The 144,179-nt window shown below is 35.5% G+C and overlaps 1 pseudogene; it reads left to right on the top strand.

The window, feature by feature from the left end:
- Positions 1-24,563: 24,563 nt before the first annotated feature.
- Positions 24,564-112,944, top strand: LOC149542546 (uncharacterized; annotated as a pseudogene).
- The last annotated feature ends 31,235 nt before the right edge of the window (positions 112,945-144,179 follow it).

Below are 144,179 nucleotides of genomic sequence, written 5' to 3'. Positions count from 1 at the left end.
AAGATTATATTTCTTCTTTAAAGGGGAGGTAGTCTTCAATTCCATATCCACTTTGGATCACACCACATCATATGTTCCAAAATGTGGTGCATCCTTGTCAATTTCTTCTACAAGCAATGCTGTGATTGCTATCGATGCTTCATCAATGTTTAGCTCATATCCTAATGGTCTTAGCCATTTGGTCCTTGGAATTTTCACTTGGATATAAGTATAATCAATATCAACTAAGAAAAAAATATCATTGATGTGTTGTACCACTAGGGAAACTAGTATCCTTAGTCTTTACTTCATGGATTTCTTGAAATCCTCAAAGTAACTTGTCATTAGAGATTCAAAGTTGTCTCCCATTTGCTCAATGTACTCATTGATTTGAGTAATAGCTAACTTATCTATTGTCCAATTTACTTTGCCAAAAGAGAGAAATTCTTCCAGAACATAGAAAAATATATATATTAGAACTAATCCAAACTTATACTACACACCTTTTGATCTTCTTATTGCTCCTAGATTCTCCAAGATCTATTGTAATAACAATTCTGCTACATCATATGTATGATCATTCTTCACAATTTTGTATGCCACATCCAAAAAAATGCATGGAACACTATTCAATCTACTTGATTGATAGAACTTGTGAGATATGATTCTTATTGCAAAGTCTAGGAGGGGATCTATTATTGTATCAATAGTCATGCCCCTTTTGTTCCATTTTGTCCTAGTGTTCTTTTCAATAGCTTCCTTAGAATCACTTTGTAAGGTCTTCTACCAATCCAGGGTTGGAAAACTTGTAACCCTATGCATGATTCTCTTTGTTAACTTGATAGGTCCTCCTTCTAACTATAAAAAACCATTATGTATCCTACTTAGGACAATTCTTATCCATTCAGTTTTGAAAACTATGGGCAAAACTAGGGAATGAGTTAAGCCCTTTCTTTCAACTATTTGAAATTCTTCCTTTAGCAGTCCATCTTCACACAATTTATCATATGCTTGATGAGTCTCCATGTCTCATATTGCTCCTACCTTGCAATTGTAACATTTCCTTATATCTTGCACCATTATGACTTTGGGTGGAATCATGTATAGTGCATCGGTAGGGTCATTTTTATATACAACTTCTAGAATCAGCCTAAAATCTAGTTCTTTAACCTCATTTCTAACTAATTGAACTTCAAAACCTTCCTTTTCCTTGGGGTTTTTAGAACTAGAAGCCATATTATAAATCTAGGGTTTGAAAAGATATTAAACTTTATAACTGCACAACTTGGCACTTGAGGAATACCTTAGATCAATGAAAATGGTACTTGATCTTTGTTAAAATTTGTGAAAAAGATTTAATTTCTATTTTTCAATCACTTTTGTGCTCTTCTTGTTCTTGTATTGAATTTGAATGATGAGAAATGATTGTAGAATTGACCTTATACTTTTCAAAACATGGCATTAAATGCTTAGTGCATATACAGCTGTACACTAAACTCGTTAAGGATTTCAGCATAACTCAGCTTCCATTGGCTTTCCATCACTTAACTCCAACTAGATTTCCTCTTTGCTCAACTTCCATTAACAACTTGACTATGACCAATCACTCAGCTCTTACAAATAACTTGGCATATACTGACATTTTCTCAGCATCTAAGGATGACTTGGCAATACTAGTGACAACTTTAAATTTCAACTTTGCATCTCTAATCATGCTGATCTCTTCTTTTCAATACTATATTTTCTAGGACTAATGCATGATAAAATTTTGTAAATTAGTCCCTCATTCCTTCTATCTACTTAGTTTGATGAATTGTGATCACTTGACCTATTACGTGAAGTGATTCCTTCTTTTGATGAGCTACACTCATCTTTCTTCTTCCATGTCTTATTCATTTCTCCTTTGATGTGTTCAACATCTACCTTCTCTTTCCTTTGTTGACTTATGACTTGGATGCCTTTAAGTTTGTTGGGTAGTTCCTGTTGAAATGACTAGTCTTCAAGCAACTAAAACATGTGGTTTGATTTAACCATCTATTGCAGTTTCCTCTAAAATGTGTCCTTATCAAATTTTTAGGAATGTGTCCATATTTCTGACAGTAATCATAGGTATACCTAGTGTTATAGTCCCACTTCTGGTGATGACCATGGCTACCTTCTCTTGTTGATTAATTTGATGTCCACATAGGCTTTGATTTTCACTCAAAAGCATGATGTCCATACTTCTTGCAATTGTAGCAGTGACCTTCAAATTTTGGTGTAGTGATAGTCCTAGTCCTACATTCATGTGCTTGATGTCCTTTTTTTTGCACTTATGACAATAGCTTGCATTCTTAGGCTTGTTATGCTAATGGCTATTCTTACTCTTGGATACATTAGAAGTATGTCCCTTTTTACCACAAAAATGAAAAGTAGGTTTAGTGTTCTTTCCTTTGTCACTCCTTTCTTCTATAGTCTTGGAGAACTTTCCTTGTTTAGTGCTGGTGTAACCAAGTCCTGAAGTATCATTAATGGCCCTTGGTGATTTCAGTAGTTGCTCAATGTATGTGATAGCCTCATTGGGTTTGTTGAAACTCTCTACAATCTCCTTTACCTCATGATGTGCATCCATCATCTGGCTTAAAGTATCTAGCTACATGTTAGAAATCCTTTCAAACTCAATTGTCTTTTCCTCTAGTCTATTGGTAAGATTTCTCATCTTCTTCTATCATGGTTTTTTCTTCAATGGCTCTTTTCTTCTATTCAATTACCTCACAAACCATTATGGCTTGTGATTCTTGTTCAAGCTTGAGAATTCTAATATCTTTTTCTCGAGCTCTACTCTTCTCCGTTAGATCTACTAATGCTACATCAAACTCTTTGGAATGTTCATTTGAAAATAGAATTGAGGTGTCAATCTCCTTGTACTGTGTGTCATTCTCAGCTATGGCAATCTCTTTTCTACTTTTTAAGGATTTCCTCAGTTCTCCTCTAGCTTTTTCCAAAGCATGTAAAGCAAGTTGTATGTCAATTGCCTAATTCTCTATGATCTTCCCAAGTTTGTAGACTTCCAGTTCTAGATCTTTTCTCCAAGTTGTAAGGGTCCTTCTTGTGAGAACTAGGCTTTGATACCAATTGTTGGAGTTAACAAGTGGGAGGATTTACTTCTTGGGGGGGGGGGGCGGGGGGGCGTGAATCCGAAGTAACTAACTTTTACCTTCTCAAATTCTTTTAACTAATACCATTCACATGCATTCAATCTATCTAATGAACTTGAAAGTAAAGACATGTATGAAAATAGACAACACACAAATTTGGTAACCCAAAAACCCTCCAAAATGAGAAGGTAAAATTGGGGTGGGGATGACACCCACAAAATATCACTACAACAATGTGTAATTGTTCAAGGTTACAATGTTTGACCACTTCCAATGGTCTTCCCTGTGAAAGGCCTATCTTGTTAAAGACTTTTACACTCTATCAAAAGTGACCTAGTTAAAGGATTTCACTACCCTGCTAAAAGTAGGCCTAGTTAAAGGACTTTTGTACATTCACTTGGAATGCCACCCTATTAAAGGATTTACAAATGGCTACTAGGCCAACCTAAGTCCAAAGGATTTCCATATCTAATCCAATTGCTAGAGAGTATTAGAAAATTTTTGACTTGATAACTTTACAATCTCCAATTGTTGATTCTAGATCCTTGTTTAGCTCTAACTAACCTAATCCTTTCTTATCTGATATGTCACTCTTTGATTTTTTGATACTCTATTCTTGATCAACTAAATATTGCAATGTCACTCTATTTTTCTAAGTCTTTTCTCACTTCCCTCTAAATTTCACTATAGTTTACCCATATACTTCATTCATCCATGCATACAATGGGGTTTCATTCTCCTTTTAAATATTTTGAAGACTTAGGGTTAGGTATGAATCTATGATCCATATTCATTCTTCATTTCCCACTCAATTCATGCACTTTTCTTATTGGTTGCATGCCTTCTCCATTTTTCTTATTAGCTGCATGTTGATTGCATAGGTAATGTAAAAGATTCATTCTTATCTTTAATATCCTTCGAGATTCTTCTATGTCAGCTCAAAAATGGTTTACATAGGTGTTTGTGCAATTAAAAAAAACTATGTCCAATCTATGTTACTCAATACTTGTTACCTCGGATACTTGACACTTGATCATTTTGTTACTCAATACTTGTTGTAGTTCTGACTAGGTCGGCAGTTGAACTTTACTCAACACCTGAAGTTCACTTGGCACCTGTTGAATTCTTTGGCTCAACATACATTGTAGCTAGAAATCAATTGTTTACTTGGCATCAACTATTTACTCGAAATCTATACATATTTTAATCAGCATGTGTTACTAGCTTGACATGAACTTAGTAAACATCTTAAGTGTGTTGACACGAAATACTCAAAACGAGTCTTAGATTCAACATAGTGTTAACTGGGCATGGAAAGAAATAAATGTTAAGAATAGATTTAATATGAGGATAACATTTGATGAATATAAAGATTATTTGAGAAGTTTCAAGGATAAGTTAAATTTCGGTTATGAGATCATTGACTAGAATAGTTCAAAAGAGATATGATGAGGAGATTTGATCATTTGAATTGAAACACAAGTTTTAAGGTGAAAGTGTATTATCTAAGTGTCTAGATTCAATGAATTTGAGCTAAATAGAGATTTGATGATTTTAATAAAGTGGAAAAATGAAGGGATTAGAAAGATCAACAAAGAAAAAAAATTTCTATTTAAGGGATGAGTGCGATGATCATTGTTGCTGAGCAAGTTGGAGAATAAGTTGATAGCCAAGAATAATTGCATTGTGAAGATTAAGCAAGAGAAGTGGTAAGTGGATAAGTCATTGAGTGGATTTGTCAAAAGGAGTAAAGAAAAGGTAATAGGATAAGAAAAGGAAGGAAATAGAGAAAAATAAATGTTTGAACAAGAAAAGCTAGTGCTAAGCCTACTTGATCATTGAACAATATTACTTTCTAACAACCATAGCATAAAATATCTTAACCGAATTGACCAAACAAGTCTTATTTGCAAAATCCATTGTATGGTGACATTTAGTTGAATATTTTGTAATTCCTTTAGAGTAGGCCACTCTAAAGATGTTCATGGAGTGATAAGGTCTAGATGATCTTTGGTGAAAATCCTCTAACAAGTTCACATTAGCAATGTGTATGGAATATTTAGCAAGGTAGAATCTTAACAGAGCTCACTTAAGAAGAGTGAAATTTTTGGGTTGTCAGTTTTGAGTTGGTCTTTTTCTTAACATGAATTCCATTTTAAATACTTGTGTCAAAATTTTGTGGGCTTTTACTATGTTGCATGTTTATTTCATATTTATTGTTTACCACTGCAACTTAGAATAAACTAAAAGCTTACTCTAATATTTGGTAGATGAAGTATATATAAAGTTGATAAATTGATGCAACATTTATATTATGATTTTAGATCTGATTACCTAGCTAATGGTCTAAAAGTATAAAGTTTTGAAGTTTGTGAAAAGTGTTTTAAAGGCCTCTAGGATAACTAGATATAACTTATTACACCAACCCCACCCCCACCTTTAGTTATCTAATGCCACCCCCTTCTTTGGTATCAAGGATAAGAAAGTATTATTAAAGGCCTTGACAATAAAACCAAGTTGTCTAGATTCTTCCACCATCTCACAAAAATCTTTTCCAATTATATCTCATGCCCTTTTTGGAAAAATAATGTTGAAAACCCATCAAGCCCTAGGGCCTTATCACTCCCAAAACTAAATAGGGAATTTTTAACTTCTCTTTCTAGATTGTCTTCATTAAAAATTTATTTTGATCCCTTGAGATAACCTTTGGAGTAAACACCAAGAAATAATTGTCTACATTACCATTCTCAATTTTCTTTGCAAAAATAGAAAAGAAGTATATAACAACTTCTTTGTTAATCTTCCCAAGCCCAAACAAAAAGTTGCCTTGTTGATCCTTTAATGAGAAAATCTTATTTAGAGAGAATGTACCTTTAATTGAATTATGGTTTTTTTTTTTTTTTTGTCCCCCTCATGTAACCATTATTCCCTAGATTTTTTCCTCCAAAAAAGTCTCTTCATGATTTAACACCTCATTATAGGCACTTTTTAACTCCTCTTGTTTCAACACACAATCATCAATGCCCCCAATTTATAACTTCTTCATTTAGATTTTCCAATTCAGTCTCCAATTTAAACTTTTAATCAAAAATATTTTCAAACACCTCCTTATTCCTTACTTTTAATTTATCATTTAGGTATTCAAGCTTCTTAAAGAAAATAAAGGAAATATTTCCCAAGAACTTTGGGCATATCTCCCATCATACCTTTATAAGATACTTTAAATTATTTTCTCACAACCACATCTTTTTAAACTGAAAGGATGCACATTTTGGCACAAATTCATCAAGAATTATTGGGCACCTAGGAAAGTGATCTAACACAATTATGGATAGGATCTTTGATTGACATATACAATTTGTATCCATATACTCAACCCCCAAAATGAATATGTACAATTTCTCCACTATATTGGAAAACACTAGAATTCTATTTGTCCATGTGATCTCCCCATTTTCCAGACTCACATCTTGAAGATGATTTGAAGAAACAAATTCAGCAAAGTCCTTTTTACTTTGACTTAACCACCCTTTTCCACCTAATTTTTTAGTTAGGGAGAGGATCGCATTGAAATCACCCCCTAACACAAGCACACTATCTTTACAATTATTTAATTTTTAGAGATATAGAAATCCATAACTGATTTTTCATACCTTGGTTGCAAGGCCCATAGACATTAATGGCATAGAATTGCATCCTTAGATAAAGGAAGTAACTTCCACCAGCTACTAATGACAATATGACTCAACTAGATCAACTTTTATCACAACATCCTTACATAAAATACCAATTCCCCTAGAATCCTCATCTTCATCTGAGAAAAGACACCCCCGCATACCAAACTTTCATACAAACTACACCTTACAATCACCACTCAACTTTGTTTCCTGGAGTAATCTCAAGTATGGTTGTGTTTGATCATGACATTTCTTGACCTAATGCCTTTTGTCAAGGGTATTGCAGCCCTTAACATTCCACAAAAAGAGCTTCATTTATTCTAAGAAGAAGTAAGCCTCTTCCCACTCTCTATAGTTTTGTGTGGTTTATTACACTACCAACAACAAGTTTTACCTTGACTGATTTAGGGCTACACTTATTATTTTCCTTAACATTGGGTTTTTGAATGTATGAATAATTGTAACTAATCATTTTTCTCTCAACAACATCAAGCTGATCCTATAAACTAAAATTCTCCTGCCCTTCCACTTCCTCTTGTGATTCATAATCTAATTTTGTAATCATGTTATTGCCACCACTATCCCTTAGACCATCCATAGAATTCTCAAAATTTCTTAGAGGTGAAATCTATATTTCCTTGCAAAATCCATGGTTCCCATTATCATACTCCCAAGGGGCTTCATTCAGGACATAGAAAACCTCATCTATAAGATCTAGCTTTCTTCCTTTGTCTATAGAAGCCATCATATTTGGTTATAGGGTGATGATACTTTTATCCAATGAATCCACCATAATAAGAAATCACTCCAGATTTATACCTCACTCATTAGCCACCATCCCTCCTAGATTTGAGGTCTCCCTAAGATGAGGAAAAGGCATCTCTTTCACAATCTATGTTGATTTATGGCTTTTATTAGTCCCTCACTAATAGGCAACAACAACATCCTCTACTTTTACTTGATTGTAATGGTCGTACACATTCATATCCCCACAAAGAGATTATGTCCTCCCTATTAAATATTGATTATAGATAATTTCTTCCTCATGTTTAATGGACTAAATAGGAGTGGAATTGTGAAGCTCTTCTTTCTCTTAATCCAGTCCAATGTTTTTTTTTCTTATAGACCTTTTCTTTAATCACCAACATTAGTTTTTATTTTCACATCCTCAACATAATCAACTTTTATCTTCAATCTCCATTCACCATTGGATGAGTCTGATACAACATAATCTGGTATCTGGTAATAGTCTTGTATTTAAATAGAAACTTAGATTACAAATAAATAAATTTAGTGACAACTACCTCCTCAGACTATAAGTAAGAGCCCAGATTGTTACTAATAGCCTTTAAAGCTTCCCCATCCTTGTACTCCCATGGAAAATTATTTAACTACAACCATACAACTATTTGCTTAACTTTTTCAACATCAAGATTAAAGTTTGGCCTCTAATCACACACATAATACCTATATTGTCCAACATATATGGGCCACTATTAAGGATCCAACCCTTATACATTTTTGACAAACATATGACCATAAAAAAATTATTGGTCAATCCTTTGAGCTCTAAATGTTTGCTCCAATGTTCATGTATCCATCTCTATAACTTATCAATCAAAGGCCAATGCCCTAACCATTTCATAAATAATTCCCTCTTGCAAATGATTAACATACTCCAACTAATGAGGGTTATCAATCAATAGAGATTAGCCCTAAAATTCTCAACATTACATACCTCTTGTTGGATTCTGGAAAAAAACCTTCAATTTTATTGGTGTTAAGAGTTGTGCCTCCCTCCTTTGGATGTGAAAACTTATTTTCAATTTGTTTGAGGGTGAATATCTTTGGAAACTAAAAGAACTTGTGTTTGTTGCAAGAGAAGGGTACAAATTTCTCCCTGCTCCCACCATTCCTCCTAGCATATGGAAACCTTGAATGAATTCTCTAGGAAGGGTTCTAGAGAGGGTTCCTTTGAAGCCTTGTAATGGTATCAAACCATGTTAGTTGGATTTTTTTGAAAGGCCACAACTAAAAAAAAAGGTTTAGAAACCCTTATGCCTTTGTCTCTTCCTCCATCTTCATTATGGGTAAATCTTCAATTTTTGGATGTATTCGACTAGTGGGTCCTATTATCTTGATTACTCTATGGTGAATAACTACTAGAATCCTTTGAAAAATGTTGTTGTAGATGTTAGCCCCATGGTTTTTATCACTCTCCATAGCCATTGCCAACTGTTCCTTCAAGGCCATTTTCTTTTTGGTATTACAAAGATGTTAAGAATACTATTCAAAATAATGTACATTAATTCTTTAATATGACAGTAGGTTTCTTTAATTTTTAATAAAAATTATTCATTTAATGAATTTATTTATTGATTGTATGATCTATTATAAAATGAGTTCTTATAAATGTGAATTGTTCAATTTGTATTCAAATAAAAAGTACCAATGGGATTCACCTAGAATATCTAAATCAAATTATAATGCACTCACCCTCCCAATGCTTAATCTCTCTTTGTGGTTAGCCATGAGTTGGCATGAAATGTGCATGCAAAACTTAAGCAAGGCATGATATTATTTGAAAGTTGTATCAGATTGATGCCATCTCATCAAATTTCTAGTGTCCAAATTAGCATGCAAAGTTGTAAATTGTACCCTAAACATGCCAAAAGCTCTTAAAAGTTAGTTTGTTAGGTAGAGTGGATATTCAATTATTTAAAGGAAAGAAAAATAAATTAATATTTGACACCATTATTATGTCATGTGCAATTGCATCTCCATTCACTATTATTTTAAACTTTTTTCTAAAGTAGAAAACCATACTATTAGTTTAAGAAAAATAATTTTATTTCCTAGGCAATAAATAGTGTTGCAACAAAAAGGTGCTTGTAAATTACTACAATTAGAGCCTACAACAAATAGGTTGTGAAACATAAATAATTAGAGAAAATCTAAGTTCCTTCATATGATAGTTAGTTTGTGTTTGGTGTATTATGTTGGGAAAGGTTAGATAATTAGAAATCTTAGATCTTCACAAAATTGAAAAACTCCAAAATCTCACTGCTATGTGTCTACTGCCAACAGAGATCCAATGCTCAATTATTGTCATGTCTCAACATTGTTTCCATTTTTTATAGTGTAAAACTATTGAATTGTTTGAACAATCTATTTTAAGTCTCTCTCTCTCTAGGAGATAAGATAAGATAAGATAATGATATTGATATTTGACAAAAGACCAACAAAGGGTCCAAGGGATGGGAAGATGCAATAGGAAAAAAAGAAACCTAACGGTATGTGCAGGATCATGGTGTACCAAACTATGGCCTTAAGTGGCAATGAAAAACTAGCAAATCAGGGTTATGTCAACTTGATACATAATTTTAAAGTGGTTTTGGACTTTATATCAAAAGATTGTAAGAAAATAATCTATAGGAAATTGAATCTAGTTTCTAAACTATAAGGCCTTATCTAGAGAAAAAATTATTTGATTGGTCAAAAGTTTGGATTTTAATGCAGTACTACAAAAATTTTAGGGCGAAAATAAAAAGTAGATGTATGTCTGACCACCTTAATCATAATCAAATGATAATATTTTTAAATATAATTTTAGATATAAAAATTAGACTTATTCCTGGATGTGACGCATATTTTTAGCAATTTTTATTCCAAATAAATAATTAATTATGAATTTTCTACTATACTGTTTTTCGAATTAAAAAACTCCCGTGTCTAACCACCTTAACTAGTTCAAAAAAATCAAAATTAAGTTTTTCTTATTTTTTTCTTATACTAGTCGAAGGATAGAATGTGATGCATCTTTTGGATTTGACAAATCTTATACGGTTTGAAAGTTATAGCTATTTTTCAACCAGTATATCAATCAGCACTTTGTAGCTAATTCCATTAAAAAATCAGTAATTTTTACTTACTAAACTTGTAATTTGACAAAACTTACATTTATGAAAAACTAAGAACATTCTTAAGAAACCCTTTTCATTACATCAAATTTTGGTTTTAAAAAAGTCATCAGCTACATGCTTGAAGTAAAAAACACATAAGAACATGCCAAAAACACATTTTTGGGATGTTTTAAAGATGACCATATAAGGTTGGTATCGAAAGATATAGTAGGAATTATAAAGGTATTAATTATTTTCATTTAGTATCAGGATGGGTGGGAAAAAAGTTGGAATAGATTTTGAAATTCTTTGAGGCATTTCATAACTACATATTTTTTAGATCGCCACTTTTTGGCACACCATGATCCTACACATACCCCTAATAGGAGCATCAAATAGTGTCTGAAAAAGAATGAGCAACAAAAAAAAGAGAGCAAATGAGAATGAACAGACAAGAGAAGGACTAGATATCATTTCTCAGTACAAAGAAATCCATCACTGAAGGATAAGACCCAGGGATACCAAGGGCCCAAGCTTGAATTTGAGTAGCACTGGGAGTAGAATGTCATTGCTTGATGAATTTATAATGTGGTCTAATAGATATGATGTGTACCAATGTGGGTGTATCCAGTGGTCACTTCCTACCCCTAGAGGATGACAAGTGGGGGGAAGAAGGTAGTGATGGTCTAATTTGAGGCACCGTTGGTTGGGTGGAGAGTAATTCTATCACTTTAATTAAATTGAATGATGAAAATGATAAAGCATTGATCATTTTTTTAGAATTTTCAAGAAAATATTAATAAGGAGATGAGGATAAGCTCAAATATTTGAAGAGGTTGCAAAATTAAATTAAATAATTTTGGAAACTTTCCCTTTTAAATCCAGGAAAGAATAATAATAAATTATTTAATAAATTTATTAGATAGTTATGAACATGAAATTTCCTTTCAAAGATAGAATCAATTGATTATAAAGGGGTATTTAAAATAAGATAGGTTTAACTACTAATGAAATAAGTAAATTCTAAACTAGAGTCATTAGTAAATGAGGATTGACTTAATTTGATAGAGATGAAAATTTAATTAGTTTTGATTTAATGAATAATAAAAATACTTAATGATGTAAATAAATAAAAAATGGATATTTTAGGTTATTGTCTAGAAAATTGAGATGAATAAATGAAAAACAATATGATTAATAAATGGAAAATAGCTAATGATATTATATATAATGTTTAATAAATGAGTAACTAATAATACAAGATAAAATAATGACTACATAATGATTAGATGAAATAATCTTACTCTTTAATATAATTATAATCTTTGATTTCTTAGAGTTGAGTATGTAGGTTTGTACAACTCTTTCTATCTAATTGCCTTTGTAATGACTAGGAAGGTATTGCCTCCATGAATATCAAAGATATAGAAATCATTGAATATTATGTTGTCTTGTAATTTGAAATAATTTTTAATATAGATATTTTGATGACATTTCAAGAAGAAGACACATGGTGTATAGATTTACATAATTTTCCTTGTTGATTTGACATTATGAATATAGTTGTGACATTGCTATCAGAATTTAACTTTGTAATTTTTTTAGTCATCAAGGGCTTATTTGAAGAGGTACAAGAACTAGTATATGGATATGACCATTTTTATGGAGAAAATTAGTTTGTTTCATGTATTGGTTCTATGTTTTCATTTATCTAAATGTTTTGAACAAGGAGAAAAATAAAACCTTGTTAAGATTCTTGAGAGCCTAAGTTGCCTCTTCCTCTAATTGAAAGAAACCTTTCTTATATCTCAAGTATCTTGATTGGTGGCTTTCTTCTTTTAATTAACTTTAGTCCTTTGAAATATTTGAGTTTTTTAATGGTGAAGGAGATGTTTATTACCTAGCTTGGTTCATTTTAGAGTTGAAAAGAATATGTGGTTGGACATGTACGTTATCTCTTTTTTCCTATTCTTCATTTAGTATTTTAACATTGACAAGAATTTGGATTCAAGTTTTGTTGAGAGAAATGGTGATCATCAATTTGTGATTGTGTTGTGTACTCTTCTATAATGAAAACATATGAGGTTCCTTGATATCTTTCTACTATTGAGTGTGAAGTAATTGGGGAAGCTAATAGAATAAGTTGTAAGAGGTAAAACACACACACACACACACACACACACACACATAAGGAGGTCTTCCATGAAATCATTTTAGTTATTCGATACAAGAGCATAATTTTTACGACCGAACATCTTTGAACACGAGCCAAAGACTAAGAGGTATCCATTTTCCCAAATTCATCAGGGCACAATCCTAACCTATCCCCTTTTGATGTTGGAACCTTACACTCAACAAGACATAATATTTTGTACATTTTAATATATTTGTTTGTCATATTTTAGCTAATAGGCTATTTGTGGGAACTTTGTTCCCCGAAATTGAATTTTTGATGAAAAAATTGTCAATGGTTTATAAAAGTTGTCAATTTGGCTGAAAAATTGTAAATCCTTCCCATTAATTATTTACCAACCAATTTTGATCTGACTCCACTTTTAACTCTTTTTTTGATATTTATTAGTTATTACATCAATTTTTAACTATTATTTTTCTTTTTCTATTTATTTTTTTAAAAATGTTTCTTTCTTCGCATTAGTTTAGCTCATGTTGTGATATCCATTTATTTAACTTTTGATTTTTAAAATTGATTGGGATTTTAGTTTTTATTTTTTTAATTTTTTTATAGTACTTTATTTTTTCTTTATATATTGCCTGTTAGTTTCTATAGTTTATTTAGTCAATAGAATATTTATTAGAGATTTCCATATTTATTTTTTGTATTTCTCTTATTAATCTTTTATAATAGATTTTTTCGATAGAGATTTTTTAAATGATTTTTTTTTCATATTCATAAATTGAATTTAAATAAATAATATTTATTAATCTATTTAAAATATTTTAGTAAATATTATGTTATTTAAATTGAAAATGATTAATAATTTAATTTGTTTACATGAGATTATATTTTATATCTTCATTTTTAACTATTGTTTTACTTTTTATGTTTATTCCATAGCTCATGTTGTGATCTCTATTTATTTAACTTTTTATTTTTAAAATTGATTTAAGTTTTAGTTTTTAAATTATTTAAGTTTACTTTTTTTAATATTAGTTTAGTTTTTCTTTAAATATTGTTTTTTACTTACTATAATTTATTTAGTCAATAGAATATTTATTAGAGAAGTTATTTTTTCATATTTTTCATATTATTTTTTTATAACATAATTTTTGATAGATTTTTTTAAATGATTACCTTTTTCATATTTGATAAATTTAATTTAAATAAATAATATTAATTAAACTATTTAAAATATTTTAATAAATATTATGCTATTTAAATTGAAAATTATTAATAATCTAATTTTTGCTTATGAGATTAGCACCCACAAACTTTATTTTAAAAAATCTTCATATATATTTGGCTTGGGTTTGTTTTTCCATATAGCTTGACTTTGACGTGAAGGAAATAAGCAAGCATTACTTAATTTTGCACATAGTCATGGCATCCAACCATATCAAATATGATATGGCTAGGTAGCCATTGCTAGGTAGGCACTGGCTATGGTGCAACATATTTGCACCTAGCCACTGCCTATCTACCTTCCTTGGCCTACCCGACTGTATTGTCCTTTGTTGACAACACTGTCATTATTTATATATGTAATAAGTCAGTTACAACTATAATTATACATATCATATATAATTGATTGAAGACATTTCTAAATTTGAAAAAAAAATCACTAAAAAATGTAATTTATTGTAATGTCAATCATCTAATTATTTCAATATATATACAAACATAATAAAATTTAAATACTACTATATAAAATTTAGAATTATCCATTATAATGCATTATTCAAATATTAGTTGTAAATTATCCATTTCAATTAATTAAATGATTATGAAATAATAATTATTTTATATCAAAAGAAAATTAATTGTTTTTAAATATATAATCATAATTTTAAATTACTTAATTTTAAAAAAAAATTAATAATCTAAAATAACAAAATATTTTTTATTTGTCATGCTAAATATTTTTTTTAAAATATTATTTATAATAATATGAAAAGATTGATTAAGAAAAAGGGCTCTCTCTAAGCTTTAGTCCCTCCCTTAAATTGGGAAAGAAAAGTAAATTGATCAAAAGAGGATATTGTAAAAACTTACAAATAATATGATCTTTCAAGCTATCTCAAAGGAAAATATATATTATTTTGAAAAAATGAAAATAAAGAATCTTGACAATAGAATCTTAATAAGGAGGCCTTAGCCTTCGGTTTGCTATCTTGTGCAAACAAGCTCTTGTTGCCAAGCTCTATTGGCATTGGTGTACTAGTCAGTCTTAGCTTTGGGCCCGTAACCTATCACACAAGTATTTACTTGGTGTTGAACCTTCAGAAGTTTCCAGGTTTTCTCTTGAGGGAAGAGGCTCTATGGTGTGGCATACCCTCAAGATTGGTGCTCACTTGGTGCAGAGAAGTTTATTTTGGATCTGCAACAGAGGCACTGAGGCTCTATTTTGGAGTGATTCTTGGAATGGGCATCCTCCTCTCCTTTCGTCTCATCCTCACTTGCAGGCTCTTTGTGATTCTTTCCTTTTTGCTGGATGGACTAAGGTGGCTCATTATAAGGAGGCTTTTAACCTGGGCCTTGATGTGGGTTATAGATGGAAGAATTCTTCTGATTGGCCTCTGGGCGGCTCACTTGGAGATTGGCTGGAATTATCTCAGATATTGGCTTCTAGGGAGTGCAGCTCGTTGCAGGAACCAAATATTTTGGCTTGGGGAGGTGCTTCTTCTGGAAAATATTCTATTTCTTCTAGGTACCTTGCACTGACAAAGAAAATTTTTGGTGAGGTGGAGGTCTCTTGGTGGAAGAAAGTTTGGAATAGTTTTTCATGGCCTAAGTGTATCTTTTTCCTCTAGATTTTGGTTTACAATCGTTGTCTCACTTGGGATAATCTCTGCAAGAGAGGCTTCTAGGGGCCTTCCCTCTGTGTTCTCTACCGCAATAGTGAAGAGACTGTATCTCACCTTTTCTTCCAATGCCCCTTTGCCAAATAGATTTGGCACCTCTGGTGGAGTGTGTGGGGATGCACATGCTGGCATGTGCCCTCTTTGTCTGAATTCTGGGACCATTTGGGCCATTCCCCTTCCAAGGCTTCTTTTCTTCAAGTTTCTTGGACTATCTTCCCTTCCCTTATTTTATGGCATGTTTGGCTTGAGAGGAATAGAAGGATCTTTCATGATTTGCAGTTTGAGATCAAGCACCTGTGGGGGAGAATTGTTAATTCTCTTCAGGAAACACTCCTTGCTAAATGTGACATTAGCGAGGGTTTGGATCCTATTGATGCTGGTATTTACTCTCGCCTCTCCTTTCCTCTTCAGGGTTGTTCTCCCTCGATACCCCACACCCACTCTAGGAATCGAGCTAAGCAACACCGTCAGTGAGTTAATCGTCAAGGTCATTGGTCTCCTCTTGAGGTGGGCACTCTTAAAATCAACACTGATGGTTCTTCTCAGGGAAATCCTAGTCCGGCTGGTATTGGGGGAGTTGGGCGTGATAGTTCTGGTAATATCCAGTTTCTATTTTCTACTTACAAGGGTTACTATACTAATAACCTCGTGGAAGCCCTGGCTATCTTGGTTGCAGTGGAACAGTGTTGTCTATGTGGCTGGAAAAGAATCCTCTGTGAGACTGACTCGCACGTGGTTGTGAACTTATTGCATAATAGAAACCTTGTGCATGTGGATTGGCATTTGGCTCTGGTTATTCAGCAGATCACTCAGTTATGCAATTCTCTAGATTTTGTGTCCTTTATGCATATCCCTCATGAGTGGAACAGTGTGGCTGATTGTCTAGCTAAATGGGCATCTGAGCAGGGGCCAACTTGGAACATTCTTGATCCTAGGATGCTTCCCCTTGATTTATCTCAGATGCTAGATCAACTTGTGGACCAGGATAAAGCTATGTAGTTCTCTTTGTTTCTTGTGTTGTTCAGCTCTCTTTGATCTTCAATAAAAATTTTACCCCTCTTTTAGTAAAAAAAAAAAAGAATGTCTACAAAAAGTTTGATTTAAGCAATAAACTATAAACTTTGACTTCAAATAATTTATATAAAATAACTAACCATACCTACAAAAATTACCATTTAGAATGTATTATTTTAACTTACCCATATACCAATGAAAATCAAATGCATACAAGATAAAAGTGATATATTGAGGTCACTTCCATTAAGTGTTGTAGGTTTATCTATTTAATATTTTTTTGAACATTGTTTGGCACACCCAATTATGAAATAGTATGGCCGATTTCCTCTCAAATTGTAGCCTTCTTCAATCACAAACTTTTATATGTTTAATACAATTCAATAATTAATAAAATATGATTTCATTTACATTTAAATTTAAAAATAAATTCACTTGATTATATTTCAAATCTACTACACTGTCTCATTCTTATTTATTTTATGTACATTAATAACTTCTTATTTCAAACAAAATTAAAGTTACAATATAGACCAATTAATTTAAATATCGCTAAAAGAATATTTCATCAACACCTTGAGCTATGAGGTATGTTTCTATATATTCTTAATATAATTGACATAATAAACCAAATTTTATAGCCAAATGTTATAATTGACATAATAAACCAATTATATAACCAAATGTTATCATTGACATAATAAACCTATTATCTCAATTATAAATTATATATATGATATGCATAATTAAACTTATTTCGTATATAAATTTAATTTTTAAAAAAATATTATTTTAATATTATATAATAATAAATATAAGATCTAAAACTTATTATTAAATAAATTATTTAAAACTAAATAAAATATATTGGACACTGGAAATTCTCTGTATGCGAGTGATTGCAAATTATTCAAAGTGATATGAGCGAAGTTTGAACCTTTGGCAGTGATTGCAATTGCGTATGAAAAACTAGGGTTTTTTTTGTGCGAAGCTTTCTAATCGAATCTGCTCCTTTTGATCTGCTTGTGATTTATAATCGGCCTAGGACTTTTTCAAGCTGGCGACCTCCAACAATGCCCATACTCATTGTGGGGGATAGCATAGCTCTTCCATGCAGCTCCTTGATTCGGATGTATCCCCCTTTGCATCAAACATTAAAGACTTTAAAATGTCTGAGGTGAGTAGTAATGGCAAGACTGCCGAGCAAGTACCAAGTAAATTTTTTTTGATGGCGGTTAAATCTGCTCTAGGTAATGGCATTAGTAACCCAGTTTCCCATAGCAGCGATCGACCTAGATCTTTTTCTAAGGTTGTGGGTTGATCATCGGTCATCAATGAGAGGGCAAGGTTTCAGTTTGCAAGTGCGGTTAACAATGATGCCTCTAAATCTAGTAAGACCCCTTTGGCTTCTCTATCTCATTTTGCTATTGTTCCTAATCCTAAAATCTTGGAAAAAATTGTTAAGGTAAAAGATAGATTAAGAGATACTATGATTTTTTTTCAGTTTTTGAAATTGATAAATGTCCACCAAGGAAATTTATGGATGATTAGTTCCATCATTACTAGAATAACAAACTTGGGTTGCATATTTCATTTTGTAGGCAAATACAAAAGGGTTTAAATGTGATTTTCTTTGTGAATCATGATGCTCAAAGAAAGGTTCTTAAAAAATAATATTGCAATGTGGGTTCAACATCTTTTAGGGCTATTTCTTGGTTGTTAGAGGTTGTCCATGAGGAGGTTCTCCAACTTTTGGCTTCAAGATGGATACTGGTCAAGAACATTCCCCCTTTTTTGTGGTTTTTTTTACCACATTTTCTTGAGCCTATTGGTAAAATTATCCAAATGGATGAAACTGTGAGACTCATCCCACATATGGACACTAGGATTCTTATCTCTCTCTTGCCTAGTAAGGACCTTCATACCTATCTTTCCATTAACATCCTTAATGATACTTATATCTTTCCTATAGAGATTTTGGGGGGTTTAACACCTGTTTCCTCTACCACAAAGAAGGCCACCTCCGTAAGGATTGTCCAGTCATTAGGAAAAAACCTAATCCCTCCAATGATTCAACTAAAAATATGGTTAATCCTCCCATCACTAGTAACCCTCCCCTTGAGAATGCTCTCTTTCATACAACCCCTACTTCCTCTTCATTATCATCACCTCCCGCCAAAACCCCTAACCCCACTAATGTTTTGACTAATGTTGTTCTTAACATTGTTTGGCCTGAGAATGTTTCAACTAAAATTGTACATAACCCTCTCTCTTCTATTACTATTCTGCCTAAGAACATTTTGTATGATATCACTCCTACATTTGGAGGTCTTTAGATGCTCCCCAATCTTGATTTGGCTATTGATCTTAATACAGATGATGGTTTTACTATTGTTCAAGATAAGAAAAAAAGAAGAAGGGGAAATAGTATCTTTGTGCCTAAAACTTTTCACCCCAACACTAGTAATAATAAACATGTTAAATTATTAATTGGTCTTGCTTTGACTAATGTGAATACTATCAGTCAGAATGCTAATATGAATTGTAAGCCCCAAACTAGTGAGTCCTCCCAAAAATTCCCCTAGAAAATATTCCAAGAGATTGTGGAGGATTATGAATTTGAAATTATTTTGGCTGCTCCCATTCCCCCGAAGTCTAGTAATGGGTAGTGCATGGATGTGGATTCTCTAGTAGAAATTGAAGACGATGTTGCCACCAACTCTCCTGCTACTAGGTGAATAGGAAGACCACTTGGTTCAAAAAATAAGCCATCTGTGCCTAAACCAAGAGAGTCCTCAAATAAATTTTTGGCCCTAGTTGATCAAGAGGGTAATCTATGCTCCACCTCTAACATTTTGTCTCAATGAATTGCCTATCTTGGAATGTGAGGGATTTAGAGTCCCTTAATAGGAAATTTGTTATCAAGCAATTATTAAATTCTTTGCATTATATAGACTTCTTTATGATGCAAGAAGTTAAGTCCATGGGATTCATTTTAGATTCCAATCTCAATTTTATTTGGAAAGATGCTATTAAGTTTTGCACTAACCATGAGAGAGGTAGAGGAGGAATTGCCCTGATCATTAGTAATAAATGGAAAAAACGTATTACTAATAATGGATGTTCTTCTTGTAAGAGAGTAGTGTGGTTTACTTTGCAGTATGATGACAAGACCTTTGAGGTCTATGCTATTTATGCTTCAAATGATCCTAAGGAAAGAATTGAGCTCTGGAAATGGCTTATAGGCCTCCTTGATATGCCTTGCCTTTTTGGTGGAGATTTCAACATGATTGAATCTTAGGATGACAAGTCGGGGGGCATTCCCCTTCATTGGAAGGATAATGAAAAATTCTATTGGAATAGATTTTTAAATTCTAACTATCTTTTTTATCCTATTGCTGGTAACATGAAAACCAACCCTAGATTATGGCACACCTAGTGCAATTTTCAGTAGGGCAATGCTAGGATTTATTCCAAGCTTGACAGGTTTTATGCCAATAAGTATTTTTTCTCTTTTCCTCTTGATATCTCTAGAAATATTGTTCGGGTTATTGCCACCATTTTGTCTGATCATCACCCTATTTTGACTAAGGTTAATTTTAGTAGTAGTCCCCTTCAGCACAAGTCTAGAAGTAGTAAATTCATCTTAAACACTAGTCTCCTCATGGATGAGGATGTTCTTGTTGCTATGCAGATTATTAGGGGTATCAATAAAATTAACCATCAACACCTGTCCCATCTTGATAGATGGAAATCTAAAATTTGTTCATGGAAGCTTTTTCTTCAAACCATTGGTCAAAAAAAGGCTAAGGATTACAGGTTTCTTGAAAATTAATTATCTTCTAAATTGCAAATAGCAGAAAAAAACATCCAAAGAGATTCCTCCAATATGGATCTTCTCTCCCTAGTTATGGCTGACAAAGATACTCTTAGGAAGCATCAACATGTTAGGATTCATGGAGCCAGGATCAAATCTAGAGCCCACTGGCTCCAACATGGGGACAGGGGCTTGAAATTTTTCTTCAATCTTCTTAAACATAAACATAACAAAGAGTCCATTAATAAACTCTCGATTGATAATCAAGACATTTCAAACCTTGGGGTTATTATTTAGGCTTTTGCTGATTATTACAAGACTTTTTTTACTTTAGAGGACTCCTTTGAGGCTGAGTCTTTAAGAAATAAATGCAAAATGTTTATTCCTAAAAATTTGGACATAGATGATATTGATGTGGTTGCTAAAGATATCTCTATTGAGGAGATTGAGGGAGCTATCAAGGCTCTCAATAATGATAAAGCCCCGGGCCCTAATGGTTTTCCTGTTGAGTTCTATAAATCCAATATCAATTGGATATGTAAGGATCTCCATGACTTATACTCTAAAGCTTTGTCTATTGGCTCCTTGGGACAAGATGTTAATAGAGGGATCATTAAGCTCCTTCCCAAGGACAGAGATAAGACTCACATTAGGACTTGGAGGTTGATTACCCTTCTTAATGTGTCATATAAGATTTTGGTTAAAATTATGGCTCTTAGGTTAGTTAATTTTCTTCCTAAATTTGTTAACTCTACCCAACCTGATTTCATCAAGGGTAGATATATTCTTGAGAATCTCATAACTAGTTGGGAAGCCATAGAGTGGTCTAAATGTTCACACCAAAACTCAGCCATGCTTCTTTTGGATTTTGAGAAGGCTTATGATAGGGTTGAATGGGGGTTTATTCTTATGATGCTAGAGGCCTTTGGTTTCTCTCCCTCCTTTTGCAATACTATGTAGGTGCTTCTTTGCAAAGCCTTTGCTCATGTTAAAGTTAACGGTGTTGTCTCTGCTCCTTTTTCTCTAGGGAGATCCATTAGACAAGGGTGCCCTCTGGCACCATCTCTTTTCGTGATTACTTCAAAGGGTCTTTTTAATATTCTTAAAGATAATTCTTTATCTCCTGATGTTAGAGGTATCTATTTTCCTAATGATGAAGAGCTCATCAATTGCCAGTTTGTGGATGATACCGTGCTATTCTTTGAGCTTTCAAAAAGCACTTTTAAGGCTTTGCAATATAAACTCATTTTTTTTTTGTTCTTTATCTGGGGCTAAAATATCTCAAGCCAAATCAATTTGTTTGGGGTGAGATGTGTGGCCCTCATATTAGTTTGGTCAATACAATTTTCAATGGGGAGGCCCCAATAAGATCGCTAGATATCTTGGTATCCCTTTCTCGATGGAACCTACCCTCAAAGACATGTGGTCATGGGTTAAAGAGAAGATTGATAAGAAGCTTAAAAAATGGCATAATAGGGCATTATCTCTGGGAAGCAAAATTTAGATTTTCCAGAAGATGTTGTCCTCTTACACCATTTACTATTCCTCTACCTAGTTTTTTAATAATTATCTAATTGATGAAATTCAGAAGTCCATTAGAAAATTTCTTTGGTATAATGGCAAGGGTAATAATAAAATTCATTCTACTGAGTGAGCTTGGTGCCACACTGACAAGTCCCTTGGGGGACTTGGGCTGAAGGACCTAAGAATTCAGGGTATTGCCATGTTTGCCAAATGTATTTTTCAATTCATGGAGGGTGACTATCCTTGGAAAGTGTTGGTTAGAAACAACATTGAGAGGGGTGCTAAGAAAGCCAAATCTTGGACTAATCTCCCCTTTTGGAACCTCATTATTGGTAATTTTCCTATCATGGTCTAAGGTTCTATTGTTTTCATATCTATTTGGAAGGCTTGGGACCATGTTAGGAAATTCATCACTAATAAGGATTTTCATTGTAATAATCAACTCCATGGTGAAAGATCTAATTGGTGGAATCTTCAACTAAATGGAAAACCTTTGGCCCTTACCCAAGGGTGTTCTACCAGAATGTGGGCTAAGAAAGGTATTAAACAATTCATAGATCTCTTTGAGTAGAATCAAATCACTCTTTGGGATGAGCTTAAAAATAAATATGATATCCATGATTCCCATAAAAGAACTTATAACATGATTATGCAAGTTGTTAATGGTCTTCCCACTATATGCCATGTTGACTCTCAAAGGCACCTTAAATGTAACTGGCTTGGTGGAGTTGTCACGAATCTACTTAAGCCCAAGAACATATAAAAAATCCTTGATTGCAATACAGATATTATTAATCATGTCAATGTTGTTTGGTACTCTTCTTATGATGCTAATGTTTGTAAAAAATACTTTGATATTTTGTGGAAGAATTTTGTTGAGCCTAAAATTAGATGCTTTAGATGGTTAGTCATGTTGGACAAGCTACCTATTAAGAGAGATTTATCTAATTCTGATATTTGTAATCTATGCAAAGTTCTTGAAACTAGTAGACATATTCTTTTAGATTGTACTTTTGCTAAAGAAATATGGAGGATGTTTGGCATTGTTTATGCTATTGATGTTAATATTCTTGATATTATCACTAGTCATATTAATGGTCTTCCTAAAGATACCAATTTATTTTGGAATATATTATTGTCTAACATTCTCTTGCAGATTTTGAAGTGCAAGAATGAGGAAAGGTACCAAGGTAAGCTGAGGGATCTTACTGAGTTTTTTTGAAAACACAATTATTTGAATTTTTTTTTGCAGGTGCAGGCCACTATGCTGATCAAGCAGGACAAGATGAGAAGGTTCCTTCATGATGGGCATGCTACTTTTTTCTACTATGAGTTGATGCATGGATACCAATGGCATAGAACCTTGGATGATCTGCAAGCTTTTGAGCAAGCATGCATTAAGTTGAATAGAGAAATCAATAGGAAAGTGAATGCTAGAAAAGAAGATTTATTCAAGCTGATGCAGATTCAAGAACGTAAAAGCATCATTTGGATGGAGGGTCCCTTAGGTTGGACTACTTGTTTGGTCAATTACTATGATGTTCTTAGTTAGATAGTCCTTCTCCACTTTTTGTTATGTTGTACAACTGATACTATTCTTCCTTAGTGAGGCTTGGCCTCCTTGTTACTTTTTGTGGAATTACTTTGGTTGCTTTGTATTTTTTGAAATTCTTATATCTAATGAAAAAATAAAATAAAATATATTCTATCTATAATTAAATATTCAAATAAAAATTAAATCTATAATTTTTTGTTAAAATATTTTTTAAAACATATAAAAATCTTATTTAAATTCATCATTCCATATATTCAAATAAAAATTGTTAATTTTTAATTTAATTCCACATCTACTAAGCTATATAATATATTTTAAAAATTTAATTTACAAAAATATTAAATAAAAAATTAAAATATCATCTAAAAATTAAAATAGCATGGTTTGATTTATTTTATTTAAAATATTCACCCGTCAATTTTAATTGAGTCTCAAAATCATTTTGTAGTTCCCTGACAGTGCTGTCAGCGAAGGACAGTACAGTAGTAGGGTAGGCCAGGGCATGTAGATGGGCAATAGCAATAGATGGTGCCTTGCTAGGCATGGGTGCCTTCCAGGCAGCAGGATGCCTCATGCTCATGTCTTACCATGCCATCTCAGTGTTTTGTCACAAGTACTTTCTGCAGAAGTCAAATCAGAGGCTGAACTATTACATTTCAAAGCATGTGAGGCATCCAGCCAGAACAAAATTCATTGTTGGATAGCAGTTGCCATGAGAGAGAGAGAGACTTAAATTATCAAATTGACCCAAGTCTTGTTGAAGTCCTTAGACTGCTCGAGTGAATATGGCGTGAGTAGAAGGAATGGAAAGTGAAATATATGGAGGCGGCCACAGTGAGTCTTCAAGCAATTGCATTTCAGTTAAAAAAGATGGATTGCAACAGGAAAAAGACATAGCATGCAGTAATTTGGATGTTCATGTGGGTAGGCTTGGTGCTGGCTTTCATAGTAACCAGCTCATTGCCCATTTACAACACTTCACTTTCTTCTCATGCCTCTACCTTACATGCCCATGATGCCCGAAGTATAATGTTTTCTGTTGTGAAAGGCTATATGCTACTCGACAATGATAATGAAGATGTTTTTGAGGAGAGAGATGTGGAATCCCTACTCTCTTTCAAAGATGGCATTACTATAGACCCAATGCACTACCTTTCCAACTAGACTTCCACCAATTCAGGAAATGTGTGTTCATAGAATGGTGTTTGGTGCAAAAAGAATACCAAGCGAGTTGTGGCCATCATTTTTCCTCAATTGGGATTGGAAGGTACTATTTCAGCCTTCATAGGGAACCTATCCTTACTAGGAGTTCTCAATCTTTCTGATAATTCATTGAGGGAAAGCATTCCACCTCAGATTGGCCAATTGAAGGCATTGAGACTACTGTACCTGAAATCAAATTGGCTAGTGGGTTCCATCCCCACATCTCTTGCCAATTGCATGCACATCTAGTAGATCAGACTTTCAATAAACAATTTGACAGGGAGCATACCAAAAGAATTCAGTGGCCTTGGCAACTTACAGCATCTCCACTTGTCCTTCAATGATCTAAGTGGGAGCATTCCAAATGCTCTAGGGAAGTGCACGTCTCTACTTGATTTGGTCCTCAGTTATAATAGTCTCACAGGTACCATCCCTCCTCTTAGTAATTGTCCTACTTTATCCAGCATTTTTTGGAAAACTTATTGCAGCGTTGACATTTGCCCCTTGAGCCAAATGCTCACCTACCACACTGACACCCAAAATAGACAAAAAAGTTAATATGGGTATGTGAGATTTTTTGAATTTGGAAATGAGAGGCAAAAATGTTTTAGGTCAAAAGATAGAAAGGAATATTTTTTTTTTTACATTCATTCATTCCATTCAGAGTTTGCAGATCAAGCAGATCAGAGAGAAGTTGCAGAGTTGAGTAGAGAAGGAAGAAGGAACAAAGTTTGTGCCTGCAGTTGCCCGTGGTTCCTTGTTCACTCTATAAGTTTTTTGTTTGGATTCGTCCTGTTGAAGCTGTAGACACCTAAATTTGATTACACTATTTTAGTAATCCTATTTAGTTATCTAAAAAGGCATTATTAATTAAATTTCTATTTAATTAATCCTTTGTCATCCCCTAGTTGATTAATTTAATTAATCATCTATAGTCCTAATTGATAAATCAAATAATCTATTATTTATCAATTAAATCCTATTCTTCTATCTCATTCCAAAAATCCCCATTTATTAAATAAATCTATTTGATAAATGAAATCCTCAAATTCAAAAACCCCTAACCTATTTCTAATCCTCCATTTAGCTTAATCCACCCCATCCACCCATACTAACCAAGCTTAGCCACTAACTCACCCACCCTCATTAATGCCATCCACTTGCACATCTCTAACATCCCTAATCTAATCCTAAACCCAAGCCTAATCCACCCCCTAATGTTGTCACATTCCTTAAACAAGTTTAAGACTTTCCTAATCCAAACCAAAGTCTCCCCTCAAAAAAACCCAACCACTAAGTCATGAGTGCTCTTACAAAACATAAAGACTCTTACAAGCCCACTCATGACTCTTACATCCATCTTACACACTCTTCCCTCTTCCACACTCATTCCTCTTACATCCCTCTTACATACTCAACCCCACTCATCATGACTTTAACCAACCCTTAACCCTACCCTCTCACACTCCTCCTCCTTGTGACAAGTGTCACCTTCCCATTGGTGCTAAACAAGCACAATCCATGTGCTCCCCTTTGAGTGCATCTTAGCCCTCCTTAAGCCTTCATCCATCCTTGCATCTAAGCCCTCCATCCCTCTACCCCTTAGCCTATAAATTGAATCCCATCCCAAGCCATTTCATCAACAATCTTTGAGCTAAAGTTACCATGCTATTTTGAGAACCAAAGCCATCAACCATACCCTTATAATGCCAAATTGAGAGCTCACAAAGCTACCAATTTGCCATTACCCATCTCCATTGAAGCAGCTTTTGAGCATCTTGAGCATACATCCACAGCAAAAGGACACATCTACAGAATCAAGAAAGCATGGAGTGTTTTCTCTTGTGAGGTTTGCACTTCTTATTTTCTTTCTTAGTCTAAGCATATATGTGAATTTAGTTTTTGGTTTGTGAATGTTTAATTCATTTTTTAATGTTCTTTGCATACTGATTCTGGTTCTACAGAAGCAGTGATTGCTCCAGGCACCATTGTATGCAGCCATTAGAGTTGCAGGTTTAAAGGTTTATTAAAGTTTGAAGTATTATCAGTTTAGGGTTATTTTAGGGTTTTTAGGTTGAAGCTGAATGCTCCCAAATTTGTAATAGTTTAAATCTCAGATTGAATAGAAAGAAAGCCAACATACTTAATCTATTGTTCTTCATCTTCTATTCTTTGGATTTAACAAGTTTTGTTGAAAGCTTAAAGCATTTAGCTTTCTAGTTTTCATTGTGAAAGCATTCACGTTGTTATATTTCCTAAGTTTGAAACAGAACACTCACCATCTTCTTTCTCAGTTGGAGCCAATCTCACTCGGCATCCATTGGTGTCGAGCATTTCCTATGCAAGTGCTGAGTTGCTGTTTGTGCTAAGTTCACTCAGCACCTGTTGCCTGTCACTCGGCATCTTCAAGTGCCGAGTAAAACTGGCACTCGGCACCTTCATGTGCCGAGCAACTTTTAAGTGCCGGTATAAATTTTTAGTTTTAGGGTTAGGGTTGTGAGTATTGAGTTTAAATTTTTTTTTTTAAAAAATTATATTTCCCACATGGTATCAGAGCTTTGAGGCCCCACATCCACAGTGAGTTAGGGCATTTGTTTTTTCTTGGGATATTTGACATGGCAGGAGATGTAGGAAAGATATGGCAGCAGCTACCATCATTTAATGGACAAAATTATGATACATTTGCAAAGAAGATGAAGACCATTATGGTTGTAAATGATTTGTGGGATTTTGTAATTAATGGATTCAATGATGTGACTGATCCAACTCAGTATGCTGCTCTCACAAATGCACAGAAGACTCATTTGAAAGAGTCAAGGAGGAAGGATGCTAAGGCATTAAGTTTGATTGAAGCAGAAATGACAGAGATAATTTTTCCAAAGATTGCAGTAGAAAATTATGCAAAGGAAGCATGGGTTATCCTTGAGATGAACTTCAAGGGGACTGATCAAGTTCGTACAGTAAAGCTACAGAACATTAGGAGGGAGTTTGAGAACCTTCAGATGAAGAAGAATGAATTAGTTGCATACTTCAGTTCAAGGACCTCCAATGTGATTAACCAATTGAAGTCAAATGGAGAAGACTATCAAGAGTAGAGGGTAGTGGAAAAGATATTGAGAATTCTACCTCATAAGTATGACAACTTGGTCATGACCATAGAAGAGGCAAAAGACCTCAGTGTTTTGACTATGGATGAGTTGATTGGTACACTTCAAACCCATGAGCATAGGATCAATAGATCCACATCTTCTTCTTCCCAAGACAAGCATTCAAGGCTCATTCAAATCCAAGAGGAAGGGGGAGGGGAAGAAATGGCTTAGGCAGAAACTCCAGAGGCAGAGGCCGAGGTAATGGAGGACAAAGGAATGCTGCAGCAGAAAGCTCAAGAAGAGCAGATGGAGCAAGTAGCTCACAAAATACTTCAAAAGGAGGTAAGAAAAACTACAACTCAAATAAGAGTAATGTAGAATGCTACTACTATCATAAATATGGGCATTATGCAAATGAATGTTGGAAGAAGCAGAAAGATCGGTTTGGACAAGAAAATGTGGCTGATGTGAATATGGGAAGTGAAAACACTGCCTTCATCATGTGTAATGTTAGTGAAGAAGGAAGCCTTGAGGTTTGGTACCTTGACAGTTGATGTAGCAACCACATGAGTGGTAATGAAACCTTTTTTTCATTCATTGACAAGAGTTCCAAATAAAAATTAAGATGGGTAACAATGGAACCCTACCAGTTGTGGGAAAAGGATCTATTATGGTTCGCACCAAGAAAGGTGAGAAAAGGGAAATCCAAAATGTGTATTTCGCCCATGTTATGAAGCACAATTTGATGAGCATTGGTTAGCTCATTCAAAATGGATACAAAGTGCTAATGGAGAATGACATGTGTGTAATTCAAGAAAAGGATGGGAGCAAGAACCTACTTGCAGCAGTTCAAATGACCAAGAATAGAATGTTTCCCTTGAGGATTGAGACATGTTTCTCATCTCAAGTTCGTGCTGCACCTCCCACATAATCAGCTCTAAGGAGTGTGATTGAAGACCCCTCACAGCTATGGCACCTCAGGTATGGTCATCTTGGCTATGCTGGTTTAAATTTATTGTCAAATAAAAGAATGGTAGAAGGTTTGCCACATGTAGGAAATTCTTGTGACAAGTGTGAGGCTTGTATTTTGGGTAAGCAACATAGGCTTCCCTTTAATTCTAGAAATTTTAGGAGGGCTAGATATCCACTAGAATTAGTGCATATTGACCTAGTTGGTCCTATGCAAGTTACTTCCATTGGGGGGAGTACTTATTTAATGACATTCATTGATGATTTCAGTCGTAGGACATGGGTGTATTTCTTAAAGAATAAATCTGAAGCATTTGATAAATTTGTAGAATTTAAGGCCCAGGCTGAAAGAGAATGTGGACATTATATCAAGGTCCTAAGATCAGATAGAGGAGGGGAGTATACCTCCAATTCTTTTGTAAATTTTTGCAGGAAACATGGCATTAAGAAAGAGCTCACAGCTAGCTATAGACCACAATAGAATGGAGTGGCTGAAAGAAAGAACAGGACCATTGTTGAAATGGCAAGGAGCATGATGAAAGAGAAAGGTCTCCCAACTGAATTTTGGGGAGAGGTTGTGGCAACAATAGTTTACCTAATTAATAGGTGTCCTACAAAGGCAGTCCATGAAAAAATTCCAATGGAAGCTTAGTCACGAATAAGATGGACAGTTGAACACTTAAGAGTGTTTGGATGTGTAGCATATGCACATGTGCCTAAAGAGCAAAGGCAAAAATTTGATGACAAAGGTGTGAAATGCATTTTCACAGGGTACAACCCAGAATCAAAGGCATATAGATTGTATGACCCACTGAACAACAAGATGATGCTTTCAAGAGATGTGGAATTTCTTGAAAATCAATCTTGGTATGGACAAATTGATGAGTCACCAAGCACTTCAAGTAATGTGCCAATTATGAGTGAAGAAGATGCTGATGAACAAAAAGAAGAAGGAGCAGATAGAAGAAAAGGCAAGCAGATTCAGATAGTGTCGAGCTCCTCTAGGCATGACCAAGTGTCAGTGCCGAGTACCAGTGAAGACCGACCAAGTCGACAATGCAGCAGCAATGAAGATTCTAATCCCACACTCTCCTCCCTATTACCAAGAAAGAACAAGAGTCTTAGGGTGATATACCAAGATGATAGGTATGAAGATTATGATGAGAGTGTTAATTTTGCATTATTTTCTCATAGCGATCCAATATATTTTGAAAAAGCTATTAAGGAGAAGAAATGGTGTAATGCCATGGATGAGGAAATAGATGCTATAGAAAGCAATGAGACATGGGAGTTAACTGAATTGCCTCCCAAGAAGCAAGTGATTGGAGTAAAATGGGTCTACAAGACCAAATGCAATGCTAAAGGAAAGATTGATAGGCATAAGGCAAGGCTGGTAGTCAAGGGCTACAAACAACAGTATGGCAGAGATTATGATGAGACCTATGCCCCAGTTGCAAGAATGGAAACCGTGTGTGTTGTCATAGCAATTGCAGCTCAGCACAAATGGAAGGTATTTCAAATGGATGTGAAGTCTGCCTTCCTAAATGGTGTATTGAAAGAAGAAGTGTATGTGGAGCAGCCACCTGGTTATGAAGTTGCAGGTGAAGAGAACAAAGTATATAGATTGAAGAGAGCTCTTTATGGGCTCAAGCAAGCTCCACAAGCCTGGTACAATAGGATTGACTCATATTTGATGAGCAATGGCTTTAGCAAAAGTAATGGTGAGCCTACTCTCGACATCAAGGCAGAAAATGGTAATGTGTTGATTGTTGTCTTGTATGTAGATGATTTGATTTTTGCCAGAAATGACAAGGCTCTAATTGGTGAGTTCAAAGAGGCCATGATAAGTGAATTTGAAACGATAGACCTAGGTCTCTTGAAATACTTTCTAGGCATAGAAGTAAAACAAATTCATGATAGCATCTTCATCTCTCAAGAAAAGTATGCAAGGCAGATCTTGGAGAGATTCAAAATGAAGAATAGTAAGGCAGCCCCCACACCAACAGCAGTAGGTCTAAAGTTGAGCAAGGAAGACTCTAGCAAGAGCGTGGATCCAACACTATACAAGAGTATGGTTGGAAGTCTAATGTATTTGACTGCAACTCGGCCAGACCTAATGCATGCAATAAGTTTGATTTCTAGATTTAAGGAAACACCAAAGGATTCCCATTGGCAAGCAGGAAAGAGGATCCTAAGGTATGTGAAAGGTACCAAGGGATTTGGAATTTTGCATATTGCAAATAATTATTTCAAGTTGGTTGGTTACACAGATAGTGATTGGGCTGGAAGTTTAGATGATAGGAAGAGCACTTCCGGATACATGTTTCATATGGGATCGGATGCAATTTCATGGGCATCCAAGAAGCAACCTATTGTTGCTCAATCTACAGTAGAGGCTGAATACATAGTAGCAAATGCAGCAACATGTTAGGCTATTTGGCTAAGGAGGATCTTGACAGATTTGAATGAAAGGCAAGAGAATGGAACCACAATTTATTTTGACAAGATTTCATCAATTGCATTGTCCAAGAATCCAGTCTTCCATGGGAGAAGCAAGCATATTGAAATTAGATATCACTTCATCAGAGAGTTGGTGGAGAATGGGGATATCAAAATTGAATTCTGCAAGTCTGAGCAACAGCTAGCAGACATTTTCACAAAGCCATTAGGCATTGGATCTTTTGTACACCTAAAAGAGTGTCTTGGTGTAGTTGATTTGGATCAGCTGTGATCCTTTTTTTTTGTTTGGCTCAGGACCAAGGGGGAGTGTTGGAAAACTTATTGCAGCGTTGACATTTGACCCTTGAGCCAAACACTCACCTACCACTCTGACAACTAGAACAAACAGAAAAGTTAATACGGGTAGGTGAGATTTTTTGAATTTGGAAATGAGAAGGAAAATTGTTTTAGGTTAGAAGACAAAAGGAATGTTTTTTTTTACATTCATTCATTCCATTCGGTGTTTGCAAATCAAGCAGATCAGAGAGAAGTTGCAGAGCTGAGCTGAGAAGGAAGAAGGAAGGAAGTTTGTGCCTGCAGTTGCACATGGTTCCTTGTTCACTCTGTAAGTTTGTTGTTTGGACTTGTCCTATTGAAGCAGTGACTGCTCAAGGCACCATTGTATGCAGCCATTAGAGTTGCAGGTTTAAAGGTTTATTAAAGTTTGAAGTATTATCAGTTTAGGGTTATTTTAGGGTTTTCTGGTTGAAGCCGAATGCTCCCAGATTTGTAATAGTTTAAATCTCAGATTGAATAGAAAGTAAGCCAGCATACTTACTCTATTATTCTTCATCTTCTACTCTTTGTATTTAACAAGTTTGGTTGAAAGCTTAAAGCATTTGGCTTTCTGGTTTTAATTGTGAAAGCATTCACATTGTTATATTTCCTAAGTTTGAAACAGAACACTCGGCATCTTCTTTCTCAGTTGGAGCCGAGCTCACTCAGCATCTATTGGTGCTGAGCATTTCCTGTGCAAGTGTCGAGCTGCTCTTTGTGCTGAGTTCACTCGACACCTGTTGCCTATCACTTGGCACCTTCAAGTGCCAAGCAAGTGTCAAGTAAAAGTGGCACTCGACACCTTCATGTGCCGAGCAACTTTTAAGTGTCGGGTATAAATTTTTAGTTTTTAGGGTTAGGGTTGTGAGTATTGAGTTTAAATTTTTTTTTAACTTATATTTCCCACAACATTGATATTTCAAACAATTTCCTGACTGGTGGCATCCCTCCTCTTAGTAATTGCTCTTCTTTATCCAGCATTGATATTTCACACAATTTCCTGACTGGTGGCATCCCGTCTAAGCTGGGGATGTTCAAGAAATTGCAATTGCTTGGCCTGCAATCAAACAAGTTGGGGTCTCGAATCCCAACAGCTCTAGGTAATTTTTCATCACTTAAGGTGTTGTTTCTAGGGGATAACTCACTGATAGGTGATATTCCAGCCGAACTAGGGAAATTGAAACAGCTTGTAAAATTTTCATTGTATGGCCCAAGTAACCTTTTAGGTTCCATCCCTCCAGAGACTGGAAACTATAGCAATCATGTGTGGCTTGATGTTGGAACAAACCACAGAATGAGTGGACCCCTACCTCAGAGTATCTCCCTGCTACCCCTCTCCACTCTTTCCTTAATCACTAACAATTTTTTAGGGACAATCCCACAACTCATTTTCAATCTCACCCACCTAACTTACTTAGATTTAGGTTTAAAAAAATATGTGGGAGCCATTTCTGATGGCATTACAAATCTGAGAGAGTTAACTTTTCTATATCTGGGCACAAATAGTTTAACAGGCACCATACCCCAAGTATTAACTCGACTGACCAAGCTTGAACACCTTCACTTGGACACCAATCAACTGATAGGGCCAGTTCCAGAGGGTATAGAAAGCCTCGAAGAATTAAATTTTTTTACTTTGCATTCCAACAATCTGACAGGCATGATACCCAAGTCCATTGGAGATCTCAAATCTTTAACAAACCTATTTCTTCATTTCAACAACTTCACTAGTTCTGTGCCTCATAGTATTGGCAAGCTCAAGAAGCTTACTAGGCTACTACTCCAGAGCAATAACATTTCAAAGAGTATTCCTAAATCTGTCAGTACTTTGGTACCATTGGAGGAGTTAGATATGTTGGATAACAGCTTGTATGGGAAAATTCCAGAGGGTATAACTAGCTGCACTGCTCTCAAGCGCTTAAATTTGCCCCAGAATAAGCTGAGTGGAGAGATTGCACACTCCATTGGTAGCTGCAACTTAATGATAGAATTGATACTATCCAACAACAATTTGTCGAGAAGAATTCCTCCCACAATTAGCAACTGCACATCTTTAAGGAGGCTAAAGTTGTCACAGAATTCATTTCATGAAAATCTATATCTGAACTTTTCTTCTTCTTTACAAGTTTTGTCTACACACTCCAATAGTTTCTCTAAGACTCTGCCTGCATCATTGGCCAACTCCATGGATCTTCAGCTGTTGGATTTCAGAAGCAATCATTTCAGAGGTGACCTTCCTTTGTATCTGACGATTTTCCAAAAATTGAGAGTCTTGATCCTCAGGTATAACGAGCTTCATGCTCCTTTTCCTCCGTCCATGGCAAACCTCACAAATTTGTAGGTGCTAGATTTATCGAACAACAAATTTGATGGAGGAATACCCCACTAATCTTGGCAGTCTCTAGGGATTCGAAAAGCGGGGAGACCCAAAATTGAGTGGAAACACACTGTATGAGGACTTACCTATTGTAATGAAAGGAATAGAGTACAAGATGGAATATGTGCTGACATCAAATATCATACTTGATTTGTCATGTAACAATCTCAGTGGCAAGATTCCAGAAAGCATGGGGAATATGAGTAGCCTGAGATTGCTAAATCTATCTAGAATCCATTTGGAAGGTGAGATACCAGGTTACCTTGGGCGGATATCAACTCTAGAGTAGCTAGATTTGTCTAAAAATAAGCTAGAGGGGAGAATTTTGAAGGATATGTCTCCATCGATGAAGCTGGCCTCATTGGATCTATCTTCCAATAGGCTTTGTGGACAAATACCAAGAGGAACACAGCTATAGTCATTCAACGCAACTTCATTCAAGAAGAACCTTTCGTGCTTGTGCGAGGAACCTCTAGAGAGTTGCAACCCAAAGAGAAAAACTCCTCCACTCCCATCAACATCGATAGTGTGTGCAGGCAAATCAATATGGGATATAATAGATGAAAGAGTCTCCATGATTGCTATGGGGATGGGCTTCGGGATCGAGTTTGGTGGAACAATATCAAGGATTATATGGTGGAACAAATTTAGACTTTGGTATAGCATGAGGTCCCTCAAAATCAAAGCTTTCTACAGAGTTTTGGAATCTAAAACATGTAGCTAGAGTTTGAAGTACCGCCCTCATTTTACATTTCACTCATCCACGCCCACATTTTCCGTCACTGCCTAGATGTTGTTCCATCTATTCTTCAGTTTCCATATAGCCTACTTGTTGAATGGTTTATCAGTTTCCCTATTTCTTGTTAGGTGATATACTAAATAACTAGCAATATGGAAACACCTAAGGCATATTTAGAGTCAAATAAGGAAGGAACTAACAAGATCAGTAGACAAACTATTTAGTTAATAAATTTGAATAGAGAGAGTTGCAAGGATGGAATGGAAAGGGGAATCTCATGACTTTTGCATTGGGATGAATGGGGACCTCTTATCTCCTTTGTGAATATATAGGTTGTATATGTTGTATAAATGTGCAAAGGGGATAATATTTGTGGAGCATGAATGGCTATAATTCTATTTTATAAATTAATATAATAGGAGCTATCCTTTTGGCAGTACTTATCCAAAGAAAAATGGCAAATAAAAATGCTTTTAAAAAGCATGATAAAATTCATAAAATTCATAAGGAAAAAAAAATAGTCAACCTTGGGAATCATGCAGGTAATTGGAGGAAAATATTAGCAATACAAATTTATCAAAGGAAATTTATTATATCATTGTCTACATCTATCATATTCTATCATGCTATCTGAGTATGATAGTATAGTTTCTCAAATAGTCTAAACTTAAAATAGTCACTCAAATTTTTTTAGTTCCTTCTATTTGTTAAGCAATGGTTCATTTGTAGATGTCACTTGTAAGGCTTATTTTCTTTCATTTTGTACACTATTGCCAATGCACAAAAAGTGGGATTCAAAAATGAAATATATATGAAAAGTATGTAAGATACTTTATATTTGTAGCATGATTCAATCAAGGTGGTACAAATTTCACTAATTGCACTTCTAGAACACTTCCTACTGATGATTTAGAGAGATGATAGAGAATTAGAAAGATGTTATAAAATATACAAGGTTAGAAATGACATCTTGGGAGCCCTATCCAAAGATGTATCACTCAACTTCTTGTTCATTTTCTCATGTAGTAAGCATCTTGTCTTGTGCCACCAACAAATAGCAGTCAGCAATAATATGGACAATGGCTGCAACATAAGAATAGCACAAAAAAGTCACATATCTAACATTTGTATGCAAAGTGATTGCTGGGACACGATTGACTAAAATTACTCTTATGTATTCTTATGAACTAATACAAAAACATAAAATTATCACTTGGAGAACTACATCCAATAACATACCTATAGTGAGATCTATATTAAAAAGAAAATCCAGTCCAGAGGATGCTCATCACAACCTGCTTTAAATATGGAGTTGAAGAATGAACATATTTTATTTTTAATAGCAAAAGCAATAGGAAATGATCTTTGAATCATAACTACAAAACAAAAGAAAGATAACCATTCCCTATAAAATATGTCAAATCGTATAGTTTTTTCCATAGAGAAGTTGGCATAAAGAAAGATAACCATGCAATTAATTTCCACCTCTAACATGTAAAATATGTCAAATCCTATAGTTTTTTTCTTAGAGAAGTTGTCCTAAAGAAGGATAACCATGCAGTTAATTTCCACTTCTAACATGTAAAATATGTCAAATCCTATAGTTTTATTCTCACATAAGTTGGCCTAAATAAAGATAACCATGTAGTTAATTTCCACTTCTACCATGTAAAAAATGACAAATCGTATAGCTTTTTTCTTTAAAAGTTGGCCTAAGTTTCATTATTTAAATGTACCAAAATACTCCTTACTTTTATTGCCAATTATTAAAACAACAAAGCATGTACACTAAATTTATATGTATCACCAAATTCTACAACCAAAGCACACTAGGTGCCCTATCATTTGAATATATTGGAATAGTTTATATATTTTTAACTTACGATATTTTATAATTATTTGGAGGCTAGAGGAAGGGTTTACCAGAACAATTGCATGCAGGCATATAGATGACCATAAATGAACCCAATCTAATGTACTCATTGATTACATAATCACCCACCTCTCTAGGAGAAAAATCCCCATCTTTTATCATCTTCTAAGTGGCACCAACTTAATGCTAAAATGAATATTCTTGTTTAAAACCACTCCAAAGATTGATATTAGTTAGTCAAACTGAATTTAGCTATATAATTATGCACTTGGTGGAGGCCTAGGATTTTCTCAAAGGAGAGTCAAACTTGAATTCAAAGGATAAGATGAGAAAGGGAATTTCAAACAAAAATTAGGAAAGAGACAAGCATTAGAAAGGTGATTTCATATAGTATGGAACAAATCACTTGGAAAGTTTTTCAAAAACAAATGCCAAAGTTCTACATGTTCCTCATTACCAACAAGTCATCTTCTCATTAGAGCCCTTCTCACACTACTACCTCTTAATTTAAGAAGGGAACTACCATACAAAGAGTAAATACATGACACCACTTTTGTGAAACAAATACCATTTTTACCTATCAGATGGGCATATCTGATTATGGTCAAAATAAACTTTACAAATGATTCAAAGCTTTTATTAAAAAATAGTGAACCCATAACACCAATTTGATCTAGGAAACTATATATATATTAAAAAAAAAAAAATTGATCAAGGAAATTAAATATATAAACAAAAATTAATAATAATTTAGATTCTTAATTGAAATCCAGATCAATTCACACCCACCATAGTGAAATAAAAATAAGTTATTAATCCAGACTAAGAGACCACCCATTAGAAATAAACAGAGTTCACCACCATCCAAGCAAAAAAATGATGGAGTAAGAGGGAAAAATGAGACAATGTAAGCCAAAATAAATAAATAAATAAAATCTCACCCAAATTAACAAAAATCTTCAAGAAGAGGATGGAAAATGGTTGAAGAATAGAATTGAAATTTCAAACATTCTTTTTAGGATTTAGAAGTGCTTGGATTGGCATATGAAATGGTGATAAATCCTATGCACAAAAAAGGACCTTTAGAGTTTGGATTCTGTCTAGTTGTAATAGTAGAGAAAACAACAAAACTAATGAATAGAACAATGACATATCTAAAGAAACAATAAATGGTAGGTTTTTTCTTAGTAATAGCATATGACACTTTTCATATGTTCCTCTATAGACAATGTTCTCAAAAGTTAAGTTGTGAGCTTTAGCAATGAGAATACTATTGCAAGTATGACAAATATCCACTAACACTACATATTGTCAATAATAAATAGGAGCATGTCCACCACATATTCTCTTTTAGGTTTTCAAAAAGGCAATCCATTGATCATAGGTAAACCTATACTGAGAAGTGAAAAAAATTCAAACATAATGAACCTAAATCTCATAAAAATGGGAAAAGGATATCAACGCACTATAGTTTCAAATTTTGGCAACTCATAGAAAAAACATGTCATACATAGAGAACTCCTAAATGAATTTGTCAACTAAATTTGTGGAAACCTAAAATCCAAAATTTGGTGAAGATGTTGTAGTAAATCTAACATTTTCGAAGCAAGTGATCACAATCTATAGAGCCAAAGTGGAGAATGGGTGGGACTGTGGGAGATTTTTAAGAAAATGAAACTTCATTATATAACATGATGCAAACGCCACTTTTACGCGGCAACCAACTTAGTGGTAGCAAGGTTTTTCACTTAACATGACAATAATAAAACTCTTCTCCACATGGCAATCTGATTAACATCCCTAAAGCTTATGGCCAAAAGACCTGGTAGGAAAAAAAAATTGTCATCTGTGTGAGAGAAGGGATGCCTTCCATTTAATAATTGCCATTTCTCTCATTTCACATTATGTCATCAGATGGATGGACAAAATTATTTGAATCATCTTGCATTGGTTGTACTAAGTTTTTTACTATACATTTTTTGGTCTCAGATTGGTTTTGACAATTGAGTGTGAACACACTTAACCAATTGTCAAGATGATGCCGAGTAAAATATAGATGTCAAGCTATAGTATGTGTCAAGCTAGAGATTAAATTGGTGTCAAGTGAACTTTAGGTGTCGAGTGAAGTTCAAGTGCTGAGTGATAAGTGATGCTGAGTCAATATAGGTGATGAGCAAAGTATAGATGCTGAGTGAAATAGAATTACCATAGGAGCCAAGTGAGATAGAATTCCTATGTGTGCTAAGTATTAGCAATTAGTAAGTGTTGAGTAACACAGAATCAACATATAAGTTTGTGCCTTCACAAACTCAGATGTAAACTAGTTTTTGAGCCAACTCAGGATGAATCTCGAAGGATCTCAAAGGTAAGATTGAATCTTTTGCATTACCTATGTAATCAGCATGCAACCAATGAGAAAAATGAAGAAAGCCTAAAACCAATAGAAAAAGTGAAACAATTGAGCGGGAAATGAAGGATGAATATTGATCATAGATCAATAGGAAAACTGAAAGAACTGAGTGGGAAATGAAGGATGAATATTGATTAAGTATTAGCAATTAGTAAGTGTTGAGTAACACAGAATCAACATATAAGTTTGTGCCTTCACAAACTCAGATGTAAACCAGTTTTTGAGCCAACTTAGATGAATCTCGAAGATAAGATTCAATCTTTTGCATTACCTATGTAATCAACATGCAGCCAATGAGAAAAATGAAGAAAGCCTACAACCAATAGGAAAAGTGAAAGAACTGAGTGGGAAATGAAGGATGAATATTGATCATAGATTCATATCTAACCCTAAGTCTTCAAAGCCTTTAAAAGGAGGACAAAACCCTATTATATGTATGCATGAGTAAGATTTTATAGGAGAATGCTAGTGAAGTGTGAAGGGGTGTAAAGACTTAGAAAGAGCAAAACAGCATTACAGAATTCAGTTGATTGAGAACAAAGTATCAGAGTTTCGAAGAGAGACATATCAAATCAAGCAAGGATAAGAAAATACAAAGCAGAATGGGGATCTAGAATCAGCAATTGAAGATTGCAAGTCATCAGGTCAAGACTTTCTAATACTCTCTAGTCATTGTATTAGGAATTAAAATCCTATGATGATAGGTTGGTTTAATAGCCATGTTTTAAGCCTTTAAACAAGGTGCTAAATCATTTAACAAGGTAAGATTACAAGTGAATGTTTGTAAATCCTTTAACCAGGTCACTTTCAATAGGGTGTAAAGTCTTTAATAGGATAGGCCTTTCATAGGGTAGACTATTCAAAGTGGTCAAACTTTGTAACTTTAAATAGTTACATATTATTGCAGTGATACTTTGTGGGTGTCATCCCATTACTATTTGAGATTCTCAATCCACCCTCTACCAATTTGACCATAGTGCCTATCTTCCTAGAGCTAGGAAATGAGAGCTTGCACTTTAGCTGCACTAGGAATTTGAGTCACAGACATACTAGAAATAATTGCTATTGTAGTGACTAGCTACCTAATAAACTTATTCAACTCTTCTATTTCTCCTTTCATCTTGATCTTGGACAATTTGAGACTCTCTAATTTTCCTTCTATCATCTCATTGCTTTATCTCCAAAAGCCAACTTTTGTGTCATGCCTTGCTTCCCCAAGGTCAATTGAATGAAAAGTAAAATCATTAGGAGTCATATCCTCAATTCTCCCTCCTTTGTTCGATTTTTCTATATCCATTTTCAAGTGCCCTATTTCTGGATCTTGCCCAAGTATGGAAAGAGTCTTCTACTTCTTGACCTTTGTCAGTGCAGTCCTAGAAAGAACTGCGAGGGATACATCATCTTTTGTAGAAACACCCTCATCTTTTCTCTTTCCTTTCCTTCCCAAAGTATCTTCTAGCCAAGAATCAGTTCCTATCACCTTGGAAGCTATTACAAGTGATTTAATACTGAACAACTTATTTTTCATTAGATTCATGGCTATAGTGGTTGAACAGAAAGGATTCTTTGAGTCCTTGGAGATGAGTCTCGAAGAAGCCTAGCCTTTCTCCATCTCCAAAGTCTTCCTCATCTCTTCATTTGATTTAGTTGACTCACTGGTGCTACCTTTCCCATCCCCTAGGTCCACTATCTGTATGGGGGAACCACCTGGTCTCAAAAGGGAAGCACTTGCTAATGGCATGGGGCTATGATGAGGGGATAGGATTGGAGTAGTACGAGGAGAAGGAATAGGGGTATTGTGTGGAGATGGGACGAGAGTAATATGTGGGGAAGATACGAGAGTAGGAACACTATCTTTTGGCTCTTCTACTTTCTTCTCTTCAATGCTAGTCTACGTTCTTATAATTGGCAAGGATCCATCATGACATGTTGGGGCTATAGGAACATTCTTGTCTGGGGGTTGATTACCTCCACCTATAGATTGAGCTGGTCCTTGGGTGGAAGCTATGGTCACACCCACTGTGACACTCTAAGATGAGGTAGGCATTGCAGTTGCTTGAGATCCTTGAGTGGCTACATCCTTACTCTGGCTCTTTTTGGCTATCCAGTCAACCCACTTCCTAGTTCTTTTGATTATCCTTGCCATCATAATATCGAGACTCTCCTCCACATCCACATATGGCTCAAAACTGATAGGAATTCCTCTTCATTTAGTAAGATATGTATTGCTATACACATTTTGACCATTGTCCTCTAATCCTTCTATGTTGAGATCAATGCCATGTGTCTTTATTTATTCCATCATGAGTCTGGAAAATGCAAGATCACAACTCTCCAACTCATCCGTACAATCTACCCAATACTTCTCCAAAGTGGTGACATGTGTGATCAAACTCCCAATTTGAAGCACCTCCCTTGCATATCCATTTGAGTTGAACATGGGCCTCATAACTTCATATTCCTCCAATTTGTACTTACTCTTGAATGCCTTGAGCATGTTTTTAGCATCAGACCAGGAATCACAACTGCAAGCCTCAACCTTTATGGGGAACTCATATCCATTCTTCCTTCTTAGTACATTCACTTGGATAGGTTGTCTTCTCATCTCTATGAGCATGATCATGTCGCTTGGGTATCCAGGTAGCTTCAAAGGAAATCAATCGAAAGCTACAAGACGCAAATATGAAAAGGATGAGAATTGAATGAAATACTGACCAAATAGGATGATGGCTACCATCGCTTCTAGGCTAAACCTCCTCTAGAGGTATCCCTGTAGCTCCCTAAAAATCCTCATTGTAAAAGAGTCATTAACCTTGACGTCCTCTACATAACTATTTTGTAACTACAAGCATGGATAAAATTCATAAATTTTTACATCATCTAGAAAATACTCTATTCTGGGAAGGCCTTGCCACAATTGTAAAGAAGCCAAGATATAAATTAAGAAAGAGGACATGTAGAAGGTATTGTAGAACTTTGCACCACTCAAAGCTCTAGACAGATGTTCACTCACCTCATACGCCCAATCAACATAATGTGTGTCTGAACAAATGATTTGCACTAAAAAGAAATATTTTCCTATGAAATTAAGTGCTTCTACCTCACCTTTCAACTGATGTAAAAGAACCAAGATGTCCATGATTTCAAGCTTAAGATCAGTGCTAAAAAGAGTCTTAGGAACCTTACCCTTAGGTCCTTGTGGTTTTTGGAACCAAGACCTCATAATTTCGTTTGGCCACACCATCTTCTTCAAGGAGAACTCAGACATGGCTCCTCCCATGGTTAATTCAAAAAATTCTTCTCGTTTTAGAATTTGGAGGCAATTTATTACAGTTTGTTAGCCAATTGAGATTAAAATTGTATGATCTAGGAATAGAATTTGTTTAGTATCTATATTGTAATGGTTAATGCATTCAACAATCAGCTTGGGGGCTTGAATTACTACTAGGAACCTAGCTGCATCCACTAGCCTACTTGCTCGATGTTTCTCTGTTATTGGGTGGATTGGCCTCATCTTCAACCTTCTTTGGAAATCTTGCATGTCAAAGAAGAGGAGTGAGGTATCTATAACATTTTTTATTGTCGACTTAATCCCACTCAGTCCATTGAAACCAACGAATCTTGTTGCCATCATAATTGAGATAGAGATGAACTATAAATCTTAAAATTGAAAATAGTATAGAGAGTAGGGCCATGTAACTATGATAATTCTGAAATCACTTTCTGATTCGACAACATAATAGTTCAAATAAGAAAGTAGTAGTTTAAAAATCGGTTATGTTCATCTCTATACAAAAATCTCAATCCACTCGTTAATCTTCAAGATCCACGCCGCATGAGTGAATTATAGGATAAATCCATTAGATCAATAAATACAGGTGTTTCTAATATATTTTTACATGTCATTTCATTGTTCCCATTGATCCAATAGTTCCTTTCCTTTATTATAGACTTACTTTCCCATTTTTCACCAAGTTGCATAGAATTAAGAACGAAGTACTCTGTGGGGAAAAATCCACCCGACCAGTTTTTACTCAAGATTCCTTCCCAAATGTGATCAACTAGCTTCCATTATCCTTTTTAAGCATCTTGCAATTGATCTATGAGCCCAACATGCTTGCAGAAGTGATTTTTCAATGGATGCAAAAAATCATTTCAAGGGGTTGAGAACCCCCTTTGGAGAAGGCAACTCTTATTTTTCTACCCTTATCTTATTTTCTCTTAGCCTTTTAAGTTAATATCTCTCTAGACTTTGAAAAGTCTCAAAAGAGCTGCAAAAATGAAAAAAAGGAGACCACTTACTTTCTTTTCTCTCTTACAAATGCCTTTGTCAAAAAATTGACTTCCTAGGTTGAAATTCGCAGTAGAGAAGCTAGTTTAGAATTTTTCACCAGATGTTATTTTGATCATTATAATGATTTCTAAGTAACTACCAAGGTAGAATACTATAACATAAGAACAATCCATCCATAAAAAAAGTCATTTCCTCCCTGTTCTAGTTTGTATTCCTCTTTTTTTGACCTCTGTGAAAAATCACGCTTGCAGTTCAAAATTTTGCCAAGGAGAAGCTGATGCTAGGTTTTCTTTAGACTTCATTTTCTTTATGTGAAAACTATAATAAGTTGTGAGAAGGTTCATTCTTGGAAATTATTTTATGAAGACCATGATACAAACTAAGAATCTCCATGAAAAAGGATCTTAGATTACCCACAAAACTCATGATAACAAGGGGAAACCCACCTGGTTATGTAATGTGGGAGAAGGAGGAAGATGAAAATCTAATGGAGAGACTTTTCACTTGGGGAAAATAAACAAACTCAAACATACCTAAACCTAATTAAGACAGAAGACCATTTTCCACTTTGCATAATGGGTACAAGGTGAAAAGTGGGGCAACAACTAGCTCTAACTGGGCGCTTGGGTTGAATAAACCCAAGCAAGGAACTCAAAATCTCTAGTTTTGCAAATAAGGTAAAAGAAAGGTGGCAGCACAACAAAACAAAATGAAACAAAGAATAGGAAAAGAAAAGAAAAGGGAAAGGACTATTTAGGAAGCACAAGGAGATACTAAGCATAACTATAATACAAATACAAGGGTTACCTATTTTTAGTTAGCAATTTGATATAGCTTTAGATCCTAACCATTATAGGTTAGTGGTAGTACTTCACCATCTTCCTATGCCAATTTGAAAGAATTTTTTCAAATACCTAATCAATCTTGAATGGGCTTTTTCATAAACTATCAAACTTCTTATGCATTCCTTTCAAAGCACTTCATTAATCCCAAAGCAACACACTATCTCCCACCATGAATTTCATTGGTCTTGTTCTCTTATCAAAGAGATCCTTCACTTGCATCTGGTGTTGTGTGATGTGGTCTACAATTTCCTCCCTTTCTTCTTCAAGTTTACTCAAGCATAGGATCCTCTTTTCTAAACCATCCTTGAAAACATCATCTTCGATCAACATTCTTAGTTTATTTGTGACTAATTCTAGAGTTAAGGGAAGATTAGCTCTAGTTCCATAAACCAATTCAAAGGGAGATATGTTGATTTCCCTTTAGGTGTCACTAAATCTACCCACAATGCCTCATGAATCTTTTTGTGCCAATTCTTTTGATTATCTTAAACCAATTTCTTAACAATATTCATTAGATTCTTATTACTTGACTTAGCTTGGCCATTTCCTTGGCAAAAATAGTCAGATGAATGACCCACGGTGATCCTATACTCAAAGAAAAAATCAATAATTTCAATCGAAGAAAAATAAGATGCATTATCCATCACTAGTTTAATAGGAACACTGAATCTAACCAATATTCTCTCCTTTATGAATTCACACACCACTGCGGAAGTAGTTTTCTTAGTAGCTTTAGCTTCCACCCACCTGGTGAAGTAGTCAGTCGCAGTTATCACATATTGGTGACCAGCACTAGATGTAGGACTAATCAAACCAATAAAGTCTAGACCCATTGCTGAAAAGGTCCTTATATGATAACAAGTCTCAATGGAAAAGTGACTAATTGAGGACATCCAGAGAACATCTTGCACTTCTCACATTTCGCTACCTAGGCATATGCATCTTTAAACATCCCAAGCTAGTAATAACACTGCCTTAGTATCTTACAAGCTATGACTAAAGATGAGAAATGACCTCCACAAGCCTCATCATGAAATGTTTTCAACAATTTTTCTTGCTGTTGTTTTTCTATAGACCTAAGGAAAGTTCCATCAATGGATTTTTTGAATAGCTTCCCATCCCAAATCACATACTTGGCTACTTTCAATTTGAGATCTTGTCTTTTTTTTGCATTTAAACCTTCTGGGCATTCACCATATGTCAATAGATAAGAAATATTCTCAAACCATGAATCATAGAGGCCTACAGCAAACACTATTAGAATAATCTTTAATGCTCACTATTGTAGTTTACTGTAAATATTAGAATGTTTCTAATATTTAGTTGTAGTGTAGAATAGAATGTTTCTATTCTATTCTATTGTCCTTTCGTATATATTGATCATTTCGATCTCTGATTAATCAAGCAAGTATTCTGCCATTTACATTTGTAACATGGTATCAGAGCGAGGTTAAATTTTCTTTGAAAGTAATAATTTCTTATTGAAATTATCTGAACCTGGTTTTCAAAATTATTTCTTCCTAAATAATTTTGCTTCGTTATACCTAGTTGAAGCTAGGGTTTGCATGACTGTAAATCACGTTTTTATGGTAAAATCGTGGCTCTGGAAAATTTGAAAATTGCTGGTTTTTTAAAAATCACCTTTCTTGTTCCTTGGTGATCTGCGTCTCAGTTACAAACGGCAAATCTTTGGTCTATTCTTGCGACTGACATCAATCAAGACAAATATCTTCTAGTTGCAAAGATGTCAATCCGCCATTTATTTTTGCAAGTTCGCAATTTATTGGAGGTCCGACATTCACAGGTTTATGGTCGTGTTTTTTGCCCATTCGTGTGACCTCCAGCCATCGGTGTTCTAATTTTTGGTGTTCGTATGATGTCTTCCATCCTGCCGTGACCTCCTTCCAGCACTGGTCGACTGTAAAACCACCATTTTTTTTGCTAAATCGACCTTCAAAGCCAACGACTAGGGTTTTTCCCGAAACCTTACTTTGTGGGTCTAGACAAATTTTTTTGTTTGCAGATTCTTTGTGGGTTTTTCAAGATCTTTAATGGGTCTTCATCAAATTTATGTGGGTGTCTCGATTTTTGTGCCTCAATTTTTGAGCCAGCGGATCCGAATTTTGACAGCGTATTATTTCTGGGTTTTTCAAGCTCTCATCCATATACTTCTCTATTTTTTTGGGTAATTCATTTTCTCACCTCAAAATTTGTGCCATTTGAGACATTTGCATATTATGACCATCTGTATCAACAACATCAGAAGTCAAACTCAATTCAATAGCAAGCCAATGCTGCCCAGCACTCAGAGTAGAAAGAATCTCTCTATCATGCCTTTATGGCTAGCATACCTACAAATCATGCAAAATATTTTGCCTGGTACATCAATTCTGGTGCCTCTCGACATTTCACTCATAGGCATGATTGGTTTGTTGAATTCACTCCCTATTCTGATTCAGTCATCTTTGGAGGTGGCAAAGAATACAATATTGTCAGAAAAGGCAATGTTCAGATTCAGTCTGGAGGAAGAAAACTCATGTTTCTCAATGTATGTTATGTTCCTGGCATGAAACATAATCTTCTATCTGTTAGTCAGATTATGAAGCACTCTCCTCAATTGGATGTCATCTTCAGTGGAAATAAGTGTTCAATTATTGATCGTGCTTCTTGCACTATCCTTGCTATCGGTCTTGAGGATCATGGTATTTATAGACTTATAGATTCAGGAGATTCTCTTGAGCATGCCTTCATCGCCGAATCATCCGCTCTCAGCAGCCTCTGGCATCAGCGATATGGTCATCTGAACATGCAATATCTAGCACAACTTGCTCGGGATAATTTAGTCCATGGCTTACCTAACATCCAGACCCAGAACCATCGCGTTTGCGGAGCTTGCCAAGCAGGGAAGCAACATAGGACACCATTTACGAATGGTGAATCATGGCGGGCATCTAGAGTGCTACAGTTGGTCCATGCTGATGTATGTGGTCCTATGAATACTCCTTCTATTTTTGGGAACAGGTACTTCTTAATCTTTGTGGATGATTTTAGTCGCAAAATGTGGGTATATTTTCTTAAGAAAAAATCAGATGTTTTTCCTGTATTTCAGCAATTTAAAGCTCTAGTAGAAAAAGAGTTTGGTTCCTCCGTCCGTACTCTTAGGACCGATAATGGGGGGGAATTTTGTTCATCTGCTTTCTCTATCTTCTGTACTACTCATAGCATTAGACATCAGCTCACCACACCTCACACTCCTCAACAAAATGGTGTTGTAGAGTGTTGTAACCATACCATCACAGAAATGGCTAGGGCTATGTTAGAACATAGAAATGTTCCTAGAAAATATTGGGTAGAAGCAATATCCACAGCGGTCTATCTTCTTAACCGATCACCCACTCTTGCCGCTAATCATAAAACCCTTGAGGAAGCCTGGTTTGGTCACAAACCTAAGATCAACCATTTGAAATTTTTTGGCTCTCTGGCATATGTATGGATTCTTGATGTCAAATGCACTAAGTTGGATTCCAAAAGCCAAAAACTTATGTTTACAGGATATAGTTACACACATAAGGCCTATCGGTTGATTGATGTAAATACTGATCGTTTAATCTTCAGTCGTGATGTTGTGTTTGATGAGGAACTTGGACCATTTTCGCTCTCTGACTCTCCACTGCATTCTGAGATTCAGTCTTCAGCAATCTCTGACTTGGGTTCTTCTATTTTACATGAGTCATCTGGTGCTACTGATACACCACCTCAGCCACCTCCTGATAATACAACTATCCCGATAGCATTTGATATTGGCTCCTTGACTCTTCGGCCAAAATGGTGGGCTAAAATGATTAGTGATCTTCGTCTTGATGAACTAATTGAGGGTAGAACCTCCAAAAATAAGAGCATTCAGCACAACATAGTTAATATAGCTCTTATGGCAAACATCCATAGTATCCCTGAGCCCCAGACATATGTAGAGGCCAAAGGAATTCCAGAATGGGAACATGCAATGGATGCTAAGCTTCAAAGTCTTCAGAAGAACCACACCTGGGTTCTTTCAAATCTTCCTCTTGAGAAGAAACCCATTAGCTGTAAATGGGTCTATAAGGTCAAGTACCATGCAAATGGTACCTTGGACAAATACAAAGCCAGACTTGTTGCTCGAGGATTCACCCAACGTGAAGGCATTGACTATGAGGAGACATTTGCTCCAACAGCTAAAATGAGTACTATTTGTATTCTTCTTGCCATTGCAGCTCAGTATGGTTGGAAAGTTCATCAGATGGATGTGAAGAGTGCTTTTCTCAATGGTGAATTACAGGAAGAAGTCTACATGACACAGCCCCCAGGTTTTAAGGTTGCCGGTTCAGAACCAAAAGTATGTAGATTCAAGAAGGCCATCTATGGTCTTAAATAGGCTCCTAGGGCTTGGTACATAAAGATTGATCAGTACTTGGTTACTCAGGGAGTTCAGCACAGCCCGTCAGATAGTAATTTGTATATTAAACACCCTAGTAATGAAATTCTTTTTCTTGTTGTCTACATGGATAATCTGATCATTACTGGGAGTTCAGAACATTTGATTTCAGATATCAAACAGGATCTATGCAGAACTTTTGACATGATCGATCTTGGATTGCTTTATTATTGTTTAGGTATTGAGGTTTGGCAGACTGACAACAGTATTTTTTTGTCTCAGTCCAAGTATGCCAAAAGTTTGCTTGACAGGTTTCGAATGCAGGATTGCAAACCTGCCTCCATTCCTATGCAGACTGGTCTGAAATTGTCCACACAATCTGATTCTCCTCCTGTAGATGAAACACTCTTCAGGCAACTAGTAGGTAGTCTCATCTATCTTACTACTACTAGACCTGATCTCAGTTTTGCAATCAGCTACATCTCCGGGTTCATGACAAACCCTAAGACTGATCATTGGATTGCAACAAAACATGTATTATGCTATGTACAAGGTACTTCAGATTATGGTCTTTGTTATACAAGGAGTACTACTCCTCAGCTCCATGGATTCATCGATTCTGATTGGGTCGGCTCAGTTGATGACAGGAAATCTACTTCTGGTTATGTGTTCAGTATCGGATCTGTAGCAGTTACCTGGACCAGTAAGAAGCAACAGGCATATGCCCTCTCCTCTACAGAAGCAAAATATAGAGGAGCTGTCAAGGCAACTTGTGAAGCAGTTTGGCTCCATCAGATGCTTGCATATATGCATATTTCTCAAGTGGGTCCAACTTCTTTGTTTTTAGACAATCAGGCAGTACTCAAACTCACCAAAAACCCAGTGTTTCATGAACGAACCAAGCACATAGAGCTTCATTGCCATTATATTCAACAATTAGTAGAAGATGGCACTATTCAGTTACTCTATGTCCCTACCTCAGAGCAACCAGCAGATATTTTCACAAAACCCCTTGGTCCTGACAAGTTTGTTAAATTCAGGGGATCTATTGGTGTAGTACATAGATTGAGCATTATGGGGGGGTATTAGAATAATCTTTAATGCTCACTATTGTAGTTTACTGTAAATATTAGAATGTTTCTAATATTTAGTTGTAGTGTAGAATAGAATGTTTCTATTCTATTCTATCGTCCTTTTGTATATATTGATCATTTCGATCTTTGATTAATCAAGCAAGTATTCTTCCATTTACGTTTGTAACAAACACCAACTACTTCCCCCCTAATTATTTTGATTCTTTAGTTATCTTGTTTTTTGCAATCGCTTTGCACAAAGCATTTCTTCTTATTAGCATGGTAGGTTTTATTTCTATATCATACTCCTATATCTTTGCCACCCGTTCTCCTCTGACATTAGAACCCACATCCTATTGTGTCAATACACTCTTCACTACTACATCGAGGACAAAGACCACAGAATGTGAATGCAAGATATAAAATCAAAATTTTTTAAGGGCTTTAACTACTATAAAGGCATGCTTTTCAATCTATGAATATTTCAAGTCATGATTGGTATGCTCATGAAAGCTATTGGGGTTTTTACACCCTCCTCATTTTCTTGCATAAGTATGGTTGATAGGGTGTGTTTGGAAGCCTAATAATAGATGATGAAATCTCATTTATAATTTAAATGACATAACATTGAGGCATTAGCAATACTAGTCTTTATGTCTTGAAAGGCTCACTTTCCTGCCTCATTCCATTTGAAATTTGAATTTCCTTTCATCATATTTGCTATGTGTTTAGTTGTTTTCGTGAGATCAGGTGCAAACCTTCTGAGGAAATTCACCTACCCAAAGAAAGATTTAACTCCTATCTTATTCAAAGGCAAGCTCAATCATTGAATAGCCTCTAGCCATTCAGGGTCGATCCTAATGCCTTCCTAGGACACTTTATGACCTTGGAATTTTGCCTCTGTTACATAGAAAACCAACCTCTTGGGATTGATAGATATTCCATGCTCTCTGTATCTTTGGAAAACTTTCCTCAAATCTTCCATATGATCTTTCCTTTTTCTCTAGAACATGGTGAGGTCATCTAGGTAAATGACTATGATTCAGTCTTTCAAATCAACGAATGCCTTACTCATGCACCTTTGAAATGGAGCACCAATGTTGATATGCCCATAGGGAATTTTATGATACACAAATGTACCCCAAGGAGTAGTGAACACTGTCTTATGCTGGTCTTTCTCCTCTACTTTGACCTGATTATAACTTGAGAAGCCATCAAGCATAGACATCATTTCAGATTCCATCATTGTTTGCAATAAATAATCCATATTAGGAAGAGAAAATTTATCTTTTAGGGACACTTGATTTAGATTGTAGAAATCAACACAAATTCTTATTTCTCCATTCTTTTTTCGGACAGGTACTATATTGGCTATCCAATAAAAATGACGAATAGGATAAATGAGTCTCACTTTTAACATCTTATCTACTTCTTGAAAGATGGCATCAATAATATTACCTTTCAACTGAATTTCTCTGTTTTGATTTCATTCCCCACTCACATTAGAGCTTTCATTATTACTTCCACTAGATTCATGTTCAGAACTAGACTTGTCATTTTCAAGGAACATTTGCAAACTTTTATCATCATTGAAAACTTGCCATGATTTTGTGCTATCTACAATGGTAGATTGATACACAATTTTGATTTGATACTTTTTTCTTTTGAAATCTAGGTGAGGCAGTAACAGGGATGTCGAGACTGCTAAGGAATCAACTTCTCTCAGAACTGCTTCGATAGAGAAGGCATCTAGGCCATCAATTTCATCCTAGACTCTATTTCTATAATTCTTCAACTTATTATTTTTAATAGAATACAATCCTTTTACCTGCTTTACAATAAACTCTACATCACCTTGAGCTTTTAAAATCATTATCCCTCTTTCTTTCTCTATTATTATCCCCAGTAATAAAGCCTCATATTCCCCAATATTATTCATGTTCCCAAATTCTAATTTGAAAGCCATAGGTTCAGGTTCTCCTTCTAAGGATATCAGTAGTACACCTGCTCTAGATCCAAAGGTGGCACAACTTCCATCAAGTTTAAGTGTCCATATACTCGATGTATCTTTATTTTCTTTTAAAACTTCCTTGCTTTGACTCTCATCTATTTGTTCATCCGAGCCTTCCTTAGTAAACAACATATAGTTTCCAAATTCTAGCTCTTGGTAGAGAATCTGAGATTTAGGGTCATCTAATTTCAAGACTATGAGCTTTGCCTTTTCCTCAAGTTCTAATTTGATCTTCTTATTCCTGATAGGTATCACTGTTGATGACTAGTCCAACTTTATTTCTCCTCCTTAGTCCCAAAAAAAACTTCTACTTAAAAGGAGTCCATAACTAGCTGGAATATCAGCTACCAAAATAGTCAATAGGAGCTTCTTTTCTAGGTGAGAAGCTAAGGCTAACTGAGCATCTTTAATCTACCCAAGTAAGGGAACTTGTTTAGCATCCATCGAGTAGCACCTTCCATGTACTTTTGTGAGATTGAGACCAAAGGCTTTGGCTATTGAATAAGGCATAACATTATCTGATGCACTTGAATCTATTATACAATTACTGAGTTTACATCCATTAATATACAATGAAATATAAAAAGGCTCAGGTTTTTACCCTAGGGATGTCACTAAAACTATAGAGTCTTCTTTGTTAAACAAACCAGATGTCAAGGTTTCATCCTCTTTCTCAACCATTACATTACAATTTGCTTCTGATGTACTTCCCCTACATGGGTCTACTAGTTTTTTTAACTCGAAAGGATGTGACTTTAAATAATCAATAGTAGAAATTTGAATCTTTGACTCTTCAAAAAGTTGAATGAAATAAAAGGATGTCTTATCCTTACCCATTTGTGAAGTAGTTGTTCCTTGATCAACATGTGTATTACTTATCAGAGGACTGGAATCATTTTTGTGAGTATGACTTGAGGATTGATTCTTCAACCTTTGTCCATGGGTAAGCACTATGTATGAAGTTCCTTTGATTGTTGCATAGCACTCACCTTTTGATTTAGAATCTGATTCACATTCCAAAAATAAATTTCCAAAGTTACCATTTGGATAAGAATCAGGCTCTGAACAAGGAGTCATGGTGTTTAATTCATTAGTAGATAAAAACTACATCATGCAGGTAGTCTTAGGACAACTCTCGCTATCATGATCTATGGTCAAATGAAACATGCACATATTTCATTTTTTTGGCATTGCCTCAATTTGCAACCTGAGTTATGAACTTGTAAGTTGTGGAAATCTAGTTTCATTGCTTCTTCTTGGTGAATTTTGATAATTTTGTTGATAGTCCCTATTAAATCTGGGTAACTATTTCTTCATTGCTACCAGCTCATTAAACAACTTCTAAATCATCTCCTTCGATGATGTGGTATTACTAGAACTTCCTTTTGTTTGAAGCTCTCATGTCCATTTTCTCGTAGAAATCAAATCATCCTCACATTCAATTGCCTTCTTTTGTGCATTAGCTAGATCCATGGGATGTGCCCTCCTTAAACCATAATTGACATTTGGAGGCATTGCACTAATAAAGAAAGTTTTCAAATTACCAAGTGTGGGTCTGTTAGCAACTAGAATTTTGCTGATAATCTTATTGAATTTGGCAATGAAATCCCTCATGCTCATAGTTGGTTGCTTCTTAATTGAATTCAACTATGTTAGTAAGGCATGCTCATCCTTCATGGTTTTAAATCTTGTCTCAAAGGTAGTCCTCAATGTATCCCAATCAATTATTGAGCTGTTAGCTAGATGGTAAAACCAATCCACTACATTATCTGTGAGGGTCTCTATATACAACCTTACAGCCACATCTTTATGTCCCACCCCTAAGATATGAGTGAATAAAAAGAAAGTTTTAATATGTTTGTTTGTAGTGACTTTCCCATCACTTGAGAATTTAAGGAAATTCTTCCTCAAATCGGCTAGAAGTTGATGATAAGCATTTAACACTAAGGGTCTTGTTGCCATAGCCCATGGAGTAGCCATTATTGTCCTAGTAGTCTATGGTGAGAAATTAACAATGAGAGGGGCAGTGACTCCATGTAGTGCTAACACCTTACAAGTGGAATGAAAACTGCTGGCATCTTGATTTCTAATAGGAGAAGGGGGTCTATTCTATCTTTTACCTTAACTTTTCCACTTTGGGATGTCTAAAATTGGAAAGCTAAGCTTTATAAGTTTAGCAAAGATAGGGTCTTTCCCACCCTATTCCTTGATACTTCTAAGGAACCTAAATTGTTCTAGGATGCTGGGTCAAGTTTATCTCTGAGCTTCTTATCTCAATTGTCTTTCTACTCTTCAGATATCTCTGCTTTGAATAGCTCTCTCCAAGGCTTCAACTCTTCTTTCTTCTTCTTCTAATACCTGACTAGCATTCTTGTAATGTTTAGTGTTCCTTATATGTCTCCAAATGAATGTGTTAATGGATGAAATTATATCCTCTTGGCCATCTTGAAAACCAAGGTTAGGTTGGAGCACTAGGATTATATTTTCATGAGGTAGTACAATTTTTCCACATGACATAGGCTTTTTTGGTCAAGTGATTGTTCATCTCTCTAGTAGAGTCACCAAAAATCTGTTGGTAAATAGATTTGTTCTTTCAAATTATTACTATTTAATGCCTAATTCAGAACAATATCTGGTCAAAAATAGTTGGAAAGCTCTTTGCATATGTATTAGCTTTCCTTTGGATTTGTAGGTACAACTCCCTAAAATAAATTTGGAATGAATTTTTTTTTCTTCCTAAACTACTTTGGGGTATGTTCTTAACCTAAGAATAGTAGAGGGATAACTGAGCTAGACCTGAACAAAATCCAACTTAGGCAGATAAAAACTTCTCAACTTTGGAACAGATTCATGTACCCACACATCTTATGAATCCATAAATTTCATCCACATAATTAACTGATGCTGAACTAAGAAAATTCAAACTTAAACTATAACTAATAAATTGGAATACTAATAGAATCTCTTCATTTAATGAACTATTACAATACTTATCACATTCATATGTTGTTCAAAACAGGGGAGGTAAAACTTTGTTCTTCCCTCATTCCAATTCAAGATGAAAGACAAAACATAAAATAAATATAATAGTAACTGGAATAGAAAAAGATTGAGATAAAATACCGTTCAATTGTCTCTACGACAAATAGTACTTCACACCAAAAAAATTTCCAAGCTTTCATTAATCTTTTCAATTCATACATTTAGAGTTTTGAGATGACCATTACAAAGGAAGTTTAATCGGTTCATCTTTTGAGGGTGACAAATGGCAAGGTGCCAGTTTATCATATTACAAAATTACAAAAGAAAACAAAAAGAGGGTATAATATGAATCATTTAGATTTCTTCCCCTTTTGTATTTTTTCCCTATGTGACTTAGTAGCAACCATTATTGGGATCAACTCTTCATGATTTGGCATGTGTATATTGGTAAATCTCAAAAGCCATTTTGCATGTTCCCTTGACAACTCTTTAACAATATTCAACTAATCTGGCAATTCTTCTGTGCCCACATGTATCCACCCACTTAGCGCTTTGAGTTTTGCAGTTCTATTTTGGCTACTGGAAGCTACTATATACAAATTATCTAAAAAGGTAGAGAAATTACTTTTCATCACTTCTATTCTAATGAAGTCCTTTCCTTGGCCACTAGTTTGAGAATCCGTGTGTAACCCTCTCATCAGCTCAAATCCTCTATCTTGAGTCCTCTTTATTTTTCCCTGTCTCCTTGATCCCTTTCTCAACTTCTTGGATCATCTCTAGTTTGAACTACATACTTTGGAACCATTTAGACAAAGGTCCATTCCATTTCTTTAGAATCTTGGATTTGACTACTTCTTTGGCTTTCATCTACATGATCATCTTTAAGAGGGAGAGGCATTCATCATACCTGAATCTTTCTCTAGCTAGAGTGTTACTGTTAGATAATATGTTATCCTTTTCTGTTTCCAAGCTGAGGATAACATTTCCACTTTGATCTATGAGAGAAACTCCTTCTTATTTGAATCTCTCAATCCACCCTCTATCGATCTGGCCATAGTGCCTATCTTCCTAGAGCTGGGAAATGAGAGCTTACACTTTGCCTGCACTAGGAGTTTGAGTCACAAACATATCGGAAATGGTTGCTAGTGGAGTGACTAGTTACCTAATAAACTTATTCAACTATTCTATTTCTGCCTTCATCTTGATCTTGGAAAATTTGAGACTCTCTAATTTTCCTTCTATCACTTCATTGATCGATCTCCACAAGCCAACCTTTGTGTCATGCCTGGCTTCCCCAAGGTCAATTTAATGCAAAATAAAATCATTAGGAGTCATATCCTCAATTCTCCCTCCTTTGTTCAATTTTTCTATCTCCATTGTCAAGTGCCCTCTTTCTGGATCTTGTCCAAGTATGGATAGGGTCTTCTACTTCTTGAGCTTTGTCAATGTAGTCTTGGAATGAACTGCGAGGGATATAGTGTCTTTTGCAGAAACACCCTCATCTTTTCTCTCTCTTTTCATTTCCAAAGTATCTTTTAGCCAAGAATGAGTTCCTATCACCTTGGAATTTGTTTCAAGTAATTTGATGCTAAACATCTTCTTTTTCAATTGAGTCATGGCTATAGTGGTTGAGGAGAAAGTATTCTTTAGGTCCTTGGAGATGAGTTTGGAAGAAGCCTGGCCTTTCTCCATCTTTGAAGTCTTCCTCATCTCTTCATCTAATTTAGTTGACTCACTGGTGCTACATTTTCTATCTGCGAAGTCCACTATCTGTATGGGGGAACCACCTGATCTCAAAAGGGAAGCACTTGTTGATGGAATAGAGCTATGATGAGGGGACAGGATTGGAGTGGTATGAGGAGAAGGAATAGGGGTAGTGTGTGGAGATGGAAAATGAGTAGTATGTGGGGAAGATATGGGAGTAGGAACACTGCCTTTTAGCTCATTTGCTTTCTTCTCTTTAGTGTGCCAATCTGGGTTCCTATAACTAGCAAGGATCCATCATGACATGTTGGGGCTATAGGAACATTCTTGTCTAGGGGTTGATTAACTTTTCCTATAGGTTGAGCTAGTCCTTGGGTGGAAGCTATGATCACACCCACTGTGACACTCTGGGATGAGGTAGGGATTGCAGTTGTTGGAGAGGCTTGAGTGGTTGCACCCTTACTATGGCTCTTTCTGGCTGTCCACTCAACCCACTTCCTAGTTCTTTTGATTATCCTTGCCATCATAATATTGAGACTCTCCTCCACATCCACATAAGGCTCAGAACTTATAGGAGTTCCTCTTAATTTAGTAAGATATGTATTGCTATATATATTTTTACCATCATCCCCTAATCCCTCTACATTGAGATCAATGCCATATGTCTTTATTTGTTCCACTCTGAGTCTAGAAAATGCATGATCATGGCTCTCCAACTCATCCCTGCAATTTTCCAAATAATCCTCCAAAGTGGTGGCATTTTTTATCACACTCCCAATCTGAAGCACGTCCCTTGCATATCCATTTGGGTTGAACATGGGCCTCATAAATTCATATTCCTTCAATTTGTACATACTCTTGAATACCTTGAGCATGTTTTTAGCATCAAACTGAGAATCACAACTATAAGCCACAACCTTTATGGGGAATTCATATCCCTTCTTCCTTACACTGGTGCTCAACACATTCACTTGGATAGATTGTCTTATGATCTCTATGAGCATGATCATGTCACTTAGGTATCTAGGCAACTTCAGAGTAAATTTGTTGAAGGTTGCAAGATGCAAATATGAAAAGGATGAGAATTGAATCAAATAGCTACCAAACTGGCTTATGGCTGCCATCGCTTTTGGGCTAAACCTGCTCTCTAAGCATCCCTATAGCTCCCTACAAATCCTCATTGTGAAAGAGTCATTAACCTTGAATTACTCTGCATAACTATTTTGTAACTACAAGCATGGATAAAATTCGTAACCTTTTACATCATCAGGAAAATCCTCTATTCTAGGAAGGCATGACCACAATTGTTGAGAAGCCAACCTATAAATTAGGAATGAGGACATGTAGAAGGTATTGTAGAACTTTATAGGACTCAAAAATTTGGACAGATGTTCACTCACCTCATATGCCCAATCAACATAATGTGCGTCTAAATAGATGATTTGGAATAAGAAGAAATATTGTCATATGAAATTAAGTGCTTCTACCTCACCTTTCAATTGATGTAAAAGAACCAGGATGTCCACAATTTCAAGCTTAAGATCAATGCCAAAAAGAGTCTTAGGAACCTTACTCTTAGGTCCTCATGGCTTTTGTAACCAAGACCTCATGATTTCCTTCTGCCACACCATCTTCTTCAAGGAGAACTCAGACATGGCTCCTCACATGGTCAATTTGGAAAATTCTTCCCATTTTGGAATCCAAAGGCAATTGACTAGAGTTTTCCTATTAATTAAGATTAAAGCTATATGATCTGGCAACAGAATTTGTGTAGTATCTACATTGTAATGGCTAATGCATTCAACAATCAGCTCAGGGGCTTGAATTTCTACTAGGAACCCAACTACTTCCACTAGCCTGCTTGCTCAGAGTTTCTTTGTTATTGGGTGGACTGGCTCCATCTTCAACCTTCTTTGGAAATCTTGCATGTCAAAGAAGTGGAGTGAGGTATCTGTAACATTTGGCACTATCGACTTAATCCCACTCAGTCCATCAAAACTAGCAAATCTTGTTGCCATCGTAATTGAGATAGAGATGAACTATAAATCTTAAAATTGAAAATAGTATAGAGAGTAGGACCTTGTAATTTTGATAATTCTAAAATCACTTTCCAATTCAACAACATAATAGTTCAAATAAGAAATCAGTAGTTTAAAAATTAGTTATGTTCATTTCTATATAGAAATCTCAATCCACCCATTAATCTTTAAGATCTGCACCACATGAGTGAATTAAATGATAAATCTATTAGATTAGTAAATTTGGGTGTTTCTAATGGATTTTTACATGTCATTTCACTATTCCTATTGACCCAATAGTTACTTTCCTTTATTACAGTCTTACTTTCAAGTTTTTCACCAAGTTGCAGAGAATTAAGAATGGAGTACTTCGTGGAGAAAAATCTTCCCAGCTAGTTTTTACTCAAGATTCCTTCCCTAATGTGATCAAATAGCTTCCATTATCCTTTTTAAGCATCCTATGATTGATCTATGAGCTCAACATGCTTGCAGAAGTGAGTTTTCAATGGATGCAAAAAATCATTTCAAGGGGTTAAAAACCCGCCGCAGAGAAGGAAACTTCTATTTTTCAACCCTTGTTCTTATTTTCACTTAGCCTTTTAAGTTAATATGTATCTAGACTTTGGAAATTATCAAAAGAGCTATGCAAATGAAAAAAGGAGAATACTTACTTTCTTTTCTCTCTTACAAATGCCTTTGTCAAAAAATTGACTTCCCAGGTCGAAAACTCATAGTGGAGAAGCTACTTTAGAATTTTTAGCTAGATGCTATTTGGATCATTATAATGATTTCCAAGTAACTCTCAATGTAGAATACTAATACATAAGAATAATCCATCCATAAAACAACTCATTTCCTCCTTGTTCTAGCTTGTATTCCTCTTTTGTTGACCTCTATGGAAAATCACCCTCGCAATTCAAAATTCTACCAAGGAGAACCCAATGCTAGGTTTTCTACAGACTTCATTTTCTTTACGCAAAAACTATAATAAGTTGCAAGAAGCTTCATTCTTGGAAATCGTTTTGTGAAGACTGTGATACAAACTAAGAATCTCCATCAAAAAGGATCTTAGATTACCCAAAAAAGTCATGACAACAAGGGGAAACCCACCCTATTATGTAATGCAGGAGAAGGAGGAAGATAAAAATCCAATGGAGACACTTTTCACTTGGGGAAAAGAAATAAACTCAGACATACCTAAACCTAATTGAGACACAAGACCATTTTCCACTTTGCATAATGGGTACTAGGTGAAAAGTGGGGCAACACTATTTTCATGTATGTTTGTACTTTTATTTTTATTAGATGAATTAGATGCATGTGAATGATTTTAGCTAAAAGGGTTTTGAAAGGGTTAAAGTTAGTTGCTTTTGACTCACCTCCCCCCTTAGAAGTAAATCTTCCCAATTGTAAATTCCCACAATTGCTATCAAAGTGAAGTTCTCACAAGGAGGAGCTTTACAACTTGGACAAAAGATCTAGAAATGGAAGTCTACAAACTTGGGAAGATTATAGAGAATCAAGAAATTGATATACAACTTGCTCTACACACTTTGCAAGAAGCTAGGGAGGAATTGGAAAAATCCTTAAAGAGAAGAAGAGAGATTGCCATAGCTGAGAATAAGACACAATACAAGGAAATTGAAACTTCAAAACTCTTTACAAATGGAGATTCCAAAGAGTTTGATGTAGCAATAACAGACCTAATTGAGAAGAATAGAGCCCGAGTAGAAGAATTAGAACACTCAAGATTGAACAAGAATCACAAGCCATGCTGCTTTGTGAGGTGACTGAATAGAAGAAAAGAGCCATTGAAGATAAGGCTATGCTAGAAGAAGAAAAGAGAACTCTTTCCAATAGACTAGAAGAAAAGTCAATTGAACTTGCAAGAATTTCAAACATGTAGCTAGACATGCTAAGCCAGATGATGAATGCACATCATGAATTGAATGTCAAGGATATTGAGATCTCTACACTGAAGATACAAAATGAACAACTGCAAAATGATCTAAAAAGAGAGAAGTAGATTGTAGAGAGCTTCAACAAACCCAATGAGGCCATCAAGTACTTTGAGCAACTACTAAAATCACCAAGGGCTAGCAATGGTACTTTAGGGCTATGATACACTAGCACTAAACAAGGAGAACCATCCAAGACAGTAGAAGAAAGGAGTAACAAAGGTAATAACACTAAACCTATTTGTTATTTCTATGGTAAAAAGGGACATACCTCTACTGTACATAGGAGCAGAAATGCCCATCAACATGACAAACCTAAGAATGTGAGTCATTGTTATAAGTGCAACAAGCAAGGACATTAAGTACATGACTGCATGACTAGGACTATTAGAACACCAAGATTTGAAGGTCAATGATACAATTGCAAGAAGTATGGACATAGAGCTTTTGAGTGTAGATCAAAGCCTATGTAGACATCTAATCAGCCAACAAGGGGAAATAACCATGGACGTCACTATAATTGGGACTATAACACTAGCTATAGCTATCATTACTATCAAGAATATGGACACATTCCTAAAAATTGCATAAGAACACATTTTAGTGGAAACTACAATAGATGGCTCAGCCAAACCACATATTTTAGTTGTTTGAAGACTAGTCATATCAGCAGGAATTGCCCAACAAGGTCAGAGGCACCCAACTCAGAGATCAATAAAGGAAAAGGAAAGGTAGATGTTGAACACATTAGAGGAGAAATGAATACGACATGGAAGAAGAAACATGGGAGTGGCACATCAAATAAAGGGATCACTTCAACTAAAAGGTCAAGTGGTCACACTTTATCAAACTAAGCAAATAGAAGACATGAGGGACTGATGTAGTACCATAGTTTCTAAATAAGAAAGTACTAAAAAGAAGAGATCAACATGATTAGAGATGCAAAGTTAAAACTTCAAGTTTTCATAAGTGTTGTCAAGTTTCCCTTAGATACCAAGCAAAATTCCAAGACAATCCGAGTTGACTATCAAAATTAGTAGAAGCTAGATGAATAGTTGCAGCTGAGTTGGTAGTAGAAGCTGAGTAAAGATAAATTTTAGTTGAAGTTGAGTGAAGAATACTTCTATGGATGTTGAGTGGTGAAAAGACAATGGAAGCCGAGGAATGTAGAAATTCTTAAGAAGTTGAGTGGATAGCTGTAAATGCACTAAGTATTAAATGCTATGAAAATAGGGTATATTATCACATTTTAAATCATTTTTTTCATTGCAAATGAAGAGAAAAGACAAAGAACAGTGAAAAATGACTTTAGAGTAGAGAATCCAGCATTTGAGCTGATTTCAATAGTGATTTAACACAATTTCATCAAATTCAAGGTATTTATATTTGTGCGGAATGATGCAGTTTCATATTTTCTTGGAGTTCAAACCCTAGATTGCACAAATGGCTTCTAGCTCTAGGAAAACATAGGAGAAATAGTTGTTTGAGGTACAACTAGTGTCAAACAAAGTGAAACAACCAGATTTTTGGCCAATCCCTGAAGTGGCATATAAAAATGACCCAGTTGAAGCCCTATCTGTCATACCCCTTAAGGTAGTCATGGTCTAAGATGTTAGAAGATGTTACAACTATAAAATTGGAGCCTAGGAGACATGGAGATGAGGGAAGCCTATGAGAGATTATGTGAAAAGAGAGTTTTGAAAGAAGAATATCAAATTATTGAGAAGAAGGGTTTGACGTGTGCCCTAGAATTCCCCACAATTTTCAAAATTGAATGGATTAGGATAGTGCTTAGCAAGATACATGATGGAAGTTTATGGTTGGAGGATGGTCCTATAAAAATTTTAAAAAGAGTTTTACATAGAGTGACATGGTACCCAACCCTAGATCAGAAATTGAAAAGAACATTGGTGCCAAGTGGAACAAGAGAGGAATGAAAATAGACACCATCCAAGACCTTCTTGTTGACTTTGTTGTTAGGGTTATTGCACACAAATCCTACCAATTCAGTAGACTTAACAGTCTACCATGCATTGCAGTGGATGTGGGCTAAAAATTAGTGAAAAAGGATCATACTTATGATCTTGCAAAACTCCAATTACAACAAATCAATGAGAATTTAGCAGCAATAAGAAGAATCGAGGGAGAACAATGTAAGTTTGGTGCTATTTTGACTTGCATATTCTTCTATGTATAGAATGAATTTCCTTCTTTTGGTAATGTATTCTAGAAAGAAAATAAGTCTATCATAGCTCAAGTTAATGAATATAGAAAAAATGGGAGCTAATTTTGAGACTCTTATGACTAATTATTTTTAACACTTCAAGAAGACCATGAAGTAGAGACTAAGAATACTAGTTTCATTGGTAGAAAAGCATGTAAATGATGTATGTTTTCTTGTAGATATCGATTATACTTATATACAAGCTACCATACCAAGAGTTAGATGGTTAAGACCTCTTGGCTATGAAATAAATATAGATGATGCATCAATAGCCATAACTACATTATTAGTTGAGGAAGTAGACAAAAGCGCACCACATTTTGGAACTTTTGATTCGTATGGTCAAAAGTGGATATGGAGTTAAAGACTACCTCCACACTAAAGAAGAAGGACAAATTGTTTAAGAAATTTGGTGAGGGCATGATAGAGGAAGAAGAAGAAGGTGAAGAAGTTGAGGATGATGAAGAAGAACAAGGATAGGAGACACTTGCATTGATGCAAGGCATAGGTGAAGATGTAGAAGGAGAAGAAGGTGTCAAGAAAGAAGCAACAAACCTAGAGCCAAAGAAGAGAAAGCACAAAAAGAGCCAGTTGTGTAACCTAAGGGGAAGAAGAAAGTAACAAAGCCAAGCCCAACCAAGCCAACTACAAGGGTAGACACAAGGGGAACAACACAAGTGGTAAAGGAATAGGGGAAGCAAAAATCCATAGAGCAAGGAGGACCTATAGAACAAAAGAAAAGAAGAAAATATGTTGTACCCCAAAGTTAGATGAAGAAAGGACAAAGTCTGACAATGATCAATTCAGATTGGTAAGACATTCTACCAAATAAAATTTGGAAAATATTTGTGATAACATTAGGGACAATGCAGATTTGACTAGTTTAAAGACCATTTATTTTATTAAATTTTGAAGAGAAGAATAGAACATAGTGGAAGAGTCCATCTACAATATGATGGAAAAGTTCAAAACTACCCCACTTGAACTTGACAATTCTATGCCTAAGGAGCTAGGCTCCATTGTAGAAAATAAATGGCATTATTGCCTTAATATGGAGAAGGAAATAAGGGAGTCTACATTGGCTTCTATAATGCTAGACCTTACAAAAGGTCACATATATAAGGCTAGTAAGAAACATGGGAGAAAATTTGCACCCAAATATAGAGCCTTCAGTATTTTATAGAATAAAATAAAGGATGTTGTAAAGAAATAGACACAAATGTGGAAATTAATTTATGGATTGACTACTATCAAGGAAGGGTGGGAAGATCCCTTTAAGGGAAAAAAATGATGAGGAAGAAGAGGAGAATTAAAAGGATGATGAAGGAGAGAAAGAGAAAGAAGAGGTAATAGTGGAGAAGAAACAACAAGGTGAAGAGACAATAGTTGAGGAGCAACAACTAGAACAGAGTGTCCAAGACACCCAATTACCACCACCAAGTCCTCCACATACAACACCTACAAGAATTGTAATTGTCAAGGATGTTCTTAACACCTCAAGTCAGAACATCAATCCATTGAATATAGAGGATCTCAAAGGGATCCTTCACCAGACCATATTATAATCATAATTGTGCATAAATCCTATTTTGGTGAGTGTGGAAGAATTGCAAAAAGGTGTAGCAGAGATTACTAAGGAGAAGGTGAACACGCAAGAACCACCTTCAAAAACTCCCATAGCTATGAAAGATCAACCAAAAGAGAAAGCAACACAAGATACAATTGCTAAGGTTGATCTCACAATCATAGCAACAATAACTATCAAGGAGCCAGCAAAGGAGCAGACAGGACAAGATGTTCAAACAACACAAAGCAAAGGTGCACCTCCTCAAATAATTATCATTAATAAAGGTAGTAGAGAAGAAGAAAAGGAAGAGGAGAAAACCCTTAAGGAAAGAGAGCAAGAGCCAATATAGACATTGGTAAACTTGCCTACCTCAAGGAATCCTACCAACTAGCCGAGCACTGATGTAGTACCAGTACAAATTTTAGCACCAGGCTCGAGCTCCACCAAGGTAGCAAGGGTACTTCACTATGGAGACCCTATACTTCATGAGGAAATAGTCATACCTAATTATGAATACAAAATAATGAACTTGGCACAGATAAATAAAGTAGAAGAGGCATTTGAGAGAAAGAAGAAGTAAGAGATACTTAGAAATGAGTATAAACAAAAGGAAGCATTAGTAGAAATAAAAGACATATTCCTTGATGTATTCAACTTTCCTATACTTGATGCAACAAATTCCATTATGGAGCAATTTTCCAACATAGTGGACTAGGTACAAAACAAAGACCTTGATACTAATGTCAAATTATTAGAATGGTATGAAAAGAAATTTCAAATGCAAGTTAATGAGAAGATATCAAGTGAGATAGCACTGTCACAAGTTGAACTAGCTAAGAAAGTTAAAAGGTGAAAATAATACTTGATAATATATTCTCATTGTACTCCAAATTGTGTGACTCATCATATTTCACACAAGAAACTAGCCAGAGAATACTGAGCTTGGAACACAATATTAAGATATCAAGCATACAACTACTTAAAGATCCATCTCAAAGTGAGAAGCATTTTGCAACAACGCTTCACACTTAGAAAGAGTTAGATATATTTATAGTATAAGAGGCCAATGTCAAGGCCAAATTGGTATAGATTCAATCTACTATTACCCCAAATCTAGAAGTACTACATAAGGAAGTGGGCTAGGCAAAAAACGTTTTAAAGAAAGACCCCAATCTTTCTACCTTAGAAGGCCTTCTACATCTTGCAATAGAGACAACCATCCAACACAAAGTATTGGAAATTTCCTTAGACAATTGGGATGATTCTCTAAATATGATAGTGGAGGTCAATAAAATATTTTTGGCTAAATATTCTATTCAGTCTTAGGACCCTTCGACATAAGTGTCAAAAAGGGGGAGATATTCATTATGCATAATGGCATATAATAAGAATGGGGGAGATAATACATTCTTTCATGGAGGTAATAAAGAATATCAAAAGGGGGAGATATTCAAATTTTGAGGAAGTAATAAGGAGATACAACCAAAAGGACAATAAAAATTGCAAGAAGATGTGAAAGGGGGAGTAGACATAGAGCAAAAGCAAAGGGGAGTACAAAAAAAGTAGAAATAGGGTACACAAAAACAAAGGAAAATGAATGATAGGGCAGATAATGAAATACTAGCATGAGATAAATTTAGCTTAAGAGAATTTTGGTTATAGAATTGACACATTAGCTCAAGGGGAGTTACAAACTTTTGAGGTATACAAAATTTTTGAACAAGTTTTTGATGTCTGTACATATGCTGAACAAAATGTATAGTATACTGATAAAAATTAGATTCATAATGTTTAGTTAAGTGTTTTTTCCACTCATCTCCCCCAGATTATTTTTGACAATTGAGTGTCAACACACTTAATCAATTCTCAAGATGATGCCAAGTATAATACCAATGTCGAGCTATAGTGTGTGCCAAGCTAGCAATTCAATAGGTTTCGAGTGAACTTTAGGTGCTGAGTGAAGTTCAAGAGATGAGTGATAAGTGATGCTGAGTCACTATAGGTGCTAAGAAAATTATAGATGGCAAGTGAAATAGAATTACCATAGGAGTCGAGTGAGACAAAATTCCTATATGTGTCAAGTATTAGCAATTAGTAAGTGTTGAGTAACATAAAATCAACATATGAGTGTGTGCCTTCACAAACTCAGATGTAAACTATATTTTTTGCTGATTCAGGATGAATCTCAAAGGATCTTGAAGATAAGATCAAATATTTTGTATTACCTATTTAATCAACATGTAACCAATTAGAAAAATGGAGAAAGCATGCAACCAATAGGGAAAGTGAAAGAACTGAGTGAGAAATGAAGAATGAATATTGATCATAGATTCATATCTAACCCTAAGTTTTTGAAGCCTTTAAAAGGAAGGAAAAACCCCATTGTGGGTATGCATGAGTAAGAGTTTATGGGAGAATGCTAGTGAAGTGCAAAGGGGTGTAAAGACTTAGAAAGAGCATAACAACATTGAAAAATTCAATTCATTGAGAATAGACTATCAAATTTTTGAAGAGAGACATATCAAATCAAGAAAGGATTAGAACAGACAGAGTAGAATGAGGATTTGGAATCAGCAATTAAATATTTAAAGTCATCAGGTCAAGACTTTCTAATACTCTCTAGTCATTATATTAGGAATGAAAATCCTATTATGATAGGTTGGTTTAATAGCCATTTTTTAAGCCTTTAAACAAGGTGCTAAATCCTTTAACAGGGTAACATTCCAAGTGAATGTTTGTAAATCCTTTAACTAGGTCACTTTTAATAGGGTGTAAAGTCTTTAACAGGATAGGCCTTTCATAAGGCACACCATTGGAAGTGGTCAAACTTTGTAACCTTAAATACTTAAATATTGTTGTAGTGATACTTTGTGGGTGTCATCCCCACCCCAGTTTTACCTTCTCATTTTGGAGGGTTTTTAGGTTACCAAATTCTTGTGTTACCTATTTGCATGCATGTCTTTACTTTTATGTTTATTAGATCATGCATGTGAACAATTTCAGCTAAAAGGGTTTTGAAAAGGTTAAAGTTAGTTGCTTCTAATTCAGCCCCCTCCCCCCCTCAGAAGTAAATCTTCCCAATTGAAAATTTTAACAACATTGATTTTGGAAGTTTGAAAACTTTAGTATAGGTACGTAATAATTAGCTAGCAATCACAGCTATGGGTGCAATTGGTACACCAAAGTGAAGTAGTGTTGTAGAGAGCAAAAAAGAGTAGTGTTCCTTTATCTTTATATTTTTTATGGCATTTTGTTCACTTAATGTGCACGATACAACATCTTACCCTCCAATAGACTATTTTTTGTTGTTGTGAGGATATGACCAGTGAGTCCTCCAATGTTAAAGTCTAAAATTCCTATCTTAGAAATCATTTCTATTTGCCAAGTTTGATGTTGTGGTTTTAACAATGGCTACAGAGAGAGAGAGAGAGAGGAAATATACAGTGTTGGTGTTTCAAAACATCATGTTTCAATATCCCTAATGAGAATAGAATAAACCTAGGGTTAGCTCTTCCCCATCTACAACATACCCTTTCAAACACCATGGCCAACTATAATGCTAATCTCTTCTTCTATTTCAGGATCTACAAAACCTAGGCAGTGAACCTATAGATTCTTCATATGGTACCAATGTCAAAAGAATACAACTAAATCTAGAAGAAGTAGATAAAACCCTTATTTCTCCTATACTCATGCAATAAAAAAGTTATGTAGTAGAAAATTGCAAATCCTATGAAATCCAAAAGCTAAGTGAGGGCATCCTTTTAGCTCCTAAATGGAAAGGAAAATGAATAATTAATTTAAGTTTGACTTTAGAAAATCCCAAATATGTAGTAGTAAGAGCATATTGATCCTATAACTAATCAGTGCCTTATCTATTGGGAAGTTACATAAATCACACACATACATCTATGATACCAGTGACATTTTCCATACATCAAGATATCAGATCTATCCTATCACTTTGTGAATCAGACATCAGTATTCATAAAGACCTCATACTCATGAAGTATCCTTCTCATGTAACCAAGAACCCTATCGAATATATCAAACATTTACTTGGCCCTTTGTTCCAACAACAAAACATACAAGACATACAACTTTAAGGGGCTACAAAAGGGTTTAAGTTCTTTGTCCCTAAACCATAAAATATTTCAAATTATAGAGGTAGGAGACAAGAATTAGAATGAAACTAAGAAGTTTGTTGTTCATTGTATTAATTTCTTTAAAATCACGCATTCAAGATGCATGTAAATAACTCATAAAACCACTAAATAGACCAGAACTATCTATATTCGCTTCATTATTGTTGTTCATACAAGAGAAAATGTTGAAATGGTGGAAATCCAATTGAGCTTGTTGAGGGAACTTGGGAACCAACAGGTGGTATCATAGCAGTGGAAAACTTTCCAATAAACTAGAACAAACACTTATAATGAGAGAGAAAGAGAAAGATATAAGGTAAGTGCACCAAGTTGTGGTGCCAAAAGGGGTGTATAAGTGGACACCTTTTTTCTAAAACCGGCAATTTATGAACTTCAACAAGAATTTATGAACTACTATTTTTTTTCAAAATGGTTTAGTTTTAGGTCCTCAAAAATGAGGGCCATAGAAAGTGGTACTATTTATTCAAAAAAAAATAACACAATACGAAGTGTGGCCACACAAAAAATTTTGACTTCTTTTTTTGAAATTCTTTAATCACTCTAGTCAAAACTTACCTAACACTGTGTAATTTATCCTAGATTTTTTGGGTAAATTTATAATGTGGTTCTTTTTTTAATAAATTTTTTAATTGGACACATCCCAAAAACATGAAATATCTGTGTGCTCCCCCTAGAAATGATTGAAAACTAATCTAAAATCAAAACTTCTTTTTTTCAATATGTGTAGAATGGAGTCTAGTTTCTAAAAAACTAAGTTGTTGCAAAATTCAATGAATGAGCTAAAATTTATAGCCCAATTAGTTATATGTTGATTTTTGACAAAAAATGGACATATATTCAAAAGAAATTATAGTTGAAAGCCTTGAAATAATTCAAATAAAAAATAAATTATATGGTTAAATAGGTAACACAGAGACCTACAATGTCATGCAACCTAATTTTATCGATGTTCAACCATGAGGAAACTTAAAGGAGAGCACATAAGAAAAATCAATCATTTTTTGTATGTTTGTAGCACAAACATCTCAAACCAGTTTAGAGACTCCAAACCTTTGAGTTGGATCCCCGAGGCAAAACCAAGCCTTAGGCTTGATAGAGTGCAAAGCTTTACATAGTGTGTGTGCAGTATAGTGCATGTGCATTATAGCATGCACATGCTATTTAAAGGTTTTTAAATTTTGGTCTTAATAGTGCATGTGCACTTTAGTGCATACATGCTTTAGTGTGCATGCACTATTAAGACCTAAATTTGGAAGGAGAGAGGTAGAGTGAGAGCAAAAGAGAGAGAGAGAGAGAGAGAGAGAGAGGAGAAGAGGGATAAGAGTGTGTGTGTGTGTGTGTGTGTGTGTGTGTGTGTGTGTGTGTGTGTGTGTGTGAGAGAGAGAGAGAGAGAGAGAGAGAAGGGGATGGTAGAGAGAAGAGAGAGAGTAGGGGAGGAAGAGAGAGGAAGTGTGAGAGAAAGAGTATGGGGTTGTAGAGAGAGTAGGGGATGGGAGATAGTAGAGAGGGAGAGAGTGAGAGAGAGTAGGTGATGGGAGATGGAGAGAGAGAGATAGAGAGTAGTGCCTCTCATGTTTGTAGTCTGTAGCTTGTCTATTTTGATTCGAGAGATACTTGATACTATTATTATATGTACATTGAGATGACCTTAGGGTTAGATGTTGTACTTTGATTTGGTGACATAGATGCTTTATTGCTATGTTGTTTAGTTTATCATATTTGCATGTTGATGCTATTTTGAGATGAAAATAGATCTATGATGATATCTTGTTTTATGGTTATTGGACATATTTGTTGATTATGTTATGTGATGGATTTTATGGTATAGTGATTTACTTCATACATGTATCTTTACATTTTCTATGAATGTGAGTGGTGTAAATGGATTAATTAGTTATTTAATGCATTAATTTCTTTGACTATTATATTATATGGAATTTCACTTGATCATGTGTTTTAGTGTGCATGATTTATATCCCTGGCAGTGGCATGTGAAGTTAGTGATTCAACTCTTCAAATTTTACCAATGTCATCTCTATATGTTCGACATATCCTTATTTAATTATTTTAAATTAAAACCTTTTGGTGATTAGTAAATCTAAACTGATATGCATTATGTGATTAGACCAATGAGCATGTCTGTGCATTTAGAGTTTTTCTCTGTCGTGAAAGTGTTAAGTGATTTTTGGTGATTTTGGCTTTTTGGCTTTTAAATCTTTTTGGATTTAATTTCTAGTAGCTTTGTCTTAGGTGAATTCCCATTATGAAGAATAACCTATTTTCATTTGGGTTGATTCAGAGTCTAGCTACTATAGTTGGTTATTTTCCCTAATTGACTATTCACTCAAAAAGTGAAAAAGTATTGAAAAAGTGATTTTATTATGAACTTCTCACTTTTTGAAATAGAAAAATTGAGAACCTTTTGAGCTTCATCTTCTAAAGGATTTGAATTTTGTTTGTTTTGGGAGCTATGAGTGTGGATTTTTCACAAGGTCAGTCTCATTGGATCTAGCTTGAGGAGTTTATGCTTTGCTATCACTTTCAGTAGATTTGGCAAGTTATTTATTTTATTGCATGGGTTTTAGTTTTTGCCCCTTTACTGTCAGGTAGGGCCTTCTTGTTTTATTGTTTTTACTCTGTTTCAGCTTCTATTTTTTGTAGTAGTATATTAGAAGGCTAAGAACTAGTGTTCCCCTCTATTTCTATTTGTTGGTTCTACTCAGTTTGTTGGGTATGAATGTTTTACCTAATTTTAGGATGGGTTTTTGGGATTTTGAGCCGTTATGTTGGTCATTTTTGTATATAGTGTCTAAATTCATTTAATTTTGAATTTATAGGGTTTTTGCACCCAAGGGCCCAATGGGTTTTAATTTTGAAATTTTCCAAAGTTTGGGGTTTTTACCTTGTTTTGTGTGTTGCCCTACTTTCTCACATTTTCTTGACACGATGTGGTTTGTGGACTTGGTTGATCTGTTTGGATATCAGTTATACCACTATTGCATTTTTATGTTGCATCCATCCTCCCTAGTTTATTTTTGGTTGAGTGACTTTCTTCTTATGTTCTCATCCAGTCCTTTTGTTTAATCATTCTGATGGTGGTGCACTACACACAAGTACCTATGTGTACATTTATTGGGTGACCTATAGGGCCTGATCTTCTATGGTACTTCTAGAAGATATGATCATAAGGGTTGGGTTGGAAATTTACATTCCTACGATCACGCATCATTGGATGAGCATGGGTAGGGTAGGGTAGCATATGGAGGTGGCTTCTATCTCTACAACCTGGTGCCTATTTCCTGAGGGTTAGTGTGCAGAAGCTTTGTAAATAAGTGATAACCAAATTTAAACATTAGGTGGTAATAAAACTTAAATATAATAAAATTATTTGGGATGTTCTCCTTCCATTGGGAAGTGGAGAGCTACCAGTACTAGTTTGGGCTTGTTGATGCCAAGCAACTCTCCATGATGTCAACCCCTACTTAGTAGTCGACTGAGATGTTTGACTAAGACCTGTAGTTTATGTATTGTCTATATCTTGGATTTAGTCATCATATTGCTTGGTGTGTGTGTGTTAGCCATGGATGGTTGCTTTGTGTGTGTTTTTGGTTGGATCATTATCTTCGTTAGCATTGTGGGTGTGGACCTATGGGTGCCACATGGTTGGCATGCATAGCTACCTATACCACTACTATAGACTAATGTACAGAGATGGTCTTTCATCCTAGTGTGACTGTTGTTGGATGTGTTCACTTGGCACTTCAAGTTCTGGAGTATGCTTTCTTGTGATTTATGATTTCATTGGGATGCTTGTATATCACGATTTGATGATGTTATATTTGACATATTTCCTTATTTTGATGATTAGCATGTGATAGGTGATGTTATGTAATTGTAGAATTATCTTATGCTTTATTCTAGCATGTTAGATTTTCTTATGCTTATGTTGTATCATGTTTAGTAGTGACGTCCCTATTATGATGGTACTAATGATTTGATTAGTGACTTGGGATGTTATGCATGGGGGATGGCTAGGGCCTATGATGGTCTTATGATGCCATTGAAGGTTGGGAGGAAACATGTACTTAGCTTGTTTGCACTACTCATTGTAATGTTATTTTGGTTTACTACAATCTTTCTTTTAGTATTCTGTGATGTTTCTATTCTATTCCTTTACTTTTATGTACAATTAGATGGTTTGAGTGTTATTGCCTTGAAATGTGCATCTGGTACTCCTCAGTGTGGAGGAAATTTATTCTTATATTTCTTAGCTTTTTCCTACTTTTTTTTTCTTATGTGTTGATTTGGGATCTCACACGAGAATGTAGTTTCTTGTACAAGGATGCAAGTCTTCATGTGGTGTGTAGGGTTTCTTCACGTGACTTGACACTTTCTCACATGAAACCCTACACATGTCTTGGGGTGTCTTGGTAGCATGGCTAGGAACTTCCTCACACACAAACACACTTCTTCACGTGAAAAGGTATTTCTTCACATGGCTTGATGCATTTCTTCATGTAGAATTCTAGTAGAGAATGTTCTCACATAGAAAATAGTGGCTCTCTAGGCTTGTCAAAGAAAAGTTTGAAAGTTGGTTTTGGATATCCTTTTTGGTTTTTCACCTTCCTAGTTCAAAATATATTTCCTAAGGGTTTTAAAATATATTGTTTAAGTATAAGTTGACATATATTTAATTCCTTATACTTAAAATATATTTTAATATATGCAATGAATCTTTTGAGATAAGTTCTAGACCTCTACAAGCTAAGATAAAGATTCTAGGAAATTTTAGGGCTTAAGAATTTCAAACTCAACCAGTTTTTAGGAGTTAGCTTTTGCCTTCTAGCTTGGTGGATCTCTTGTGTTTTCATGTTATGTTTTTGGTTAGTGGTGACGCTCGGAGATCCATTGGTGATGGATGATTTTCATTACTCCATTGTGATCTTTGTAATCCATGTATATTGTTGTCATATGAACTTACACTTGTTTTAAAAAAGAACTATGTTTTTAATATTTCATCCTTGTTTCCAAGGATCTTCAGGTGGGGCCTTATACAGAGAGAGGGAAGGATGAGAGAGAGAGAGAGAGAGAGAGAGAGAGAGAGAGAGAGAGAGAAGCCTGAGAGAGAGAGTAGGTGATGGGAGAGAGAGTGAGAGAGAGAGTAGGTGGTGGAAGAGGGAGAGGGGGATGGGAGTGTGTGTAAGAGAGAGAGGAGGGGATGGGAGAGTATGAGAGTGTGAGAGAGAGTAGGGGGTTGTAGAGATAGAATATGGGATGAGAGAGAGAGAGATTCAGAGTAGGGGATGGGAGGGAGGGAGAGAGATAGATAGGAAGAGGATGAGTGTGTGTGTGTGTGTGTGTGTGTGTGTGTGTGTGTGTGTGTGAGAGAGAGAGAGAGAGTAGGGGATGGGATAGGGGAGAGAGAGAGGGTGGGGGATGGAAGTGTGTGTGTGTGTAAAAGAAAGAGATTAGGGTATGAGAGAGAGGAGAGAGAGAATACAAGATGGGGGAGAGAGTAGGTAGTGGAAGAGAGAGTGGGAGAGGGGGGATGGGAGTGTGTGTAAGAGAGAGTAGGGGATGAGAGTGAGTGTGAGAGTATGAGAGTAGGGGTGTCAGAGAGAGTAGGGGATGGGAGAGAGAGAGTGAGAGTAGGGGATTGGAGAGAGAGAGTAGGTAGTGGGAAAGGGAGTGGGAGAGGGAGAGGGAGAGAGAGGGGGGGATGGGAGTGTGTTTAAGAGAGAATAAGGGATGGGAGAGAGTGAGACTATGAGAGAGAGATTAGGAATGGTAGAGAGAGAGTACGGGATGGTAGAGAGAGTGATAGAGAGTAGGCAGTGGGAGAGAGAGTGGGAGAGGGAGAGTGAGAGAGAGGATCATGAGAGTGTGTGAGTGAGAGAGAGTAGGGGATGGCAGAGGAGAGAGAGGGAGAGAGAGAGAGAGGGGGGGATGGGAGTTTTCATTAAAGAGAGGGAGTAGGGGATGGCAGAGAGAGTAGGTAGTGGGAGAGGGAGTGGGAGAGGGAGAGAAAGAGGGGGGATGGGAGTGTGTGTATGAGAGAGAGTAGGGGATGGGAGAGACTATGAGAGTGTGAGAGAGAGTAGGTGGTGGCAAAGAGAGAGATTATGGGATGCAAGAGAGAGTGAGAGTAGGGGATGGGAGAGAGAGAGTGAGAGAGATTAGGTGGTGGGAGAGGGAGTGGGAGAGGGAGAGTGAGTGAGAGAGAGAGAGCAGGCAATGAGAGAGGGAGATGGAGAGGGAGATTGAGAGAGAGAGTAGGGGATGGGAGAGAGAGTGAGAGAGAGAGAGTAGGCAGTGGGAGAGGGAGTAGGAGAGGGAGAGCGAGAGAGAGTAGGGGATGGGTGAGAGAGTAGGAAATGGCAGAGGGAGTGGGAGAGGGAGATAGATAGATAGAGAGAAAAGCGGTGGGACAAGGAGTGGGAGAGGGGGAGAGAGAGAGGGGGATGGGAGTGTGTATAAGAGAGAGAGAGTAGGGGAAGGGAGGGAGAGAGAGTGAGAGAGAGAGTAGGTAGTAGGAGAGGGAGTGGGAGAGGGAGAGTGAGAGAGAGAGAGACTAAGATGATGAGTGTGTGAGTGAGAGAGTAGGGGATGGGAGAGGAGAGAGAGAGGGAAAGAGAGAGGGGGATGAGAGAGTGTGTGTGTGTGTATGTGAAAGAGACAGAGTAGGGATTGGGAGAGAGAGTAGGTGGTTGGAGAGGGAGTGGAAGAGGGAGAGAGAGAGGGGGGATGGGAGTGTGTATACAAGAGAGAGAGAGAGAGGAGGGGATGGAAGAGATTGTGAGAGTGTGAGAGAGAGTAGGGGGTGGCAGAGAGAGAGAGTATAAGATGGGAGAGAGAGAATGAGAGTAGGGGATGGGAGAGAGTGAGAGTGATAGAGAGAGAGAGTAGATGATAGAAGAGAGAGAGTGAGAGAGAGAGTAGGAAATGGGAGAGGAACTAGGAGAGGGAGAGAAAGTGAGAGAGAGTAGGTAGTGAGAGAGGGAGTGGGAGAGGGAGAGTGAGAGAGATAGTATGGGATGGGAGAGAGTGAGTGAGATAGAGTAGGTGGTGGGAGAGAGAGTGGCAGAGGGAGAGCAAGAGAGAGTAGGGGATGGGAGAGAGAGTGAGTAATGGGAGAGGGAGAGGGAGAGGGAGATAGATAGAGAGAGTAGCGGTGGGAGAGGGAGTGGGAGAGGGAGAGTGAGTGAGAGAGAGAGGTGGGATGGAAGTGTGTAACAAAGAGAGTAGGGGATGGGATAGAGTGAGAGTGAGAGTGAGAGAGAGAGAGAGTAGGCAGTGGGAGAGGGAGTGAGAGAAGGAGAGCGAGAGAGAGGGGAGATGGGAGTGTGTGTAAGAGAGAGAGAGAGAGTAGGGGATGGGAGAGAGAGTGAGAGAGAGAGAGAGAGAGTAGGCAGTGGGAGAGGGAGTGAGAGAAGGAGAGAGAGAGAGAGAGAGGGGAGATGGGAGTGTGTGTAAGAGAGAGAGTAGGGGATGGGAGAGAGAGTGAGAGATAGAGTAGGGGATGGGAGAGAAAGAGTGAGAGAGTAGGTTGTGGGAGAGGGAGTGGGAAAGGGAGAGAGAGTAGGGGATGGGAGAGAGTAGGAGATGGGAGAGGGAGTTAGATAGAGAGGGAGTAGAGGTGGGAGAGGGAGTATGAGAGGGAGAGTGAGAAAGAAAGGGGGGATGGGAGTGTGTGTAAGAGAGAGAGAGAGTGAGAGAGAGAGTAGGGGATGGGAGAGAGAGTGAGATAGAGAGAGTAGGTGGTGGGAGATGGAGTGGGAGAAAGTGGATGGTGGGAGAGGGAGATAGATAGATAGAGAGTAGAGAATGGGAGAGGGGAGAGAGAGTGAGAGGGAGAGTAGGGGATGGGAGAGGAGAGAGAGCAAGACAAAGTAGGGGATGGGAGAGGAGACAGTGAGAGAGAGAGTAGGGGATGGAAGAGAGAGTAGGCGATGGGAGAGGGAGTGGGAGAGGCAGATATATAGATAGAGAGTAGTAGTGGGAGAGGGAGTGTGAGAGGGAGAGCAAGAGAGAGAGGGGATGAGAGTGTGTGTAAGAGAGAGAGTAGGGGATGGGAGAAAGAGTGAGAGAGATAGTAGGGGATGGGAGAGAGAGAGAGAGTAGGTGGTGGGAGATGGAGTGTGAGAGTGAGATAGATAGAGAGTAGCCAAAGAGAGTAGGGTATGGGAGAGAAGAGAGAGTGAGAGAGAGTTGGGGATTGGATAGGAGAGAGAGTGAGAGAGTATGGATGGGAGAGAGAGAGAGTGTGTGAGAGAGAGCAAGGGATGGGAGAGAGAGTAGGTAGGGGGAGAGGGAGATAGATAGATAGAGAGAGATTAGGGGATGGGAGAGGAGAGAGGGAAAGATGGAATAGGGGATCTGAGAGGGGAGAGAGAGAGTGAGAGAGAGTAGAGGATGGGAGAGGAGAGAGTGAGAAAGAGAGATAGTAGGGGATGGGAGAGAGACTGGGAGAGAGAGTAGGCAGTAGGAGAGGGAGATAGATGAAGAGAGAGTAGGGGATGGGAGAGGAGAGAGAGTGAGAGAGAGTAGGGGATGGGAGAGGAGAGAGAGCTAGAGAATGTAGGTGATGGGAGAGGATTGAGAGAGTGAGAGAGAGAGAGTAGGCAGAGAGAGAATGGGATGGAGGATGGTGGGATAGGGAGAGATTATTCTTCACATAGTGCATATGCGCTATATGAGAACACCAAAAAATGGTCATCACACAAGTTTGGGTCCTTGTTGATCCATGTTTTTCTTTTCATCTATTGTGCATTCTGTAGTTTCAAGAGAAAAAATGAGTTTCTAGCTATTGGATGTTAGCAAACACTATTTGAAGGTTTTTTGAATATTTTTTCATTTTATTTGAAGCTAGCAAACACCAAATTCAATAATTGGATACACCAAAAGGTTGGTGCAATCCTTTTTAAGTATTCTTCATTTTTATATAGAGACAAATTTGATTATAACTTGACATGTTGATTAATATATAGTGAATTCAATGAAATTTGTATGTTTGAATGAATTGTTATTTTGAAATGGTTAGAAATTTCACAAGCTGTTTAATATATATTGTGTTTTCATTGAAATAATTGTAATTTGCATATGTATTTGAATGATTTGTAATTTATAAATTATAAGTAATTTATATGGTTGAATAATTTGACATATAGAAATCATCATCATGCCAAGGAAGAAACCAAAAATTCAAACAATGGAAGATAGGGAGAGAGATTTACCAATTAAAAGAGATAAAATGAAACTACTATGTGAACAAAGAAAATTACAAAGAAATAATGAAGAATTGACTTTCGAAGAGGAATAAGAACCATTGATATAAAGAAACAAAGAGGAAGAATTGGAAAGACAAAGAGAATGAATGAGACTATTGCACTCAAGAAAACAATTAAATTGTGAAGCTACACCATCTTCCAATGTTGGAGTCATATCATCATCTCATGTTGAAGAGATGGTAATTTGTAGATTTCATGATGTACACACTCCATCATGTCATGTTGAAGGCACAACATAAACATATCAAGTAGGTTGGTATGTGCAGGATCATGGTCAACCAAACTATGGCCTTAAGTGGGAATGAAAAACTAATAAATCAAGGTTATGTTAACTTGACAAATAATTTTAAATTGGTTCTAGACTTTATATCAAAAATTTTTAAGAAAATAATCTATAAGAAATTGAATGTAGTTTCTAAACTACTAGGCCTTGTCTGGAGAAAAAATATTTGATTAGTGAAAAGTTTGGATATTAATGCAGTACTACGAAAATTTTAGAGCAAAAATAAAAAGTAGGTGTATGTCAAACCATCTTAATCAAAATCAAATGATAATATTTTTAAATATAATCAAAAGTAGGTGTATGTATGACCACCTTGACTAATTGAAAACTTTACCAAATTAATTTTTTTTCCCTTATACTAGGCAAAGCATAGAATGTGACGCAAATTTTGGATTTAAAAAATGTTATATTGTTTGAAAGTTATACCTATTTTTCAATTAGTATGTCAATCAACACTTTACAATCATCTTCATTGAAAATTAACCAATAAATACTTATCGAACTCAGAATTTCATAGATATTATATCAATGAAATCTCGAGAGTGTTATAAAAAAATAGTTTTTGTTTCATTCAATTTTGATAAAAATAACATTGTCAAATAGCTACTCGAAGTCTGAGTGTCAGTGAAACCCTTCTCAAACACATTTTTTTGGTTGACGAAATAGATTTGATAAATACCAAGCCTAATTGGATACCCATTATGAAATCGAGTATTTGATAGATTTGAATTTTCCAACTAGGAGGGAAATCACTCACATTGAAAATTTTGGAGGGAAATTTTAGAAGAAACTTTTAGAGAAAAATTTTAGAGGGAAAATTTTTTCTGGGAAGTGTGGGCATTATTATTATTATATATGATTATGATTATTATTATAAACTATTATTCTATATGATTATAATTATTATTATATACAGTAATATGTATGATTAATATAATTATTATTATAACCAAATATAATATAGTAATATATATGATACATATTATTATTAAATATATAGTAATAATGTATGATTATTATTATATATAATAATATATATGATTATTATTATTATTAAATATATAATCTAGTAATATATATGATTATTATTGTTATATAATCTAATAAAATATTATTATTATATTAAAATATACAATATTATAGTATTATTATTAAATATTATATTGTTATGAAATACATCGAGAGGGGTCATAGGTAACCTATGACCCCTTTTGACACATTCCCAATGGGTTCCTAGGCGTCATAGGACCACTAGGGATATATGTTGCCATGAAATACATTGAAAGTGGTCGTAGATTAACCTATGACCCGTCTTGAAACATTAGAACCAACCAAATGCATCCCTAGGGGTCTTAGGGCCCCTAGGGAAATTTTTTGCCATGAAATGCATCGAAAGGGGTCATAAATTAACCTATGACCCCTCTCGATGTATTTGAACAAACTAAATTTATATGTTGTCATGAAATGTGTCAATAGGGGTCATAGATTAACCTATGACCCCTCTTGACACATTGAAACCAACCAAATATGTCCCTAGTAGTCCTAGAGCCCCTGGGGACATATGCAATCTCGTCACATTAGAACTAACAAAATGGGTTCCTAGGGGTCAGAGGGCCACTAGGTATATATGTTGTCATGAAACGCATCAAGAGGGGTCATAGGTTAATGTATGACCCCTCTTGACACATTAGAACCAACCAAATGCATCCCTAGCAGTCTTAGGGCCCCTATGGACATATGTTGTCATGAAATGCATCAAGAGGGAACTTATGACTCCTCTCGATGCATTGGAACCAACCAAATGCATCCCTAAGGGCCCTAAGGCCCTTAGGGACAATCGTTGTCATGAAATACATTAAGAGGGGTCATAGATTAACCTATGACGTCTGTCAACACATTAGAACCACCAAATGGGTCACTAGGGGTCCTAGGGCCCCTAGGGACATATGTTGTCATGAAATTCTTTGAGAGAGATCATAGATTAACCTATGACCCCTCTCGATACATTGGAACCAACTAAATGCATCCCTATGGTTCCTAGGACCCCTAGGAACATATGTTGTCATAAACTGTGTTGAGAGGGGTCATAGGCTAACCTATAACCCCTCTTGATGTATTAGAACCAATCAAATGCATCCCTAGGTGTCTTAAGGACCCTAAGGACATATGTTGTCATAAAATGTGTCGAGAGGAGTCATATGTTAACCTATGACCCCTCTTGATACATTAGAACCAACCAAATGTGTCACTAGGGCCCTTAGGGTCATACATTGTCATAAAATGTGTCATAAGGGGTCATATCTTGATGCATTGGAACCAACCAAATGTGTCCCTAGGGGACCTAGTGCTCCAAGGGACATACGTTGTTATGAAATGCATCGAGAGGGATCATAGGTTAAACTATGACTCCTCTCAATGCATTCAAACCAATCAAATGCATCCCTAGGGTAACTAGGGTTCCTAGTAACATTCATTGTCATGACATGCATTGAGATGAGTCATAGATTAACCTATGACGACTCTTGATGCATTAGAACCAACCAAATGCATTCCTAGGAGCCCTAGGGGCCCTAGGCACATTTGTTGTCATGAAATGCATCAACAGGAGTCATAGGTTAATGTATGACCCCTCTCCATGCATTAGAACCAACCAAATGTGTCTGTAGGGGTCCTAGGGACCTTAGGGACATATGTTGTCTTGAAATGCTTTGAGAGGAAATCTATGACCCCTCTCTATGCATTCAAATAAACCAAATGTGTCCCTAGAGGTTTTAGATCCCCTAAGTACACATATTATTAGGAAATGTATCAAGGGGGTTCAGAGGTTAACCTGTGACCCCTCTTGATGTATTAGAACAAACCAACTACGTCCTGAGGGGTCCTAGAATTATTACCCCTCTTGATGTATTAAAACCAACCAAATGTGTCCCTAGGGGTCCTAGGGCCACTAGGGACATATGTTATCATGAAATGCACCAAGAATTGTCATAAGTTAACCTATGACCCTTCTCAACACATTACAACCAACCAAATGCTTCCCTAGCGGTCTTAGGGCCCCTAGGGACATATGTTGTCATGAAATGCCTCAAGAGGGAACCTATGACCCCTCTTAATACATTCAAACCAATGAAATGTGTCCCTAGGGCCCTTAGGGACATACATTGTCCTAAAATGTATTGAGAGGGGTCACAGGTTAACCTATGAACCCTCTCGACACATTAGAACTAACTAAATGAATCCCCAGGGGCCCTAAGGCCACTAGGGACATTCATTGTCATGAAATGCATTGAGAAGGGTCATAAGTTAACAAATGACCCCTCTCGATGCATTAGAACTAACCAAATGTGTCCCTAAGGGTCTTAGAGCCCCTAGGGACATATGTTGTCATGAAATGCATCGAGAGGGAACCTATGACCCCTCTCAATGCATTCAAACCAACGAAATGCATTCCTAGGGGTCTAGGGCCCCTAGGGACATATGTTGTCATGAAATGCATTGAGAGGGGTCATAAGTTAACCTATGACCCCTATTGATGCATTCAAACCAATAGGGCCCCTAGGGACATATGTTATGATGAAATGTGTCAAGAGGGGTCATAGGTTAACCTATGACCCCTCTTGAGGCATGGGAACCAACCAAATGGGTCCCTAGGTGTCCTAAAGCTCCTAGGGACATATGCTGTCATGAAATGCATCAAGAGGGGTCATAGGTTGACCCCTCTCGATGCATTGGAACTGACTGAATGTATCCCTAGGGGTGCTAGATCCCCTAGGAATATATGCTTTCTTAAAATGCATTGATAGGGGTCTTAGGTTAACCTATGACCCCTCTCGATGTATTAGAAACAACCAAATGGGTCCTTAGGTGTCCTAGGGCCCCTAGGGACATATATTGTCATGAAATGCATCGAGAAAGAAACTATGACCCCTCTCAATGCATTTGAACAATCCAAATGCATCCCTAAGCGTCTCAGGGCCCCTAGGGATGTATTTTGTCATGAAATGCATCAAGAGGGGTCATAGGTTAACTTGTGAACCCTTTTGACACATTGGAACCAACCAAATGTGTCCTTACGGGTCTTACGGCCCCTAGGGACATATGTTGTCATGAAATGTGTCGAGAGGGGTCATACATTAACCTATGACCACTTTTGACACATTTAGTTTTAATGCATCAAGATGGGTCATAGGTTAACGTATGACACATTTCATGACAACATATGTCACTAGGGACCCTATGACCCCTAGGGACCCATTGGGAATGTGTCAAAAGGGTTCACTAGGGGCATTAGGGACATATATTATCATAATAATATTAATAACAATAATAACATATATAATCATATTTAATAATAGTATAATATAATAATCATATATATATAAATGAAACATAAGTTAATGAAATTTGTTTACATTGCCCATAATTCCCTCCAAAATTTTAGAATTAATATTGGATATCTGATTCGATATTGGGTATTTGATCTAGGGTTGGATACCCAATTAAACTAGCATAATTTTTCCAACATATTCCCTATCACTATAGACTCAACGACATTGCTTTTTGTGGGCCATTTTCGTGAGTTTTGGGAAAAATGACTTTTTGGGGCCCAAATGATTGTAAAAGGTTCAATAATATATCATTAGGAGTTTGATATTGTTATCTAAATGGTTAGGAGTAGTCGTCAAAAGGTTAAACACAAAAGGAAGATATCGAATGAAGACATTACAACATATAGGGAAAGGGACAAGATAAATGACCAAAGGAAAAGACAAGGTATGTTAAATATGAGTCAAGTTGATGATGTATTGGTCACTGGTGAAATCATAATGTCAAATAATGAATATGTGCAGTTGAGGAATGAAAATGTACCAATTGATAATGATAATGTTGAGATTGAAAATTTATAGAATCAAAATTTGGAGAATGAAATGCTACCAGGTCATAATGTAAATTGCATGATTAACCATGCCAAACATGAAAATGTACAAAAACCTTACATATCTCCTAATTATAATCGATATGAAAGTTCTAGAACACAAAAATGGATAATTGAAATTGATGAAATGATCATAACCAATTTGGAAGGGAAAAAATTAGAAAGAACCATTTGATTATTGGCTTCAAAACTATATAAGATGTTTTTTGACAAAAAGACAATGGTGGAGCAATGTCAACTTTTTATGCACTTATTAAAGATGCAAAAGATGAGACCTATGCTTTTGAAATTGAATACTCATGTCAATAAAAAATTGGAAAGAAATTCCATTATTGTGAAGTATCTTTTTAGTGCTCTTGATACCATTGGTAAAAATAGTAAGGAGAAGGATAAGAGAGTTGCTCGAAGGGTTATTACAACCTCTTTTGTAAGTCATCATTTGAGAAATAGTAGATCTATGAGACAAAATTGTATTGATTTGGATCTAAATTGTACTACTTTGATAAGAGCACTTAGTAGATGAGAGAGAATTGATGATCCTCTTGAAATGAAACATGGAATTTTGTTGGGAGACTTCCACATTTTGATAAGAAGCTATTTGATGATGTGAAGGAAGAAATTACACAATTTTAGCACTCTAGCTCAAGAGTATCACCCAATGCTAAAGATATGTTAAAGTTGAGAATTGACATCACAGACCACATGCCACATCTCAAAATTTATTTGGAGGTAAGTCAAACTATGTTGTTCAAACAATTTGGAAAGAGTCATCCGAGTCTTCATATATCACCAAGGGCTTTTGAATCTTTGAAGCCATTTTATTGTGTGTCACTTAAAATTCAAAATACATGTTGTTGCAAATATCATGTTGAGTTTTCTATAAACCATGAACTATTATGCTCCATCTATTCTACTTTGCATAGTAAATAAATGTTAGAGAATTGTGGTGCTAGTGGTCTTTTGAAATCATCAAAAGACTTGCTAGATATATTTTTTATGTTTCTTTTATAGAAATGCTTGCTTAAATGAGAAGTGTTCAAAATGTGGTGGCTTATCCAAGTTTGAAACATGTTTCCATGAGTGGTACGAACAAGATCTAGGGAAGAAAATAGTAAAAAAAATGGTATATGAAATAGTGAAATACACATTGAAGAGTGGGGGTGAGCACTTTAGATGTGAATTGGTTGCAAAAGAAATCAATGTGGCTAGTTTTTATTTCAAATTTCAAGACAAATCTTTTCTACAAGTATGCAAGACATAGTCACAAGTCTTAGTGGTTGGATCAACAATTTAGAATGTGTAAGGAGACTTTTCCCATTAGAATTTTTATATCACTTGTTGACTTTTCTGAGAACTACACGTTGTAGCCTCAAAATGAGACATAATCTCAATATTACAACTCCATTCAGATTGCTATTTTTGTCCACATAACATATAGACATGGTCCTGATAGTGTAGAAGATAATTGGAAGATTATTATAGAGTATCATTTTTATATGAGTGATGATATATCTCACTCTCACAAGTTTGTTCAACATTGTTTCAAGAATTATTTTGATTTCTTACATGAGCATGCAATTGCTATGGATGGACATATCATTTGGTCAAATAATTGTACAAGTCAATTCAGGAATGATCACATGTTTTATTAGTTGTGTAGGATGCACATAGAGAGGGGGGTGTCTCATATTTGGAGTTCTTTTGAGTTTGGTCATAGGAAAGGGGAACATGATGGAGCAGGGGTAATGTTTGAAGAGAGCCCTAGTTAAGAAGCAATTGAAGATTTCATGAGCAGAGCTTCTTGATGCTCATAGCATTTTTTATTGGTGTAGTTCAACATTATCATAGGGGGGGATTATAAATTTTGTATTACATAGGTTCTTTTGGTTGGTTGAGGAAGTGTCTATAGGTGATAGATCAGATTATGCTATAGCGAGAGACTCATCAAAATGCATTCATTCTAGAGCTTTGATTTTAGTACATGGACTATTTGGACATGATAGCTAGCTTTCTTTTGTCCTAGTTTTTTTCAATGTTTTTTGGATCACTGTGAGACGAGTGAGTGGGTGGAAACATGGGCTTCTCATTATCTTACTCCATTTTATATCATACCCTCTATCAGAAATGATGACATGGAAAGTTCACTTGAGCATAACCATCTATCAAATCTTCTTCAACCAAGGACATATCTTTGCATTGGTTGCACCATAGGGGAATGATGAAAAATAAGATTATTGGTTAGCACATTATGCAAAAGGTAAACAAAATCTTGCACAACCAATCACAGATAATGATGGATTCACATATCCTACTAGTTTAGTGGTTGTCACTAGAACATGGCTACAGACATACATGCTTAGAAGGAATGAAATTCCTGCATTCGAAGACTATCAAAATCACAAAATAATTGTCATATATTCACATCTTATTATAGTAACAAATGTAAAGTTGTTGAAGCATCAAGGAAGTCCAAAAGTAAAAGATCATTTTACTATTACTAATGCTCATCATGAAGCCCTCTTGGAGACCCTAAAACAAAGAGAGGACCTTCTAGAACACTCGACTAGGTATATTTACTTCTTATGTTATTTTGTTCATAATGATTTAGTGAACCGATGATTACCTTGTTTAATACAATAAGTTACTAATATTTTTTATGATATTGGAACGTAGGTACATCATGAAGAGTAGCCATGCATGAAGATAAACAACTAAATAAGGAGCAAAATGAAGAAAAATCTATTCTATTTTTGACACTACAATTTTTGACAATACTTTTATTGACACTATGTTTTTTGATAGTTGCCTATTGATGTAATAATGATGAAACATTTGATATATTAAAAATTTAAACTTGTTTATTTAATGTAAGGAACAAAGATGATTTTACTCAATGCAATTTATGTGGATGGACCTAAAAAATGATGATTTTAATACATACTAACACCAAACTTGCACTATGCCCAATGACAAAAACTTGAAAGTGGTAAAAATTAATGTTTTTTTATTTTAATACTAATACTAGTGCACCCCTATTTGAACCATGGAGAGCCTCTATCATTTGTGGCCACCTCGTACCGAAGAGTCTCCAAGGTGTTGTAAGTACGTATCGAGGTCAATCTTTCAAGGGTCATAACTCAGAGCTCATGAGGGCTATCAATGACATGTTAAATGCACCAAGATGGTCATGCCAAGGCCTAAAATAAACTATCTCATTTTTGAGTGATCACATTCCGTTTGGATTCGATACAACGATTTCGCTCGATGCCAAAACTAGCAATATGCCTCAGTTCATAGGTGAACTACAATGTAACTTTGAAATCGCTGATCTTGGCATCAAATTATCAGTGCCATTAGCTCTGTATGGGCAGATGAACCCTAGTAACACCCTTGTTGTGGCCACAGAGATCCTCCATCATCCATGACCACCCTGTACTAAAGAGTCTCCAAGGTGCTCTAAGTACCTATCAAGATCGATCTTATGAGGGTCATAACTTGGAGCTCATGAGGGCTATCGATGAAATATCAAATGGTATAGGATGATCATGTCAAGGCCTAAAATAACCTATCTAATTTTTGAGAGATCACATTATGTTTGGATTCAACACTTTGATCTCATTCAATGCCAAAACTTGTAGTGTGCCTTAGTTCATAGGTGCACCACAACATAATTTTGAAATTGTTGTTCTTGGCATAAAATCATTAGCTCCATTAGCTCTGGATGAGTGGGTGAACCCTAGTGACACCATTGTTCCAGCCATGAAAAGCCTCCATCATCTACAACCACCCTGTACCAAAGAGGCTCCAAGATGCTCTAAGTGCCTATCGAGGTCAATCTTCTGAGGGTCATAATTTTGAGCTCTTGAGAGCTATCGATGAAATGTTGAATGTTATAGGATGGTCATGCTAAGGCCTAAAATAACCATTCTCATTTTGAGAGATCACATTCCATTTGGATTCGGCACAACAATTTCCTAGATGAAATGTTGAATGTTATAGGATGGTCATGCTAAGGCCTAAAATAACATTTCTCATTTTGAGAGATCACATTCTATTTGGATTCAACACCATTAGTTCTAGATGGGCATGTTAATCCTAGTGACACCCTTTTTTTGACTACAAAGAGCCTCCATCATTTGCAACCACCCCATACTGAAGAGTCTCCAAGGTGCTCTAAGTGCATATCAAGGTCGATCTTCTAAGGGTAATAACTCAAAGCTTATGAGGGCTATCAATGAAATGTAAAATGCTATAGGATGATCATGTTGATACCTAAAATAACCCATCTAATTTTTGAGAGGTCACATTCTATTTGGATTTGGCACAGTGATCTCGCTCAATCTCAAAACTTGCAGTGCACCTCAATTCATAGGTGCACCACAACATAACTTCAAAACCACTAATCTTGGCATTGAATCATCATCACCATTAGCTTTGGATGGGATAGCGAACCATAGTGACATCCTTTTTCTAACCATAGAGAGCCTCCATCATCCGCAGCCACCCCATATGGAAGAATATCCAATGTGCTCTAAGTGGATATCAAGGTGGATCTTCCAAGGGTCATGACTTGGAGCTCGTGAGGGCTATTGATAAAATGTTAAATGCTATAGGATGGTCATGCCAAGGCCTAAAATAAACTATCTCATTTTTGAGAGATCACATGCTATTTGGATTTGGCACAACAATCTCCCTCGATGCCAATACTCACAGTGTGCCTCAGTTCATAGGTGCACCAGAAAATAACTTTGAAACCACTAATCTGGGCACCAAATTCTCATCCCCATTAGCTCTAAATGGGTGTGTGAACCCTAGTGACACCTTTGTTTTGGCCATGGAAATCCTCCATTGTCTACGACCACCCTATATTGAAGAGTCTCCAAGGTGCTCTAAGTGTGTATCAAGGTAAGTCTTTTGAGGGTTGTAACTCAGAGCTTGTGAGGGCTATCGATAACCCCTTAACATGTTTGATGAACTCATCTAATTAAGAATTTAAAGTTATAGCAAAAATTTCTCAAAATTGCAAAAGTTGCAAAATTGCAATTTTACAACTTTTGCAACTTTTTCTTGCAAAGTGAAAATGAGTACAAAGACTTAGTTAGGGGTTTGGGGTAAAAGCACAAACCTCTATCACCCTTTATAAAGAAATGTGATATCAGACTATGACAGTTCAACATTAGTGACACAAAAAATGGTATTTGTGTTTAAAATATGAAGATGATGTAAACTGATAAAATGTGTAGAATTGGATGAATTTTATGCCTATAATTTTTATAATTTTTTTGATTAAGAATTTATTCATTTTATTTTATTTTGAAGTCCCTTTTTTAACTATAAAAAATACAGGGTGTAGTTCCCGTCAGACAAGTATATGCAAATCATCTTTTTTTGTTCTAATTTGAAAATATCTTATAGATGACATGTATAGCTAGTGCACAAAAAAAGAAATAATTATTTTTGATGTATATTTTCTTTGTTATAAGTACTCAAGTTTGACCTTATCAGAATCCAATAGTTTTTTCCTCCTATCAAAACTTTCCTATTAAATCTATACCTTCTTGGAAAAACATTACACATTCATGAAGAGGATTCTCTCCTCTAGAGATAAATGTAATTTTTTTATTTTTTTGATATGATTTACTATTTATTTTTATTTTTTTTGAGGGAGCATCTTCTAAAATGTTGAAATATTGACTTATAATAATTTGAGATTATAACATATTATAACTAATCAAAACAATCAAAAATTTATATAATGATGATATTGCGTCTAAGATCTATAAAAGGGTATTTTTAGTTTTTGAAAAAAATTGAGTTTTGATAGAGAAATGAGATTTGACCAAAATAGGTTTTGGTATCACAAATAGTGACACAGATCTGTGCTTTTACTTTTTGAGCATGACCATAGAAGGTTGGAAACACCTATATCAGATGTGAAATGATAGAATGCATTAATGAAGCCACTTTACATAAAAGTTGCATTATATCCAAATATGGCCCAGAAGGCTAATGATGGGAATGTAAGGGATTATAGGGTTTGTAGTACTATATAGGGTAGAAAATGTCTTATTAGGGTCTTTAGATGTTGATTAGATCAATAATGGAAAAACAATGTATGATTTACGATTAATAAGAAGTAATAAAATAAAGTTTTTTACAATTTGTATCATTTTCCATTGATACACTTTGTTGGTAACATGTTTTTAATTAGATTGTCAAAGGAAGATTGGTTTGTCATAGAATTTTTTTGTGCTTTTCTCAGGGCCATGTCTCAATTTTCCACTGTCGGATTGGCTTGATTTTTGGATATGTTATGGAGGGTCAAGTGATCTAGTTACTCAATGATTTGATTGAGGAAATGAAATATGGTTCAAAAGTTATAAATGATTGTGTTTGGGTCTATAAAAAGGACAACAAGAAGATATGTTTTGGATGATGTGGTTCATAATTTTTTTTAAGTGGATCAGTATAGGTAATCTAATCAATGTGAGAAATAGGTAGATGTTATTCATATGGATATGGTATTGGGGAACCAAGTTAAAAAAGTTTGATCAAATCAAGTCTCTTAAGTTGGAATATTTTGATGTTATGTTGAAATTGAAAAGTTGTAGTATGAGGATAGTAAGAAAGTGAAGGGCTAGTTCTCAAAGATTATGATTCTAGGAATGACTTCATGGTTGGAAATAGAATCCATGGTTGAGTGGAGTCCTTAAGTGTGTTGAGATTAGGTTTGAAGCCAAGAGTTAGTTTCAAGGTTGAAGATGGAGTTTAAAATCAGATTTGGGGTTATGTAAACCTTGTGTAGGAGGTTTAAAAGTTTGTTGATGTTATTCTCTAAATTGCCATGGATCTTTGTTAAAGCCTTTGAGTTCATTCCAATTCCTTGATAGACTAAAATCCTTTTTTAAATCCCCTTAAATTATTTTTTATTAAAGGTGTATTGAAGGGCTCTACATCATTCTACCATGATAAGGAATAAATCCAATCTAAAACTAAAACCACAAGATAAACAATGGTTTTTTGTAAGTCACTCATTTCTATGGTTTCTCTCTATAAATAAGGTTTTCCTATTTTGCTTACTCTGAATCACATGATAGAAAGTGAACTCTCATATATTAGCTATAGAATTTTTGATAGAAAAAAGATATAACTCATGATAGCATTTCAAATTAAACATTGCATCCAAATTTGATAATAAAGTTTGTTAAAATGTTATTTAAAAAATATTACATTTGAATCGAATATAAAAAACATGATCACAATTAATGATATTCCATAACCATGAATAATACACATGATCCACAATAAATTGAACAATACTAGATACTAAATTAATATGTATATCATTGTGCACATAAATGATAAAAATATATATCAAAATACATGTATCCATAGATAAATTACACAAATATATATATCAAAGTTCATGTATCCATAGACAAATTACACAAATATATATCAAATTACATAGATCCATATACAAAATGTGGCTGATCGTGCCATCAGAATGTGTATAATATCAATGTTTCTGTAAACAATGTGGCATATGCCATCTCAGAATGTCTCATGATGAATCCCATGACAACTATACTATCCTAAGATACTAGTGGATGATCAAAATACAACCACTTTGCTACACTAGGTGGATCAGATGCCTCCTACATAAACAAAAAAGAAAAACCCAAAGTTAGACTACTAAATTTATATGATTCTTTGTATCTAACATTGAATTACTCAAGTGCATAATGATATTTTTTTAAGTGAAGATTTATGCTATTAATATTTCATCATAAATGCCTCTCTCATCAACCTCCTGCACCAAACAAGAGTCCTCTCATATGTCATCGGCAATACTTGTACCTTGCTGATTGTGGGTTGTGTATGTTCAAATATGTTTGTCAGATGAATCTACAACTTAAACTATAACATTATAATTCATAGCATGCTAAATTTATTATATATATAATCAAGAATTCAAACTATAACTTACCTGTGTCAGCTCCTCCTTAGGATATAGTGGTTACATCATCAAAGATATAAAACTTTTCCATCCAACCTCATGTGCAAAAGGAGTTTCCTATGAGATATAAAATACTAGTTGTTATTATCAAAATAATTAGTTTTGAATTTATTTATGAAAATAAAGAAAATAAAAAAAATTATATTTATACATACAATGGGGCTCTCAGTGCAAATGGAAATACTAAAGCATCTACGACATGGGCTCATCATTAGTAGCCATGCCCTATACAATAAAGAATGTAATTAAATTTCATTGCCACAAACATTTTACAAGAATGCATCAATATTTAATCAAATAGAAAGTACCTAATTACCTTTCCCTTGTTAATGGGTCCTACCTCATCCCTTGCACTTTTTCCATTAGGGACAGGTGATACTTGTAAGAAAAAAGAAAGATTAGAAACCATATGTGCAACAATATCAAATAGAGAAAACAATGAGAATACAACATAATGTAATGTAGATGTCTGAAGGCCAATTGAAATAGCCAAGACCATAGCATCATCAACCTGTCTCAACTCCTCCTCATTCATCAACTAAACATGAATGAAGATCACATACATGTATAAGTCAGTATGGCTTAAAAATTAAAATTACTCTATTATAAATATTAACTTTAAATTGCATGTGTTGTAACAAAAAATTGTATATACATACTAACATAGAAGGATTCCATGCCTCTACATTCCCCTTCTCTCTCACATCAGGGTCTACAACCTTTGCATGTGTGTCTGGTGTATCCTTGTCAAATACAAACTTGTAGGACCAGAAAATGGGTTAAATGCGTAACATACTATGAGAAAATCACAAAACTCAATAATCATACGCTAGTACCCACTAGTCTACCATGAAAGCCAAACTAATAAAGAAAGCAATAGAAACCCCCTTTTTCATTTGTAGCTCCCATGTCCTTCTTTCTTCTCCAATTGATTGTAGCTCCAATTTGCCTATAGTGCTTACAAGATTGAAGCCAAAGCCTATGATATGGATAATGCCATGAGAATACTAGAAGTGTGATTTTTGTGTGAGAGCAAGAAGTGTAAAATGCAAAGAAGTGGGGACTCAAAGACTCAAGAATTTGGATTTTCAAGACTTAAGCATTCAATATTTCAAGGACTCAAGGACCAAAAATGAGAGAAAGAGTGTCCAATTTATAATTGACATGGAGGATGAGAGCAGTGGATTTTTCACCCATAGATATGCGATGTGGCAAGAGATTCCTTTGAGAATCCATGATGCATATGACAAAATATGCCAATTGTAAGATTCTATGACACATGAAATTCAAATTTGGCTAAATGTGGAAGAGAATCTATGACACGTCATAAGACACCTCAACCCACTTAAAGCCAAGAATCTATGATGAATAAGCCAAATAGGGACATGCGTAAGAGTTAAGAATATTTTATTATGAAAAATCTTAGCCAAGTGTCAAAGGAGAATCCACGAGGTTTCATATCCAAGTGTCATGATGATGCAATATTTTATGGAATATTTGAATTAAAAATTCTCTTATTCCACAAAATAAGAATTAGTAGAAAATGGAATTAATGATGGAAAATGGAACTTAGGAAATTAAGAATTTCCATGGTTTGTAGATAATGAATCAATTAATTAATAAAATTAATTAATTGAGGATGATAATTAGGAAGAATAATTAGAAAGAATAGGATTAAATTATGGTTTATTTAATCCTATAGAGAAAATTAGCAGATGATTGGCCAAATTGATTAAATGAATGCGACTATATCCTTTGATGAAAATGTAACGATGATGGATATGGAATAAGATGATGAAAAGGTAGACCAAAGCCATGGTCAAATTAATTGATAGACACATGAATTAGTTGATATGTAACATTTAACTGACATTGTAAATGCTACAAGATTGAAATTGATTGATAAGGTTTGATCATAATAACATCGAAAAACATTGTCAATGTTATTAAAATGGTTGATGATGTCATGATCTAACATTGAAAGCCTCAACAATGTCAAATATTGGATGACATGAATGATAGTTTGACCTAGCACTGAGAGCCACAATAGTACTAAGGTCAGATTGATAAGATTGATAGGTTGATAGATTTCCAAGGCACTGAAAGCCACAACAATACCTAGAATAAGATAAATGATGATTGATTTGGGATGTTTGATATGTTTCGGGTTGATTAGGACTGATTCTGAGTGATTCTGGGTTGATTTGGGGTGATTTTGAGTTGATTTGAAATGGTTTTGAGTTGATTTGATATGATTCTAAGTTGATATGAAATTAATGTGAAAGAGGATACAAATGACGAAATATGGTCAATCTGGCCAAAAGATCAGAGTTAGTAGAATGAGAAAATGGGACAAATTAGTATGAAGAAGTGATGAAACCATAGATGCGAACCATTTTTGAGTGTCTACAAAACTAATACTTAAAATGATCACCCATGGGACCTAGACAAACATTTTTGCACGTTATGTGTCTAATCAATATAACACCTTTTTAGTTACAAGATTGGACATCCCTTACTACCAAAGTACTATGTTGATCTTCATCAAATGTCAATCCAGGAGTGTGAACTTGAGATGATGTCTCCAAAGTATATGCTCTAGCTTTGCTATAAGTCACTACTACCTTGAATGCAATAACCATTAAGGAAATATAGTTTATCCAAAGGAAATAAAACTATCAAATACTTGGAAGAGAATTCTAATTATTTAACCATACATCTATGCACCTACTACTGCAAGAATAATGACTGGTTCTATTTCCAGTGGCTACAGGGACAATAGTTCTAATCTTAACTTAGAAAATTGAATCTAACTCCTACTTACTAAACTCCACCTTCTGTGTGGGCCCCCATGAAAGAATGAAGGAAAAGATAAACTTAGAAAAAAGTATAAAAACTCAGCAAAGTCATGTATTCATTCAAATATGTAGTATTAGAGTAATTTGGAAAACAAGATGTCTATCAATTCTATCTGTCTGATCACTACCTAACCTCATAGATACAGACGAGGTCTTATTTAAAAGGAAGAAAAATAAAAAACTCCTATAATTATGACTTCCTCATGAAGGAAAGTTAGTTAAAACTTAAAATTGCAAGCATGCAATTGTAAAGACATTAATTATCCCTTAAATTCCCCACAAATATAGATCATAGAAAATGCTAGATTTGCTCTGACTTTAAATAGCTTCCAAGAATCCAGGTATCGTGCTTTGCATGTTTAACCGATCGCTTTGATGCTTTCTTACTTGTTCAATTGCTTTATATGTCCCTCTTTGTTAGTCATTAAAATAGGTCCCATCTGACTTTTCTGCCAAGTCTCTAGCTACAACGATGTCATAACACTTCTCTTTAATACCATCAATGCCTTATGCTATTCCTTTGCAGTTTGTTTTTTATTACCTCTAGCTCAGCTTGTATTCCTGTAATCAACATTTAATACATACAAGACTTCTCACAAACATTTATTTACATTTATTAGTTTATGAAGAAAAGGCATTAATTATTCAACTAATAGTTCTTTCAATCTCTTTAGTTGAAGGAAGATCTACCCATATCAAACATTCATGAAGAAATGTTTTTTACCACAAAATGAACCCGTTTTTAGATATAATTCTGATTATCATTTTTATGCCCTATGTCCATACTTTATACATCAAAAGTTCAAAACACTTATACTAAAAGATGATAAAGTTCAATATGTTATAGAAAAATGTTCACAAAAAAGGCCAAAAAGACTTCTATTTCTTCATGTCATCATCTTTTTCCCCCAATCGTCCTGAGGCTGGTACCTTCAACATCTATAGGTTTTTGATCTTTGTCCGCAGCCTAAGATCATTAGTAATTTTCTCCTCTAACTCATGAGATCTGTAATTAAAATATCCATGATTTTGTTTAACCCTTTCCCATTTCTATTCTTCAACAATCATGTTATATTCAGCAAATGAATCATACTTTCCAAGCATAGGATGCAAGAGTATTGGCGGTTGGAAAGGAAGAGGTACCCAACAATTTTGTTGACTTCTATCTAACATCATGTACCTGGGCATCCTACTGATGGCCAACTCCAAATTTTGAGGAGAGTGCAACTCCCTTATTTTTAGATCTTCTGGTAATCAGATCCATCTTTGAAGGGAGGCTTGTATAGCATCTGGGGCATTTGCAGAACAATGCTACTCCCAATCCAGAAATGCCTATACATGGACAGGGTGAATTTTGGCAGTAGAACTTTGATTATTGCTAATAGAAAGTCAATAAAAGAATATTCTGTGAGTGTTTTGCACCTTTGGCTAAATATACAATGGTTCAAACATTTCCTTTTACCTATAAGGAGCAACTTGGTTCTCTCAACTAATCTCATTCTGCATCCATGACATAACTACCCTAAACTATACATCTCCCACATATAACAATGAATTCCAATATTTATCATATGGAATAGCAAGATTATGAATATATAACTAATAGAGAAGATTTTGTAGAGGCATCAGATCTAATTTTAATGCTGCATATAATTCTTGGGGAGTGTGAAAGGAAGGGTTCAACCCTTGAATAATTTGAACTAATTGAAAATTAATCATTTTCTCTTTTAGGAATAGTGTGTAAACGAGAGATGGTGACCTACAATTTACAAGCTCTGGAATGAGCTCTATAATCTTCGTGACATGTTGTTACAGAACCATAATTTCACTATCCTTTTCTTCAATTTGTTGTGCTTGTTCCTTGATAGTTCTGAGCAATTACTTCCTTTCTAGGTCCCAATTTACTTTTTCTCTTTCAAAGTGTTGTTCCAAACTAAAGCTCACTATTAATGGAGTAGAAATATTCGGTGGTGTATGACAATGGACAATAGGTCTATAATCTTCAAGGTGGTGCTCAAGATGATGGTGGTCAGTAGTGTTGTCATCCTGAGAATATTGATGCTCAACAAAGCTATTATTTTGATAGGCAACAATGTTATCAAATTTTTCTAGAGGTACAATGGTTGCAGGATAGGGTACAATAGTCATTTTAACTCAAAATGTTTCAACAATTTCATGAACCATTTCTTGTGCAATAGATGGATATTCCTCTAGTGGTAGGTTATCAGTTTCCTCTATTGGCTATTCAAACTTGAACACTCTTTTCTCTGAGGACTCTGTGTCACTATCAATATTAATTGGGCTATTTGTCTTTGCAAAAATTTTCTCAAGATCATTTCCATGTTTAGGAGTAGGTGTTGTGTGCTCTGGTGACTATGTAGGTGTAGGTACTAGAGTTTCAACATCAATAGGTGATATAAGAGGCTCAGTAGGTGGCATAGGAGGTTCAGTTCTCAAATTTACCCCAAACATTCTGGTGACTCATCATAGAGTAGAAATTGGGGTAGAAATTTTTTTCTTGCCCTTATCAATAGATTTCCCTTTATTAAGGTTGAGTGTAGGTTCTTGTGATACTAGGGATACTTCTTATGAACCTTCCTCTGAAGCAATTGTGTGTGATTTCCTCTTTCTAGAAGTTGAGGCTACTACGGGCATAATTTTGTTAGAATTCTTTTAAATAACTGAGAGGGGGGGTGAATCAGTTATTCAAGGTCCAAAATGCCCTAATAATACCTTTCTAATACTTTTATACCCTTTTCCTCTGGTCAAACTTAAAATAGTCATATAAGAAAATTACTATAAATCAACATGCAAAAATAAAACATTCAAGATCAACACATAACACAATGATTTACGTGGAAACCCAATTTGGGAAAAACCACCAGTAACATGCTACTTGATTCTCACTCTTCTGAAGTGATGCCCTATTAAAAGCCTGCCCTGTTAAAGGCTTACAAGACACTATTAAATGTGACCTTGTTAGAGCATTTCACCAAACTATTAGGAATGGGCCTGGTTAAAGGTCTTTAGAACATCCACTTGGAATGTCACCCTGTTAAACGATTTATCAAATGGTTGTTAAACCAACCTAAGTCCATAGGATTTATCTTACTATTACAATTCCTAGAAAGTAACGATAATGGTCTTTTGATCTGATATAACTTACAAAATACTTTGCAAATTTCAGATCACTCTTTCAGTTCAATCCTTATGCTTGGCTTCAATCACTTCTGCTCTGACTTGCTTGTCTCCCTCTCAAGCTTTGTCTCCTTGGGTCTTCATACTCATTCTTCCAATACAATTATCCTTGTGGTCGTGTATCCAAATAGAGTTTGTATGCTATCTTCTCCTTAGCACATTCTTCAGCATTTCATGATTTATGCTTGACCACGGTTCTCTCTCACTATTACCCTCTATTCAATTTTCTTCTACTCTACTTTCCATTAATTTATGTCTTCTTATATACAAGTTTGATTTTCCTTCTCCTTCTCTAATTTTAGGGTTTCAAGATGGATTAGGTAGGATACAATGTATCTACCCCATATCTTGTTTACTTCGCCAATTGTATCTTAAAAATATTCTACATGGTGTTTTGTGCCACCAGCTTATCATTCTTATCTTCCTTTTAATTCAAAAATTTCTAGATAACAACCTTGTCAGCTTAGATCCGGTGAATCTCCAATTTTCTAAATAATGTAGCAACTCGGCATTATTGAGTTACTAGTGCTCGACACCTCTGTGTTACTCGACATCATTGAGTTACTGATGCTTGGCACTTGGTTCTTGATTGGCACTTGAACTTGCTCGACACTTGATTATACTCGACACTTGGTTCTACTTGGCATTTGGTTTTGCTCGGCACTTGAACTTTCTCGGCACTTGGTTCTACTCGAAACTTGAACTTGGTTTGAGCTTTACACAAGACTTAGCTAAAACCTTAGATCTTTGATATGTTTTAGTGTGCTCATTCTTTGTATCTTATAGTATGTCATCAAATACACTTTTTCATCAATGGCTTAGCTGATCCTTGTACTTCATTACAACATCATAACTTCAACCTTTCTCTACATCTTATTGATTGCCTCCACCTTGACAATCAACTAATTGATAGTATTTGGATCATTAAAGCAATTGTCATCCCCGCAAGTAGCAAGTTTGACATCAATGAAAAAACAATGATTGAGGACATTCATTACTAGTTCCATTATTATTCCAACAACTTTTCTTATGATCATTTCAATCATTTCCAACAATCTCCCTCTTTGGCATTGATGGCAAACCAAACTAATCAAGTAATCAATTAAGTTACCACCAAGATTGTATTGATTTGCTGCATTTTCACTACTTTCACTATTGATCACATATATCTCCCTCTTCTTTCTTTGCATTGATCAGTTTTCTACATATTTCTCCCTCTTTGACATAAATGCCAAAGATGTAGCATCTTTATTATGTAAAATATAAGCTTTGGAATCTTGTTATCTTTCTCCCTCTGTCACAATGCTTGTGACTGATTTGGAGTTTCTGTTCCTGCTGTCATCCTTTGCATCAACCTGTTAATATTTCAATGATTTATTCCTATTGATGGAAGGCAGTTTCCTTGTCACCTTAAAATGCTTGATTTAGGGGTATAACCCCCAACTCGCCTCTAAGATATTCATAGGCATCCTTGGGCAATGGTTTGGTGAAGATATCTACAGTTTGTTCCTTTGTGTGAATGTATTCCAACTTCACTTGTTTGTCTTCTACCAATTCTCTGACATAATGATACTTGATTGCAATATGCTTGGTTTTTGCATGCATTACTAGATTTTTAGATATATTTATATCACTTGTATTATCACAATACAATATCATCGGTTTTGTTACTTCTTCTTTCATTCCATTCAATAGATGTGTGAGCCATACGATGTTTGTACAGTTGACTGCAGCTGCCACATATTCTGATTCTACAGTGGACTGGGATATACATGTTTGTTTCTTGCTAGTCCAGGTAACCAGCCTTTTGCCTAAAAACAATGCACCTCCACTTGTGCTTTTTCTGTCATCAATGTTTCCTCCCCAGTCTGCATCTATATATGCATTGAGTTCAAATTTTCCATTCTTTTTGTAGTATAGACCAAAATCATTAGTCCCTTTGAGATATCTCATTATTCTTTTTACTGCTATAAGATGATTTTCTTTAGGATTAGCAGAGCACCTAGCCACTATTCCAACTACTAATGCTATGTCTGGTCTACTATGTACAACATATTGTAATTTTCCAATCATGGATATGTACATTGTTTGATTGACTTCAGCTGACTCATCATTTTTGGATAGCTTATTCCCTATGGCCATTGGTGTGCTAACTGGTTTGGATTCCTCCAATCCAAATGTTTTAATAATTTCTTTGATGTACTTTGATTGTGTAACAAATATTCCATGTTTGAGTTGATGAACTTGTAATCCAACAAAGAATTTGATTTCTCCAAACATAGACATCTCAAATTCATGTTTCATTTTGTCAGCAAAGCCTTTGCAAATTACTTCCTTACCACAAAATACTATGTCATCCACAAAAATTTCAGATACAATAATATCTTTACCTTCATCAGCTTTGAGGTACATGTTGCTATTATCATCAGTTCTTTCAAATCCAATTTGCATTAGATACTTGTGAAGTCTCTCATACCATGCTCTAGGTGCTTGTTTCAAACCATAGAGTGCTTTATGTAACTTACACACCATATCCCTGTTGTTTTCATCAACAAATCCTTCTAGTTGTTCAATGTAGGCTTCTTCTTCTAGTATACCATTTAAGAAGGCAGATTTGACATCCATCTGATAGACTTTAAAATCTTTGTAAGTAGCATATGCAAGTAAAGTTCTTACTCCTTCCATTCTAGCAATAGGAGTGAATGTTTCTCCATAGTCTATTCCTTCTTCTTGAGCATAACCCTTGCATACTAATTTGGCTTTATTTCTGGTAATCTCACCATTCTCATCTAGTTTGTTTCTAAATACCCATTTGGTGCCAATCACATTCTTGTCAGTTGGTCTGGAAACTAAACTCCAAGTTTTATTTTTTCTTATTTGATTAATTTCTTCTTCCATAGTTTTATACTAGTCATCATCTTGTAATGCACCATATACTATCTTGGGTTCAGATTTGCTAATTAGACATGATTCATGTCTTAGTCTATTCCTTGTCATTGGTCTTGGATCTTTGTCACCAATTATTTGTTCAGTAGGGTGATGTCTTTTCACATATTTGGATAATCTTGGCTCTATCCTTGTTTCCATGTTTGATCTTTCGAATTCAAGATCACTGTGTACTTCATTTTTAGGTTTTTCATTATTTGTACTATCTTTAGAATCAGATTGTGCATTTTCTTCATTTTGTAACTTGGCTTCTGAATGCAACTTAGCATTCACTGGTTGTGAATCAGCTGAAACTGACACTTGTTGTTGACTTTCAATTTGGTTGACATCATCCTCATCAGCAGTCATTCCTTCATAAGAATATAAAAAGGTTCTGTACTCTTCCATTTTCTTTGGTTCTTCAGCTTGGACTTCTGTGTGCTCATCAAAATTTACATTTGCACTTTCCACAATTTTGTTAGTGTTAACATTTAAACACTTATATGCCTTACTTCTTGTGGAGTAACCAAGAAATATACCTTCATCACTTTTTGCATCAAATTTTCCATTTCTAACATCTTTAAGGATAAAACATTTGCAACGAAATACTTTGAAATGTTTTACATTTGGTGAGTAACCATACCATAATTCAAAAGGTGTTGTATTTTTACCTTTCTTGACTTGTACTCGGTTCAATGTATGAACAGCTACACCTACAGATTATCTCCAGTATTTTAGAGCAACATTATTTTCCATCATTAATGTTCTAGCACAGTCAATTACAGATCTATTTCTTCTTTCAGCGATTCCATTCTGTGGGGGAGTTCTAGGAGTTGATGTCTATCTTTTGATTCCATTGTCATTACAGAATATCTCGAATTCATTTGATCTAAATTCACCACCTCTATCTGATCTTAGGCATTTCAAGCTTTTTCCAGTTTCCTTTTCAACTCTGGCCACATACCACTTAAACATTTGAAAAGCATCAGATTTTTGTTTTAAGAACATAACAGTCATCATCCTGGAATAGTCATCAACAAATAACATTATGTATTTATCTCCTCTATTGCTTTGTATTTCCATTGGACCACATAAGTCAGTGTGAACTAACTCAAGTATATCTTTAGATGTATAGTTTTTTCTTTTGAAACTTTACTTTGTCATCTTTCCTAGCTGACATTGTTTGCACATGATATTATCAGGCTTCTTCAGTTTTGGTAGACCTCTAACTTTCTTCATTTTACTAATTTTGACCAGATTGTCAAAGTTGACATGACATAATCTTCTATGCCATAACCATTCATCATCAAATTTTGCAAATAGACAAGAAGCATCATCCATATCAAGGTAAAACAAATTACTCTTTGTTTGATCTCCTTTTCCTATTATTTTACCATCATTGTCATAGATTTTTGCAGTTTTGTTTTCAAATTCCACTTTGCAACCTATATTGCCTAATTGAGAGACACTCATTAAATTGTAGTTTAATCCTTCAACATAGTATGCATTGTCACATGAAATTTGGTCTGTGAGTTTAATGGAACCTTTTCCTTTGATTTGACATGGAGCATCATTACCAAATCTAACACTATTTCCATCATACTGAGTATAGTTAACAAACTTACTTTTGTCTCCTGTCATGTGATGTGAGCATCCACTATCTATGATCCATCTATCATTCTTGTTTATACATGTCACCAGTGCTATGGCTTCTTCTTCATCAGATTGGTCCTTCATGACTACATAAACAACTTCATCATCATTGTCATCATAATTTTCTTCAATAATATAACACTTCTTACCTTTTTCTTTGTAATCTCTCTTGTCATCATCTCTTTTGTTCTTGCATTTGTTGCCTTCCTTGAAATCCTTTTTCTGTGGACATCTTGCAGCAATATGAACTACTTCATTGCAATTGAAACAAATGATAGGCATCTTACCTTTGAATTTTCCTTTGCCCCTATGAAATCTTCTAGCGAGCAATGCTTCCAATTGTTCCACATCTTCCTCATCAGTGCTACTATCACTAGATACATACTTCATTTTTCTTCCTTTCCTTGATTTCTCCTATTCGACATCTTTTAGTGATAACTTGGCCTTAAAAGCGGATTCAACTTTTTCAAGTTTGTAGTTGTCAAAGTTAGATAACTCAAATGCAGTGAGTCTGCCTATTATACCTTCAAAGCTTAGATTATTTCTTGGTATACATCTTAGCTCTTGTATTGTTGATACTCTAATAGTATAGATAGGGAGCAAGGTTCTTAAGAACTTACTATTAATAGTATCTTCATCCAATTGACCATTCAAGCATCTTATTGCACTTACCACTTCCTTTATTCTTGCACCATACTGAGCAGCATTCTCATTTTCTTCCATTTTCATATCATCAAACTTTCCTCTAAGACTTTCTCTTTTTTCTCTTTGTACATTCTGATCTCCTCCATAGATGTCTGATAGGGCTTTCCACATTTTGAATGCAGTGTCACATCCTTTAATATCATCAAATTCAGCATAGCTAAGTGCACAGGAAATTTCCAGCATTGTCTGGTTGTGTTCTTGCTTGTTTTTCATGTCTTCTGCAATAGGAGCACTTGTTGGATCTACATGTTCAGTGAAAATTGAATTTTGGGCATAATCTCCTATGGATCCAAGATGTAGCTTCATCAAACTTTTCCATCCAACAAAGTTGTCTTTGTTGAGCTTGGGAACTTCTCTCTTTGGCATTTTGATCTTTTCTGCTAGTAGTCCCTTTAAACTAAATCAGTAGTCTCCTCTAATACCAATTGTTAGAATTATTTAGAATAACTGAGAGGGGGGGTGAATCATTTATTCAAGGTCCAAAATGCCCTAATAATACCTTTCTAATACTTTTATACCCTTTTCCTCTGTTCAAACTTAAAACAGTCATATAAGCAGATTACTGTAAATCAACATGCAAAGATAAAACATTCAAGATCAACACATAACACAATGATTTATATGGAAACCCAATTTGGGAAAAACCACCAGTAACATGCTACTTGATTCTGACTCTTCTGAAGTGATGCCCTGTTAAAAGCCTACCCGGTTAAAGGCTTACAAAACACTGTTAAATGTGACCTTGTTAGAGGATTTCACCAAACTGTTAGGAATGGGCCTAGTTAAAGGTCTTTAGAACATCCACTTGGAATGTCACCCTATTAAAGGATTTATCAAACGGCTGTTAAACCAACCTAAGTCCATAAGATTTATCTTACTGTTACAATTGCTAGAAAGTAATGATAATGGTCTTTCGATCTGATATAATTTACAACATACTTTGTAGATTTCAGATCACTCTTTCAGTTCAATCCTTATGCTTGGCTTCAATCACTTCTACTTTGACTTGCTTGTCTCCCTCTCAAGCTTCGTCTCCTTGAGTCTTCATACTCATTCTGCCAATACAATTATCCTTGTGGTCATCTATCCAAACAAAGTTCCTATGCTATCTTCTCCTTAGCACATTCTTCAGCATTTCATGGTTTATGCTTGACCACGGTTCTCTCTCACTATTCCCCTCTATTCCATTTTCTTCTACTCTACTTTCCATTAACTTATGTCTTCTTATATACAAGTCTGATTTTCCTTTGCCGCTCAATTCTCCTTCTCTAATTTTAGGGTTTCAAGATGGATTAGGTAGGATACAATGTATCTACCCCATATCTTGTTTTCTTCGCCAATTCTATCTTAAAAATGTTCTACATGGTGTTTTGTGCCACTAGCTCATCATTCTTATCTTCTTTTTAATTTACAAATTTCTAGACAAAAACCTTGTCGGCTTAGATCTGGCGAATCTTCAATTTTCTAAATAATGCAGCAACTTGGCATTATTGAGTTACTGGTGCTTGGTACCTCTATGTTACTCGACATCATTGAGTTACTAATGCTTGGCACTTTGTTCTTGCTTGGCACTTGAACTTGCTCGGCACTTGATTCAATCATTTCCAACAAATTTTCCTTTTCAAAATTTTAGATATAAATGCAGAAGTTGAAGCTTCTTGAGGCATTCTATATACTACTTTCCTGACTCCTACAATAGTTTTCTCTCTTCTCCCCATTCCTTGCCTTTTAGGTTCACCCCTTTTAGGTCCCTTTGTCTTGAGTTTTAAAAAATCCTCCCATGTTCCCAAGTGTTGCCTAATCAACTCCCTTTCAATTATAGCCCTAATCAAGCAATCGTGGGATACTGACTGGGTTTTTCCTCGTTGTACATAGGTAGCTTGCCTTCTTTATATTTTTTCACACATTTTGGAAGTACAAAAGAGTGCCAGCTCATTACTGAAATGACCCTTCCTCGTACATCCTACATGCCAATTTAAGATTTTCCTTGATTTGCATTCATGATTTTGATTTTCTCTCCCCCCAACCTAGTAGAGACTGGGTCCCACCAAACTGTAAAGATTGCAAATTTTGAAAATCAAAATAACATTATTTTCTAAATAAATAATAAATTATATAAATGCAAAGGGGTCAAGTGTGATTGACCTAAGGTGCGATAGGAAGGATGGTCCGAGTGGTACCATATGAGAGAAAGAAAGTGAGATGGCATGATGATGGAAAGACAAGAAGGTGGAATGGAATGAGGTGAAAAAGAAATAAATTTCACATGAATGCAAAATTTTTATTATGAAGGCCTTGAAAATTAATTCAAGTGGCTATAGGTATTTGAGTTGGAGACTCAGATAGAGTGGCTACAGGAAGAGATGTTTCTGCTATGGTGAACTATTTAAGAAATTTTTCCTGAGTTGCTAGTTTATGATATAAATTCAGGCGATGCCCATTAACTAGGAGTTTGAATTTGACCAGATCAATTGATGATAGTTGAACTACTCCATTGTTAAAAATTGCAATGATTTCATAGGGACCAAGCCATCAAGTTTGAAATTTTCCTTGGTGACTCTGATATTGTGAATCAGATAGGAGCACCCAATCACCAATAGAGAATTCTCTATCTTTAATGAATTTGTCATGCCATTGCTTTCTTTGAATCTAAATTAATTCTATGTTATGAAGAGTTGACTTTTGCCATTCACCCAACTCATTGAGATGGAAAATGTGATCCTGTTGTGCTGCAGGAAGGGTAATATCAAGTTCCAAAGCTGTCCATAGAGTTTTATGCTCAAATTCAATGGGCATAGCAACTGTCTTCCCATATAGGAGCCAAAAAGGTGTAAACCCAGTAGTGGATTTCCATACTATTCTTTATGCCCACAAGGCTTCAAGAAGTCTAGCTACCCAATCTTTTCGATGCAAAGACATAGTTTTAGTGAGTATATGTTCCAGCTCTCTACTGGTCACTTCTACCTGTCCATTGGCCTATAGATGATATAGAGAGGATTTGCCATGCCAAATTTTATACTCTTCTATGAGTGCAACTATCATATTAGATGTAAACTAAGGCCCTTGATCTGATTTTAGTTCTCTTGGAACACCAAATCTGGTAAAGATACATTCGTATAGAAACTTTGCAACATTATTGTCACTATTATGCTTCATGGGTTTTGCTTCTACCCACTTAGTAACATGATCAGTGCAAACTAGTAAGTAACTTTTCCCTTCTGATGGTGGTTCAATAGGGCCAAAAAAATCAATTCCCCATTTATCAAATGGTTCTACTACTATCTGTGGCTACAGGGGCATTTCATCTATTTTTTTTGGTCGACCCATTCTTTGACATTTATCACATTTTTTTGTATATTGGGCTGTATCCTTATGAAGTGTGGGCCAATAATAACCTATATTTAAAAATTTTAATGCAGTGGCTTTGTTAGCAAAGTGGACACCACAAGGTTCATTATGACAAGCGTGAAGGAAATCATAAGTTTCATCCTCTCCAAGACATCTTTGTGTTACCTGATCTAGTTTAGTATAAAACATGAACCTAGAGATCCATGAAAAGTTAAAACTCTTTTCCACCAGCAATCATTTTTCTTTTGCAGAGAAATGTGGGATAGTTTTTCCAATAGTTAGGTAGTTAGCAATGTCAGCATACTAAGGGTTTTGTGCTGAAAAAAGAAAGAGATGTTCATCAGGAAAGCTATCTTCTATGGCTGCAGGATCATTAGGTGTTTGAAGAAGAAATCAGCTACAATATTTTCTTTACCTAGCTTGTCAATAATGGTGATGTCAAATTCTTGCATTAGTAAAAACCATCAAGCCAATCATCCAGAGATTGCTGGTTTGTTCATCAAATATTTGATAAAAGGGTGATTTTTATGTACAAATATTTGGTATCCTGTAATGTAATGTCTAAATTTATTCAGAGCATAAATTATAGCAAGCAGTTCTTTCTCTATCATAGTGTATTTATACTCGGCTCCTTGAAGATTTTTGCTGATATAGTAAATTGCATGTTTTACTGAATCTATCTTCTGGCCAACTACCACTCAAATGGCATGATCTGAAGCATCTATGTGTATCTAAAAAGGTAACTCCCAATTGGGTCCTCGGAGCACTAGTGTTGTTGAGAGCACTTCCTTAAGCTGTAGGAAAGCTTTTGTACAATCTGAATACCATACAAACTCTACATCTTTTTGAAGCAATTTACATAAAGGTGTTGCAATTTGATTGAAATCTTTGATAAAACATCAATAATATCCTGCATGTCCTAGAAAACTCCTAACTTCTTTCAATTTAGCTGGTACAACCAATGTGCATATGACTTCTATTTTTGTTGGATCTACTTCAATTCCCTTAGGGGAAATAAAGTGTCCCAACACCACTCCTTCTTGCATCATCATAAAACACTTTTCACTATTTAAAGAGAAATTTTAGTTTTTCCATCTTTGTAAAACCTTGTCCAAGTTCTCCTTGGATTCTTCAAATGTTTGTCCATATGTGGTGAAGTCATCCATATGCACTTCCAAACAATCTGCAGATATGTCAGAAAAAATGCTAATAACAACTCTTTGGAAAGTTGCAGGTGCATTGCACAAACCAAATGGTAGGATAGCATGAGCAAATTTTCCCCATGGACATGTGAATGTGGTCTTTTCTTGATCCTTTGGTGCTATCTGGATTTGATTGTAGCCACTGAACCCATTCAAGAATGAAAAGTATTTTTTTCTTTCAAGATTGTCAAGAACTTGATTGACAAAAGACAATAGAAAATGATCCTTCTTGGTAGTTGAGTTAAGCTCTCTATAATCTATGCAGACTCACCATTTTCCCCCTTTTTTGGGAATAATAACCAATGTTGACACCCATTGGCTATCTGAAATAGGATATATGAAGCCAACATTGAGTAGCTTTTGCAATTCATTTTTGACAATATCCCTTAATGCTGGGTTTATCCTACGCTGAGGTTGTCCCACAGGTTTGCAATCTAGACTGATATAAATCCTATGGGTATAGAGTGTAGGATTCAAACCTTTCATATTTGTATACTCCCAAGGAAAAGCATCCTAGTGCTTTTGTAATAACTGCAGGGTATTATGATTGTGTGCTTGAGATAAGGACTTACTTATATTTAAATCTCTTCCTGGAATGATTTTTGTTTTGACTACTTTTTCAGCCATTGAAATTTGTACAATTGGTTGTGAATCTATCTCATGTGGCAGAAGTGAATGCATAAGTTGTGTAGACTCAAAATAATGAAGTTTAGCAGGTAAATGAAAAATGCTTTCTAAGACACACTCTTGTTTAGAAGATGTCTTAGGTTATGTTCCATACTCATTCAGTATGATAGAAGAAATGACACCATCTTCTTCTTTAATATTTACAAATGAGTCCCATGAGATCATCATCAATTGTTGAATAGAATCTATGTCCATATTAGAGTCATCCATATTTGGCTAGACAACTTGATCATCCTACAACAAAGGCTGAGCAGGAGAATACAAGGTTAAATTTTTAGTGTTCATTCCATTTGAAATAGTCATTTTTCCTAATCGACATGCAAAATAAGCATCTACTATTGCTAACCATGGTCATCCTAGAATGATAGGATATCCCTCTGTACTTGTGTTTGGAGAGAGTACTACAAAATCAACTGGACACTCCCATGAATGTAATGTGACAGTGACATCTTCTAGCATACCATCAGGAATGATGGTAGAACTATCTGCTAGCTACAAGATTGTTGGTATTTGCCTCAGACCAATGATGCTTAATTTGGACACTACTTCCTTGGTCATTACATTAATGGATGTTCCTAGGTCTAGTAAGACATTTTGTACTTGCATTCCTTGAATGGTGAGGGTCACTATTGGGCTTCCAGGGTCTACATACTTAGACATTTTGCAATTATCAAGCATAAGATCAGAAAGCTACCCAAGGACAGGGATAGTCTTTGGGTCTTTCTTTTTCCTTCCTATATTTTTAACATAGGCTTCTTTGATGGCTTCTGAATATATAGGGACTTCCTTTATTGCATCAAGCAAGGAAATTTTTATTGTCATTTGCTTGAGTTGCTCAAGCAAATCTAATGCAACTTGATTTTTACTTGGAAGAACTTTCTCTATTAACCTACTAGGAAATGGTGGTTTCTTGGCTGTAGGAGAGAGTGGTGGTAGGTTCTTGAATTGACTTGGAATTTGTATCATCTATTTCTATTATAATGGGCTGTTGAGGTGAGGAAAGCATTGTTCCAACTCGTAGATGGATATCATTCAGGGTGATGGAATAACTTTGTTGTTGGGCTGAAGGTTTTGAACTATTAGGATTAGGCACATGTTGTGCAGGTAACTATGGCTATTTTGGAGGGGTTGTATTGGCTACAGGAGGCATTAAGGTTTGCTATTGAGGAGGTTGAGTCAAGGCTAGTTGATACTAGTGCTGCTGCCAATTTTGAGTTTGCTACCAACCCTGTTGAGGTTGGTGCCAACCTTGGTTAGGCTGTTGCCACCCTTGGTTAGGTTGTAGTCAATTATTATAATTACCATGTTATTGTTGCCATTGGTTATTACCACAATAATTATGGAGTGGGTCTTGAGGAATACCTAATCTTGGAACCCATCAACTTCATTGAGAAACATAGAGGACTTCCCCATCATCATCAATTGCCTTGAACTCAGTAGGCACATGTTGTGATTCCAAGCTAGTGATAGACTAACATCAGCAGTTGTGTTTCTTTTCTCTACAATAGGGGCAATATTCTGCCAGCATAATATCATCATCCTCCTTCTTCCTTCATTCTTGCATGGTGTCCAATTATGTAGCAACATCATTAATGATGTCTTGCTTGAAATTCAACAAGAGGTTTGACAGTTCTATATTAGATACTCCTACCCCAGGAGTTTTTGGGAGTAAGTCCCTCAAACCTTATCCCTTTTTTATTGTTTCTTTGGAATAGTTCAAACAAATATTCTAGATTTCAGCCCACGTCTTCTGTGTAATGTGACCTCTAGCCATTAAGTCTAAAGCTTCCATACTCTCGTCATTCATTCCTTTCAAAAAGAGATGCTTTTTGGATTCCTCATTTAGCTGATGCTATATGTTACACTATAAGTTAAACATGAACTAGGCAACATAGTCCTCCAAAGTCTCATCCTCCTTTTGTGACATTTTAAAATTGTCATCTCCTTTCAAATCATATCATTTGCAATATTCCTTATATTTATTAAGGAATAGGTTACTCATAGTTGGCCAATCTGTCACAACATTGGCATCTAGACTCATGAACCCTCTTAAAGAAGCTTCTTTGAGAGTTGATGGAAACAATTTCAGCTTATGAGAATCAGTTGTGTAGTCATAAATTCGACAAAGGATGTTGAATTCTGGATCTTTAGTAATAAGGCCATAGAATTTAGGCAGGGCAGCTGAGGGTATATTTTTCAAATTTTGGTTACCCTGCCAAGGAGAAATTGGAAAGGGAAGGTAGGTTGAGCTGCTACCATTTGTGGATGTCCTAGTGGTGGTTGATAAATGACTAAAGCTAATGTATTGTCTTGATATTTTGGCTTAGCAAAAAGATCATTCAAATGGAAGGATTCTTCAGATGTGGTTGGTGATTATACTTGTTTTGATACTTCTACAAATATGTTCTCAATCAGTTCTTGTTCTACTTCTTCTCTCTCTTCTCTTTCTTTAGGGTCAAGATAAAAAGGGTCTTCCTGATTGAAGTTGGGAAGAAATCTTCCAAGGTGGTCTCTTCTCCTATGCATGCAAAAATGCTAAAAATGAAACTAAATGACTCAATAGTGAATACTAGACTGACACCATCCCTAGCAACGGCACCAAAAATGTCTAATCAATATAACACCTTTTTAGTTACAAGATTAGATATCCCTTATTGCCAAAGTACTATGTTGATCTTTATTAAATGTCAATCTAGGAGTGTGAACTTGAGATGATGTCTACAAAGTATATGCTCTAGTTTCACTAAAAGTCACTACTACCTTGAATGCAATAACCATTAAGGAAATCTAGTTTATCCAAAGGAAATACAACTATCAAATACTTGAAAGAGATTTCTAATTATTTAACCATACATCTATGCACCTACTTACTACAGGAATAGTGATTGGTTCTATTTCTAGTGGCTACAAGGACAACAGTTCTAATCTTAACTTAGAAAATTGAATCTAACTCCTACTTACTAAAGTAAACTACATCTTCTATGTGGGCCCCCATGAAAGAATGAAGGAAATGATCAACTCAAACAAAAGTATAAAAACTCAACAAAGTCATGTATTTATTCAAATATGTAGTATTACAATAACTTGGAAGAAGAGATGTCTATCAACTCTATCTATCTACTCACTACCTAACCTCATAGATATAGATGAGGTCTTATTGAAAAGGAAGGAAAACAAAAAAACCCTATAATTATGACTTCCACATGAAGGAAAGTTAGTTAAAACTTAAGACTCCAAGCATGCAATTGTAAAGACATTAATTATCCCTTAAATTCCCCACAAATATAGATCATAACAAATGCTAGATCTGCTCTAACTTTAAACAACTTCCAAGAATCTAGGTATCGTTCTTTGCATGTTTAACCGATCACTTTGATGCTTGCTTCCTTGCTCATCCACTTTATCAGGTCCCTCTTTGTTATTCATTAAAATAGGTCCCTTCTAACTTTGCCGCCAAGTCTCTAGCTACAACGGTGTCATAATGCTTCTCTTTAATATCATCAATGCCTTAGTGTTATTCCTTCACAATTTGTTTTTTATTAACTCTAGCTCAACTTGTATTCCTACGATCAACATTTAATACATGCAAGAATTCACACAAACATTTATTTACATTTATTAGTTTACAAAGAAAACATTAATTATTCAACTAATTTTTTTTGCAATCTCTTCGGCTAAAGGAAGATCTATCCATATCAAATATTCATGAAGAAAGTTTTTTACCTTAAAATGAACCCCTTTTTAGATATAATTCCAACTATCATTTTTATGCCCTATTTCCATACTTTATACATCAAAAGTTTAAAACACTTATACTAAAAGATGATAAAGTTCAGTATGTTATAGACAAATGTTCACAAAAAGGGCCAAAAGGCCTTCTATTTCTTCATGTCATCATTATGCAAGTATGGGGCACACAAACATGTGATGAGCTCATCGATGATGGACTCACACCAATGTCATCAAGATGGGGAAGCAAGACTAACCTAGCCTGGGATATCAATAGGCTACTCAATCTATGGATGGCTTTAATAGTTTGAGATCTAGCCTCTATAATGATATCAAGATGTTGCATTTGAGGAGGGGGGGGAGAAATCACTAGGGGGGAAAAAATGCCAATTTTCTTCTGCTAAGAAGATGGTCTATCATGAGGAGCTCCTCCTCCTACACCCATGTTGGGTTTCATGCTCCAACAGTTCTCCTTGAGGCCCAACATGAATTCTTCAAATAATTTTTTAAGGAAATAAAATGGCACCTCTAAATTGCTATGTGGAGGGATGTCAAAAACCATCCACCAATGATCCCAAAAAATTTTACATATGGCATCTGTTGTCACTTAGGTTTGCACCCTTGTCCAAGGCCTATGCACGAGGACAACCTAGTGAAACATGGGAACAACCTCCAAGTTGTGGGACTTGAACTATGAGGTTGAGTCTCCGGAGAAGGCCGGCTTCCTCTTACTATTAGGGCGCACCTATCTACTTCTTGGAGAGGAAAGGGGAGAAGGAGAGCACGAAAGCAAATCTACCTAGTCTAATCTAAGGAGGCGATGCACCAAAATAGAGTGTTCAGACTCATTTCTGCCCACATATGTGCTACTAAACTAGGATAACATTCAAAAGACAGACACCCAGACTTATATCAATCAACAACCACATATAGATTAGGAAACCAGACTGAATAACACAAGGAAAAGGATTTCACTTATATATTATCCAATAGGTCAAAAATAGATACAGTATGCAGGCCACAAATCTCAACAATACACCAATGGGAGGCAAGATGGATGCAGATATACATTGATGGCTAAAAGAGATGATACAAAATGTTATACAGCTCAGAGACAAAGGGAATTTTACACTGTAGATCTACAAGCAGTAGCAGAGAAATCAGAAAGAGTCGACCCTAAAAATGAAAACAAAACTTGCCTTTATAGTTCAGGCATAATTGAGATCTTTTCCAGCTGAAGTGACCTTGTAGCTACCTGCCATTAAGTCCTGTGGAGGAAAATCATGGGAATCTGAAGAAAATCTAATCTTTGTTGCCAAATAGTGCCCTGAGAAGACAGAAATGGCACCATAACTGTGCTCTGACAAGGTAGATGGGTCGATTAAGATGGTGGAGTGTTCTTCCTCATTCTGCATTCATTCCAGGTAGGTTAGGATCGATCATGAAGATTAGATTGCACAACAAAATAGATTACCTTTATTTTTTGGTTCATGAATTAGCAAGATCAGTGAGTCAAACTAGTCTCACAGCCAACTAGGCCATGCAGGCCAATCACCTTTCTTCATTTTGCCACCTGGGGAAGTCTTTCATGGTTGACCTTCCGTCATTGAACTAACCATGCCACCCTCGAACTGTTATCATTAACTACGGCAATTACAAACCTGATTGTGACATTAACTGCCGGCAGCTAACTATCAACCCTGATCTGCCAGTGAGACATGTGTCAGCAGGGCGCTATGTCACCAACGTATACATCGCACAGCTTTTGATGGTGAGATAACACTGACTGTTGATCAGCCTTAACATCAGATGATCATGAAGACTTTTCATGCTCCACACTGTCCTTACCCCGGGCCCATCATATCTAGCACCACCTTAGCAATCGCACAATGCTCAAACGACACCTGGCCATCCTTAGCATACATTCCTTGGCGAGACCTGGTCCCACAAGGACACATGTCCACCAGGCACTATGTCACCAATTTTATCTCTCGAGTAGTTTTTGATAGCGCGATGGTGCCTGCTCTTGATCTCTATAGATCCGATGGTAGAGATCTTAACCTTTGACTGCACTGGCCGCGTTGAAGATCTAGTCCCATGCGCTGACTGTATTTTGACCTAGCATACGTGGTTGTTCCTCATTGGCCTAATGAAGCACCACCCTGGTAGACTCAAGACTTGACCCTACAAAGTGGCCACATGTCAACCAGGCGCCATGTTGCTATGAGGAAATTGAGGCCAAATCTCTATAGCACCATAGCGCCCAACTGATGACATGTCCTTCCATCACAGACGTGTCTCCATCTGATTGGCCGCCATAGCACCGGGCTTCCTACCGCGTATGCGAAGTACCTGTTGGGACCTACCATGCCATGATTACTCACTGCAGTGGATTTTTCTATTCGGGCGCTATGTTGCTAATGGAAAACTTGTGAGTTTTATGTTGGTGACATGGCGCCTTGCCTCCTTTTGAAACTTTTTAGCCCGCCATCGTTGGTCCACCTGTGAAACTTTTTTGACCTGCGAACCTTGCGTGATGAACACTGGGACTCACTGGACATGTGTCATCAGGGCGCCATCTTGCTATCATAAATCTCGTGCAGCTTCTCCATAGCACAATGGTGCCAACCGTTGATATCTGCAGATTCGACAGCAAAAAACTTGCAGGCTGCAAAACATATGTTTTAAGGTTCAAAACTTGGTATTTTTAATATTTCCATGGTTATTAAAATATTATTAATTTGGGAGGTGACCATTGGGTGGGGTAACATTTGAATTTTGAAATTTGGTGGGGCAAACAAAATGTGGTAACATTCTAGTAACTCACAAGGGATGCAAGCCTGCTATGCATCAGACCAGTGCCTACAAAAATCCATTGGGCTATGGAGTCAAAAAAAAAGGATTTGGAAGGTACGAATCTGAGAACTGCAAAAAACCCTAACCTTTCTGCGAGGAAATCAAAACATTGAAAACCCTAGCTCTGCCTCTATAACCTGAGACACCTCAAAATTTGCTACCTCATAGGGAGATGGCTATGCCTGCACACTAATAGAAAAGAAACTAAACTACTTATGTACATGGATTCACAAATCTTTAGAAATAGGGCTTCAGATAGATCCCATTGACTGGAATGGGTAAAATTTTACCATTTGGCCTGCTCAACTAAAATGCATTAGCCTACTTGCAACTAGCAACTAGATAGGGGCCACTCCATAGTGCATCAAATTTGGAATGTCTTCCTGGTTTTGCCCTATCTGCATCCCACTTTAGAACTAAATCTCCCTCTCTAAAGGTTTTGACCCTAGTTTTCTTATCAAAACTCCTTTTCATTTACTGCTGATGTATCTCTAGGGTTTGCATAGCTTTGTTTCTCTTCTCTTCTAACTCAATTAGCTCTGCCATTCTTACTAACATGGCACTATCTTCAATCAATTCAAGCTGATGAGCCAACTCCAAGGATGGGAATTCCAATGAGATTAGGAGTTTGGCCTCCCTACCATATACCAGCACAAAAGGTGAATTCCCAACAGATCTCCTGGGTTTTATCCTATCAGCCCATAGAGCAGTCCTTAATTTTTTATGCCAGACCCTCTGATTGTCTTCTATTGTCTTCTTCATGATTCTGATCAGATTCTTGTTGGAAGACTCAGCCAAACCATTACCCTGGGGATAGTAATTTGATGATGTGCTTAGCTAGATATTGTGATTCATTGCCCATGCACAAATCTGGTTTCCAACAAAAGACTTGGCATTGTCCGAAATGATAGTAGAAGGAGCACCAAACCTAGATACAATTCCATCAAGGAACTCAACAAATGATGGTTCAGTGGCATCCTTCAAGGAAACTACCTCAGTCCACCTAGTGAAATAATCAGTAGCAGCCAAAATCCATTTATGACCTGCACTAGATGGAGGATTAATGGGGCCTATAAAATCCAATCCCCACTGGGTAAAGGGTTGATCCACCTAAATAGGACCAAGGGGGAGAGCTGCAAGCCTCTGTTTGCTTGAGAAGAAATCACACTTCTCACATTTTCTCATGTATCTATAACAATCATGAAACAAGGATGGCCAGTAATAACCAGCCCTCATGATCTTCATGGCAGTTGTTCTTGCAGAGAAATGACCACCATTAGGGCCATCATGAAGTTCCTTAATCATCCTCTCAGCCTGATCCTCTTCAATGCATCTCAATAGGGTCCCATTAAAATCTCTTCTGAATAGGATACCATTAATTACAACATAGGGAATGGATTGTAGTCTATATTGTCTCCTTTTAGTTCTGTCCAATCCTTGAGGATATCCATCCCTTGATAAGAAATTCTTCATGTCATTTATCCAGCTCCTTGGACCATTAGCATTTCTTTCCTCCTGCTACTCTACTATTACCATAGTAGCCTCTTCATCTGAATCCTAGCCTGATAACATTTCTTTGCATAATCCTCTCCCTCTTACCAGCTTGGTAATCTGAATATCAACATCATACTCCATTACCTTAGTGATCCATCCAACTCTCTTTTCACTGATATCCTTGCTTAACAGGAAGTCTTTTACACTGGCATGGGGCACCAACAAATAGATTTTATTGTGGGATAAGAGGTGCTTGAATTTCTTCAAGGCTCTGATGACCGCAAGGGCCCGCTTCTCAACAAAGTTGTACTTATATTCATATTTCTTAAGCCCTTCACTGAAGAAAGCTATGGGCTGCTCCTCATCCTTTTCATTTGTTTGAGTCAAGATAGTAGAGATACTTGACTCACCACCTAGAGTGTAGAGGATGAAATCTTTCTCAAAATTTGGGTTCATGAGAGTAGGGGCTAAGGCTATGGCTATCTTGATCTCTTCAAAACTCTCCTTCCATTCCTTGGTCCATGAGAAGACCATACCTTTCTTAAGCATAGTTGTAAGAGGTTTCATCATGGTAGCAAGATTAGGAATAAACCTTTCTACAAAATTTATTCTACCAAGGAAAATTTGCAGCCCCTTCTTGTGTTTGGGAAGAGGAAGGGAAAGTATTTCCTTTGTTCTCTCTAGATCAATGGTCAGCCCATCCTTAGATACAATGTGTCCCAATAATTTTCCTTGGCTTGTAGAAAAGACACACTTGACTGGATTAAGGGAAACCCAAAACTCTCTACATCTTAGAAATACCTATCTTAGATGATCAAAATGATCTTCTACATTGTTTAAATATATAGTTATATCATCAAGGTATACTAAGACAAACTTGTCAATTAATTTTTTAAAGGCCATCTCCATTGCCTTCTGAAATGTGGCACCTGCATTTGTTAGTCCAAATGACATCTTGCAATAAGCATAGGTGCCCCATTTGGTAGTAAATGTTGTCTTATATCTATCAATCTCCTTAACTAACACTTGGTTATAACCAGAAAACCCATCAAGAAAAGAGAATCTCTTTGAACCACTGACCTTGGATAGAATTTGCTCCATGGAAGGGAGAGGATGGTGATCTTTAAGAGAAGCTTAATTAAGGTCTCTAAAGTCCACACACAGTCTAATTTCTCCATTCTTCTTCCTTACAGGGACAAGGTTAGCTACCCATGATGAGTTTTTGATAGGAAATATTATATTAGCCTCTATCAACTTGGATAGTTCCTTTCTCATTAGAGGTTCAATCTTAGGATTCACTGGCCTCTATTTTTGCCTTACTGGTTTGGCCTTATCAATTAAATCTATGGTATGTTGATACAAACTAGGTTCAAACCCTTTTAAATCATCATATGTCCAAGAAAATACATCATTAAATTCTTGACATAAATGAATGAAGTTCTCTTACTCAGTTTTAGAACATACCTTCACCATATTCAGAAATTTTCCATTAGCAATTGTAACTGGGGCATAATCATCCTTTTCTACAGCTAGATTCATTCCTTTGCCTCTTGTTTGATCATCAGGATTAAAGACACTCTCCAACGTAATGAGACCCTTGGGCAACTTGTTATAACTCAGATGAATGATCTGATCACCATATTGATCTTACAGTCTTGACTGGTTTCTATCTGAGAATTCTGCCTCATTCTGCAAGAAACTCACAATTTGTTCATCAGAATCAAACACCTACCAATGAGTGTTGTTGTCAGGGATGGAAGGTCTCACTACTACCTTTATTTTTTGCTTCTTCTTCTTCTCAAGATTCCCTAGTACATCATAAGACACACCCACTATTGCAAGTCTATCAACATGTTTATTTTCTTTCCTAGGAATGCTCTGAATATTAAATGCATTGAAGCCCTCAAGAAAATCCCAGACTCTGTGTTTGTAAGACTTGAGTAGGCCATTTTTGGTGATGTTCTAATTTCTCACTTGGTTCACTACCAACTCACTGTCTCCATATACTCTCAAGGCTTGAATTCCTCTCCTTTGGGCAAGTACGAGACCTTGAATCAAAGATTCATACTCGGCCACATTATTAGTGCAATTGAATTGGAGCCTAAAGGAGAAGTAGTATCTTATTTGTGCAGGAGAGATCAACATAACACCAGCCCCTAATCCATTTCTATTTCTTGAGCCATCAAAGTACATACTCCATGTTCCATTTATATCATCATTAATCCCAACAAGATCAAGAACTCGAGCATCTTTCTCTATTGTGAAATATGTACTAAGGCCTGTCTCAAGAGTTTCTGACATAGTTTCAAACTGATATGTACTAGCCCATTCATCCAAGAAGAAATTAGGGATCTCTGCTATGGAGGTGGCAAGCTCATTTACTATGTCATTTTCATCCATCTCTAGAATAGGGCAATTCATGTTGATGGGATTGGGGTTGTAAGATTCAGTGTGATGAAGGGCTTGAGGTTATGATCTAATTGAAGCATTGGCTCCATATCTGGTCTTAAATGACATATATGACCAATCAACATATATGAATCCACCAATTTGAGCAGTGAAGTCTCTTGAAAGACAAATAGCAAAGTATGGCTTGACCTCAGCAACAGATATGTCTTGAATTACAGTGCAACTAGGGCATGCATGTAGGGCCATCTCCACATTCCTAAGGATACCTACAGTTTTGACAGTACTACCATCTAATTGTAACACATCCCTAACAATGGGCTCATATTTCATTCCTAAAGCATCAGCAACACACCTAGGCATTACTGAGCTACTAGCCCCTGAATCTATCATGCAATTGTGGACTAATTTTCCCCCTATAATCAGAGAAACATAGAATGGAGGAGGTCTAACCTTTTTATTTGTCTCCACATCTACTGCTGGTTGTACTAAACTTGTGGCACTCTCCAGATGACTGATCCTTGGGTTCAATATTTTCCAATTCTTGCTATAGCATCCTCTTCTGCATTGGTATGGTAGCAACAACATCCCACATAGAAATAGTCACATTGGTCTTCTTCATTTTCTCTACCACACTGAATGGTGCATTAGGGACTTTGGTAGAAATTTTGGGAGCTGCACTTATAAGAGGTTGAGATGGGGCAACATTTGCATCTTTCTGTCTAGAATCTTCCCTTTGCTTGCTTGTGTATGAGGTGTAGCACTTGAAGTTGAGGCCTACTTAGGAGAAGGAGGGACAGCATGTTCCATAGCTCTCTTCTTACTTCTTGTGTTATGAGCGATGGAATCCTGGTTTACATTACAATGCTCCTCCATCTGATGATTCATGAAAGAGCAATCATCCTACCTTTGAATATATAAGGCCTTCTTGGGATGATCCTCCTTGTAAGATTGCTTTGCTGCAGGTTCTTGGTATGTTAGTGCCAAATAAGATTCTGCCTTCTGGCACAGGCAATAGGTATAAGAATAGTCGCAGGAAGGTCAAAAATCTTGATCTTGGGCCAAGTTATTTTGAGGGACTATAGCTCTGCTCTGATTTGAGCTTGAAGTAGAAGCATGACTATTTTGCCGACCCTGATCAAAAGAGCTATTCCACTGATTAGGAGGCCTACCACCATTTGGAGCTTGATATTGCAATTGGAGAGGCTTGCCACTTTGAGCTTGTTGCCTTTCTAAGGCCACCACCTTGTTACTCATTTTTTGTATCATGGAGAAACTATCCTCTAATCTCTTTCCTTGGTCCTTCAACTCCTTCCCCTGCTCTTGCAATTTTTTATCTAGGGTCCTCTCTCTCTTATCTATATTCAGCACTAGACCTTGCAACATCTCTTTGAGTTCATCTATTCCATTTGAGGATGTGGAAGCTTGGGGAACTGGAGTAAGGGCTTTTGATGTAGAAGTTGTAGGAAGAGGGGGCATTGCTAGTTGATGATTTGGGATATCAGGAAAGAAGGGTATAGGAGGCCTCAAAACTAGTTTGCCTCCTTGTATCAGGATGTTCTCAGCTTTTATGGCTATCTCATAAGCATTGGGAAAGGTATCTCCTCCCATAGTTTGGATTGTAGTGGCAATATCACTGTTAAAAGCTCTAATGTAATGCAAGAAGGCATTACCAGGTGTGGGTTTCACTGAAGTAGGTATTCTATCCCATGTCTTTTGAAACCTATAAATAAAATTAGACATACACTCATGGGGGGCTCTTTTTATAGTAGTCAGCTACTCTAACAGTGACAGATAGTCACTTTTATCCTCAAAATGTTTGCATAATCTTGCTCCTAGTCCATCCCAATCAATTATAGAACCATGAGCTAGGCCTCTATACCATTGTAATGCTTTTCCTTTTAAAGATGAGGCTAGAAGTATGACAGCAACATCATCCTCTGTGATACCATGAATATTACAGACATTTTCTACTTCTTGGATATGCTCTAAAGGGGAGATGGAAGTTTCACCAGTAAAATTAGGTATACTTTTTAGTGCAGATATTGGTATATCATGCCTTTGGGCTAACAATAGAGGACTTCCACCACTAAAGAAGGAAAAAGCATGAACTCTTGGTTGTGCCATGTAAACAAGTGTTCTATTGATGAGTGTTGATGGAAATCTAGGCTGAGTTTGAATAGTAGGAGGAGTAGAGACAGATCTTATAGGTATATTAACTATTATTCCACCCCTAACTGGTGATAATGAAGTTCTAGTCCTCCCTCTTCTAGGATTTGAAAGAGAAAGCTCTTGATATTGAAATTTACCTCTAGAAGACGCCCTTGTTTCAGCTCTGGGCATGAATCACTTCAACTTTGGCCTAGAACCAGATTTGTTGATGTTCAGAGTCACCAAGTACTTTGAAGGATCAACCTCTTGAAAGCTTGAATACTTAAGCTAGCACTACCTCTTCAACATTAATCTCTGAAACTCTTTCTTCTTGACACCAGCAAACTTTAAATTATGTTTGGAAAAATGAGTCCCACCGGGCGTGCCAAAAACTGTTGTCACTTAGGTTTGCACCCTTGTCCAAGGCCTATGCATGAGGACAACCTAGTGAAATATGGAAACAACCTCCAAGCTATGGGACTTGAACTATGAGGTTGAGTCTCCGAAGAAGGCCAACTTCCTCTTACTATCAGGGCACACCTATCTACTTCTTGGAGAGGAAAAGGGAGAAGGAGAGCACGAAAGAAAATCTACCTAGTCTAACCTAAGGAGGTGATGCACCAAAATAGAGTGTTTAGACTCATTTCTGCCCACATATGTGCTATTGAACAAGGATAACATTCAAAAGACATACACACCCAGACTTATATCAATCAACAACTAGATACAGATAAGGAAACCAGACTGAATAACACAAGGAAAAGGATTTCACTTATATATTATCCAATAGGTCAAAAATAGATACAGTATGTAGGCCACAAATCTCAACAATACACCAATGGGAGGCAAGATGGATGCACATATACATTGATGGCTGAAAGAGATGATACAGAATGTTATATAGCTCGGAGACAAAGGGAATTTTACACTACAGATCTGCAAGCAGTAGCAGAGAAATCAAAAAGAGTCGACCCTAAAAATGAAAACAAAACTTTCCTTTATAGTTTAAGATGGTGGAGTTTTCTTCCTCATTCTGCATTCATTCTAGGTAGATCAGGATTGATCATGAAGATCAGATCGGACAACAAAATAGATTACCTCCATTTTTTGGTTCATGAATCAGCAGGATCAGTGAGTCAAAGTAGTCTCACAGCCAACTGGGCCATGTGACCCAATCACCTTTCTTCATTCTGCCACCTGGGGAAGTCTTTCATGGTTGACCTTCCATCATTGAACTAACCGTGCCACCCTCAAACCGTTATCATTAACTGTGGCGATTACAAACCTGGCCGCGACATTAACTGTCGGTAGCTAACCATCAACCCTAATCTGCCAGTGAGACACGTGTCAGTCGGGTGCTATGTTGCCAACATATACATCACGTAGCTTCTGATGGTGAGATAGCACCAACCATTGATTGGCCTTAACATCGAATGATCATGAAGACTTCTCATGCTCCACATTGTCCTTACCTTGGGCCCATCATATCTACCACCACCTCAGCAACCACACCATGCTCGAATGACACCTAACCATTCTTAGCGTACATTCCTTGGTGAGACCTGGTCCCACGAGGACACATGTCCACTAGGTGCTATGTCACCAATGTTATCTCTTGAGAAGTTTCTCATAGTGTGATGGTGCTTGCCCTTGATCTCTGTAGATCCAACGGTGGAGATCTTAACCTTTGACTGCACAGGCCGTGTTGAAGATCTGGTCCCATGCATTGACTATATTCTGACCTGGCATACATGGTTGTTCCTCATTGGCCTAATGAAGCACCACCCTGGTAGACTCAAGACTTGACCCCATGGAGTGGCCACGTGTCAACCAGGCACCATATTGCTATGAGGAAATCAAGGCCAAATCTCTATAGTGCCATAGCGCCCAACTGATGACATGTCCTTACGTCGTAGACGTGTCTCCATCTGATTGGCTACCATAGCACCAGGCTTCCTATTGTGTATGAAAAGTACCTGTTGGGACCTATCATGCAATGATTACTCACCGTAATGGATTTTTTCGTTCGGGCACTATGTCGCTAACGAAAAACTCATGAGTTTTCTGTTGGCGACATGGCACCTTGCCACCTTTTGAAACTTTCTAGCCCGTCGTCGTTGGTCCACCCATGAAACTTTTTTGACCCACGAACCTTGCCCGTCGAACACTAGGACTCACCGGACATGTGTCATCAGGGTGCCATCTCGCTATTGTAAATCTCATGCAGCTTCTCCATAGCGCGATGGCGCCAACCGTTGATCTCTGTAGATTCGACAACAGAAAACTTGTGGGCCGCAAAACATATGTTGTAAGGTTCGAAACTTGGTATTTTTAATATTTCCATGGTTACTAAAATATTACTAATTTGGGAGGTGACTATTGGGTGGGGTAACATTTGAATTTTGAAATTTGGCGAGAAAAACAAAATGTGGTAACAACATCATTTATGCATCATTTAATTGCTAGATTGAGCTTTTTATGGTTGACTAGTAAACCAATTTTTGGGTTCGCAAAAAGGGCAACCAAATAATCTTTACTTATATTGAGGGCCGCAACCTCATCATAGTCCAACCCATCATCAAACATCTCATGTATTTTGTCACACCAATCAAGAGTAGCATTTTTCTCATTGATAGTTGTTTCAATATTATCTACTATGGTGTTTAACATGGATAACATAGGAGCTAATGTAGGTACAATATTATATGTTCTTCGCAAAGCCCTCAATTCAGTGAGATTTTCAAATATCAAATCCTCAATTCAAAGATGGTTTTGATGGGGTAAGGGATCATTTAGTGAACGATTTTGAGGGGGCACTAGATCATTTGGTAGGGGTTATGAGGAAGAATATTTCTTGCCTCATTATCATCATTTTGGTCAGTTATACCTATTAATCCACAAAACATAATTTCTTTTTTTTTTTAAATCTAAATTTCAACAATTTCTATCAAAAAAACCTAAATTATAATAAATTCAATTAAAACTAACAAAGTTATAATAAAATTGATTGAAAAGATTAAAAAATAAAATAAAAAATCACTAACCTATATCTGGTATCCATTCGTAGATCAGATATCAGAGCTCAAAACAAAATACAAGTGTGAACAAATAGCTATAAACATCCCTTAGGTTTTGCTTCTTCTTTTTTAAAATTACAATATAGGTATCGAGTATCTGATTTCATATTAGATATCTGATATATTATTGGATATTCAATATATTATTAGATATTTGATATGAAATTAGATACTCAATAAGGCTTGGGCCTGCTTTTTAGCTTTGGTATCAGGATGGGTGGAAAAAATTCAAAGTAGATTTTGAAATGCTTTTAGACATTTTCAAACTCTATTTTTTCCATGTTGCCAGTTTTTGGCACACCATGATCTTGCACATACCAAAGTGATATTCCATCTTTTGCATCTTATTACCAAGACACATCATCTTCAATTCAAGGTATGTGAAGCACTCAACCTTATGTTGATGTTCAAAATGTTAAGAGAATGGAAGAGATTAGAATACCTTCTAGAATTCATTTTAGAAGACTAAAATATTTGATTGATATTGATACTAACATTTTGAAATCAATTCCTAGCAATATTAAAAACCATACTTGTTAAAGAAAAGTTAATTGTATGTGGAGATTATTCTTTGAAGAATCAAATAATACAATTCAATGCCAATTATTTGTTGAAATGATGAGGAATTTGAAATTTAGGCCTATCATGAAGATTCTTCGGCTAAAAATGATAGATGATTCAAATGAAAAAAGCATTGTAAAGAATCGAATAAGTGTTTATGACAAAGTGGTTTCTAAATCATGCATCAAAGATAGTAATATCACAAGGTGAGTACTTACATTGACAATAAAAAGTACCAAAATTAAGAAAGCTCGACTCATGAGAAAGACAAGAAAACATTGAAAATTGGTAGAGGTACTTTAAGGAGAGCCATGCTAAGGCATGAGAGATTGGAAGATACAACAAAAAATGAGTTATGAACATTTAGTGGTAGACTATAATAAAAGTATAAAGAAATTAGTGAAGTTTTGAAATCATTGATCAAAGATTTTTGGAAAATAACACACATGTATCTCCTAATCAAAGATATATTGTAAGAAGGAGGATTGGTAGCCAAAATTGTGACCCACATGCGGAACATTTTTTTCACTCAACTTAGACACAATTTTTTGCAAAAATTTATTGGTATGTATCCTCAAATTTGAATAAGTCAAAGATTTTTTGAGATGGGTAAGCCTTTTTATGTGAAGATAAATCAAACATGCACAACTTGTTGTTGTAGGGTACATATTGAATTTTCTAACCATTTTGATGTTTTTAGGCATATATGTGTGTTTTTGCATTCTATGTTTGTTTTGTAGGATTGCGACATGAATGAGCCACCATGATCTTTAAGGAAATTCATATCCAAAATTTTATGTGAAATAGGGAACGAACAACAATTTTTACAAGACATCATGTTTGGATCGTACATTCTTATTTTGTGATTCTTTGTAACTTTTATCAACTTGTGAACATATGCATAGTACACATGCAATTGGAAATGAAATAGTAGATTATGAAAAATATAAGATAGTGACATATGTTTTTAAAGATGAGAAATAGGGTAAAAAATGTGATTTAGTAATTGAAAAGATTCTAGTGTATGAGTTCATGAAGATTTTCTATGAAAATATTATTTATGAGTATGCAAGGCATACACATAGAGCAAGTTATGCAAGGATACATTTCCACTGGATACTATTATTTTAGTTGTAGATTTTGCAAAGAACTACACACTACAACCACAAAATGAAGTGAAAGCAAAGTATTATACTTCTCAATAGGTTTCCATATTTGTTCACATAATATTCATGCATTCACCTACGAGTACAACGGATGACATGATGGTGTAGGCACATGCATCAAAAGAGCCTTAGCTCATGAAGAACTAAAGTACAAAGACAGAACAATACTGATAGATGCAAAATCCATCGTCTAGTGGTGTAACACTACAAAGGGTCTAGGTAAGGAAGGTGAGTCTATGGTTCATAGATTTTTTTGGTTGATAGATGATACTAACATTGTACCATATGAGAATTGTTGTACACTAATAGGATCAATTTAGTTGAACTCTTTTAGAAGCTCTGATGTCGGTTCATGGAGTATCCACACACTAAAAATGGCATGCTATTGTCCATCATGTGCAGAGGAAATTTGGGATGACTATGAGTCGACTAAATAGGTGGAAAAATGGGATATATGGGTTTTGGACCCAATTGACACCTATTGTCCCCCACAAGCACTAAAAATGATAGAGATGGATTCATCCATTGACTTTGACTACTTTTCTGATCTAGTGCAACCTGGTAAAATATATATTTATATATCTTTGTAATTTCAATATGTAACTTTATAACTTTTACCTAAGTATTTTCTAATTAATGACCACATTTTGTACACTTATCACTACAAGCCATGTTTTTTGTTGTTATTACACCTGAAGACAATGGAGAAGGGAGATATTATTATTTATGTCATTGTGTCCAATCCAAACAAAAATTGGATCACTTGATTATAGATGGTGAAGGTTTAGAGTACCATATTGGTGTGGTGGTTATAACTAGCACATGGATTAGATGATATTCTATGAAGAACCTTAACTTGTGTTTATTCAAGGATTGGAAAATAGAGAGGAAGATTCTTTATTATTCAAACCTTTTTATTGCATCAGATGTCCACTTGATAAAATATGGTAGAAAACCACATAATAAGACTCTTTGGAAAGTTCATGAGTCAGACCATGAGGTAATACTTGAGACATTAAAATGTAGATCAAATCTAGCTAGCTCATTAGATTGAATAGGGAGAGAGAGAGAGAGAGAGAGAGAGAGAGAGAGAGAGAGAGAGAGAGAGAGAGAGAGAGAGAGAGAGAGAGAGAGAGAGAGAGAGAGAGAGTGGTATAGACTAATATGGACATTGGGACATGTGCTAGTGACCCTAGAAGTTAGAGGTTTAATCCTCTTGGTCAATTCAAGATTTTTAATATTTTTGGTCAATAAATCCTAAGATTAGTTGGTTTTAGTTAATTTGGAACCTTTTCCAAATCTTAGAAGTGGAATCAAGTGAAAAATCTAAGAATTGCACTTTTCTTGCGAAATCGCATTGTTGAAAGTTGTAAAAGTTGCTCAAATTTGCAACTTAGTGGGAAAAGGGTTATAACTATTAAAATATTTGTTATAACCATTAAAATAGATATAGGATATATATATATCACATTTTTGAGGTCTAGATGGCATTAATGTATGGATTGAAAGAAGTTGCAAAGAAAGAAATTCAATTTTGGAGTCATTTTTGTAGTTGCTTGCATGCTGCACAAACTATACAAACTTTCAAACTAGATGTGATATATTTTTGAGATAGAACTTTGAATTATCTTTCTCTTTCTTCTTTTCTCATTGTTCTATGTGTTTCTTAACTCAAGTTATTGCATTTTTAGTGAAACTAGGTTTTTAGGATGACATTTTGGTGCACACAGCAAAAATGGGCCTCTAACTTCAATTTCCTTGGTTGAAATTTCATGGCCACTTGGAAAATGGTAGCTAGTAAGGTCCATTTGAATATTTTAGGGTTTCTAGACTAGGGGATGTGTTTTGTGATCTTTCCAATCAAGCCCTAGGTCAAGTACCATGAAGGATTTGACCTCTTATAGCGTATTGATTTGTGAATTGTAGGAGTTTGGGAATTGGTGAAGGGACGACCATTTGGAAATAAGTTATTTTAGTATTTCCAAACCTTTCTAGGCATAAATTTCATTTATATGACCCCATTTCCTATTGGTTTCTTTGTAAACTAAGTTTAACTTGATCACTTAGGTCTATGTTGCGTTGTGAAGGAAAGGGAATGTTGGAGTGGGGTTAGAACTTGATCCTTTGGGGTTTGAAGTAAATTTGAAAAGGGTATTCAAAAACCTAATTTTTTTGGGGACTTTTTAGAAACTTTGTGAAGTTAGATCCCAAAAACCATTTCAAGAGGGCTAAAGGGGGCTCATAGGGCTACTAGGCCAAATTGGGGTTTGAGGCTTTATGTAAGTGTATGGTTCAAACTAGTGGTGTAGTCTATGGTAAATAGGAGCCCTAAGATCATTTAACATCTTATAACCCTTGGGACAAACTTCTAGGTTGTTTTCCTAGTATTAACCTAGTTGTGGGAGATTGGTGCAAAACCCATAAAATGGGCAAGTTTGATTCTTTTTCTTTGGATTCTTGGTGAAGTTGGAGAGCATGTTTTTTTGATCCATTGGAGGATTGGAGTGTGCTAAAGCCTTTTAATAATGCTAAATATTTGATAGCTAGTTGGTTGATTTCAAGAGTGGGAAAACCATTTGAAGCTTCTTAGTTGTGCTCTCTGCATCAGTTCCCTTATTAGGCTTTTGAAGAATCCTTATGTTTTGGTGCATTCGAACATAGGAAAAGCTATTGATTAGGTTTCTTGCCTTGTTTGGGTTGTGATAACCTGTGATAAGTTTAATATTGATGCTTGTGATAAGTGTCCCATCACTAAACCCTCTTTTTGGGAAATTTGAAGGATTCCAACCTTGTCTAATTTCCTAGCGGCTTTCCTTTTAGAAGCTTCCACCATGCGCTACTACATCACAACCTATCCTAAGTGAACTATCTAGGATCCTTAGGTGCCTTCTTTAGTGAGTCTAGAATGGGTGCTCTTGCACCAGTCATCTACCTGACTAGGACATGTTTGGGAACTGACAATCTCCATTTAAAGGTGGCAATGAGATTTTTGTTGCTCTGTTAAGATCATTAATATATTTCTATGAGAACTTTGAGGGATCATGCCTAGCTTGAGTATCTTGGCTTCCCAAGTCCTATAAATGCAAGGCCATTGATGAATAGGTATTTCTAATTGAAACAGCTATGGTGCTGGAATGAAGTGCATGACTAGATTCTTTGCCTACTAATGAGCCAATTTGAGGCTTCACTTCACATTACTCCATTGACAATTCAATAGAACTTTTTACTTCTCTATCTAAAATTTTTGTAGCTGGTAACCAATTGGTTATTCATTTCCTTTCATTATTCATGGGAAACTAAGGTATTTGGTTACCTAATAGGTCCAAGGAATTTTAACTAGGGTCATAGAATAGTCCTAGATGGAACCATTTGACCTAAATATGTAAAGAGAAAAAATTTCTCAAAAGTTGCAATGTTGCTCAAAAAGTTGCTTGAGCAACTTTTGCAATTTTTGCAAAAAAGTTGCAAATGGAAATTTGGGAAGTTGTAACTATTCGTACTTAGGTAAATGATCAGGGAAACATTTTTTTGAAGGTTAGAAGGTTTCTAGTCAGATTTGCATTTTTAAGCAACTTTTACAACTTTTACAAAATTCACTAGATTTCACTTCTAGGACTTGGAAATGGTTCCAAACTATTAAAAAATAACCTAAAAAAACCTATTCCTAGGCTACCTTGATCAAAACTCAAAAAGACCCAATTTTGACAAGTTAAAACCTTTTTATCATATCTTGCACAAAATGGCCTAGGCATACATATATTGCTCATATCTCTCTCACCATTCATCATGGGATTGAACTGTCTATTCCATTAGCTCTAAGTGGTTGGGTGAACTATAGCCCCAAGCTTGTCCCATCCCATTGAGTGCTCAAACATTCTTGGGCATGCCAAACTGAAATGTCCCTAAGAGTCACTAAATGCATAGGGCAATGATCTTTGATGGGGCATATATCGGAGCTTGTGTGAGGTATGAATGTGATTTTAGGTGTTATAGGACCATGTTGCAAAGACCTAAAATAATGTCTCTCTCTTTTTAGAGATATTACTCCATTTTGATTTTGTAGCACCATCTCTAGTGATGCTGAAACTTGTAGTGTTAGCTAGTAAAAAGTTGCAAACTACCAAATCTCCCTCACCATTCATCATGGGATCAAACTATCTATTCTATAAGCTTAAAGTGTTTGGGTAAACCATAGCCTCCAGCTCATCCAATCCCATTGAGCACTCAAACATTCTCGAGCATGTTGAATCAAAACATCCCTAAGACTCACTAAATGCCATAGTGCATTGATTTTTAACGAGTCATATCTCAGAGCTCATGCAAGGTATGGATGCAATTCTGGGTGTTATAGGACAATTTTGTAGAGACCTACAATAATATCTCTCACTTTTTGGAGATCTTAGTCTATTTTGATTTTTGGATGCCATCTCGGGTGATGCTAAAACTTGTAATATTGGCCAATACAAAGTTTCCAACTACCAAATCTCCCTCACCATTTGTTGTGGGATTGAACTGTCTATTCTGTTAATTCTAGGTGGGAGGGTAAACCCTAGCCCCAAGATCATCCCATCCCTTTGAGTTCTTGAAAATTCTTGGGCATGTTGAATCGTAACGTCCCTAAGAGTCACTAAATGCCATAGGTTAGCAATCTTTGATAGGGTATATCTCATAGCTCGTGCAAGATATGGATGCAATTCTAGGTCCTATAGGACTATTTAGAGACCTACCATAACCTCTCACTTTTTTGAGATCTTACTCCATTTTGATTTTGTAGAGCCATCTCTGGTGATGCTAAAACTTGTAGTGTTGGCTAGTACAAAGTTTCCAACTGTCAAATCTCCCTCACTGTTCACCGTGGGATCAAACTATCCATTCTATTAGCTTTGGGTGGCTAGGTAAGCACTAACCCCAAGCTCATCCCATCTTGTTGAGCAATTGAACATTCTTGGGCATGCTAAACTGAAACATCCCTAAGAGTCAATAAATTCCATAGGGCAACAATCTTTGATGGGGGATATTTCGGATCTCATGCAAGGTATGATGCTATTTTAGGTGCTATAGGACCATGTTGTGGAGACCTACAATAATCTCTCTCACTTTTTAGAGATCTTACTCCTTTTTAATTTTGCGGCACCATCTCGATGATGCTAAAATTGGTAGTGTTGGCCAATACAAAGATGCCAATTGCCAAATCTCCCTCACTGTTCATCCTAGGATTGAACTTTCTATTCTATTAGCTCTAGGTGGTTCATTAAACCTGACCCCCAAGCTCATCATATCCTGTTGAGCATTCAAAAATTCTTGGACATGCCAAACTAAAATGTCCCTAAGAGTGACTAAATGCCATAAGGCAACAATCTTTGATGGGGCATATCTTGGAGCTTGTGCAAGGTATGGATGTGAGTCTAGGTGCTATAGGACTATGTTGTAGAGACCTACAATAACCTCTCTCATTTTTTGGAGATCTTACTCTATTTTTATTTTGGGGTGCCATCTCAGGTGATGTTGAAAATTGTAGTGTTGGCTAGTACAAAGTTTCCAATTGCCACATCTCCCTCACCATTCATCGTGGGATCAAACTATATATTCTATTAACCTTCTATGGCTGGGTAAACCCTCCAAGCTTTTCTCATCTTGTTCAATGCTTGAATGTTCTTGAGAATATCAAACCAAAATGTCCTTTAGAGTCACTAAATTCCATAGGGTTGCAATCTTTGATGGGCATATCTTGGAGCTGGTGTGAGGTATGGATGCAATTCTAGGTGCTATAGGACCATGTTACAAAGACCTACAATAACCTCTCTCACTTTTTGGAGATCTTACTCCATTTCTTTTTATGGCACCATCTCGAGTGATGGTAAAACTTGTAGTGTTGGCCAAAACAAAGCTACCAACTACCAAATCTCCCTCATCGTTCATTGTGGGATTGAACTGTCTATTCTATTACATCTGAGTGTTTGGGTAAATCTAGCCCCAAGCTTGTCTCATCCTATTGAGTGCTCAAACATTCACGGGCATGCCAAATCAAAATGTCCCTAACAATCAGTAAATGTCATATGGCAACAATCTTTGATGGGGCATATCTCAAAGCTTGTGCAAGGTATGTATGTAATTCTGGGTGCTATAGGACTATGTTTTGTAGACCTACAATAACCTCTCTCTCTTTTTGGATATCTTAGTCCATATTGATTTTGCGGTGCCATCTCAAGTGATAAACTTGTAGTGTTGGCTAGTACAAAGTTGCCAGCTAACAAATATCCCTCACCATTCATCATGGGATCAAATTTTCTATTCTATTAACCCTAAGTGGCTAGGTAAACTCTAGCCCCAAGCTTGTTCCATCCCATTGAGTGCTCAAACATTCTTAGGCATGCCAAACCAAAATGTCCCCAAGAGTCAGTAAATGCCATAGGGCAACGATCTTTGACAAGGCATATCTCAGAGCTCGTGCAAGGTATGGATGCATTTTTGGGTGTTATAGGACCATTTTATGGAGACATATAATAGCCTCTCTCACTTTTTGGAGATGTTACTCTATTTTGATTTTGTGGTGCCATCTTGGGTGATGTTGAAACTTGTAGTGTTGACTAGTACAAAGTTGCCAACTACTAAATCTCCCTTGCCATTTGTTGTTGTATTGAACTTTCTATTCTATTAGCTCAAGGTGGCTGGGTAAACCATAGCCCCAAGCTCATCCCATCCTTTTGAGCACTTAAACATTCTTGGGCATGCCGAACTGAAACTCCCCTAAGAGTCACTAAATGTTATATGGTAGCAATCTTTGATGGGGTATATCTTGGAGCTCGTGTGAGGTATGGATGTGATTCTAGCTACTATAGGACCATGTTTCAAAGACCTACAATAGTGTCTCTCACTTTTTAGAGATCTTACTCTCTTTTGATTTTGCGGCTCCATCTTGGGTGATACTAAAACTTGTAGTGTTGGCCAGTACAAAGCTGCCAACTATGAAATCTCCCTCACCATTCATCATGGGATCAAACTGTCAATTCCATTAGCTTTGAGTGGATTGGTAAATTGTAGCCCCAAGCTTGTTATTTCCCATTGAGCACTTGAACATTCTGAGGCGCACCAAACCAAAATGTCCCTAAGAGTTACTAAATGTCATAGGGCAGCAATCTTTGATGAGGCATATCTTAGATCTTGTGTGAGGTATGGATGCAATTCTAGGTTCTATAGGATTATGTTGTGGAGACCTACAATAATGTCTCTCACTTTTTGGAGATCTTACTCTGTTTTGATTTTGTGGCACCATCTTGGGTGATGCTAAAACTTGTAGTGTTGGCTAGTACAAAGTTGTCAACTACCAAATCTCTCTCACCATTCATCATGAGATAAAATTATTTATTCCCTTAGGTCTAGATGGTCTGGTGAACCCTAGCCCCAAACTTGACCCATCTTGTTGAGCACTTGAATGTTCTTGGGCACGCAAAACTGAAATGTCCCTAAGATTCACTAAATGCCATAGGGCAGCAATCTTTGATAGGGCATATCTTGGAGATCATGTGAGGTATGAATGTGATTCCATATGCTATAGAAATGTGTTATAGAGACCTACAATAACCTCTCTCTCTTTTTGGATATGTTATTATATTTTCATTTTGCGGTGCTATCTCGGGTGATGCAAAAACTTGTAGTGTTGGCCAATACAAAATTGTCAATTGCCAAATCTCTCTCACCTTTCATCATGGGATCAAACTATCTATTCTATTAAATTTGGACGGCTAGGTAAAAACTAGCCCAAGCTCATCCCATCTCTTTGAGTGCTCAAATGTTATTAGTCATGCCGAACTAAAACATCCCTAAGAGTCACTAAATTCCATAAAGCAATGATCTTTGACAGGGCATATCTTGGAGCTAGTGTGAGATATGGATGTGATTTTAGGTGTTATAGAAATGTGTTGTGCAGACCTAAAATAACCTATCTTCCTTTTTTGATATTTTATTCTATTTTTATTTTGTGACACCATCTTCGGTGATGTTGAAACTTGTATTCTTAGCTAGTACAAAATTGCCTACTGCCAAATCTCTCTCACCTTTTATTGTGAGATCGAACTATTTATTTTGTTAGATCTGGGTGGCTAGGTAAACACTAGCCCCAAGATCCTCCTATCCTATTGAGTGATCAAACATTCTCAGGCATGCCAAACTAAATCATCCCTAAGAGTCTCTAAATGCCATAGGGCAACGACTTTTTACTATGGCAACTGGATATGTCATCTCATCCAATGATCGAGACTTGTGATAGAAGGTAAAGGGGTGATCATACACATCATTTTGAACATGTTATATTTTTATGGTAATAAGGTAATCCTTTTTTGTAAGATCAAGGGACTTGAGGTGACCTATAAACCCTAGTTGCCTTAGTCCTAACAATTTTTTCTTTCTTTGTTGTTTCTGTTAATAAGTTGACTCAATAAGTGTTTTGAGAGTCATTACACCTCCTATAGGTACATGTTATCACTAATTAGTGGAAGATGTTAAGGATCCTCTTGGTTTTCTTAATAGTCATTTCATGGGTTTGAAACATAATCACTTCCCTTTGTAAAGAGTTGTCCAAAAATTAGCAAATTACATGTTGTTGCAAAGAAAATATAGTCATAGGATGTTGAAGAATCTCTTAGAAGGATGGAATAGATGATAAACTAAAGTTTGTGAGATAGTTATTAGGTGTTCATTGAAGTGTCTAAGATGTCAGTTTGAAGCAAGAAGTTGATTATGATCCTTTTCTCAAATTTGCTCATTTTTCTCTTATTGCTTCCCAAGTCTTGAATAGGGAAAGTGATCGAGTAGATTTGTGAAGTTGGGTAGAATATTTTTCAATTTTGTAACCAAGTTGGAAAGAGTCTTTTAAGACATTTAAAAAGGTGATAAAGTTAGTTTTCCATAAAAGTGTTCTTATTGGGAATCCACTAGCTTTTGATGTGAGCATTCTACATCATTTTGGATGCAATTTACATTAAAATGAAATACATGAAATATAATTAAAACATAAAAAATAAAAACAAGATACATACTATGATAACCAATAATATCATACATGAAAAAAAATCATATATTAACCAATAATGTCATAAGTTTGATAATGTCATCGATCAAATATATATCATACATCAAATATAAAATGTTATATATACATCAAATGTACCTCAAATATGTCCACTCATAAAAAATCCAACATATATGTCCACTAATTCCTATACATGTGTGTCAATCAACTATATATTCTCCTTCCCATGGGGGGAAGGAAAAAAATCCCTAGAAGTCTTCAGTCATCATGTGGAGGCAGATGATGGGGCTGATGGAGTCTTCCTCACACGTTCGCTCATCCTCTTGTTTAGGCTCTTCTCTAACTCGAGCTAATACAAACAAAGTAGACATGAATCAATAATTATTATGCATTGAAATCAAATATATGTATAGATAGAATTAATTTTTTTCTTACCACCATCAAATAGTCATTCTATGCGTCCACATTAAAGGGTCACAAATGATTGGGTGTAACAAGGCCCTACAATAATTCAATCAATATAATCACTTATAAATAATATTCAAAATTTTGATACTAACTATTATAAACAACAACTAAAACCAAGAAAATTCTTTCATACCTCAGTCAATGGCTCTGAACTAGCCATCATTGTAGCAACTCCATGATCGATGGACTAACAAAGATGAGGAGGAGTATCATATGTCAACAACTACATGTCATATAATATAATTTACATGTAACATGAAACAAATGAAACAAATATAATCAAATGAATTAAATTAACATTAAACAAATGTACCTCTACAAAGCTCATATCACACCTAGGCTCAGAGTCCCTTGTGAATGTTGATGGTCTAGTAGAAAATTGATGCACATGCATAAATTTTTTTTTTCAATCCTTCATATGATTACTTAATAAATATATGTATTAATTTAAATGATTAAATTGATACATTCCTCTTGACTTGTCAATGAGATGAAAAATGGGGCCAGGGGATCTGTACTAGGGCTAGTAACACTCTTACCTTGAATTTTGAACAATGTCAATAAATGCTAATTAATTAGTCAATTAGTATACATACGAAATGTGATCAAATTAGTTTATTATAATTGTAATTTACCTATGTGTCAATGCCAAATGTCTGACTCTAGAACTAATCAGTGACTAGCCCATCATCCATACTACCTTTAACATGACTACCAAAAGTGCATAACGATCCACATGATGTGCACATGTGACTATGACACATAAAAGGCTCCTCTTCAACTAATGAACTCATGCAATGAATGAGGGTCTGTGTCAAAGCATTAATAGTCCCTAGAGTGTTGGTCTCCACATGTTCCTTCACAACTAAAGAAATAATCACATGCTCACCCTATGGTCTGACAATAGGTGCCCTAACTACATTAGGGTCAAGACATGTCCCCAGTCTCTAAAATGATGACCACCCACCTCTAACTTGAGATTCTCATATATCAAAATAGTTTGAGATCTCCCCAAGGACAAATTCACAATACAATTTCTTTAGGAAATACATTGGAACCTCATGATTGTTGCAGGGAGGGGCATCAAAGACCATCCACCATCTATCCCAAAAGATATTTCTAATACCATCATGGATGCACCAATGGATGGGGAACCTCTTAGTTGTATGTCTAACAATATTTTATTCACTAGGATTTTTAAACAATACACAAATGCTACCTTTTGGTGTGTGTGTGTGTGTGTGTGTGTGTGTGTGTGTGTGTGTGTGTGTGTGTGTATTTTACATCTTCATATGATAATTTTTTTTCATAATATCTTCTTTGTTCATCCCTCTTAACATGCCAAATATCCAACTGGCCACTAACAAAAGCTACATGGGTCATAATGGACTCAAGGGATATACCAATTGTGCTCTCATCAGATTGATTTGTCCACAAGCTTTCAACCTACCAATGGGTGCTTCTAATTAATTTTTCCCTCTTACTATTTCATTCATAATGTTGTCTTCAGTGCCAAGAGGATGTCTTCCAATCAGTGCAGGTTGTAGAGTTTCTTGCTCTTGTTGTGGAGGGTTTTGATTTTCATCTTGTGGAGAGTTTTGATTAGGATCTTGTGGAGGGTTCTCATTTTGATTTTGTTGAACTGGCTGGGGATTTGGTGGTTGATTATTTACATTTCCTAATAAGAAACTGATTGCAATCTAAATAAATAAGAAAATAAGCAAATTTGAAAAAACCTACAAAACAATGTAAAAACTTATAAAACATTGCGAAAACATATTAAAAAATGAAAAAACAAGAGCAAAAAGCATACTACGTGATCTTGATCTTGAACTTTAGTGACAAGGAGACATTTTGAGGAGGTGGGTGAAAAAATTCTTCAACTTCTTCAATCTGCATGCGCGCTATTTGGGAGAAATATAAAAGCCAAATGAAATGATAAAATGGGTTGCGGGTTTGCAGCCCATTTTAAAAAGTTTTTGATTTTTAAATCACATATGAGCTTTGGCTTGTGACCCAAGCCAAAGCACATGCATGCTATAGTGCGTATGTGCTTTTAAAATTAAAAAAACTTTAGGTGTCATGTTTTTGGAACCACAATTTGGTGCACATACCCTATAGGAAAGGAACAAGAAGTTAGATCTGATATGGAAGTGACACGTGTCCACTTGAATCTCCTTCCATTTCTATTAAAAAGCTTCTCTCTTCTCTCTAAAATCAAAAATTGAAAAGGATCCCATCATTGAGTGTAACAAACTTAAAATATCTCTTCCTAATGATGAGAAACCCTTGCTCTAATAAAATATCATATACGCATCTAGAATGTTGATAAAATCTTCTACTAAACTAATTTGGAGGTGAAAATATCATCACTAACTACATCCTTACTACCTTTTCCATAGATCTAGTTCATCATTTCACCAAAAATCAAATTTGAACTGCTATAATGGAAAGTGGTTGAAAAAAGGCACCTAGTACAAAACTTTGAATAACTCAAACATGTGGCATCTCATGCAAAAAAAATCCAAATCTGGAAAGTTCATTCAGAGAGCTTTTTGACAATATATGATAGTCTTATGTTGGTTTATCAAAAATGCTCAGGATGTCTATTTGAAAATCATATTCAAACTAATATGATAGGCCATTCAACTTTGCAAATATTTGATTTAATATTAATGTTGAAACTATACCATATAAATATTTTGATTTAAATGGGCTTTTGCACGTTCAAAATTTTAAAAAATAATAAAATATTATTTTTTAAACTTGATTTTTCCCTTCAATTTCCATCAGGGTTAAACTTGGGTTGACCAACTTGACACATGGCATGATGTGATTGGTCAGTTTCTACATCATCACCACCACTTGGGCATTATGTGGCACCCTCTGATTGACCCACTAATCTTCCACTTGTCACCTGTCAAAATGCCATGTGACAACTTCTCATTGGATCTCCTTACATAGTCAACTCACCATGTCATTTTCTGTGAGGCCTCGCCCTGACCCATCGTAGCATAGTGATACATTACTATTATTTTGATACTCATGACTCCAGATGTCGAGACATTATCTAATGCTTAGAACATATTATATTATTTCATGCTGTGTGATGTTACTTTCAGATATTTGATGTTGTCATTTAATGTTTTATGTATATGTATGTTGATGAAATTAGTAAATGAAGGATTATTACTTTGATTTAAGAGATTTTAAATGGTTAAGAATTAAGTAGGATGAAAGAAACCCTAATTGATGTATGTTTCAATTTATGTGATTTCCTGATATGTATATATATATATACATGTGATTTTATGGAACTAATGATGTGTGCAACAAGTGTGCAGATATTTTAGCCGAGAAATTGATGGAGGAACATAACTGATCCCTATGTGCTAATTTTGGAAACCTTGTGGTTTGTAATTTAAGTATTTTATTTGTGTGATGTATGTATGTATTTTCCTATTATTAGTGATAGTTATGTTCATAACTATGTTCTTTTAGTGTCGCTTGACACTTGTGAATTGTTTGGGATCATTAGGGTGCTTTTTAGGGTTAGTTGTGTAACCCTTGGACCTAAGTCAGTCTAAGTTAGTGTCAGTTTGCTAGTTTGATTCTTATTTGAGTTTAGTCATCCCTAATCTGAATTAGTGCTTAATCTACATTGTTAGAGTTGTTAGATGGTCCTATTTTATTCCTAGCTTTTCTTTGGCTCTAAAACTATTCCTAAAGCTTCAAAATATGAAATAATTATACCCAAGGGGTATGGGTATGGGTTGGGGGTCTTTTCCAACCATCAAACCCCTTTTATTGACTTTTGAGGTCACTCAAAAAGTCTCTTTTTGCCTTTGTGCGAAAATTGACTATGGCTACCATGAGTTGCATCAACCCACCTCCAGTTAGTGTTTAACCATAGTGTGGGTTGAGTTAGGAGCTTCTAGATTTGTAGGTGGGTGGGTGAAGTTATTGACCCCTTTGGTGGTTGAGTTTGAGGCTTATTTAGAGGACCTTCTTGGACTAGTAGAGGTTGTTACCCAATCTCTACATTTAGAGAGGAGTCTTGGAAGATTGGAGCAAGGAAGGGAAAAGATCTACTCAAACTTGTTCATTGCCATTACCTCTTTGTGAAGGTAGGAATTCTCATCTCTCTTTTATAGATTTTCATGTTTGTTTCATGCTTATGCTACCTTGTTGTTGTTTGAATGTTTGTATGTTTGTGGGTATGTTGGGAAGATTTGAAAACCATGTTATTTTGGATGATTTCCTTTCATGTTTATGTTTGCAATTTTGAGATTTTCTTGCATGGCTATTTTTGTATTACTCACCCTTGGATAGGGAAAAAGTGACCAATTTTGGGAAAGGTCTTTTTAGTTGGATTCCAACTAGTGTAGAGTCTCTTCTTTGGATGAGAAGAGGGAGAGAGGGTAGGGTCTTATGGGCCCCTACCTGTCAGCACAAACCTCATATGAGTATGGCATATTAAAATGGAAGAATGAAAGTTCTTGGTTTATAGCCCTGATGAGGGTCATGAAGAAAATTCAATTAAATTGTTGTAATTTGGGATTGATATCCTATGTAAATTGTGTTTCAAACTTTGTTGTAATGGCAACGAAGCTAGGTTTTCTTCCTGGTTCTTTCCCGACTGAGCCTTTGAATCAGGTTTGCCAATAAAATTGGTGTTTGAGTATAATTGGTTCTCATGTGATTTAATCATAATGTTAAATTAGATGGATGCATATTAGAAATAAGATGTTATGATGATGGTTTAATTAAGCAAAAATTTTAAATTTCCTTATATGTTAAATATGAAAACTATGTTGAGAAAAGAAAAATGATTATGGTTGATGATTCAATTTAAGTTGTTTGAGATATCAATGAACCTTGTATGAATGTGTCACAATCATTAAATCTATGTTTTAAATCCATAAAAAAAAAAAAAAAAAATCATATTATGGATGTAGATTCAGCTTTCATGATTATTAGAATCAAACAATTCTTACATTATTGAATAAAATAGATAATTAATATCCTTGATATATTAAGTTGCATCAATCCTTTTTACTTGCTTTTCCAAAAAAAATTTACCCCCCCTTAGTAAATATATCAACTTAAAAAATCTATACTTAGAAATTTTAGGACAAAACAAAAATGTGTTTCAAGAGAGTAAAAAATCTTTGCCTTTTGTATTGAAGATCAAATTTAAATCATTTTGGTAATAGAGAATCAAAATATTCCCTAAAAAGATCCTTTTTGCTTTATTAAAAAAAATAGATTTAAAAGTAAAGAAATAGTAATAAAATCTATTTAAAAAGAAAGAAAGAAATTATAACCTAACTAATATCCTAAATATCTATAACCTTACCTGTAAAACTTTATGGGATTAATGCTTCCCCATATTTCCTTGTTGGTCACAGCTCTTTTATAGAGGTTGAAAAGACATTATGTTGCAACAATTAACTAAGTCAGCATGGTTATGAAGATGACATCACTGTGTACCGTCCCATCATCCTTCCAAGTTTTAAACCTCCAAAATGCGCTAGGTTTTTCCTTGATGGAGATTGCTTGTTTTAAATTCTTTTGCCACCTTTTTTTTGTTGGTCAGCACTTGCTTTTTGGGTTGGGGGTCTTGGGAAGCGCTTTGAAGCGTTGACGTACTTGTAGCAAAGTGTTTATGGTGTTGGGTGGGCATCAGTTTGGGTTGGCAGGAAGTTTTGAAAGTTAATAATGTTAAATTTTGCATTGTTATTCACCTTGATCATAGGTAAGCACTTCTTTTTGTGGGAGTATGTGTTGTCAGTTGTGGGGGAGTCGATTTGACTTGTAGGAAGTCTAGAAATCTGCCCAAGCTTGGTTAGGAGTGTATAGGGGGTGAGTGGATTCGGTAGGTTAGGATGTAAGGAAACCCACTTGTCAAGTGGGCTAGGATAGTATGATGTTAGGTTAGTAGGTGTTAGTAGGGGTTTAGCTATTTATAGATTAGTTTGTTTGTTTATTTAATTTTAGTTTGTGTCATATTATATGTTTAATATTTAGTTTTATTTAATAGTAGTTTAGATTAGTTGCTTGTATATTATTAGTATTAGTTAAGTTAATGGTTATAATAAGAATTCAATTAGTCCTAATTTAAAAGTATAGATGTAAGTTAGTATTACTAAAATTGTTGATAGTATGTAATTTTAGAAGCAATGCTAGTTAAATTGATATTTGTTTTTGGAAGGCTTCCAATCTTGAAATGTAATTAGTAGATTTAGTTTAGGTAAGTAAAGTTTAAATAATTAAAGATAGTTTGATTTCGAATCATTCAATTTTAGATATTATGGATGTAATCATTCATTTAGATTTGATTTCTTTTAATTAATTTTTTAAATATATTTAGTTTTAGTATTGTAGTTAGAATTTTTGAGTATTAATTGGTTTTAAATTTAAGGTTATTGTCTATTTAAAATAAGTTTAATTGTAGATGTTAATTTCTTAGATTTTTTAATTAAGCTAATTTGAAGTCATCTACATTATTATTTAAATAAATTGTACTATAATGTTGTATAAGAAATGTAAGATCATAACTTTATCGATATAAATCTAATAACGAAATTTTCAAAATCTTAACAATGTATTCATCCTCTAGATTTTTAAACTTAAGACATAACGTAGAGAACCTATACTTAAACTGTGATCGCAAACTTATCAAACTTGAGCATTTTAATTATATTTCAAAAAAGAATTTGTGTGTTTTTGCCCTCGTAGTTTGGGCATGACATTTTCCTACTGAGTGCCCTACCACATCATCGCCACATGGCATCCTTTGATTTTCCAAAACAACTTTTTGCCACATCATCACCCACCCAGACCCAATGCCATGTGATGTTGTTATGCTTCCCAACATTCTTTATCTTTCGAGCATCTTCTACAAGATTGTGCCATGTGTCACAATTTGGTGAAGTATTCCTAGATCCTGCCACATCATCATCGACTACCACATGTCAACATGACACGTCCCTGCTTTGTTTAATGACCTTGCATCTTCATTTTGTAGGGAAGCATGAGCTAGTTGATCTTGCTATGTGTCGCAATCTAATGCCTTTGATCTTGGATACCAGAAAGTGTAGGGAATATGAGCAACCTAAGATTGTTGAATCTATCTGGAAAACATTTGGAAGGTCGGATAACAGGTTCCCTTGGACATATATAAATTCTAGAGAAGTTAGATTTGTCTAAAAACAAGCTGGAGGTGAGAATTCCAAAGGGTCTATCTCTATTGATGAAGCTAGCCTCATTGGATCTATCTTCCAATAGGCTTTGTGGACAAATACTAAGAGGAACAGATCTACAATAATTCAATGCCACTTCATTCTAGAAGAACCTTCTATGCTTATACAGGGAACCTCTAGAGGGTTGTAGCCCCAAGAATAAAACTCCTCTACTTGCATCAATAGAGGATCATGGAAAATCAATATGGGCTATAATAGATGAAAGAGTCTCCATGATTGTTGTGGGGATGGGCTTCAAGACCACATTTGGTGGAACAATATCAGGGATTGTATGGTGGCACAATATCATATTTTGGTCCCTCAAAATTAGAGCATTGTACATAGATGTCAATTCTAAAACATGTAGTTGGAGTCTAAACTACTACCCTCATTTTACCTTTCTGTCATCCACATCCACATCTGTCATCACTACCTAAATGTTGTTCTATCTATTCTTCAGTTTCCATATAGCCCACTTGTTGAAAGATTGATCAATTTCCCTATTTTTTCTTAGGTGATGTACTAAATAATTAAAGATAAAAGGGTACAATAAAGCATGGGAAGGGCACTGGCTAAATAGATGAAAGTTTGCATCGGCTAATAGTTGTGTGCCTTTTGCAATTTACCTTCGTCAGTCTCTTTGCACTGAGTTGTACTGTGTCCATAACATTTTTATTTATTGCAATACAATGACAAGACATGTTAATTATCATGCTAGGAAAAGATAAGAGTTCTAGAAAATTTCTTTTCCATTTTGTTTTCTTAAAATTTTATAGAAAAAATTATATGTGAGCTATATTAATCCCTGTTGGGAACTAATTTTCTTATTGGACCCCTCTATAGTGATCACTATTAATTTTTTTGCTAAAAAGACATTTGAAATATTTGAATCTTTCAAAGGTTTGATTTTAATAATCTATTTTGTTATGTTAATTTCAATTTTCTAATTGGCCAATAAGTATTTTCCTAGGCTTTTATTTGTATTTTCATGAATAGAAAATCAAAAATTTAAATGGTAGAATTTGGTGGCATTAATTTGTTCCATCCTTTGACTCCAATTACATTTATTACTCTTGCATGCAATTAGACAATCTCAAATGGACGACTTGCACTTGTCAAAAAAATGCTTATCCTTTGTTACAAGCATCTAAATATGAGCAGGTAATATGATATAAATTCTATATTTGCATATGGTGACTTTTAGGAAAAAATAATATAATAAAAATTAGTTGTTTTGATAAGTAATTTTTAGAAAAGAAAGGACTAAATTAATAGTATGTATTTATGTATACCTTTTTAAATCTTTTTGGTCAATATGTTTGACTATTTAATTAGTGTAACCAATTGTAAAATGTTATTATTTCAATATTTAGTAACTAAAATTTTAAATAAGAATATTAAATTTTAATAGTTTTCTCTAGACTAGAAGAGATTGAAATGGTTCTCATTTCAAACACATTAATCTGTACTGGATAAATCTAATTGTTGTTTATAAATTCTATCATGATTAAAATGATGACATATAAAAAATTATATTTAAATAAATCTAATTATATTCTAAAGTAAGATTATTTATATTTAAGTGAAGAAAAAATCAAATATTTGTATTATGTTGTATATTTTAGTTATTTGCTTACATTTGAAACAAACTATAACATATAATTAGATTAGGCATCAATTCAATTCAAACAATTTTCAATTTTACTTTAATAGATTTCTGAAGACATTATTTTATTAGATTAAAATTATTAATAATTAATTAAATCTAGTCTTTTTAAAAGTGACACATTTTAGTTTTTTGAATTTTAAAGACTAAAATTTTCATATATTTCAATATTATAATTGATAGAGATATTAAATCAAGTCAAGATATTTTAAAATTTAATCATATCATTCTTTATCCTCCATCGGCTTTTCTCTCATGAATACAAAAGCAAACTCATCAAAGAAAAAAGATTAGTGACTCTTGCACTTGGCCATAATTCAACCCTTTAAAAACTTGACACATCTTGTTAGCGCTTATCGTTATTATTATTTAGAAAAGTAGATGCATCCTAACTAAAGAAGAATTTCTTAAATTAAAATATTAGTAATCATCAACAAACTTAAAATGTTCACTAAATTTAATATAATATTTTTACACTTGATAAAAAAATTAATATGCTAGAAAACTTTATGTTTTATTAAAAGTTCAAGCAACATGGAAAAATTATGCATAATATATAATTAAATTTAGCCAAAAAAAATTATATTTCTTTTATAAATTTGTTCATTTTTTTTAAATATCATTATGTGTGTGTGTGTGTGTGTGTGTGTGTGTGTGTGTGTGTGTGTGTGTGTGTGTGTGTGTGTAATATTATATGAAATTTATTCATATTATTATTAATAATACTCATCACCATTTATTTTAACTATTAATCTTACTATTTCTTATTTTTTGAAAGCTAGTTTCACTTATTAACAAAATTTAATATCTACTAGCTATACATACATACATACATACATACATACATACATACATACATACATACATACATACATACATACATATATATATATATATA

This window comes from Cupressus sempervirens, chromosome 8, assembly GCF_028749045.1.
Source record: "Cupressus sempervirens isolate cs-2001-9-10 chromosome 8, ASM2874904v1, whole genome shotgun sequence".
Classification (NCBI taxonomy): Eukaryota; Viridiplantae; Streptophyta; class Pinopsida; order Cupressales; family Cupressaceae; genus Cupressus; species Cupressus sempervirens.
The sequence above is the reverse complement of the archived record's forward strand: the minus strand, read 5'-3'. Positions and strand labels throughout refer to the sequence as shown.